The sequence below is a fragment of the Empidonax traillii genome, unplaced genomic scaffold, assembly GCF_003031625.1.
Source record: "Empidonax traillii isolate 1590-97213 ecotype Southwest subspecies unplaced genomic scaffold, ASM303162v1 scaffold38:size1800464, whole genome shotgun sequence".
NCBI lineage: Eukaryota > Metazoa > Chordata > Aves > Passeriformes > Tyrannidae > Empidonax > Empidonax traillii.
Genome location: NW_020955231.1, coordinates 1,173,794 through 1,316,111, shown reverse-complemented (window position 1 = coordinate 1,316,111; position 142,318 = coordinate 1,173,794). Strand labels below are relative to the sequence as shown.

General features: G+C 40.5%; 6 protein-coding genes across 18 annotated transcripts in view; 3 read left to right on the top strand and 3 right to left on the bottom strand.

Annotated features, from left to right (window-relative positions):
• Window positions 1-10,762: 10,762 nt before the first annotated feature.
• Window positions 10,763-19,233, bottom strand: LOC114054712 (neuropeptide Y receptor type 4-like). Of its 2 annotated transcripts, none has more exons than XM_027878125.1 (2): window positions 19,071-19,233; window positions 10,763-13,358 (listed from the first exon to the last, which is right to left on the bottom strand). In XM_027878125.1, the coding sequence occupies exon 2, from the start codon at window positions 13,239-13,241 to the stop codon at window positions 12,108-12,110; it is 1,134 nt and encodes a 377-aa protein (XP_027733926.1). In that variant the 5' UTR covers window positions 13,242-13,358; window positions 19,071-19,233; the 3' UTR covers window positions 10,763-12,107. The 2 variants fall into 2 exon arrangements, with proteins under 2 accessions (XP_027733926.1, XP_027733927.1); XM_027878126.1 differs by having other exon boundaries at window positions 10,763-13,194.
• A 16,149-nt stretch (window positions 19,234-35,382) lies between these two features.
• Window positions 35,383-38,105, bottom strand: LOC114054730 (beta-microseminoprotein-like). The gene is made up of 4 exons (XM_027878150.1): window positions 38,076-38,105; window positions 36,824-36,932; window positions 36,227-36,332; window positions 35,383-35,513 (listed from the first exon to the last, which is right to left on the bottom strand). The coding sequence occupies exons 1-4, from the start codon at window positions 38,076-38,078 to the stop codon at window positions 35,384-35,386; spliced, it is 348 nt and encodes a 115-aa protein (XP_027733951.1). The 5' UTR covers window positions 38,079-38,105; the 3' UTR covers window position 35,383.
• Window positions 38,106-46,354: 8,249 nt separating this feature from the next.
• Window positions 46,355-49,652, bottom strand: LOC114054711 (beta-microseminoprotein-like). Its single transcript, XM_027878124.1, has 5 exons — window positions 49,516-49,652; window positions 48,264-48,363; window positions 47,634-47,736; window positions 46,518-46,734; window positions 46,355-46,477 (listed from the first exon to the last, which is right to left on the bottom strand). Exons 1-4 carry the CDS (start codon window positions 49,516-49,518, stop codon window positions 46,605-46,607), a joined length of 336 nt encoding a protein of 111 aa, XP_027733925.1. The 5' UTR covers window positions 49,519-49,652; the 3' UTR covers window positions 46,355-46,477; window positions 46,518-46,604.
• An 8,825-nt stretch (window positions 49,653-58,477) lies between these two features.
• Window positions 58,478-93,920, top strand: WASHC2C (WASH complex subunit 2C). Of its 5 annotated transcripts, XM_027878120.1 has the most exons (31): window positions 58,478-58,523; window positions 58,602-58,706; window positions 59,143-59,307; window positions 60,848-60,913; window positions 61,603-61,776; window positions 62,458-62,551; window positions 62,913-62,971; window positions 63,757-63,804; window positions 65,033-65,137; window positions 65,661-65,748; window positions 66,949-67,017; window positions 67,388-67,500; window positions 69,688-69,760; window positions 70,538-70,594; window positions 72,236-72,403; window positions 72,999-73,132; window positions 74,995-75,087; window positions 75,615-75,719; window positions 77,016-77,132; window positions 78,572-78,735; window positions 79,172-79,283; window positions 80,007-80,192; window positions 81,378-81,566; window positions 83,336-83,461; window positions 83,667-83,762; window positions 84,870-84,989; window positions 86,573-86,635; window positions 87,330-87,542; window positions 89,318-89,929; window positions 90,577-90,751; window positions 93,437-93,920. In XM_027878120.1, the coding sequence occupies exons 2-31, from the start codon at window positions 58,602-58,604 to the stop codon at window positions 93,571-93,573; spliced, it is 4,026 nt and encodes a 1,341-aa protein (XP_027733921.1). In that variant the 5' UTR covers window positions 58,478-58,523; the 3' UTR covers window positions 93,574-93,920. The 5 variants fall into 5 exon arrangements, with proteins under 5 accessions (XP_027733921.1, XP_027733920.1, XP_027733919.1 ...); XM_027878119.1 differs by lacking the exon at window positions 58,478-58,523 and having other exon boundaries at window positions 58,561-58,706; window positions 81,384-81,566; XM_027878118.1 differs by lacking the exon at window positions 58,478-58,523 and having other exon boundaries at window positions 58,561-58,706.
• Window positions 93,921-96,606: 2,686 nt separating this feature from the next.
• Window positions 96,607-119,254, top strand: ZFAND4 (zinc finger AN1-type containing 4). Of its 5 annotated transcripts, none has more exons than XM_027878108.1 (10): window positions 96,607-96,711; window positions 97,388-97,690; window positions 104,946-105,021; window positions 105,122-105,189; window positions 106,334-106,520; window positions 110,987-111,131; window positions 111,956-113,137; window positions 113,751-113,805; window positions 116,059-116,176; window positions 118,341-119,254. In XM_027878108.1, exons 2-10 carry the CDS (start codon window positions 97,507-97,509, stop codon window positions 118,474-118,476), a joined length of 2,151 nt encoding a protein of 716 aa, XP_027733909.1. In that variant the 5' UTR covers window positions 96,607-96,711; window positions 97,388-97,506; the 3' UTR covers window positions 118,477-119,254. The 5 variants fall into 5 exon arrangements, with proteins under 5 accessions (XP_027733909.1, XP_027733912.1, XP_027733911.1 ...); XM_027878111.1 differs by having other exon boundaries at window positions 110,984-111,131; window positions 111,956-112,798; window positions 116,062-116,176; XM_027878110.1 differs by having other exon boundaries at window positions 110,984-111,131; window positions 111,956-112,798.
• Window positions 119,255-131,701: 12,447 nt separating this feature from the next.
• Window positions 131,702-142,318, top strand: part of MARCH8 (membrane associated ring-CH-type finger 8) — a 98,568-nt gene continuing 87,951 nt past the window's right edge. The window contains exon 1 of one of the 4 annotated variants that reach the window (XM_027878117.1): window positions 131,702-131,843. The gene's annotated coding sequence lies outside the window, so the exon portion shown is untranslated. Of the gene's footprint in view, window positions 131,844-132,170; window positions 132,281-133,829; window positions 133,881-142,318 lie in introns of those variants that run through there. The other 3 variants (XM_027878112.1, XM_027878114.1, XM_027878115.1) reach the window with 3 other exon arrangements.

Below are 142,318 nucleotides of genomic sequence, written 5' to 3'. Positions count from 1 at the left end.
TTAAAAAGGAGAGTAGCCTATGCTACTCTCATATTGGGGAAGCTTGCCCACAGGTAGCTTCTGCAAAATTGTTCATTTTTTCTCTGTTGTAGAAGGACATATCAAGGCACTGAAAGGTTAACGACTTGGCAGGCTAGGATAAAAAAGGAGACTTCAAGCATGACTGACATTGAGATTGCAGCAGTCAGTCTGATATCAAAACTACCTGGTGGCAGAACACAAGACTAAGAGCTGGTCCACATGTTTCATGTGCTACAACACCAGGTAACCTTGTTTACTGGCTAACCAGGCTTTTATTCCTACATTAAAAAGTACTAGTTTATTCCTAATTAGAAAGTACTTCAACGAAAGCCTTGCAGTTTCAAGTCCAGCCTTAGCTTGTTGTCATGCTAACATTGCCCTTTTACCTCAACTTCTTTCTAATTTAATTTGCCTCATGCACATACAAATGGCAATTGCATCCTGAATAGTGAAGCTCTTTTAATGATTTTTCGTATACAGATTGGCTGTTTCTCTGATCCCAGTAATCTTACTTTGCAGCTTGTTCAGGTTTCTGTAGGTACTTCCTCAGCATGGGTCTCTGTGTCCCATGTTGGGCCCTTGTATGGGGTCACTTTTGTAAGGTATTACAATTACATTGGTCTACACTTCCTCAGGTTGCATTTGCACTTCTCACAGCTGCCTTGTGATATGAGCTCACTGTAATGCTGAGAAGACAACATTACATCATCATCCTGTAGCAGCACCAGCAACCACTGCATTCTTCAAAGGGCAATATATTATCTTAAAGTGGTACCTTGGAAGTATCATAGATGGTCATCTACCTCCTTGTTGTGGAGAGAAGCACCTCAGTACACTTCGTGCACCTGCAGTATAAATACTCCTGAGTTTATGCAAGGATCAGATTCTGCTCCTCGGGGTTATGGTGTATAGCTTAAAAACTCTACATCCACACAATACAGAACTAATATTGAACAAACAGATGTTGTAATATCCGTGTAGCCCTCAGGTGCTCAGACATTACATGGGTAGGACAGGAAGGAAACATGTAGGGAGTTGCCATATATACTCCCTGGAATAGTGATTTGTGGTGGACTTTAACAATTTTTCTGTTCAGAGGTAACTTCCCTTACACTGATGACTACTTACGTATTCACTCAGTTATTGCCAGCTGACACTTCTGAGTTACACATTAATTCCTTGTTTCTGCTCTTTTGTCACTGAGGCAAAAAAAAATATTAATAACTAAACATATTTGTTTATCCTCTTCTTATTACTTACTGAGAGTTACTCAACATCTTCTCTACAGTGTTGTAAAGGACAAACTAAAAAAAAATGGGGCTGTCCTACTGCACTGTGATAAGAGAGGAACTAAGCCAGACAAATACAATTAGGCAAACTGGAGCATGAACTGCATCCAAAACACACAGTAGGAATTCCCTCTGGCACAGTAGTGCTCAAAAAACATGTCTTACATTTGCAATAACTACAGAGGGTCAGGATCTCAGCTTTACAGCTCATTGGAGAAAACTGACTTTTCACACTAGTACTTCTACCAGACTGTATTTGGCTTCTTGTGCTGCACTCTCCTTGGTATTTTAAGCTGATAAAATTTCCATTGTGTCAATATAGGAATGAGGTTTTTTTCACAACTTAGATGGCAAAAGTTCAGTGTGGGGTACTTTTTCTCCATTTATTATGGAGCTTAAATATTTGTTAGAAGCTTCTATAAAACAAGCTTTTTAGTGAAGTTGTGATAATTTGAAGCAATTGTAAATACTGCAGTGATTCTGCTAAGATCAGTCAAAATGCTTCATCCAAATTACACGCTAAGTACCTTCTGCTTTATCATAACATTTTCTGCATTGTCAGCATGGTGCAGAATTTTTCATTTTCCTGCTCTGAAACCCTGTTTAATTCTGTTGCACATTGTTAAGCAGATGTTGCATTTCACCCAAGACCTAGTTATGTTTCAATTCTGTATAAAGTGGTTCCTGTAAATAAGGTTTGCAAAATGCTTTCTGTCTGAATAAAACTATGGGCCAGTTTTTATTGCATGCTGTTATTATAATTATAGGATCTTCTGCTTAATCAGGATGTGCTTAATTAGGATAGCCATTTAATTGGGACATCTCCCAAGGAACCAATTTACCTTAATGTTATTAGTACTATCTAATCAGGGCAGCTTAGGAAAAATTTGCCATTAAAAAATGGGACCCCAACAAAAGAAAAGATCACCAGATGTTTTGCTGGTTTAATGCATCCAGTATATTTCTCAAGGAACTGCAGGAGTGATCTCAAAGTAACACAAGACAAGCATGATACTTCTGTTGTGAAAGTATCAGACATGACCTTCACTCCTGCTTTTGGCTGCCATCTCCTTATACCAGAATACCCTGGCAAATGAGACCCATGAACTTTATATTGCACCCAACAGGAAAAAAAGTCTCTGCCAAATATAAATGTCTAAATGGAAAATGCCACCACATTATAATCATGAAGGTATGAGATACCTTGACCAAACAAAATCTACTGTTGTAAGGAAACACAGAATCATGTAAGTTAGGTCTAAAATTCAATAAGAAGCTCAAAGACATTACATTTTGTGATTCAGATTTTATGACTCCACAGTGGTCTGTGAGCTAATGTAATCCCAGATGAGCAATATGAGATGGCAGCTGAACTAAGGCTAAATTTTCAATATTAAATGCAAGTGAAAAACTTAGACTGAAAGAAAAAAAAGTAGTGGACAGACTTCCAGCTGATGTAAATCAGTCAAATTATATTACAAGTGCTGCAGACATACTGGTTTTCATCTGGTGAAGATTGTAGCTGAAGACAGTGAGATACAAGTGTACAGTGGTGGCATTGGAACAAGATTGGCCAGGGAGGTGGTGGAATTTCCATCCATGGAGATATTAAAAACTCATCTGAATATGGTCCTGAATAACTTGCTTGGGGTGACCCTGCTTGAGCTCAGGGGTTGGACAAGACGACCTCAAGAGGTCTCTCCTGACCTCAGCTGCTCTGTGTTTCTGTGAAGGTTCTAATCACAGTTGCCCCAGTACGGGTAAAGGACAAATACAGACACTGTGGGTTTAGTTAGTCACAGTGTTGACTTTGGTGGTAAAGCTTATTTTAGAAATCCTAGTCCATAACATTCCCCCTCTGCTTTTTGTTCCATGCTGCAAGGTCACTGTCTCTTTACTTGGGGTGATAAAATTCTTTATAGGAATTTGCAGCATTGACTGGATCAATGATAAGGCAAGGTTAAAAAGAGGGTTTTTTTAAAGAATATTTTATTTTTTTTAAGTGTTATTTTTAAATGCATTTCAGTTCAGCTATGCAGTTCCCAGCTCTGCTGACAGAGCACACAGGATGATGAACAAGTGAGAGGGGAGAAAGCTGAGAAGAGACCAGCATGATGCCTGCATCCGTCATCCACCATGGCCAGTGGCTGCCCATTGAGCTAGACCAACCTGTGGGACCAAGAGAGGGTCAGGGCAGTGACCTTGCTATCTCTTGTAGAAAGCAGGAATATATGTTATCTGATGTTAACTAATGGAAAAAAATCAGGCCTTTGTCTTCAGCTCACTGTACATCTTGGGTACCTTTCTTATGGAGACACAGAACATCCAAAACATTTGCTTTCTTTAGGTGCAGTTGAGGAGGTCTAGCAGTTAATCAAATAAGAATTAAAATTGCATGAAAGCTTTATTATCAAGCTCTGCACAGGTATGTGTCCCTCAGGGCCTAGATGGCTTATTAGTACTACAGAGCCTGCAAGAAATAAACTCATTCAAACTAAGTTAATTATAAAATCAAGTGACTCCCCAAGAAGGGGAATTATTTTAATTGTTCTAGTTGTGTGATTGCCCATCATTATTCAGGTCACCTTGTACAGCCCCATCTCCTTTCCAGTGCTCTTATCCCTCAATCTATTCTGGATTGAAGATGCTGGGGCTGCAGTTTTCAGAGATTTGGGTCCAGTTAAGGTGGAAGTGGGTTATTGATTAGTGTGTTGGTTCAACACCTGCTCAGGTGCTCCCTGTATGACTTCAGCATGTCACCTTGGAGCTGAATTTACTATTAGATTTAGATGGAGCTTAGACATCTGTATTCCAAAATGGGATCCTCAAAGTTCTTCCTAACCTTAGACCTCTGCTTTGTGTCATTTCGCTGGTCCATCTGATATCCTGCCATGACCATGTCCAGAATCCTTTTGGATTCTCACCATCGATGAGAATCTTCCCAGTCCCTGCTGCTGCCTGCAGAGTGGGTGCTGCCCAGCCCATGCTTCCCCACCTGCTCCATTAGGTGTTAATCAGCAGCTTGGCCAAGGCCACGCCCTTCCCTTACATTCTCGTTTGACTCCCGGGTAGCTGATTTATGAGCAATGCCTGCAAGACCCTCCTTTGCATTACAGCTTCTGCAGTAGCAGAGAACTGTATTTGTAGCACAGATAGATAAGCAAAATTACCTACCTGTGTCTTCAGGTGTCCAGAAAGAGAAAGGTAAGGTGTACGCCTACTTAATTTGTTAGTGTATTCTGTTCCCAAAAATTAGTCATCTGCACATCTGTCCTGTCTCATTTGGCAAAGAGTAGGTGCTCTGTGGCCGTGTCTGCAGCTGTGAATGTGTGTGCACATCCGTATGTGTCCTTGTGGCATGTAGGGAAACACTCAGTGGTGTCCAAGTTGATGTGCTCCTACACCTGGAAATTACCTGTAGTTGCCCAGGCTTAATTTCTGTGTACCATCCATCATGGCACTGGGAGACCTGGAGATTATTGTAGGAGATGCTGATGGCAGTTATTTACAATTAAAGCATGCTAACAGAGGATGCAACACAGACATTCTTTCCTAATAGGGCAATGATTTGTAAACCTCTATTAAAAGAGTTGACAGTGTTTTCCGGAATAGATATTATAAATGCTATTTAAAAAAAAAAAAAAAAAAAAAAAAGTTTGATAAAGAATGAATGTTCCTGGAAGCTGGTAGCACTTATTGACCCCATACCTCTTATTAATTTGTATGTAGTTATAAAAGGATATATTAAACAGTGTTTGCTCTTAGTATAAGATGGGAGATAGCTGCTGATAAGTATGCTTAAAATAAGCAGCACCACAGTGGTTATTTTCATTCCCTACCTATAATAACAGACTACGGAGACAAAAATTAATGCAGCCAGTCCAGCTGATGGCTGAATCATAGCAACAGCATCAATTGATTTGTTTCCAAGTCTAAAAAAAACTAATAAAGACTTTGCAGAATCTCCTAGATACAGAGGATTATGGTTAATGTCTTAAACCTGTTCATTATGCTCAACTACTTTCTCTGTATGCACAAATGCCTGCTGCTACCAATTTCAGGTGAATTCTATTTATAAAAAGTGATACTGAGTTAAGCTGGTTGAAACAAAGGCACATCTCTTTGTACTAAACTAAAGAGAAGCTATTAGCTGTTCTGTACTGCAGCAAATAATACTGTTTACCAGTCACAACAGTGCATTCATGTGTGCTTCACAGTGTTTATCATTTCTGGAGTTTTTTGTTCTTTCTAGTGTTGACCTAGGAAGTACTGAACAGTAGGAAATTTAAAGCCAAACAACTTCTATTCCTGACATAATTTCAAGTAAACAATTTTTTTTTCTTTCTTTTACTGCATTCAGCCTGTTTGCAGAATGGGGGACTGCATTTCATCCTTGATAGCTGTTGCTTGGAAATAGTAAAAATAAAAAAGTCCATTTTCTTAAAGAATTATTTTTAAAATGAATAGTGTACATTGCATTGCATAGTCTCAGACCCTGAAAAATTATGTGTGTTTATGTTTATTCTTATATGTATTTTAATCCTGGAATGCTTTGCATATTGTTGTTCTAACCAATTGTGATTCGTGGAAAATGTTATGAAGGATAAAACCCATGTTGCCCTTACTTAAAGCTTAACCTTTGCAAACCTGGAATGTAATATATTCATTTTGCAGTGCAAAGAATTGAACATGTGCTGGATCAGGGGTTTGTTTGCAAATGTATTGCCTCTTGCTCTGAATACAGGTGGAACACTTTCTCTTCTTTCAGCCATGTAACTCCTTTCTTCCTACACACAAATAACGAGCTACTCCTTTACTTAGCAGTGTCTGTAAGCAAGTCGTCCAGATGCTGAATGCAGCTACAATGCCATGAAGCTTTCCTTGCAATGCATGGAAAATATATTAATCTTTCTAAGAACCATGTTTCATAGACTATTGCTGAGGCAGAGGAATTATATTATCAGTTGGTAGGTTTAAGAGGAGACCTTTTGGTCTGCTCATGAAGATGAGCTTGTCTGAAGTGAGGTTGTGCATGCCTGTGTGTGTGGTGTCACATGCCATGTGTGGCTTCTGTGGTGGATTGTGGAAATATGGGTTATTATGAAAGGACATTGTGCAATTTGTGACAGTATGGTTGTATTTCTGATGGATTTCAATACACACTAAATTTTAAATGGAACTGGTGGTATTGATTTTATCAGCTTTAAAAACCTTTACCACAGTGCCAGCCAGTATCTGCTATTTTTGCAACCTGGAAGCCTTCCCAAAACAAAGGGCTGTGGGGGGTACATGTACCTTATGCTCCAGGAACAGTCTGTGTATTTGCTATTAGTTTAAACAAAACTCTCTGCTTAATTGTGTAAATTTCTTGGACCTTAATGTACATGCTTAGGAGACCATAACTTTGCTCTATTTTTCAGATCTCTGCTGTGAATGCAGAGTGTTTCTGAAAGTGGTTACATTGGCCTTTAGGACATGAGGAATTTTCTACAATCTATTTTTTAATTTAAATAAATACATGTTATATGTAATTACTTTTAGTCACTAGGTCAGCCTATCAACTAGTTGACTCAATGCTCATTACTTTACTAAAGGCATGGCATCAGACAATGGAATCAAAGATTTATGAATGATGAAATACCATTTGCCCACTAGATACCACCAGGGAGACTTCATATTCCCATGGACAGTAATTCGTGAACTGAAGTTACTGTATTCAAAGGACAGGAAGTTTTATCTGGGACTGTAAGAACAAAACCTAGTCCTAGTGTAAGTTTCATATTTTCTGTCTGTAGCAGTAATGATTTCATTATTCCTCTTGGGGTCTATGCCTTCATATGCCACATCTGTCATCATATCTTTTGACTGACAAATGTATCTACTGTCAGAGGTTGCATCCTATGATATTCCACTAAAAGTACTTATTTGTATTATATTATTATGACTCGTAATCTGTATTATAGTTTCTATTGAACAAGGTACTCGCTATCATATGTGATGAATACTACAGCACTATTGCACTATTTAACTGAGCATTTTTTATAAAGGGGTGATGAGGTCTCATCAATTAAAGTTCTAAAAAGCAAAAGAAAGATATACATCATGGAGTTCAATTTCAACACAGGTTTCCATCATATAATCTCTGTGCCACTACTGGGCTTCATGTGGGCATTTATTGGAAGGACAACAAAACAATTCTGACTAAGGCCTAATGAGCATTGTCTGGCAGGAAAGGAACGGTACAGAAGTATAAATTTTAGGCTTATTCTACTTATGACTTCCTCAGTTCAAAGAAGTGACTTTATAAAGTAAACTGAGAAAGTGAGGCAAGGTCATAAAAGCTATGTGGATTTTGATGTTCATACAATATAAACATGGATTACCCCACAGTGGTGCTAAGTAACTGCTATGAAAATCAGGCCAGTGTTTAATCAGTAAGAAACTCAAAGAGAAAGGCCTGTCAAAAGAAATGCCAGGTGATCTTGTGAGAAGTCAAATGGGTCAAAGTAAAAGAAACTCTTTAAGTGGTTCTCAGGGTGTGACGTCTTAGTTCACAATAACATCTCATAGACTGTCATTCTTCAGATATGTGTGTACAGGGTGTTTGCAAATAGCAAACCTACGGTGCAGATGCTGCCTGACTGCTGTCACAACATTGTTACCAACCACTGCTGATAGTTACTCACGTTTATGACACATAACACCATTCCAGGCAGGTTGCAGGTACTGCTATAGCATTCTTGTCTTGTGTGTGTGAACATAATAAACAAAACCTGGTTATAGCACAAGCTGTAGTCATTTCTAGTACCTTGGTTTGTTTTCTGTTGAGGTGGGTGACCCAGGTCATAGAAATTTACCAATTTTTTTAACCCAGTCAAAGCCTTTTATGAAGTTCAATCAAATGTCCCACATTGGTTATCATCCCAGAAGTCTCATTTACTTTCTGGCTGGGGTCCTGATCAGGGTTCAGGACAGTAGGAACCAATTTTCTGTGCAATCTGAGAAGCCTGTGAAGATGACTTGAGTCCTGGCATCAGAATATTCCAATGTTTTGTGTTGAATTTTTGATACTTGCCTGTCTTTCTTGGTTGGTTGGACTGCACCATTGTCTGTCCTTAGGAATAATGTATCCTTCATATATCAATGGCTCTTACCAGAGACTACAACTTGTTTTCTCTTGATAAACACTAGTTGAGAACTAAATCTAATGTATTCTATATTCTATACTATGTATCATATATTCTATACTGTGAAGAGTATTCTATCATTTTATGGAAGCAGGCACAGAGAATTGACACAGACAATATTATTTTATTTGTTATTAGACTCCCTACAGTGTACCACTTATATCACAGCAATAAGTTGTTCTCTTGCTCTGAAAACCTTATTGTCTTAAAACACGTCATAAAAGGCAAGATTATGAAAAGCTTTAAAAAAAAGGTAGTGTAAGATATAATAGTATGCCTCAACTTACACAACTCCTGAATATTTCTCCAACTTTAATTTTGTGACTCAGTAGCAGAACTTTAAAGAGTATACCTAAAAACATCACCGTGTACAATGAACACAAAAATGCTCAGTCTTTCTTAGGTATGATCAGTATCTGTTATTTATAAATGGATAAGATATATGTAAGCTGTTTCTGTTCTGTTACCCTCTCTTTGCTGCGACCGAAGAAACCTAGCCTGCCTTGGTTGCATAAAGCCTCAAAGTGACCAAAAAAATGGCTCTTTCAACCATATAGACATTATCGTATCCAGCCTTGTCCATTTCCCTGCAAAGAGAACAGGGAAGAGTTGCTGCAGCAGTTCTTAAAAACTGGTGGCATAATATCCTCTACTGCATTTGTGCACAGCTACATAAACCTTGGTGTAAACACAGAGTGAAGAAGTGATACAGGCACCTTTCCTGTTACATCTGTTTGTGCCAGCAGGATGCCTCCTGTGTAAATAAATATAAGGCTTTCACGTGGCATAAATATTTAGTCCTTTGGAGCTTGAGTATATTTATTTTTCTGGGTTTACTTTAAAGTTTATTTAGTTACCTAGGGAATTTTAGAGGCTGAAGAATATGCATCTGAGGATGGTGTGCAAGTAGATGGATAGACTGCAGCTGGTTGGGAGTTCTGTGGATCTGCATTTTTGCAGTTGAAGTATGGGTGCAGTGTGATGGCTTTTAGTGTTTAAATCCTGTAGTTTATCCAGTCTGAAGTCAGTTAGCAATAAACAGTAGTTGACTCCAAACTTAACACTTCCTTAATCAAGAGAGGAAGATACATCTGTTTGTGTTTGTCTGAGTTACTGTAAAGTTGGATCTATTTGCTTTACGTATTTACTTGTGATCATGGAAATAAATGTCAGTATGAATTACAGTTAAACAGAGTATCAGATCTTGCTGATATTTCTACCCTTTGCAGTAAGAACTCAGATCTGATGCGCAATGTCAGTGCATAACTCTAGTGGCAGGTCTCTGACATACCGTAAGTTGTCACTTGGAACTAGTGACAAAGATGTGTTCAAGTACAAATACTAAGGGTAACTGTGTTTCTGTTTAAGACACTGGTGCCTGAAAAGTTGTATACTTAAGACCACATATCAGGTAATCTTCTGTGTTCATGTTTAGCAGAGTATTCTTACAATAGCTTGACACACATCTTAGCTAGTTAAATGCTGGAAACAGAGAGAGCTACACAATTACGTAAGTTGGTTCTAAATAACAAAACAACCACAAAGTTGAAGCAGTATTTAAGCCCTCAAATAATACTGCACAGTTTTGACATAAATCACACTAATTAGGAGGAGCCACTGTATTTTGTGCTACTCAGCATCACATGGGGGTTTCAGCTACAGTAGCAAATTTCAAGATGTGTATAAGATAAAATGAGAGTCCTCTTGTTCTGTGTTTCTAGTAGACTCAGTATCTGGTCTAGAAATCACGTTGCATACAAACTAATCAAGAGAAAAAACTTCTCATCAAAAGAGTAACAAAACAAAAAGAAAAAAAAAAGCAGAAATCCATTTGAAAGGCAAAAATGTCTTGTCACGTATGATCTCATACTTGTTGATAGTTCTTGCTATGTTATAGCAGAAGGCTTAGCTCTTATCTTCAGATACTCTGTTCAACATCCATATTCCTGTCAGTTCACAGTGTGGGAAGAATTCTTTTCCTACCTAGCTTTTTACCAGTTTGTCTAATCAGACAGCTTCCAACTAAGGAATTTTTACCTTTTTGCCTATCTATACATTGAGTATCTTCAACTCAGTGCAAACCCATTGACAAATAACAACCATTCATCATGGCATAATTCATGTTGGAAATTACCTCAGGTGACCACCTAGGCCAGTCTTCTGCTAAAGTTAGATTAAAATTCAAGATGGACTATGCTTCAGTATTTCTTTAGCATTGAACTGGTTGGTCTTCTTTTTGCACTCGCTACCTTTTTCTTTTTTTTTTAATCTATTCCATTACATGGTCTTCTTGGGCATACCTTGGTTTCTCAGCAATTTCGCTGGCTCCAGAGGTTAAAACGAGTTTACAGTTTGTAGATTTCATCACTAAAAATACCACAGATGTGGAAAAAAATTACTCTCATTTTAGTAGAGCAATAAACAGTACTACTTATTTACATGTATCTTGGCTTCAGCCTGACCTGGATTCCCCTTGTGTATTTTCATTGACCTTCTACTGATTGGTTGGAATTTCAGCTCCACCTGTGTTGGTGATGCCAGAGGATGGGACTGATATGTGACATCTGGCTTTATGTTTTCAGAAAACTGAAATCCTCCATGCATATGCTTATTTGTTTAGGAGTGTACCCACTCTGGAAAGACATGGTTTCCACAAACGAGTTTTTGTGCCTTTTCTGACCTTCTGAATGGTTTACTTTGCAATTAAAGTACCAAGGAGATGCTGAAGCAGAATGACAGGTTGCTACCAAGACCTGGAACAACTCCAGTAATCCAGCCACCTTGTACCATCATGGAATGCAGTTTTAGCATAGCAGAGCTTTGTGATTGACAGCAGCTGGAATTGCAAATTCAACCAGACTTATTTCCATGTAGATCTAGAACTGTTTTCTGTGTGCTTAAAAACAGTTCTCAGTATCATTTTAATGCATTTTATGAGTTAAATCCATTGAATAACATTTTGCTGCCATCCCTCCTAAGTGACATACCGGAGTCATTGTTCTGTGTCCCTACTTGCAGAGGCAATGGCTGTTCCCAAGCCTATATGATAGAAGTTTGATAGAAACATCCAGTTGTTTCATGTGAACTAGATTTGCTGAAAGATTTCTGTTACTTAGTGGGCTGTGAGAGTTGGTAAAGCAAAAAATTTTAGATATTTACATATCTGTGTTCCACTGGTGTGTCAGCTGTGCATAAAATTCTTACTAATACTGAAAAACTGTGAGAGTCTTCTCTAACGCAGCTTTTGCCAACCTGCAGTGCTGGAACTGGACATCTGGTTTTCTACTGCAGCCATGGCAGAGATGTGAGTTTAGCTGATGAGCTCCATGTCAGCCTATATGCAGCCACAGCTTAGTTACTGATCCTAGAGCAGCTTTTGTTTACATCAGCGCAGTCTCCTCAGTGTCCATATCACCTCTATGACATGAAAAACTCATGTACCATGGTATCAACAGTTAACATTTATGACCTTCCTTTGCCTGTTCTTCCAAAATTCAGGTGGTAACGACTTCCTGTTCACATTCCAGCTATGGCATCACCTGTTACTTATGCTCACAGGTAATAATTGGTGTGTGGTGTCAGTGAACACTTCTGAAATGTTTTCTCCCAGTTAGATAGAATTATGTCTGCAGTTCAACATCAGTGAGCCCTTGGAAATTTCAGTCTGCATGGTGGATAAAGGCAAATGATCATATTCTTCCATTGATGCAGTTACTGAATTATGCTGGCAACTCAAAATCAGTGACTTCACTTCTTTTTTGAAGTTGCTGTTTAGGAAACCATAGATAACAGGGTTGACACAGGTGGAAGCCATAGCTACCAGGTGGCATAATGAGAAGATCAAGTTGTGGTGGCAAGGTGAAATGATTCTGTAATTCCAGTCTACAATGGTGTTGAAAACATGCAGTGGTAGCCAGCAAACAGCAAAAGCAGCCACCATGGATGCTAACAAAATGTTTATCCTTCTCAGCTGAACTGCTCGGTTGCTATATTCGCTCTTCTCAAACATGTCCTTTCTCTTCTGTAGACGTAAGTAGATACGCAGGTAGCAAAGTATAATGAAGAATAGCGGGATGCAGTATTGCAAGAGCAGTAGAGTGGTGGTGTAGATAAGTTTGTGTTGCTCAGAAGGCCATGAGTTGATGCATATGGCCTTATCAGTGGAAAAATTCATGAAGTGTGAGAGCTGCTCATACAAGTCATTAGACAAGATGGATGTGGTCAAAAAGGGTAGGGACATGAGACATGCCAAAATCCAAATTACTCCAATTCCTAGATAGGCTTGGGAGGTATTTGGCCTCCAACCAGTTGGGTTTATGATGAGCTGGTGTCTTTCCAGAGCAATAAGGACAAGGGAAAGAATTGACACTGTCACAGTTGTGCACTGAGTAAAAGAGGTCATTTTGCACATGACTTCTCCAAATATCCAGTAGTCCATCATGGTGTAAACAACGGTGAAAGGCAGGCAGACAAGACACATAAACAAGTCTGAAATTATTAAATTGGAAATCAGGATGTTGGTGACATTGGCCTTTTCCTTCTGCCTGGCAATGACGGCAATGAGACAGATGTTTCCCACAATCCCTAGGACAGTCTCCAAGCTGTAAGAGGTGGCCAGAAAGACAGTAAGGTCGGTGATGTTCATGCACTGATTAGAAATGTTCATGGGAAAGCTTCGGTTTGAGTTCCAGTTCTTGCTGTTCAGGAAATGAAAACCATCATTAACAGCCCTTGTCTTATTCATCCTGAATTCAAAAATATTTAGCACAAAGGATGGTAGTTGAACACAGTTTAGGTCTTCTGGAGCCAGCCTAAAATGGGTTTTATCTGTTCTGTCTGGCTGTGGAAGATCTGGGTGTATCTGCAAAGGAAAGGAAAAAATATGTTTTGTTATGCTTCAAGAAATTAGTCAAAAGGGCAAGGAGAGAGACAGGGAAGCAAATGCCAGGGATTCTGTGTATATTCTGCAGCTCCCTCGCATATAGTTTATTAGATCATAAAATGAAGCCCTTTGCTAAGCTGTGGTATGAAAGTCTGTGCAATGCTACTGAATTATGACTGTGTTTATTCACTTTGAGGTTGTCCCATGGATTTAAGAACATCTTAACTTCATTATTTAACTCAGTGCAGTATCTTGAACATCACTAATGCAGTAGAGTGGTGATTTAAGAAAACTGGATCAAAACCCACCTGGAGGTAAAAATTGTGTGCACTTCTGTTTTTGCAAGGTTCTGATCCAAAACAGGGCACTGGGCATTGTGGGGCTTTATTTACCTTCAGCTGAGCTACACATCAGTGTGAAAAGTAAGTCATATTAGATGCATAAAGCCAACACTAAAATATCTTATGTGAGTTAATCTGTGAAATGCGATCGTGGCTGTAGCCAGAGCTTGCGTTTGCGCAAAACAATCACCATGCAAAAATTCAGGCTCATTCTCAGGAGGGATATCATGGGACAATTTTTTGAACGTCTAAAATAATTCAAAATCATTTCAGCATTTTTCAGCCTCTACACAGTTGTGGTAGGTCATGGGAACTGCAGTCCAAATATCTTCCTTCCCCATTCCAGATGAACCCCAGTGCCCTTAAAGCTTTGATGTCTCCCCTAATGCGGCCATGACAGAGTTTATCGGAAATAAAGTCCAGTCTCCTGATCTTGGCTTTAAGAGTGAGTGATTTTTATAATGTCCGTTAATTCCTTCTGAGAAGCTTCTTATTGATTCTGCCTCATGATTTTGCCTTTTTTACCCAAAAAACTTGAAGTGTTTTAATAGTATGTGCTGTCTCCTAGATACTGTTCCTGCACAGACAAATAGGTCTGCTTCTTAATCACCGCTGCAAGACATGAGCTGGGATTTTCAATGGGGTGTCGGGGAGCTGAAACCATGGAGTTAATTGGTGCTGCACACTTTTGGAAATCTCATTCATAGGACTGCCTGGACTCTCAAAGATGACTCCTGTGAGCCATAGCAAAGGCTATTTTATAAGCCTGACCCTGGAGTCCAAATCCTCCATGTCAAGGAATCAAAGAAAAAAGTCTGACTCCGCTGGGAGTTCTCATCAGGCCAGAGGCAGTTTCATGCTGTGCAAGGGCTTGCAGTATGAAAAGTAAATAAATACTCAGGGAACAACAGTATTTAACCACTACATGACCCTTTCCTCAGTGATAAAATGTCACTCAAACAAGTTTTAGTGCTTGTGAAAAGCTTCTGAGCTTCAGAAAAAAACACACTGCACAAGGTATAAATATGTAAATAAAATGGTATAATGAGCTTATCAGTTTGAGTAGCATTTACTGCTGAACAACTGTGTGCCTAAAGATAACCAGTACTGTACAAAAAAATGCCCACTTTCCAACAATTTTTTTCTTTGCCTTGTCTTTCTTATGAATTTTACTGTATGTTTCTAGAAATGTTGCCTCTCAGGAACTAAAGAATGCAATAGTGTGCAGTAAATAAAAAGAAGGTTTGGGATCATCATTCTGCTTGATGAGCAAAAATAAATGAGTACAGTAAATTCTTTGGTTACTTTGCTAGTATTGATTTTGCTGTTTTGCTACGTTGATTTATCTAACTGTACCTATCTGTATCTCTGTCATCTATGTCCATCCAAACCAGTGAAGACAGTCACACAAGCAAAATATAGTAGTCCTTTCTTTCTCACAATCTTTCATTTCCTCAGTAATTTAAATCTTAATTAAAGAGGGCAAAGGAAGTTTTCCAAATTATTGATGTAGGTATGACTCCTTCTGTCCACTAACTTTGTGTTGTTGCTCAATTCATGTGAACAGATTGATTCATTTTCTGGAACAAAAACAAGAGGCAGTGATGATGGCTGGATTGCATGTTCACAAGTGGGGAGGGTATGGTGGTCTGTTTCGGAGTGAAAAGGGATGTAGAATGAAAAACCATCAACCAACTGCATAGTTTTTAATGATTGCTGGTCAGTGATGATGCTGCAAATGAAACAGAGCAAAGGGATTGGTAGCCTGCAATATTATTTGGTACCGGTTTAAAGAGATAAGTCTTGGCATTTAGACAGGACAAATAGATTCTGCTGTAAACAAAACACATGAGCTTTTTACTACGGTCCCAACCTAATGTCCTTAGCTACAGTATCCTCGACAACAAACACATGGTTCTCTTTTGTTGCTTAAGAAATATTTGCAGAGTTATTACAAACATCTGTGTCCCACAGAGTAAGCCCTCTCAAGGGTCCTAGCACTTTTGGACATGCTGAGGTGTCAGTGAGGAGAACTAATAATGCTGAAGAAAAAAAAAAAAAAAAGAAAGTGATAGAGCCACCTGAAAAACAAAAGCCAGATCCCACAGGTTTAAGGGACACATTTCCAAGAGGGATGCCAAAGAGTGAGCGTGGCTGTGCATTTGATACAGATGGCAAACATGGTGGGGATAAAGAGTATCTCTGAAGGCTCTGCAATGTGTGTTGTTGGGTTAGGACCTCCTGCTCTTTAAAAGTCTTGCATTCCATGGTGTTCCCACAAAGTTACTGTCAGGCACTTCCTGGGAATTAATTCTTATGGTACTGCCCAGAGGTAAATAAGGAATTAATACCCTCTTAAAGCAGGTAAGGGGACTCAGAGGGGGAGTTGAGACATGAGTTGTCCAGTGTTTCAAGGGAACCTGTGGTACACTAGGCAGTACTTAAAACCACCTGCCAAGAGGATGTCTTGGGAAAAGTCAGTGCCTAGATCACCTATCTCTGTAGTTCTCTTTAACTCTTATTCCAGCAACTATAATACGAAAAACAGTTCTAGAAAAAATTGAAAAAAAAAATATTGCAGTGACCTTATACTTATGCATCCTATTATGGTATCCTTGGATGGCAGATCCTCAGGGATAGTCACTGCCAAGTGCTGCGTTTGACTTTCAAGGTGTTTGATTGCCATTCAGTTTAGTCTGAACCAAGAGCCAACAATAAGCAATGTGTACATATTCTATTTAGACATTTGAATCAAATGTTAGCTAATATACCAAATCACCAGTGCAGTGGGAAGAAGGATGTTAGTCCCCTAACTGTATTGACGGTTTGTGGATTATCCCAGAAAACATAGCAATAATGTTATTGGCTAAGAAAAAACAGCTTTTGTCTCCTGAAAGTGAAGCAATACTTACTTGGCTTATAGAAGTAAGAAATATGTCTCCTAAATCAATCTGCTGAGAGATTGAGGGAAAAGGTATTTTTTGTTGTTTGCTTGTTTGTTTTTAAAGAGGAAAGAGGAATCCTTTTCAGAACCCTTAATGAACTTCAAGAAACAATAAGCTAACACAGTGGGATTGGAGCAAGGGTTGGATTTGATGATCTTGGAGGTCTCTTCCAACCCAGTTAATTCTATGATTCTAACAAGCAAGGGGTTTCTTCTCTAGTTGATGCAGCATAAGATAGTCTCTCTGAAAAGCAAGTGTCACAAAAGTCTACAGCAAATCAACAAGATATGGAAGGAAGTAGAGAAGAAGCTTTCAATTTAGTTAAGTTTAATTCCCGAAGTATATCTTTTATAGATGTTCATCACTCTGCTCTTTTTGCTAGAAGAAAGGAAGAAGAGCAGACAAGGTTTGAAGGGTTTGTCTTGCTGAACAACACAGCCTTCTGACCTAATATCACTCAGGTTGTCTCAAAAAGAGAAACCAAACTATCACTAGTCAGCTTGAAGGCCTTGCCTCAGCATTATCCTGTACTTCCTGGAAAAATTTCTCAAAGTAAAGGGAATTCTGCAGAGATGGGTCAGGGAAGAAAATAAAACCCTCAGTGGGTTTGAAGGAGACTGCTAGACCATAAGTGGCTTCAAGCAGTTAATGCCTGACTGCCCTTTTGAGAGACCTCTGGACTTGAAGACATACTATGAAACCTCTATAAAAACTGTTTTCCTGGAGGCAGGACAAAGCAGGGGACTGCTACGGATGCTGTGCTCTGTGTGCCCACTGGGAAAGGGTGGGTCATTCTTGCAAAGTGGATCATGATTATCTATTCCCTGTCATCAAATAACAGTAGTCTTCATAGTTGTGATGGACAGTGGAAGTCACTTTTCACATCAGACATAAAGAAAAAAAAAAGGTTTTGCAGTGTTTAGCTTCATTATCTGGTACTTAGAAGCACTTGCTTATCTAACTCAGAATTAAAGTAGTTGCTCAATAAGAGTTGTCCATAAGAGTTTCTGAGGGAAGCAATTCCTAAAGACGTCCTGTGATTGTACTATTTATTTAAAGAGTTACAGCAATTATCTGGAGTAAAGCAGCTGTTATCTTCCTTTTATAAGCTAGAAACTGAGGAGCAGTGGAAAGCTTTAGCAGAATGCTTGAATTCATATTGCAGCTATGAATTAAGGTGTGACAACTGACTGACTGACGGTGATGTCCCCTTTTGGCTGGCAGCCACATTATCTCAGTAAAATAGATTTGCCCTATCTAGCCTTACATATGAAGAAAGGCTAAAAATCATTTGGATGTTCTTACAGCTTCCCAGGGAGGCAACACAACCAGAAGAGGAAACATGCCACTGAGTATGCACAGATATCCCACAGCAATATTAAATCCATAAGGGATTTGGTACAATTAAAATTAATGGTACTCTTTATAATTTTCTAACTCTGTGTTGCAAAATTATTGGGAATAACTATCTTAAGTCATTGAAAAAGCTATATATGATAAAAAATTCTAAACCATGCATAATTAGGGTGTAGAACAACTTGTGTATATTAATCTGTTAAAAGTCCATAAAATTGGGAGATGGTATAAATACCCACGAAAGTAAATACTTTTTCCTCCTCTCATGTCTGCATGTTTTCAGAAGGAAACCTTTTAGAGGTTATGAAGTTCTGAGTTAACCTTCTCTGATCCTGTAGAAAGTAGGGAAGTTTAACAAAAGCATCAACTCCAACTTTTTGTTTTCTGGTTAAATTTTTAACAACCTAACCAAAGACATGGAGCCAGCTCACAAAGGTAAAATGTGACTAGAGGGTCAGCAGACTCAAGAGTAGCAGTTAGTCCCTGATTTCTTAAGAGTAAAGGCCATTGTGACAGGTTTTCTACCCAAGAGATAAAAATTACATTTTTGCAATGGTGATCTTTACCAGAGGATGTAAAAATTACATTTTTGCAATGGTGATCTTTACCAGAGGAAGTGGTGAGTCCATAAAACATTGCAACAGGCACCTTTGCAGACAGCCAGTTAGGATATCTGAAGGGTGATGTGATGTGTACTATCAGAAGCTGCATGGCTTCTGATGGGTGAGGAATAAGAAATCTCAGAGACTATGAGATAAGATGTGTTTTCCAGTGACCAGTGGGAACCAGGAAGGCTTTCTGTCACACTTTAGGGTGGCAGGGAGCACAGCTGAACCCTACAGATCTCCCAAGAAGCTGCCATCCCCCTCTTGCACCCTGAAAGGTTGCAAAGCTCTGCTCTGTAGATACAAGGGTTGGGCCTTGTAAAGTCAGACTGTATTCATTTGTCAGACATAGTCACCTGCTTTTTTAACAGTAATAGGTGATAGCTTTAATAAAGAGCTCTGAGCTCTTGACAATCTGAAATAGATAATTTAGAAAATTCTTACCTGTTACTGATGGAGAGAATCACTGCAGTTGATGCACATTTCTATTCTGGAAGAAAGAAGGAATGTTGAAGTAGTGAAGTAAGATCTTCTGTGCCCTAGCAATCCAGCAGAGAAGCTCTCCTTGCTGTTTCCGTAGGTAATTTGGATGGCATTGCTCTCCCTCTCCCCCTCTCTCTCCCGCCCTCTTTCCTTCCCTCCCTTCAACTTAGCCAATGAATTCTGTTTTATGGTTATGGTCTGACTTTGAAGTTCTGGCTCCCTCTGCTGTTATATAAATATACAAATTCTAGGGATACTTGGGAGGAATAGCAACTTCAGAAAAGAGGTATGCAGTATCTGAAGCGCAGTATGTGCCCGTGCTGCACGTGAGTGGAATCCCAAGTGAAAGCAAAGAGACAAAATACAGTAACGGAGCTTAATCCTGTTCTCCTTGATGAGGCAAGATTTCTGTAGGGCTCAAAGAGAATTTTGCCTCGTTCTTATGAAAAGATTGTCAGTGTTAGTTTTCTCAATTTTTCCATTCATCACAGGTTTTTTTCAGAAGGGTGCAGGCTACCACTCCTTAGATTGAAGGGGAAGAGGCACACTGTAACTCAGGGAAAGAACTCAGAAATGTACGACCTCTGAGAGAGTTGGAAACAGAGGAAAAAAGGGATCTGAAGAAGTGCCCATTTTCTTTGATGCCCCCCCGGCCCCCCAGGTCTCTCCCGTGAGAAACCAAGGCAGAAATCAGAGTTGCAAATTTTTCTCTTGCATTGGGAAAATACACAAACGGTGTATTTCCAAGGGCTATATCAGAATAACCTAATTTTGATCTTTAAGAGGATTTTAAGCTATGGTCAGATACTTAAGTAGTCCAATGGTTTTGGTATTCTGGAGCCCTTCTGAAGCTGTGATAAGTAGTTGTTGCAAATAGGTGTTTTCATTTGTTGGTATGTAGTATGTCAACAGAAGTCAAATATTGCAATATTAAAATAAGTGCAAACACTTAGCAACTAAACTAACTGTGCAAACGATTTTTCATTTTTACCATATTCTTTCTTTTTTTTCTGATAGCAGCTACTATGGATCTGATCATCTACTTCAAGACCTTAGCAGACATCTTTCATGATTAGAGAAATAAATAAGCAGAAGTAGATATATAGGGTATTTTGACATTTCTCATGACTTATAATGTTGAGAAGCATAAAACTGGAATCTGCATAATGAACGGTATAAGCTGGAGAGTTGTCCCTCCGTTACTGATTTTTCTTCAGGTGATGCTTGAGCTGCTTCTTGGTTTAAGTGATTTATTTTTTCACAGCCTCCTTTTTAGAGGCTTTATTTACCAACTAGTTTGAACCAGCACCCCACATCCCAATATTTCCCTTTTACCCAGACACCTCAGAAGGAGACGAGTTTTCTGGTCTGGTTAGGGAAAGGGACATGAAGCTTGTGCTCTGGCTGAGAAGGCATCAGCCCACGCAGGTCTTGAGCCTCTGACCAGCTTCATAGGAAGTAGAGGATTTTTCCTATCTTACTGGAGCCAGAGAAGCTGAAAATATTTATCTGGCTGGCCTGTTCACTTCTGTTTCTTCCCTAATTTATTTATCGTATGTTTATTTGTTCTGCTGTTCAAAACATTAAAGAAAGGGGAGGAAAACCATTAGGAAACAGACAGTCCTTTTCCTGAGGGATATCTTGATTTGTGAAGCTGTTCTTCTGTGCCCCTCAGCTTGTAGCATTCCTTAGCCAGCCTTATCTCCACACCTTCCAGACATTTAAAGATATATTGTGCCACTTTTATTCTCTTAATGCAGACATTTGGGCAGAGCCTGCAAACTAGCAAATTAGCATCTGCCCTCTTCTTAAAGTCAACAAAGAACAACTGTGTCACTGGGTCCTAAAACACTGTCCAGGGCTCTGCCATCTAGGGGGCAGAAAATTACCTATCCCCCAATATCTTGCTATGGCATCTGTGACAGGTTTTTAGGATGAATTGCTGTAGCAAGGTCCTGGCCATTTTTGATGAGGTGAATGGGGTTGCATTAGAGTCCTATTACACACATATTCTTTCCACGTCATATCCAAACTGCAGGGTGAAAATGCTTGCTATTAATAAGCCAATGTGGGAGCAGCACTTGGGTCATTCCAACTCTGCACTCATTCATGTAGCTGGGACTTACATGCATACAGCAGCCACTGAGTGTAAGCCAAGAGGTATGATGGGGCTGGAGCTGCCATACAGTAGTTGTCCAGACTGCAGCATAGAGAGGACAATACCAGAGCTAGATTGGATTGAGAACAGCAGCAGCAAGACAAAGGCACAGATGCAGATTTCCTCAAGTGGGTCTTCTAGGCTTGGTTCAGCACCTTGCTAAAATAGTGGTGGTACTCAATATGGCTGTTTTAAATCTGGCTATGTTTCACTTTCCACTGGGAACTACTGAACATTTAACACTGTAGAGAGTCTCTGTGAGGATTTCAACCCGTTAAGACTTGCAAAATGCACCAAAAGTATTTGTATGAGGGTGCATAAGAATGAAAATTCCTCTATATGCAGGACACTTACTCTGGAAAGCAGTGTGGAAGTACTGTAGTCCCAACTACTGCTAGCCAAGTGCTGTCAGTGGGATCAGTCCCAGTTTGCTGTTGATAGGGAATGGAGTAAAGAAACTGTAGCTGGCATGGCATCGGCTGTCCTACTTCCCACAGAGTGATAAGGAGCTTTGCTCCCGTTCTCTATCCACAGCACGTGCTCCTGTTATGAGGAGGCACTGGGGAACTGTTCTGCTTTCTCTGCAGTTAGTTACAAAAGACAGTTGGACTCCAAGGAGACAATGCTTTTCAAGGAGGTACATGAGGAAATAGTCCTCTCTGTTCTGGCCAAGTATCTTCTTCCTGCAAGCAGGTATGGGGACAGCAAGGCCTTCACTGACAAATGTTCATTGGGTGCAATTAAGCATTTCCCTGAGAGTGACAGGATTATCACAACAGTGGGATTACAGCTGCACTCTGGATGCTTTGAGGGTCTCCTCCAATACTCTTGTGTCGGATCTTCAGCCGCATCAGCCTTCATTGGTGTATCCCTGATACTCTTTCTTTCCCCTGAGCATGAAATTTCAGAGGCCAATTCTCCTACAGTACATTTAGCAAATCTAATTGTATTCCAGCATCTGGAGTCCTGCTCTCTCTGGCACTATTAAACAGTGAGCAAACAGTATCCACAAAGAATAGTACTGGGTACTTGATGACAAAAGCATGTGGAGAAAATGTACCATGGAATAGTACACAGTCCACGTGTACGCTAAGCTTATCAGGGCTGCATGGCTTCCTTGTAAGTATTTTGTGTAAGTTTGGTTTGGCTTTATTTTGTCAGAATCTCTACCTCTTACTGAAGCAGAATATTTTAATCATTATCATCCATCCTCAATTTCTTTGTAACCTTTATTCCATGGGGTAGCTATGAAAGTGATTTACCTTCCCAGGAATGTTTCTGAACTGCTTAAACGATGTTCAGGCCTTTGGAAAAGTAGGCTGTTACTCAGAGACCCCTAGACAGACCCTCATAAATACATCTAGCATTTAGGTAGCTGATAGGATAATCCCTTCTATATATATCTATATCTGCATCTACCTCCATATATATACACATGCATATGTACATGCACATATATAACTGGGTGAAATCCTCTGATCCACCCTCCAAAACTAGAGAAGTGAGGGCTTCTCCAGTGTCTGTTTCTCATTGACTGGAAGAGCCATGGCCAGATGCAATGATGTCCACTCCGTTACGCCCAAGAAGGTACAGGGGGATACCATCGAAGAGAGCTGCTACTAGCCAGTTCTAACTAACCCTGAAGCCCAAAGAATTAAGAATCTGCAACTGTATTTCTCATTTTACTTGCTTCCTAGAATCACCTTATTGACTGCCATGGATGGGTTTTCTTCTAGTAAGTGGTAAGTTGATTTCCTAATTATGTGCAGGTTTTCTACTTGTATGCTCTCAGCATCACACTTGAAAGGAGATCGTGGTTTTAAAATGTGATTGTGCTTTTCCATAATAGATATTGAAAGTAGTTGGTGTTTCCATCAGATGAAATATTTAATTGTCATACACTTCAGCAACGCAGAGGCAAGGCAGATGAAGAAAAGAGCTATGATGTCAGTGTTGAATAAACTGAACACACCCAAATTATTTATCTGAGCCTTTTAAGCTGTACAGTGCTCTTTTTATAATTGCTCTTAATACTAAGTAGGTTTTATAGGATATTTCTCATATTAAGTACTTTCATGGACTTTGTACCAGGCACAGTGTAGTGCCTTAAGTCTACAGCCTAAACATGATTTATAGTGTGGGTTTTTCATATAAACAGCTTTCACTGGGTTGTTTGTCAGTGGACTTTGAACCAAACAAGGTTATTGCAGGAAATTCTACCTCAGTATGGAAGGCTACAGAGCTATTTATATGGCATTTTTTTGCAGTAGGTTGGACTCTCAGGTATGGGATTGCCTTTTTTTTGTAATATACCAGTCATCTCCTGGAGAATATGTTCCCTTGTGCATCTGCACTAATGGATTGACCTACGTAAGGCACCAAGGTGGGGGGAGGCTTTCAAGAGGCTGTTTTCTGTTTTGTTTCATCCCATTCTTCTAGTATACATGTCCTTGGGGGTATAATAATTGTAATAACATAATGAATCCATTTGCCTGGCCACAGGATTTATATAATACCTGTTAGCTTAAAAGCTAGATAATTTCCAAATCAGTAATTAGATTTACAAACATTTATACATTAGATTTACAAACATTTATACACACCATGAATACTCCTGTTTTCAACAGGAACAATCAGTGACTACTTTAAAGAAAAGCAGTGATTTGATGTATGTTAAAATTTATTTAACTCTGGATCCCAACAGGAAAAAAGACACAAAGTTATCTGTGGTAAAGCTTGGTTACAAATGTGCGTAAGACAAACCACCCAGTGTCAGAAATGAGATAGATGTGGCACAATTAGAGCTGTGAAAGGCACGAGACAAACTCATTACTCCTGAAACCATGCTGCTTGCTGCTTTCCTCTAAAGGAGAGATCCAGAGCATATTCAGCTTTTGGGGTAGGTGTGAAAGAGGAAAAATACATCATGTATAACCAACTCCATTGTAGACTTTGCAGCTTATGTCAGGATTAGTCTTCTTCACCACTCGGATGGAACAGCTTTTCTTATGGAATAGGCCAACACAGTTCATCCTGTCATAGTTCTTGGGGATTACAACCCTGTCATTGAGAAACGCAAAGAGAAAATCAGCAGCTGAGAAAAGCCAGATTTTTTTTCCACCCACCCGAATCCCAACAAAGGGTCCTTGGGTTGTAGCCTTCCTCACAGATCATTTATGGGACTCTTTCTCCCTCACCTTAAGAAGAGTTTTTTCAGTCTTCTGGGGAGATAATCAGTTCACATCACTATATTCAGGAAGACACAGCTCTTCTCAATGAGTCACCTGCCATCTATGAGGCAGGAATATGTAAGAAAGCAAATTATCAGAGCAGGACATGTATGTCCTGTTTTGGTAAGGAGGAAGTGTGGGCTCTTGGCAGCATGGAAAGGATGTGGAACAGCCTTGGCCTGAACAGATGCTTGAAGGCAGGCCAGTGGTTTGATGCAGAGCTACAGAAGCCCGTAGGTATGTGTGTTGAGGGGTGCTGAGGTATCTGGAGACAAGCTGATGAATTGAAGGAGCAAGAAAACAGAGGCTAAAGGGAACTATACATCCAGTTAGTTTCTGAATCAAAAGAAGGACTAGGTGATGAGGGAGAGCTATGTGCAGGAAAGACCCTCACAGCATCTTATTTTGTTTCTTCCCAAAAAAGTCTGTGTGATGGACAGATTATTCTATCAGTCATGATTAGAGTTAACTTGGAAACAGGAAAAGGAGTTTCACTCAGGTGAGTAGGAAATTTCAGTGCATGCTTTCAGTGAGATTTTTTAAAGTCCAAATATTTTAACAAGTTCCTGACTAAGAAACAAAAAATTTGGGTGAACTTACAAGCTGCAGCAAATCATTGCAGTCATCTTACATCTGCATCGGAAGCAATCTTCATTCTTCCACACCGCACCAAAAACGTATAGGTTTCTGTTTGAAAGGCACCCTGCATTTACATCCCGGAAAATGATAGTCAGTATATCAGTAGACATAGACCATGGTCTTTTAAGTTTATGGACTAGCAATCAAAGCACTGATTTCCATAGAGTCACACCAGGGAAGAGTCTAACCCAGTGCTTTGCAGAAAAGATACCATGTCTTTGCTCCTGCAGTGTGCAAGAGTGTGTGACATGACAAAATGGTAGCAACCACATATCAGAGGCATATTATTCTGCTATTGCAATGGATCTGAAAAACACCTTAGCTTATGGTTATGGTAGGATCTTTCTCCCCTTCTCATATTTAACATTACAGATCTAGACTTTATTTTCCCACTCCTTCTTCCTCCCCAGTTCCTAATAGACTTTGACTTACTCTACTAAATGGAATTTAAACACCAGGTGTGTTGTCTTTGCTTTGATTTTAGTGTCAGGAACCCCCTTTATGTTAGTCAATGCTGCTTAAAAGTACATGTTTTTTGCCATATGGGCAAGTACCTCAGTTATACATCAGCCCACAGTGTAACTGTCAAACAGGATATACTCTCTCTCTGTCCAAAGATGCTTCTAGGTGGGTTGATTGCTGAGTATGCAGCTGTTTGGACCATTCCTCAGCAAAGAACCCTTTATGCTATTCAAACATTTCTAAGAAAAAAAGGCTTTGAATCTCTGAATAAGTGTTTCAGGGATGTCTAATATGTTTGCCATTCTTACCATATTTGCTGGCTGGTCTAAGGTAACAGCGAGTAACACACAGAGTCCTTGAGAAGAGAAGGATCAAGGAAAAAAGCAGCAAGAATTTCTAGAAAAGAAACAAGAATCTTTCTTTAGAATTAAGTTGATTGGGTTTTTTTCCCCCAAAGTTCTAGCAAACTCACTTGCATGGAGTTATGGATGAGTCCTACTATTCCAAATAAAGTCAAATCAAAAAAATCCTCCCACTGTGTACACACACACACACAGAGAGAGCTGATAACTTACCATACTTGCATAGGCTGCTCACATTTAGTAATGAGGTGTAGTGTGTATTTATATACAGTGAGAAAACAATGGTCAGTGTAAAGGCAGGTGATGTAAATGTGAGCACCCTGGCTGCAAACAGACACTCTAACCTGTTCCGATCATTGATCAGAAGGTGGCACCTCAAAGTCTTACAAAGGCTTGTTTGGAGCACTGGCATACGTTGGCATCTTGATCTCCATTGTGCTGGTGTAAATTTGAAGAAACCCCAGTAGGTAGACTAGTTACTCTACATCAGCACTGGTGTCAGTGGAAGAGCCTGACCACCAGAAAGCTATGTCTCTAGAACTGGCAGGCCATCAAGGAGCACTGGGGCTATTGTTCGACTGACCTGCTATGAGGAGATTGCCCCCAGGTACAGGACAGGTCATTCATACAGTGCAGTGGTGTGGAAAGTCCACTATTCTCAGACTGATTTATTGTATTTTCAATTATTTTATATGGGACACATTATTTTGTCCATATTTAGCGACCTGCAGGAACCAGCTGTAGTTCTATATCTCTCAATCATCGAAGCAATTCCAGGCCCAGGGACTAGAGACAGATCAACACAACCAGACAGCTCCTTTTTGGCAGCAAAAGTGAGATGAGCTGTACATTGTCTCAATCCAGAAACAATGCTAAGGACTGAGGAAGGCAAAGAAAGAAAAAGTTTCAGCTTTATTTCACTGTATGCATGCCCTGCCTATAACACAGCTGGAATCTGACACTAATAGGAGTGTTGTTTCTGCAACAGTAAAATAAGGACATTTCCTTCAATGCATATCTTACCATAAGTGTCCAGGTCTTTGTGCCAGTAGACTTGTAAAACACACAGTATGTGAGGCTAAAGTTCAAAACCAGCCAAGAAAACTAGCACAGATCCCTGTGGCTGCATTAGGGCTGCAGGCATTTAGTGCTTTACTAATTTGGAGCATAGGCGTAACAACTTTTAAAAGTTACCAGAGGATTCCCAGCCTAATGAGTTGCATTAATTCCATTAGCTTGGCTCTTTTAGCACACCTGGCTTTAATTAAACACCTTGATTAGTATGCCTGAACTCGTTAGCTTCCACTGATTGACAAACAGCTAGAGGAAGCAAAGCTGCACTGGAAGTGGTTTGGGGACAAAAGGGGCAATGGCAGAATGAGCGTGGTCTCCTGAAGGATCTGGATTAAAGGGATAGTTGTGGAGGAGGTGGCCACTGTTTGTTATGGCAGAAGATCTGGACAATGTAAGTTCCTTTTGTTTATTTGTTTATGTGTACTTAGCAAGAGGCATCAGAGCTTCCACTGTACTTTGCTTTGAGCTTTGTAGTACAGATGTCAAGTTTCCCCTTAACCTTATGATTTTGGTAGATTATGCTCTGTGTGTGTAATTTTGCTGCAGGAAACTGTTGTGGTGTCTTAATGAAGTGCTTTGAGAAAATACTTCTTCTCTGATAGTCCTTAAATGAATGAATTTCTCTTTGAAGGGAATGATTTGCTCAAAATATTTTGTTAGCAAAGGCAAAAAGGTGAAAACATAACATAGCTCTTATACTACTAGGCCTTTAAAAAGTGATGTGAAATTGATTTCATTTTAATTGAAACTATTTGATTAGGGTCTAATGTAGCTAGAGGCCAGACCCACTTCTGCTCCATCCCTGCTTAACTTGACAAATCTTGTGCTGTCTCTTGAGGAGAAGTGTTGGAGTGGATAATATCCCCAGTAAGAGTATAGCTGCAAGGAAATGTAATAAGCAATTCTGACTCGAGGGGCCTGGTGGATTCTAAATTATTCTCTTACTTAAAATGATTATTTTAATTAGTTAATTATCCTTTCCTCCTTGGAGAGAAATAACTATATTAATAACTTCCACATAATTCATGCTGTTTCTCTGGGAGACAAATATGTTTATATGTATATATATACACATATATTATATGTATCTGTATATATTATGTGTATACAATATATATTATTTGTATATAATATATATTATATATATATTTATACATATAAATATATTTATACGTATAAAATATACTGAAGTGTAACCAAGCTATTGCTGTTAGAGGTCCCTTTTAGCTCTATCTCCTTAAACTGAAGTGTATGTTAATGTAGGCTGTGAACATTTTTTCCTTTAGAAAAAAAAAAAAAGGAAAAAAAAAGGCAGCTTAAAGCATTTTGAATTGCGGAGTTGAGACTAAAGAAACCAAATGCTTATGAAAGCCTGAAACATTGACTGAATTGTCTATGGAACATGGGGCAGAGCAGAGGCTGAACTTGTCCTTGTTCGTCTTCCAGCTGACCTGCTTAAACCTTTCCTTTTGAGACAAGCAAAGTTTTCCATGTCAAATGGGTAAAAAAGGAGGAGTGGGGATTCTCTGTTATGCAGATGTAAATGAAATTGCCTTTTGGGCTTCAATGGTAAGCAGGTGTCCGCTGTTAAGGGAAGGTTAACTTGTGCCTGCCTAGCTGATGGCTAAGATGGCTGAGTACTTTTGAGACTATGGCAGTTTGTTGCTTTCCCTCTGTACCTTCTCCTTTGGACTCTTTTGTGCTGGAAGTGCCTGAAGCCCAGGTCAAATAAGCCCTGACTTAGGTCAAACAACTTCCTTCACTGGCTTGAGGGGGAAACAGCAACAGTTAACGTACGGGTCTCCTCAGCTTGAATTTCATGAAGCATTGAAAGGAACGTTCAGCACCTCCTTTCCCTGTTTGTCTTGCTTCTTTATCTGCCAGGGAAGTTGCCAAAATAAACTGGTGTAAGCATGTAAAAAAAGGATCCTGCATTTTCTGAGGAGATGCCTGGAGTTGCAGGGCTTCAAGGGGAAACTCCTGTTTTTTCTCTGTTAATAGTCAGAGGTGCTATTGCATCTGTTCCCTGAATTAAATTCTGACATAGTGTTGTTGCTAAGTTTTTCTTTTCCTGTAGTAAGGATAACTCAGGCAAGCCATTCTATTTTCAAGTTCAAAAGCACTATTAAAACTACTCAGTCCCATCCCTGATACCTCCTTGGCTATAGGCTAAAGGTAGGTCTAAAATGCCACCTACATTCTAAACCTCAGAGGAGCAAAACGAAAATGAACTCAAGTCTGCCAGCTGAATCAGATCTAGGTTTTTGTGTTCTCTGTAGCTTCAACTTTTCCATCCACTCCTTTCAACACAGGAGCACTGTGACAAAACTATGCTGTAATATAGTAAATTTATAGAAGAGAAAAAAGAACAAACCAAACCATCAGCAACAACAGAAAAAGAAAGTTCCAGAGCTGTCGTATCTGTACAGAAATAAGCTTTACTATTTTAGCTGGGCTGTACTTGCAGTAATCCATTCAATTAGGCTCCTGATACTTCTCAGTAGGCTTGCTGGAAAACTGCAGTCTTCTCTGAAATTCTTGGTTAGCCTATCACTCTCCATCTCTGATACGGTTTTGATAGTTCTAACTCTTGAACCCTTTCTTATTGCAGAGAGGTGGAGAGTCACCCATTTAAAACTAATACTTGAAATAAAATAAAAGGAGATATTAATGAGAGATGTTGGCTTCTCAACAGTAATTATGTCCTAAAAGCATAGGCCTGAGGCCATTCATGTAGGCAAACCACATGATGAACTTCTGGGTGTTATGCTCACAAATGTCTGCCAAGATTCATCATAATATTGCAGAGTTGATCTCTTATTGAACCCATTTGTATAATTTCCTGTTAATATTACAGGACAGTACTCTCTATGCTTTGAATTAACTTGTTCAATAGTCTGCCTTGCACAGCCAAATACAGACAGGAAGAAACAATTGAGGTGGAAGAGAATTTTGTTAAATAATCCAGTCTGTTCCTTCAGGAGTCTGAAGAGTTTTGAATGAATACTGCACCAAGTCAGACCCCTGCTCACCTCTTCTTAACTATCACTGGTGTTCAGGATGGCATCCCTTTGTTCAGGAGCAGGACAAGAGCAAGAACTGAAATGGAGAGGAAAAGTGCCTCAGGGAGACACTCGAGTGTACTCATTAGAGTTGTGCTACAATGAGATTACAACTTGGCTCGGGGCAGTATGCTTGCTACAGTCTCAAGCCAGTGTTTCAGAGTCCAACTCTCTTGTCTTTCATACAGCAAACTGGGGTGACTTCTGCATTATACACCTTAGGGAATGAACTTTTTCCCAGTCTCTGAGCCAGTATAGTCAGCTGCTAAACAAAACTACTTTTTCCCTGTCTCTGTAGACTCGTCCCATCTTTAGCAGACCAGGGCAGCAAGGGGAGAAGCCTCTGGAATTACAGGGGAGAAAATACTGGGATATTTTGAAGGAGGTTATCATCTTGCGGTGGCAAAGGATTGCAGTTTATCAGTGGTCCTTAATGGACATCTACTTGAAGCATTGACTGTGCAAAAGCATTGAAGGCCTAGAGAAGTGTGAAGAACATGGGTCAGTGCTTGAGGTGTGCTGAAAGAAATGAAATGTGAAAAGAGAATTTTGAGAGTGGGAAGGAATGTTAAATTACCCCATTTTTGCTGATTGTTTTAAATTGGTCATATGACTTGCATGTTCTGCAGTTTCATGTAAATACCTGTATAAAGTCAATCAGTTTCAACCCAAATACACCACAGCTTGACCCAAGGCAACATGCACACAATGTTAGATTTGAACAGAAATGTTCAGGCTTTGTAAAGGTGCCAATGCAAACTTTCCTGCATACCAGTAGAAGAGTTAACTAAGAGCAAACAGAGCAAAAAAAAATTGCCATGAATTGAATTTATCTGAGGTTTTAAAATTGGCACAGAGCAGAATGTGACCTGCAAATCTCTATCATCTTTGATATGCCCAATGTAAATGAGATATGCACTTTCCTTGTTTAAGTTGGATTTTTTTTTTTTTTTTTTTTTAAGATTGGGGCAAAAATCGTATTGGACACAAAACATGAATGAGTGCAAAACCTTTAAGTTTCAGGTGATAAAGACTGTTTGATAGGAAGATTTGGATCAGATTTATATGTGTGTTCTGGTGTTTGGTTTAAAAGACTTTGTGGTCTAAGCACTGGATTTCATTTCTAGGACAAGAACAGCTTTCCAGTACTCAAAAAAACTTGCCTTGAAAATAATTACTGGGACAGGAGGGCCAGCTATCAAAAACTGCCTTTCTTTCTAGCAGGTGAGCTATGTGCTACCAGGAAGAAAGGAGGAAATTAAGGGGAAGAGAGCACACAACCTCTTCTGCCTGTGCTGATTTACCTCCTAATGTTCTGCAGAGCCTTCTAAACCTTTAACCTGACAGGATAGTGGAGGAAACTTTCCTATGAATGTTTTCTTTCCACTGTGTGGAGCTAGTGGTGTTCTGATCTGTAGTTTTGAAGGTGAGGGAGGTATTCTTTGTAAGGGACTGTGTATGTTGAAATACAGAAATACAAAGACAAAACATAACTTGACAAAAGTGGGAAGATCAAAGCAGAGCTTTGTATGCTCTGTCTTTGCTTTTTTGATTTTTAGGGGTTTGGTCATCTTCCCACAGCTAGACTCCTTGCTACAGAAGGGAGCCAAGTCCCCGCTGTGCTTCTGGTGTTCCAAAACTAGATGCAATAGGTAACATCATCTGCTTCTATGTTGAAACTCGGAGCAGGCAAGAGGAGAGCAGACTGCCCCCCAGAGGCTGTTTGGATTAGACATGAAATGAACCTTTCCTACCTCTTCATAGGGTAGAACCACGTATCATAAGGAGACTTGGCAGATGGGGAAGAAAGGTGTTTGGGTGGATTTAAAATGTGATTAAAGAGCTCTGGATCAAGTAGGAGTGCTGGTCCATGTAAGAGAGATGCTTTCTACTGGATCCTCTCCAGTAGTTCTTTGTCTTTCTTGTAATGAGGAGCCAGTATACTGGAAACAGTATTCCAGATGTGGCCTCACTAGGGACAAGTAGAGTGGGAGGATCAGCTCCCTTGACCTGCTAGATTATATTGGATAATTATATGGGGTAGATTGTTTTGTGAACAGAAAGTCTGGAGTTTTCCAAGCAGATGAGAGTGAGAAGCAGAAACAGAAGAGGCAAGCTAGTATTTGAGGTAGGAGATTTGCCATTGTATGTGCAAGTATGTCAGCACAGTTCCAAAACGATTGTAACCCGACTTCATCGTCCTTGGCTGGTGCTGAAGGCACCGGGGCTGCTCATCCAGAACAATGAGTTAGACCAGAACACTGGAAAACAAGATTCTAATGCTAGAATAAGAAAGGTGATAGCTAGAGGAAAGCAAGAAACAGTCTGGATTAAACCAACTAGAGAGCAAGAGTCTAAGGAGATCAGCTCAGTAGGTTAGAGCAGGGCGCTAATAACACCAAGGTTGTGGGTTTGATCCCATATGGGCCATTCACTTAACAGCTGGACTCAATGATTCTTGTGGGTCCCTTCTAACTCAGAATGTTCTGTGATTCTGTGTAAAGGCAGTTTATTATTGCAAGAACAAACCTAGCATGGAGAAGAGCTCCTCTTTGTGGGTGGGGCTCAAATTGCATCTCTAGCCAGGATGATACTACAGCAAAAAATCTTTATACTGTATAAAAAAGGCTGAGCACTATTACACAAGCTCCAAATTCATCTGTCCACACTCTATTCCACTATAGAAAATTAGAGTGGCCTCAGAGATGCCGTTTTCTCTTGACAGGCAAATCATTTTTGCTCTCTTTCATTGGATTTTAGGACAGACTGTGAATCTGAATGTTTTAACTGCTGTAAACAGCAAGATTCATGTCTGAGAACATGAATCCTGCCTGCACTCAGATGGCACCTGTAAGATGCAAGATAGAATAATGGGCTGATTTTTAAACTTTCTCTCACCTTAACGCTTGGGTAGAGTATATCTAAAATACATCAGGGTTTGTAATGCTTCCAGCCTCTGGACAATTTCTGGACAGTACGTAATGGGATACCTCATCTGCTTCTACTCTATCTGAGAGTACTCAAACTGCCAAACTTGAGCTTGCAGCAAAAAGCTCAGCATAAAAATGGATTTCAGTGAATTTCATTCTGATTCAGAGATCAGATCATGATCCGCAGCAGAATGAGAAAGACTGATGCCCTCAGAATAACTGGAGAAAAAGAAATTATCAGATTTTAATGATGCACAAACGGAATTAACTAAGGAGAGGAGAAAAATCACCTCCTCTTTTGGAAGACTGCATGAAACTTGTTGTCTTGTACACAGAAACCACAATTATTAATGCCTCTGCAAATACTGAGAAAAGTTATAAGACTGCCTTGAGAAATGTCATCAAAACACCTTGCTCAGTTACTGTTACGTTCTTAGTCTCTGTATTCTCTAGTTTGTATTCTTGCTGAATAGAATTGTGAACTCTGGATCTTATTTTTTGACTAGTTCTACAAAATAGTTTCTTGTCACTAAGAGACATCTGATCACAGAAACTAATCATGTGTCCAAATATTTGGTTACAAAGCTATTTCCACATTGCACTATAACTGATTGTCTGCATAAATATGCCATAAGCAGGTCCCAGTATCTTCTAGATGTGTGTAGATGTTAGAAAAAACTAATACAGTTGTGGGTGTCAGGTGAGTTTGGAGGTAAACTACAAAATAAATGGGGATTGTAACAGTCAGATTGTCAAACTAGCTCTGGTACTTGATCACAATCCCACAGTCTAAAGATAAGGAGGGAAGAGATATCTCTTGTTCTCAAATGATTATTTTGGATGTTATGCTCTGAACATCTGGCATCTTCCTGGGCCTCACAAGAACATTGGTTCAGTTATAACCCAATCTTGCTCATGCTCTGGGTAGCCTGTTGACACCTGATAGGGAGCACAAAACCTCAACCAGCACTGTGCTTTTTGTGAGCCAAGAAAGGAGAAACTGGAACAGATGCAACTCGAATCATGCAGGAACCCTCTTACCTTTTTCTCAGTAGACGTAATTGTCACTGCTCTTCATGTGACCTACAGGCTTTGTGACACCTTTAGTCTATTTGCACAATAATATTAGCAGCTTTTTAATGAAGTAAATGTACGGTATTGTAGAAGGTATGTTACTGCAGATCCTCTTACAAGAGGGCATGTGGCAGACAAATGAAAGAAAGTATAACTAACAAGGTTAAGAAAAGAGAAAGGAAAGTAGAGGTGGAATAAAACACTAGAGTGTAATCCCCATATCACTCATTGGAGCACATGAGTTAAGGCTGATACAAGCTGAGGTTTGCTTTTCCCCTGCAGACAGCAGGACTTGCCACTACTGACCAGGTATACGCTCATTCCATAACTTGAAAGGAGGAACTATGGAAACATTGACACACTGTTTCTGTTATTACAGAGAAATAGAACATGGGAACATAGGATGCTTCTGGTCACTTTTGGAAAGAAGCAAATGAATAAATGTACCATAAAGATTATGAAGCAGCACCTCAAAGGAGAGCTTATGCTGGCAAGCACACCCCTCTCAGTTACTGTTTATGGAATTGCTGAGCTTCTTCCCTATCTGGGTCCAGTCCAGATGAGTCACTCCACCAACCACAATGCTGCCCATTGGCCAGTTTAAAAACTTTAATTTCTAAGTGTTAATCTGAATAAAGGACCTTTTCTTTTACCCAGACCTCAGCCTGAGGACTGGCTCTGCTGGGCTGTCAGTGTCATGGAAGTATGGTGCTGGGTTAGACTGGGCAGCTGGTAGATTTGCAGTGAATAGTTTGGTCTCCAGGGAACCATATAGGATAAAAGTTAATCATGTAAGACATTTTCATGAAAAACAGAGTGTTCAGAAAGATTTTGAAGTAGCTTTTCATTTTTTTCCCCATGGTTTTTTGAACGTTAATTCTTTTGGTTTTCATGTTCAAAGAGGAAAATAAGTCACGTCACTTTCCGATGCATCATTTGATTTTATTTTAGCTTTAAGATACAGCTGTGCACAGATTACAGAATAAACTCCCTGTCTCTGAGGAATGAGCAGAGAAGAATAAAGATTAGCAGCTACTGAGGATACATTAAGATTTCAGCTTTAATGTCTGATCGCAAGGGAGGGACAGGTCAGTTCTTTCCTCATGGTGAAACAGAAGGCAGAGAAACCAAGTGAGGTTTTGGGGAGTAGATATTCAGTTTTATTTTCTGTTGAGTTTTCTGAGTAGATTTCACACAACTGCATTTTTGAGTGGTTTTGAATTTGTGAGAGAACCCTTGAAACAATAAAAGGAAATATTCCCCCAATTCACCATTCTTCTCTGTTACCCCACCCAGGAATGGACTGGGCATTCTTTTGAGTGATCATCTTTCTCCACTACTTTATAAGAGCAGGTCTCCTTGTTGAAAATGCTTTCACACTTCTCTTTATCGTAGTCAACTGGTGTTGCATAGCTGTCATTGAGAAAAGAAAAAGAGGTGATGAGAATAAGGAGCAAATAGCTTCCACCTCAGATGGTATCTACACATTCAATATGAAGAGGCTATACTGAGGAGATGTTTGGGAGCAGAAAAGGGAACTTGCACAAAGCTCCCAGCTCAAATTTACTTAGTCTGCTACTTAAGCAGGATGAGGGGACAGATGTAGTTTACTGATCTGATTTACACACAGAGGATGTTTGTTCTGTTTCTTTGCTATTCCCATATCACTGCTTCTCCTCTTCAGCCACAATGTGGAACAAGAATTTTATGAGTGGTTGGGTGTTCCTGTAGAAAAAATTACAGACAGGCCAATGTATTTTGAGCTGCTTCTCAGGGGAAAGTGGGGCAATGTGTGGCTTTGGAAAGATCTGGACTAGGATCAATAGGAATTCGTTAAGGAACTATGTGTTCTCTCTTGAACCAGCAACTTGCCTGAAATTTTAACCCCAAGAAGAATTAAATTCTCTTTTTATTTGAAATCAAGAATCTGTTGTTAAACACAACCTATATTTTTCAGAGGAAATTTTTGCATCTTCAGTGATGATGGTGTTACATGAATGCATAACTTTGTGATAGGAAGTGAGAGAAGGGTCATGGTCATTTCTCAGGAACCTCTGTGTGAAGGGAGGTGGTTCGTGCTGTATCATGGCAGCAGAGGAAAACCCCCACTGCTGCTCTGAACTCACCTGGAGCAGCACCGAATTCCATCCCTGGAAGAGGAGCAATCATTGCAGTCATCTGTCCTCCACTCGGAACCAAATTCACGCAGCTCTCCTTCCCAGTCAAGGCAGCCTGAAAATAGAGCGTGTGAGCTGCCTTCAGTGTCAGAGCCATTGCAGCATCAACAGTGCTGCTTGTACAAAAGGGGTGGGACCTTTGCTGGCTTTTTACATGAACCTCCCCATCTGCCAAACATGGAGGTTCCCCAGCCGAGCAGGGCATGCTTTTGTAATGCAGGGAGAAGGGAGCCCTGTGTCCCTCTGTTTCCAGTGGTTCTTGGCAGCATTACTTCATACAGCCCATGCTACTTCCCTGGACAAAATTAATTTGTAATTTGGTTTGTGTGATTCTCTCTAAATAACTTTTTCTTTTTATAACATATTATAAATTCTGTTCTTACCATACCCCATTTCCCTCCCATTTCCATTGATTTCTTTCCACTGTTTCCACTTATTTCTAAATTTTGATAAATTGCACAGAAGGAACAAATCAAATTCTTGATTTGATGATGATAGCAATGATTCTGATGACATCTCTAAAGTTGAGAGCAGTTGACATCTTACCTACAGTCACACCACCAGACATCCCTGGCTTGCATGCCATAAAGAAGCAAGAAGCATCAGACAGTGGCACACTAATGGCAAGAACAAGAAGGCAGGCCAAGAGGGTTTTCTGAACAAGAAAACACAATTAATATGAATGTTTAAGTAACTATTAAGATGTCTTGGTGATAAATACTACCATTAGAAACAGGCAAATACATTGTGGTTTCAAAGCAAAATCCAGTTGTCTTTTGCAGTGTAAACACTTAAACACACAGTCAGGAATACTGAACCATTTAGAATAAGCAGAGGCAAAGCATCATGTGGAAGGGTGAAAAAAAAAATCTGTCTTTTCAAACTGTTAAAATAGAGCATTGCCCGATTACAGGACTGATAGACCCAGATACTATTTGTGAAAGAAGTGTATTCTATTCCTTTCCACTCCCCATTAATTTTTCTTGTCCGTTTTTTTCCACAGGATTGGTCACTGACTGTTTCTTTCACTAACCTCACAGTTGCAAAAACTTTTTCACTGGAGTCTAAAGAACTACCAAATGTTTCACCTTAATATTGAAGGATTAGGAACAAGTTGAATACTCAGGACTTGGCCCTACTTTGGACAGGAGATTTGACCAAATGACTTGCAGATGTCTCTTCCAACCTAAATAATTCTATATTCTGTGACATTTGTCAGAGTTTTTTTCTGAACATTCAGCTGAAGTTCCTTAGCTAGTAGCTTATCCTTCATCATTAGTTTGAAGTGTTTGAAGGGCTTCCACTGGGGATATAAAGGAATAAGTGCAAGAATTCTAGGATGTAATTAGTTGTGATTAATATAAAATCTTGGTTACAGAGGAAAGGTAGACAAGGAATAAACAATCACATACACACACGTATGCACATGTGTCAGTTTAACTAAATATTCAGATGCTATCCAGACTTTTCACAAAAAATGAAGGACAATTCTAGGTTGAGACACTTTTTGCCAGAAAGAGATTAGCTCAAAGATTACATGAAGAGTGAAAAGAAGTTATAATAAAGCCTTAGCTGGAGTCCTGTTAGACATCTCCTGCCCATTTACATGCTGATATATTTTATGCAAGGTTCTTACCTGTCTGCACCTCTCTGTCTTATGCTTGCTCTCATGACACAGAATTTATACATTCTCCAAGTTGCTTAGATCACCAAGTACTGAGATAAATCCAACAGAAACTCCTTTAAAATCTATACCAACATACCATAGTCTTTTACAGTGTTAGATGTAAGGACTCACCATTCTTGCAGAAGTATGAGGCTTCCAGTAAGGAGATAGATAGCCTATAGGAAGCTCATCTTCTCAGTGAACTTATATAGAGAGGGAATTTCTGATAACAGTCCTTGAGCAAATTGACCATGCAAGTCTAACACCAATGATGTTTCTGCAAAATTACCTCATGGGGTGGACATTATTAACATAAGGCAGCCACATACAGGAAGGTTTGTTCTAACAGGCACTGAAGAAATAGGTGTGGCTTTTGTGCCACACCAGATCTGGAAAGTACTTATAGGAAGTACATTGAAGGGAATTTCAAGCTTGGAAGGAATATTTAGCTCTGAGAAACCCATTAGAGACAAAGTAGCCATCACTCACAACAAAATTTGCACGCTTAGTTTGAGCTATCTAGGTTTTAAAAAATTGGTCCTAGATAACTGATTTCTTCCTTGTTCAGTTTTCAGTCATGTAGAAACCATATCCCTAATTGTGTTGACTTGTTGTGTGGGTTTGGGAGTAGAGGTTAAACTCCAGTGTGGGTTGTCTACTCCACATCTTCTACCCAAACTCCAGAGTTGAGAACTAGCTCAGGAAATCCGTGAGAGAAAGCCAGCATTGTGACAATGTAGGTCACAGTGAGACCACTATTTACAGGGACATATTAGCTGGCTTTCAACTCAGCAGATTGGGTAAATTGGTTTTTCTTCAGTTACTAGATCATTCTTTGTAATGCAGAAGAGAGATTAAGCCCCTGGAGGTTTGCTGACCACAATCAGTCTGTCACTAGTAAAATGGATTTGGCAATGCTGATGTATGCCCTGCCCTGAAATGGTTCATGCCATATGGTTCATGCCCTTGACTCCTAATCACTGGTAAACCAACAGAACATTCAGCCCATGTATGCAGGTACTAGGAGTTTCTTTGCTGAAATCAACAGAGCCCACATATCCACTTTGGATCTCTGACAAATATGTATGAAGCCAATTTAACAGCATCATTGTGGTTTGTTTCACTGTCAGTGTTTCAGACCATGTGCATTTTCCTGTTAGAGAGGAGGAAAAAAAGTCACAGCAGGATAGCAAAGTATTACACCCAGATCCTTGGCCAAAGCTGCCTTGGTTGGTTGCAGTGAAGACAGGGAGAGTTCATAGTCTCCCTTCTCATGTTCTGCTCCTGTGCTGCCTGATCTAATTGATTTACGTCTTGGGATGCCTGAGGATGTGCCCTAGCTTTGTATGCCAGCTCTTTCTAACCTTTATGTGCTGAAATTAACTGTTTCACTTGGGCTGACAAAACTGTGGGAAGTACCACAGAATCCTGTTTAAGGTGTTAGCTCCTCCGTGTCCTCAAAAGTAATCTGGAGCAAACACTCCATGACATTCTGAAACAAAAGGACTGGCAAATTGCACTGCCTTTATTTTATTAATACTGCTGAACTATTTAATTTTTTTTTCTTCTCACATGTTTTGACCTTTGTATGCAGTATTTTGCTTGACAGGCACCCTGCAGCACTCTGCAGTTTGTGAACAAAAATCACCGTCATATAGCAATTCTGGTGTACTGTGGGGAACTGGTATCTCTAACAGGTGTTGAAATCTTACGTTGGCTTCCCAACCAGATAATTTCTTACTAAAAACATTCTAAGAATATCAGTGCTCTGCCCACTTCTGTGTCCTCTTTCCACTTAGGCTGATGGACAGTGTCCTCTTCCTTCCTAAGGCAAGGAAAACTCCTGGAGACTTGAGGGTTTACCTTGCTGTTTTATTTCATCATTCTTCAGCTGGAGTTTCTGGTTACATCTCACTAATGACCACAGAAATAATCAAAGTAATGCAAGATGATCAACCTGTTTTTCCTGTATCTTTCAGTGCTAGGCACTCAACGGAGAGAAATACAGCATGATTTCAGAGCAGTAATGTTTTTAAAACAGCCCAATAAACCAGCTATTATCTAAGAACAACTGAAAGCTAGAAGAGATACACTAAAAACGAAAGCAGTCCAAAAACCTTGTTTCTTAACCCAGCATTTCAGTACTTCTCTAACATTCTTGAGAGGGATCAGTTTTCTTCAGGAGAGAATAACTGCAGGACCCCTTATAGCAGTTTGTGTATACAGTCATTAAAACCAATAGGTTAACTATTACCGCTACTGGAAAAGGGAAAGCAAGAGGAGGAGTGAGGTATTTCAGCTCACAGATCATAAATAAACACAAGTGTATAAATTTCTTCTTGACCTTAAACTGACAATGCTACGTATGATGTAAATTGGTTTTACAGTTGTTAAATAAAGTCTGTCACGTTTGTGTATAAGAAAGGACAACTGTGTTAAGGGAAGGCAAAGCAAACAGCACTAAAATACACAGTGCACTGTTGACACAGAAACATCTTGTAAAGGTGGAGAAGGAAGCTTTATCTTGGTGGGGACATTTTTGCTAACTCTGAGGTTCATATGTCCACAAACCTCAAAGCCTATTATGCCCTCAGATCTCTCCAGCAATAGGCATTAGCAAAGGATCATATTCATTATATAGCAAGGCAGTGTGAGTGACTTGCTTCAGGTAACAGGTGGCAGAGCAAAAACTTATTTGAGGTCCCAATTCAAGACAGGAGGCTCAAGCTGGAGACAATAATATCATTTCTCCTCTGACCTTAACAGACCTGTCTCCTTCCATATGTAGCGAAGTCCCCATCCATGAGTCAAATTTCAGTTTTAATTCAATGCAATTTCAGTGGAATAAGAAAAAAGTTTTCATTTTGGTGCAAATGCGTTGTTAAAGTGCATGATAATTTCTCGGCTAGCCTGGAAAATCCTGTCAGGTCATGATCCCAGGATGAAGAATCAGTGATAAGCAAGGAACATAGAGATAGACAAGAAGATCTAAAGAGCCAACAACAAATGCCAGGCTGTGTTTGCACCGAGGAGACCTCCATCTCTAAAGTGCGAGTTGATCTGAGGGAAATGGCCACAGATACTATACCAGTGAAAGCAGAAGTCCAGAGGCAGTAAATCAAAACGAATAGGAATGACAGATTTAACCAAAAAGATATCTCAACTTAGGGGAGCTGCAATCTTACCTGCACTTTTAACTTTCAAATCAAGGCATATAGTAATAAAAATCTTAGAAATTTTTAGTGAACCGGAAAATGACAAAAGCTTATTCCTCAAATGAAAAACAGATTCCAAACACAGCTTGTCATCTTGACTTGGCAGCTGATTAAGCAAATGAAGACCATAAATCTATGAGAATCTATGAGCTCTTGTGGAGCTGTGACTTAAGGAGTTAGCTATAGGAAGGGTGGCAGAAAAGACTGGGCTAGGAAGGGCAGCCACAGCCAAATCCAAGAGATATCTTGGCTGTTGGGATCTTTTTTTGTTCTCTGCTGTTTTCCACTGTAATGTATAAAATCCTTCTTCCTCCCATTTCTTGCCTTACACCCTTCCTGTGTGTTCAAGATGGGCAGCAACTAGAACAGAACACCAAGAGAGCTGTTGTGACTTGTATCTCTGACAGTTTTCACCAGAACGGCACTTGGGCTGTTTAGTTCATAATGGCAGTGTGCATTATGTAGTGGTGTTAAGAAAAAAGCCCAGGAAACCTTGCTGTAGAAACCCCACAATGTCTTGGATAACTTCTTGAAAGTAATTTATCAGATACCAAGAACAAACCTGTGCTAGGAGAATTGCTTTCCCCCTCTTTGGGAAAGCAAACACCAATCACCACCCGAAAGAGTATAAAATGTAACAGATTTCATGTAAGGTTTTTCACAAAATGACAGCTAGCATTTTATTTTTGTAATTCCTTACAATTTGAAATAGGTTGCAACTTAAATACATGTGTGGTATTGCCATGACGCTCTGATCCTATATACGTCACTGATTGAATCTGAGTGCTATAAAATCCTAAGAATCTGAAATTTGGACATACTATGACAATAATGTGTTGTTTCTAAGGAGCTCCTGTATGGCCTCTGTGTTGTTTCCCAGAGGGGTGGATATAAAAATGGCAAAATCTTATTCTCCTGTGTCTTTCCAAACAAACGAAGCATAAAAGCATTTATGGTTTGGAGAGGTTCTATTGGGATTTCTGAGGATATTACTGAAATTGAACAAGTTTTTGTCTAGTTTCACATAAAAACAGAATCAAAGAATATGCCAAGTTTGAAGAAACCCATAAGGATTACAGAGTCTAGTGCTTAGCCCTACACAAGACCATCCCCAAGAGTCCCACCATGTGCCCAAGAGTATAATCCAAATGCTTCTGGAACTCTGTTGGGCTTGGTGCTGTGACCACTTCCCTGGGGAGCCTGTTGCAGTGCCCTCTGGGTGAAGAACCTTTTCCTAGCATCCAACCTAAACCTCCCCTGACACAACTTCAGGCCATTCCCTCGAGTTCTGTCACTGGTCACCACAGAGAAGAGATCAGTGCCTGTCCCTCCTCTTCCCCTCACAAGAAAGTTGTAGACTGCAGTGAGGTCTCCCCTCAGCCTCCTCCTCTCCAGCCTGAACAGATCAAGTGACCTCTGCTGCTCCTTGTACAGCCTCCCCTCAAGGCCCTTCACCATCTTCATTGCCCTGCTTTGGATGCTCTCTAAGAGCTTAATGTCTTTTTAATATTGTGGTGCCCAACACTGCACACAGCATTCAAAGTGAGGCTGCCCCAGTGCATAGCAGAGTGGGACAATCCCCTCCCTGGTGATGTTTTGCCTGATGCCCCCCAGGACACGGTTGTCCCTCCTGGCTGCCAGGGCACTGCTGACTCATTTTCAACTTGCCATCGATCAGGACCCTCAGGTCCCTTTCCATGGCACTGCTTTCCAGCATCTCATTCCTGAGTCTATATGAACATCCAGGGTTGCCCCATCCCAGGTGCAGAATCCAGCACTTCCTTTTGTTGAACTTCATAGGGCTGAGGATTGCCCAGTCCTCTAATCTGTCAAGGTCTCTCTGCAGGGCCTCCCTGCCTTCCAGGGGGTCAATAGCTCCTCCCAGTTTTGTATCATCTGCAAACTGCTTAGTATCCCTTCCAGTGCTTGTGTCCAAGTCATTTATGAGGATGTTGAAGAGCACAGGGCCCAAGATGGAGCCCTGTGGAACCCCACTAGTGACAGGTCACCAGTCTGATGTTACCCATTCACTATTAACCTTTGTGTTCGACCCATGACCAATTGCTCACCCACCTCAGTATGTGTTTATCCAGCTGTGCTGGACATTTTGTCCAGAAGGGTCCTGTGAGAGACAGTATCCAAAGTTTTACTGAAATCCAGAAAGATTACATCATTTGGCTTCCCTCGATCAGCCAGGTGGGTTACCTTGTCAGAAAAGAAAATCAGGTTGATAAACAGGACTTTCCCCTCATGAAGCCATGCTGGCTGTGACCAATGACTTGTGGTCTTTCAGGTATGTCTCAGTACCTCCCAAAATAATCCTCTCCATAACTTTACCAGGCACTGCAGTTAGACTGACAGGCTTGTAGTTTCTGGGACCCTCCTTCTTGCCCTTCTTGAAAACTGGGACAACATTTTCCAGCTTTCAGTCAGCTGGGACCTCTCCAGATTCCCAAGACTGCTCAAAAATCATTAAGAGAGGTTTTGCTATGACATCAGCCAGGTCTTTGAAGGTTCTTGGATGAATCCCATCAGGTCCCATAGATTTGTAGGAATCCACCTGGAGCAGAAGATCCCACACAATTTCAGGGTTAACATTCTTGCAATCATGGTCCTCCAGCTTAGGGCACTGAGATCGCCTTGATCTGTCATCTCTGTTGAAAAACGAGGCAAAGAAAGTGTTAAACACCTCTGCCTTGTCTCTCTCCCTGTCTGGGAGGTGACCCTCCTCATCCTGTAGCAGGCTGATGATATTTCTATACTGCATATTGTCATTAGTGTATTTGAAAAAACTTTTTATTTCACCCCCCATTTTTGGCAGCTTTAACTCACACTGAGCTTTGGCCACATGCATTTTCTCCCTACAGCAGCAAGGAGCGTCTCTGTATTCTTCATATGTCACTTGACCTTGCTTCCATTAGCCATATACCTACCTTTTTTGCCTTGTTTCCAAGAGAAGACCCCTGTTAAGCCAAGCCGGCCTTCTGCCTCCCCTACTTGACTTCTGATATTTGGGAATTGCTGCTTCTATGCTCTTGGGGGTTGATGTTTGAGACGTGACCAGCACTGATGGACGCGAGCACATGCAAAAACATTTTCCCAGGGGACCTTATTTACTAATTCCCTGAGCAGCCTGGAGTCTGTTCTTTCTCTGCAGTGAAGGATGGAAAACAGAACTGGTAACTCTCTCTGTTTCTGCCCTATGAATTTCATTCATCTTTGTTGGTGCACAAACAATGAAAAGCATTCAAGACAGAGGGTGAGTGATAGATCATCCTGCTTTCCTGCAGGTTTATCCTCTCATGAATGCCAAAACCAAAAATAATGAAAAGTACGTGTGGCAACGCTATTGAGCATTTCCTCTCTCAGTAGACAGGCTTTCCAGTTTATAGCAAGAGAGATTCAAGACTCCTGACCCTCAGTGCTAAAACTGTTTTATTTAGAGGGAAAAAAAAAAAAAAAAAAGGCAGTTTCAGTATTGCCAGCTACCCTGGCAATAGAAAAACCAATATACTGCACATAGAATCAGAAATAACTCTGGAACCTCTAGGGCAAGTCTCTACACTTCCCTGGCCTGGAAAACTCACCAGAATTCATTTTTTCCTTCCTTCCCCAGTGTCAGCTCTTGTTTGTGCTGAGCTGGTTCAGATTCAGCTTCAAGTACATGTGGTGGAGGTGATGCCCTTGCAGTGGAAGATAGGCTTCCCCACCCACAGATAATTTCTGTCAGGATGTGCTCATCACAGTAGTCAAATATGCTGGTTCTTCCTAGTCCCAAAACCTGCTTGCTGTCAGCAAATCAGAAATCTCCTTGCACCAAGAAAGTTGTCTTCATCTGTAAGAAAACTGGCACCCAGATGCTACTGAAACTCTTGGGACCCTAGAGGTGATAAAGCTCTGAATTAAAGATAAATCAATAAAGGTCCAAATAAGGAGACAAGTAGAATAAAATGAGATCTAATTTAAAAATTAACTAAGCATCTATAAATCACTTAAAACATAAAGTTTTAACCACTAATATTAAGAGTATGGTGGTGAATTTATGAGAAAATAGACTTATTTTTGTAATGTTTAGAAGAAAAATGTAGCCTTTAATTCATAAGACCTTGGTAGGGAAAAACTTGTAATCCTGAAATAATTTCAGTATCACATGGCATAGTTCCAGACTTTGATAAGCTGGGTGTTAATCTTGACATGTGCACTTTTCAGTGGTTCAAATTAAAAATAATCCATGAGGTACCTCCAAGTAAGTTTTGTTCTTCATAAAACATTTTATCTTGAAAACCAGAATTTAAAAAAAAAAAAAAAAAACATAAATATGAAAACCGAATTTGCTCTAGAAACAGTTCTGTTGAGCTATTTAGGTAGGAAGTCTTTGGATCACCAAGCTCAAAATATTACTTCCCTTAGTGAGAAGCTGCAGCTGTTTGTTCTCTGAAAACATTCCTTCAGGTGAATCAGTTGAGGCTGTGTTCTCTATAATTTTGACATGAAATGTCAGAAAAGGGAAAAAGTCATTTAGGACCAGTGAGGATCCCTGCCCTAAGAATGCTCAGCTGTGTGTAATCTCATGCTTTTACAAGACAACGGACTTATGATCATGGAGCTTGATTAAACAGTCCACTTGTTTTGCAAGGCGGTTTTCTTTTCAAACCACAGAAGAATTAACAACAGATTGGTGTGGGGTTTTTACTACTCATTTTTTAAAGCAAAGAGCCCATATAAAAACAGCATTTTGCAGGGTATTGTTGTCTGGTGTCTTATATGTGGGCAGAGTTAGGATATTACCTATTGCGAGGTGGGAGATTTGATTTTGAAGCTGGACTTCCCAGGGAATGTAGAGAATTCTTACACTAATAAAAGGCACTTTTATTAAGACCTTTTTTAGTGCTTCAGGCTCTGCTGCCACGTTAGCAGCCAAGTGTTAGCAGCACAGAAAGAGTTACCAAAACTCCTACAGCAGTTCAGGTGTGCCCTGAGTAGGAGCCATTGTAAAGCATGTCCCAGTCAGTGCATCCCTTCCAAATGAGAATGGATTTTGACACCTGGCTAGAGCAGAACCTGCAAAGTGTGAAAGTGGCTTGTGCCAGGGTACCGGTGCAGAGCATGTCAGAGGAGTGAGGCAAAGGCATCCTTTTCTCAAAGAAGGTGACACTGCCCCATGTCACTGCAGAAAAAGAATCATCAATATGAAGCATTGATGGATGTTTCATCTGGATTTATTGTAGTCAAAAGAGCTCAGCAACACCCAGGCAAATATTGCAGAAAGAAGACACTGTGTGTGATTAGGCATCTTGTATGCTGAATTAGAACAAGTAGGAAATTAGAAGTGAGCTACTGAAGTCCTGTCTCCTATGAGATTTCCCATGTCATTGTACTTCTCTGTGATGGCAAAGCAGGTGTAGGAAGGGGAGCAATTCCACAGTGCAGAGGTTTGGAGCAGGTGTTAGCCCACACGTCTAACTTCAAAACACTCCTTTGAGGGGTCGTTCTTGTACACCACATCATAGTCACAGCTTTTTCTGTTTAAAACAACTTTACAGTTCTCTTTGTCATAAGCAACAGGAGTAGAAAATCTGTCATTGGTGAGAAGAAGGCAAATGTTAGCTTGACAGCAATAGAAGTTTCAATACTTCCTTGATATACTTCATTCAATACTGCAGCTTGAACTATTGCTGAGTGAGACATCTCTGAAACTATGGCTAAGACCAGCTGAGTTACCCTGAGTGCAACACAGCTGCAGCTTCCAGGGCCTCAAATGATGCCTTGCTGCACTGTGCTGTGCACATCTATCAGGATGCTCAGCACCAGCATGGGGATTTCTAGCGCTGCACTCTACAGTCTGACATAAGCATGAGCTTGGCATGTTTTCTCTTTTTTCCATTAAGCTTCCATTATTTCCAATTTGCTTAGATGGTGGTAGCTGTTTCCTCGTGGACTGATTGTCACTTAAACAAAGGCTAAGGTTGCTATCAAGCCATTTTGGCCCTTTGAGAAGTCAGGATGAGAGGAAAGGAGGATGTTGGAGAGATACTTCAGAGCAGGACCGTGTCATCCTAGGGTCAGCATTTTCACTGGAGACAAGCCCCTTCAGAAAGGGATTAAAATCAACTTGTGAAAGTAATTCCTTCCTAAATTCCATCCTACTCTCCCTTTCTCAGCTAAGGAAAGATTTAACTGCAGTGGCAGAGGGGTTCACAAGCTCCTAGAAAATTCAAGGCAAGCACCACCTGGATGTGCCTGGAAGGCTCTGTGTCTACCCCTTGTCGCAGAAAATGAGCCAAGGTAAACAGAGCTAAGGATCCTTAGCTGCGATCCTATCACGGGATGGCAAGAGCTTCATGCGGCTTTCACTTGCTCTGTGATGTGGGCAAAAAAAGGCTCTCTTGTGCTCTTAGAAACTCATTTATCCCCTGCAAATGGAAAGCTGTGCTTGTCCTATGGGCAGTGATGGTACCAAGAAGTTCAAACTTACATTGAGCAGCAAGCAATTTGAGTTCGGCTGCAGCTGCATCTGTAGCAATCATCTGTCCTCTCAGTGTGTCCCAGGGGGTACAGTTTTCCATTCAGCATACAGCCTGCATGAGACAACAGCAAAACAGAACATGTTTTTAAGCCTCCACCTAAAGGCTGAAAAGTTTAAAAACTATTTCAACTTTTTTGAAAATGTTTTTCTTGGCATTATTACATTAGAAGTAATTTTGTTCTCTGGGTTATTACCCTAATTATTCGGAGTCTGTGAATTCTTTTCTTCTTTACTTGTTAGAGATAGTTTCAGTGTGACAGATTTGGGATGAAAGTGAGTAACCAAAAAGCCAGGTCTGCCACCTGGCACCACATTTTATTCAGATCTACTCTCAACTCCTGCATCAGCTCCAGGTGCTGCAATAGCAACCTACTGCCAGTAGCAATAATACTGTGCAGCCACACTCAGTCCAGGATAAGACTTTGTTTTTCACCTACTTTTGACACCTTATTGCTGGAACCTCCTATTTGTGTCTTTCTGAAATCTCCCTTCTTCCTTGTATTTTGAGCCCTTCCTGGAAGCTCCACAGAGCCAAGCTACTACAGAGCAATCAAGGGGGAGGATCTTGTCTGCTCTTACCTTTGTCGGCTTGCCCTGGCTTGTAACGTTTACTAAAGCAGTGCGCATCACTCAGGGCCACGATGATGCCCATTGCAACAAGGAAAGCCAGAAAGCTCTTCTGTAAAAGAAGCATAGAGCCCATGGCATGACTTTCATTCCACATTGATTATCTCTGTTTTCAAAAGCTGTCAATGAACCTGAACCAAAATGACAAATAACCTTATGTGGACATGAAAATAGCGAAAAAGGGCACTCCAGGTATTTCACTGCAATGATGACTTTTTCCTTTACGTGGGAAGATACAAAATGATATGACATAGGTTTTTTGAAATTGGTGGCTGGGTAGAGAAGAGAGATACAAATTGGTGTCTTAGGACAATATCTGAGTGTGTGCTCAGCTTCACCTGAGCCATCTTGTTAAACCACACAGACACAGGTTTGCACTTGTCACAAGACACACTTCCTTTTGACTAGTGGTGGCAACAGCTAAACATCTGTAAGAGTTCTTCGAGTATGTCCTCTAGGACCTGCTGAACAACCAGCCTTCTTTTGAAAAAGCCTGCATAACTTTGTAATGATGGTTATTCTGGGGCAGAGGGACTGGAGAAGCATGAGAGAGCACAGGGTTATTTTGATGGCTTGCTCCAGCTGGATAACTTAAGACAAAAGTTTAGGAATGGCCAAAGAACGAGAAGCAATGGAGGAATTTATTTAGAGGGATTACGTGAGCACAAATTAGAGGAAAACTAGGCCAGAAACTTTGTCCATCTCTTTACCTCAACCTAACTGTTGATTCAGATTCTGCAAACACGTTTGGAGGCTTGAAGAGCTGAAACAGCACACAACTTGAGAGATCAAAAGAAAAGAGCAGACAGGATATACAGACAAAATATACATTTCTTTCATTATAAAGCCACTATAGTTTAAACTTTATTTTGCATTTATGGGTTTTAAAAGCATGGTCCTAAAGGTTTACAGAATTCTGAATGATTTTACAACCATTTCTGAGGACAGGATAACAGCAGGTGAATGACTAATCTGTACAGTTTCCTGCAAAGAATTCAAATGCAAAGAATTCAAATATAAAGAAAAAACTTCACAGTAATCTTCCCAGAGGTGTCTTACTTCCTTTGCATCCTTCAGTTTTTAAATACAATATGTCCACAGTTGAAATATGTAACTAATTTTTTTCTCTTAAATATTCTTCTTTTGCAGTTTTAAAGCACATACCTATTTGTATCCCCTGGAAAAATCTAAACCTTAGACTTACCATTGTGGAACCCTTGGCTTCCAAAGAGTTCCAGGCCTCTGGAAGAAATCTGAAGTGCTTAATGTGGAATCAGAGAGCAAAATAATGTTTGGTGCCTTTATGTTGTGCAGTTCAAGTCTAGATGGGGAAAAAAAGAGCCTGCTCAACTCAAATGCAGTTATGTTGAAATATCTGAAGAAATCACTGAAATTTTGCCAGCTGGCAATGAGAAAATATTTGATTCTGTAGAGCACTGACCCGAGTAAAATGCTGAGTCCAGAACTTTGTATTCCTTGGAAGCATTATGATTAGAAAAAATGCCTGTCTGATGAAACACAGGTAGTGATAGCTAAGCTGTAGGCAGTATTATATGGATAGGTGATTTTTGGCTGCAGCAGGAATGAATGCTAAATAGTTTCTGCTATTACTGGGCTGGAATATGCTGAGAGTAGTGAACTGGGTATTAATAGCAATGGGAGCTTTTGCTAGATGTTTGCAAACTCATGTTTAATGCTGCAGTGTGCACTGGAAGATAACGAACTGAAGGTACTTGGCCATTACCAGTATTAAAACCTCTTAACACTGAGACCTTAATCAAAGCTGGATCAAATTACAACATTTCTTTTTCTCCTCAACCAAAATAAGAATTTCCTCTCAAATCAAAAGCCTGCTGTTACTCCTGTGAGAATATTCAGGTTTTGACTTGAATAACCATGGTGGAGTATATGATCACTTTTATATGTGCAAAACTTTCACAGAAAGTGATACATTTCAGAGTGCTAATCAAGTATTCTGCTTTGTCTTGTTCCTGCAACATCTTTTCAGAAAGAAATACCAGACTGTGGCCCTACCTATATTTAAAAAATACTTCGTTGCAGATGCTTCCAAGCAATTTGAAAGTCATCCCTAAGGGGCACTTATCATCTGCTACAGGAAAATTAGCACATGATTTTAAAGTTTAGAAACTTTGAACATAGAAATCCAAGAAATTTGGCTGTACTACAAGTTAAATAATTTAGGGCGCTTTTTTTTTTTATTTTTAAATAAATTAAATACAGAGTTATATACTTTGGAATGGTGGCAAGAAAAGTTGTCATCCTTTTTCCCCGTGCACGATGTATTGCTGAGTCCTAATAACAATTCAACCCAAAAAATTCAGCAAAATAAATCTAAGTGCATCACAACATAATTCCATGACCTCCCTAAAGGAAATGCTGAAGTTGAAGTCTATTGAGGTTTGATAATCCTTTAGTAAGAAATACATAATTAATGAAAAGTTACTAAGTATTCAGTTTTCAGACTATATACCTGGTTTTTTTTTCTGATATAATCATTACATTTTAAAACTTACATTTCATGATATTCATGTTTTCATTGAGAAAATTCAATAAATATCCTTTCTCATCCTTTGCTTCTGGCCTACTAGATTATTGTACTTCATCGTAAAAATCTTCCTCTTTACAGAGCATAAAGTCAGCTTACAACCTTTCTCAGGTGAGCACAGCACTTTTTGTCCTCAGTTCTGTAGCACAGATTTCCTTTCATTCTTGCAACCCATTTCTGAACAGCCTCCTACCTGACAGTATCTCTTTTCAAATCTGAATATAGAACAAAGAATAAAAGCTTGTATGTGTTGTGGAAATTACCTTGGATACTATGAAGAACATTTCCTGTATATATATCCGGGCATCTCATCCTCTGTCTTAAGCTCCATATTGTTTTAGATAAAAAACATTTGCTTTCCATCCCTAAATTCTTCTCAGGGGTGCTGTTGTTAATAAAAATGTTATGCTTTACAGAGTTTTTAAAAATTCCTCCAAATTTTTTTTTAAATTAACTAAGTAAGCACTGTTTATTTCACTATTAAGACTTAATCCTCATTTGACATATTAAGCATTGTTTAGAAACTCTTATCAGCAATGATTGTATATTTTCTCCCAAATCTCATGATATAAAGCTTTCATACAAATGTAGAGAAACTATACTTGATGTGCACCAACGTATATCTTGGACCACTTTAAAAATAGTTCCCTTCCTTTTACCTACCATGTGCACGGGCTTTGCTAACATCAGGTCACCCTGGGCTTGACAGGAAATTTTATGCCAATCCTTTTGTGGTTTTTTGATAGAGACCTCAAAGCAAGACTGGTTTTGCTTTCAAAGTGCTTGTTAGGCAGAACACCTTATTCTTCTGCCAGTGATTTCTTGACAAAGATGCTGGAGCTCTGCCAGCTGTGCTGTGGATTGTCTGCTGGTCAGCTGACGCTCCTGTGTGCTTTTGAACCTCCTGCCTCAGCATCTGTAGATCTGGCTTTAAAAGAATTTAGTCCCTTCCAAAAGTCTTAGATCTGGCTACGTCTTCAGTGAGTTCCTTTTTTAATACGCTTTTTTTCTAAGAACAATTGCTTCCATAGCACTACACTAATTTGCTTATCACCAGTTGTCATCTAGTATGAGGAGAGGCCAAAACTGCCTGACAAGTTCTCCCATGAAAAGTGTATTATCCTTGTGATCAGCTCTGCCATTTCTGATAATTTTCAATATTTCTATGAAGTTGGTATCTGGATTCCGAAAACAGTGTTGAAGATCTGCCTTTTCTGAACGCAAAAACTACTAAAAAGCAGATAACATTTTTAAGGCTTTGTTGGTAGAACAGCTGCAAGAATTTCATACTAAGAACTTCCCTAGTTTCCCAACTGAATGCTGCTAAGCATGTCTGGTCTCTTTGAGCTTCTCAGAAAGACTTTTTTTTAAAGTGTTGACACCTGAAGTAATCTCTGAATAGGTTATCCTGTCCAGCTATTATTTTTTTATTGGTTAGAAGCACATTTCTAGGACCTTCTAAAGGGCAGGTGGTTTTGCAGTGATGGAAGGTGACGCCATTTACCCTTGTGTTGTCCACAAAATCTTGTTTCATGACCTGCCAGCAACTTGCAGTTTAAGGTAATCTACTGTTACCAGGCAATTCACTGAGTATATTTTTAGAGCTGGAGAAAAAAAGAAAAGCCTCATCCATCTGGTTTCACTTCCAGGCTATTTAAAAACCTTCTAGTTAAATTGATGTAAAACTTAGTGAATGTTCTTATTTTATTTTAAATGTAAACTTAATGTTGATTTACACCAAGCATTAGGTTTAACAAGCAGTTTTGTAACAGTAGTTTAAGTAAATTCCCTCTCAGCTAAACTGCTACAGAGATTCATTTAAAGTGGAACTAAATGTTTTTGCACTGGTTTAAAACTAATTTAAATTCATTACTGTTAAGTAACTCTGGAGTATAAGCAAGAGTTTAGAATAATGTTCTTGGAGAGAAACATCATACTATAATCTGACTAGATTTTCACTATTGTGGTCAGGAAAGGCCATTTCTGTGTATCAGGACTGATGTATAATCTCCAGCAGTACTCAACCTGCAGCAAATAAAGAAGAGAAGGCCCTGGAGAAATCTTACAGCAGCCTTCCAGTACTTAATGAGGGACTATAGGAAAGATGGGGAGAGCAGTGATAGGATGAGGGGTAAAGGTTCTAAACTGAAAGAGGGCAGATTTAGGACAGATATTATGAAGAGATAAGGGTGGTGAGACACTGGAATAGGTTGCCCAGAGAAGTTGTGGATGCCCCATCCCTGGAAGTGTTCAAGGCCAGGCTGGATGCGGCTTTGAGCAACCTAGTCTAGTAGAAGGTGTCCCTGCCCATGGCAGAGGTGGGGGTGGAACTATATGATCTTTAAGGTCACTTCCAACTCAAACCATTCTATGATTCATTATTCTTACTTTCCATCAAAAAAGCTTTCCCTTTCAGATCCTGAGCAGAGAGCTGCTGTCCTCATGGTGGAATAATACTAGATGAGAGAATAAGTTCACTCCTGATTCCATAGAATTTATTTATCATGCAGGTAAATATTTGCACATAAATCACATAGATAACTAAACCTCCTGTATGCTGGAAGTACAATCTTTAGCTTAAATAGGTTTAAAGCCTTCTGAGGAAAGCTGTAAAACTCCTATTAACTTCTGCAGCCTTCAAAATAGATCTTAAGGCTTGGATCAAGCAAACCACTTATGTATATCCTTAAGCCCATTGTCTCCAGTGAAGCCACTCCTTATTCTCAAGAACTCACCTGGTGAAAGGCTTTGGTGGATCTAACCTGGAACATAAGTTCAGAGTCATCCTAGCTCTGTGCTGCTTTATCAACTGTGATACATCAATTCATATGAAAAGTTTAATTTCTTGACTGTTTACAAAGGGGGAGAGTAGCAGTATTTCATTAGTCCTGTGAGTTTCATGTTTCAAAGTTTTGCTAAAGTAGAAAACCATGGGATTGTGATTCAGAAACTTTTTTTATTTTTTTCATTCTGATGCTGACTTGATGCATGGCTTTGGCTGACTCCCATAAGTGTGTCAGAGATTTCAAATTTTAGAGCTTATTACCTGACTGTAGAGAAACACAGAACCTAGAGACAGAACACAGAAGTCAACTTATCCCATTCCTCTCACAACAAGTATTCCTACACCTCACCAAGGGAACTCCATGGTAATGGCAGTTCTCCAAGCCCCTGATTTTACCATCAGAGATGAACTTTTTGGATTGAAGAAGGATCAAATCCATGTGAGGGAAACCAATGAGGTCATGTGTGTCCTTTAGAGGATTACCAGTTTTGTTGTGGATTTTGTTTTTCCTAGGATTTCTAATTACCTGAGCGGAATTTATCAGCCTGGTTATTTTTTTCCTACTTGCACACCTTATTGCAGTAAGTCATTTGACTCACTACAGCAAGGTCTTTTTAGGTGACATGGGTAACCATAGTCTACTTATGTGTTCTGTCATTGCATTCACCAGCAATGAAACCCAAGCAGGAAGGAAAGTATATCTGGGAGATTCAGGCTCTTGATCTGGTCCAGTGACAGCACACATGTACTTATTTCTAGCTATAGACACTTCTTTCTGAACTGTGTGCCACAGTCTGAGGCATCTTCAAGCTCTGACTTTGCTCATCTCCCCCAGGACCTTTAGCAGCCTGCAGATAATGCAGGTGCTGGGACTATCTCTTGGAGGCTGGGGGGTTCTGATAATTGCAGGGCATGAACAATACATCTCTCTGTATCTGTACCAAGCCATACAACACAACCCATGCATGAGAATGGGGAGTGGCAGGGAAAATGCAGAACAATGCACAAATTGTATTAGGGTTCTCTCCTTTGTGTGATGCAGAAGCTTAACTTTTAATTGTATTTTGACTTTTTCTTTTGTTTGCATCCTGTTCTGAAGTTATAGAAACATATTTACTTTCTGTTAGCTATTGGGAAAGCTGGCTGTGGTATTCTTTAATTTTTTACCTTGTAAATATTTGTGAGTTTAACCAAGTGCTGTGTCTCAATGTTTAAGTAGTACGTCTGCCAAAGCTTTTACCCACATGGAAAAAAAAATTAACCAGGTTAGCTATATGGCATATCATGACTCAGAATATCAAGAATAGAGAAATATATTTAAATATATATATTCAGTGTCACATCAAGACTCGAAGTTTTTGTCCACTGTATGCTATAATTTCCTCATGGACAAAAGCTAGTGGGAATTTAGTAACCACTTCACAAAATCAGTTTAAAAAATAAGGAGAAAGATCAGATCCCCCTAATAATCTGGTATGAATGCAGAGTACTTCCTATTATGTCATAATCTGTGTGTGTGTATTCGATATCACTGTGTCTTTAACAGAGTTGCATATGGCCTAGCATAAAGCTAGCCATGTTGTTTATTGGGATATTTTCTGGACAAAGCAATCTACTCATTGGTTTGAGAGCAGTCAGGATCCACTCCAACGGAAAATGCTTGCTTTCAGTTCTGCAGAGGTTCTGAAGAGACAGTGAGCTGGGATCATACATAACAGGTGTGCAATACTGGCCTTCCAATTAATTTTAGTGTAGCATCACCTCGCTTTTAGCCTCCTACAGCCATTCTGTAGCTGCTAAAATTTCTTTGCAGTCCTATGGACATATGGAAAATATTGTGGGTATCAGCTTGTGCAAGAGCATAAATACTGGACCTCTTGCTTTGCTTTGCATTTGCTTCTTGGTATAATGTTTGCAGATGTTTCTTTGTGGACATGAACAAGATTTGAGGCTAACCCATGTTTAAACCAGTGGATTAAGGAGTACTAGTGTGCTCTGTCATCTGGATAATTCCAACTGTTTCTAGTACCCCTCCCACTACTTTTGCCTTGGTTTCACAGGAAGGAAGCTTAGTGATCTAAGCCAGAAGAAAAACATCCAGATTGCTATAGCACAGAATCCCTAAGTGTGCCAGGATTGGACTCACTGCTCAGTCCAACTCTGCTAATTTCATTATTACATTGAGGAGAATCACAGAGTTACATATTTATGTCTCTATCCCCAACTCTGTAGGGAAATCCCAGAGGCAGATGTAATTTCAGCCATATAACTGATGTCAGGTCAGTATGTAAGCAAGTTTTCACACTAGAGCAACAAACTTTCATCAGTATAGTCCCCAGTTGTCAGTGTTGGCTCATCAGAACCAGAGGATTTATGGTCTGGCAGCAGTCTTGGGTAGTAAATTTTTAGGCGTAGCTGACAAGCAGTTTCAGGATAGTCAGTGGCTTTTTCCACCATGGAACAACATTGCAGAAGATAGGCTGAAGTGGGATGAGGAAGAAATCCATGGAAGTCTGTCTCGTCTTTCGCCATATCTTCGTAACTATAGCATCTCATTACACTGTGCTAGCTCTTCAGAAACTGGTGGGCGGAAAAGAGCAGCAGCTGCAGTATGTGCTGTGCTTCTCAAAGCTGTCTTGTGTATATTTTCTTCAAACCGTTTGAGTCCTGTACTCTGGCCCACCTTTGCAATCCATAGGGCTCTGCCAGCAACCTGCTTACCTGACTGTGCACTTTCACTGCAGCCTTTCAGAGTCCCGCCAAAAGACCTGTGTCTCGTTTCACATTGCTGCAAATACATGAGGCTGAGCAGTTGCATGGGGCTGGCTGAATTACAAGGTACACCACTCTACTGTGCCTTCTGTCCTTACAGCCACACAGGAAGGAACTTGTCCCCCAGTCTGATTCCAACAGCACTCTGCCCGTCTATGGAAGTTGAACACAGATCTCATGGCCGTTTACAAGCAGCAAGCGATGCCACTGGGCTAAGGCATGCCTGTAAGCATGGATATCAGAGAGCTCAGCCCTGTACAGTCTAACATGTTCTGGTTCTTCATCTGCAGATTAGTCCCAGTGACATACATGATTTTTGATACCTTTACATCACATAATCATTTGTAAAGTTCTGAGGGGAAGAGCCAGTGATTTTTCTTGCTGTCATCTTCTCTCTAACCTTTAAAAGGAACCTGTTTAAATTCCTTTCTAAAAGGAATTTTAGGACTGAAATGCTTTTTGGAACCCTTCCTGTAATGTTTAGGATGGGACTTATAGAAAGCAGATTTTGAATGTGCCCTTCATAGCCCTCTCTACTCAGAGACTGGTGTATGTATCACAAATAAACAATTTTCCCTAAGGAAGCATTCAGGTTCCATGTAGCTGTCATGTTGGGTTTTTTTATTGAAACTAATCTGCAAGATCCCCCCCAGACCTGAAACTGCTTGATGGTAAGACCCTACATTTTGCAGCATCAGTACACATGAAGCATGTAGATCTCAAGTTTTGTAATGCATGAAGTTCTGTGCCAGGAGAAATGAAAAGTAATTAAAGGCACGTTTTTCTAGTTTTTGGAATATTTTGGAGGAAGAAACTATGGCAAAACAGTAAAAGCCTTGGAGAATAATTTTAGATTAATCCTATCTGTGGTTTTTAACAGTCTTGCTCAAGATGTTGTGAAACTAGCCGAGGTTAATATTTTTCTACTTATACTTTCTTAAGTTTCTGTTTTATTATCAGCATATTAAAGTTCTTTAAATTCTACTATGTTTAAAGGTCTGAGTTCAGTACTGGTACAGAATCATAGAAAAATAGAATTGAAAGGAATACAATACTTTACTTTTAGAACTTCCTGTGTCCCTTATCTAGCAATGTATTTCCAGCATCTGTATGCAGCCATTAAACCAATATGTGATATTGGAGATCTTGGGTGTTTTTTTCTTATTTAAATTGAGAACCTAAGTAAGATCTATCAGTGCCCTGGTTCCTTAGCAGTAGTATCAATACAATAATTAAATAAATGGCATGTGCTAATATAAAGTGCGGACTGTTTCCAGTGGATTTTTTAGTTATCACCTGGAAGAACCGATTATTTTATTGTCATTTCTTTTCTGGTTAATTCACTTCTAATAAAGATCATTTGAAATATAGTGATGTGACAAGTTCTTTTAATCCATTGGAAAAAAAAGTCATGGCAAGAAAGGGGGAAGCTAGTGCGGGTGTGTGGGGTTTTTACCTGTAAAGACCCCGAGATAATTGGCTGTGAAATCCCGTTTGGCAATTTGCACTGTATTTTTATTCATGTTACATTGTGTACAGTGTTTTCTTCTAGAAAATCCTGGAATTCTAGCGTGGATTTATTAAGGCTCATCCAGTTAAACCCAAAGATTTTAACCTGGTTTAAGGTAAGCCTTGCACTTACTTTTCTAAGAAAAACAGCAGGAGGGGGCCAGAGGGCCCCTCTCTACTTGTAAGCCTGGCCACTAGCAGACCCTGTCGCATTGTTCCAGCGGGGAATGATGTGCTGCAGACCCTCCACTTCGTTCCCAGCGCAGTGCAGGGCCCGCCGTGCCCGCACCCCTTACGGATCGTGTCCGGCGCCTCAGTCACGGGCCTCAGACCCCGCGAGCAGCTGCCTCACCCGCTCCCCCCCGCCAAGGTCCTCGTTCCTCTGGATTCCCGCGGCGCGGGCGGCACGAGACGGTACGGTGTGGGATGGGATGGGATGGGGTGGAGTGCGACGGGACGGGATCGCTCCGCCCGCGCCGCCTCGCGCCCCCTGCCGGCCGTCCCTGGCGGGGCGGGGCGGGGCGGGGCGGGGGTCACGTGGTGGCGCTCAGCTGACCGCGGGCGGCGGCGCGAGGGCGCGGTGAGCGCGGGGCCGGGCCGGGCTGGGGGCGCGCGGGCCATGGCGGGCGGCCCCGCGCTCACCGCCCTTGTCCCGCAGATGAACGGGGACGCGGCGGAGCCCGCGCCCGTGTGGGAGCGGCCCTGGTCGCTGGAGGAGATCCGTAAGGGCAGCCAGAGCTGGTCCTTGGCCTCGGACGCCGGGGTGAGCGGTGCGGCCGGTACCGGGCCGGAGCCCGGCGCCGGAGGAATGCGCGGGCTGTGTGCGGGGCGGTGCCGTGCCGCGGGGCTCGGGACCGTGTGCGGGGCGATGCTGCTGCGGGACTCGGGGGTGGCCCAGCGCGGGAAGGGCGCCCAGGCCGTGGCCCTCCGGGGCCCCCGGAACGCGGCGGGAGCTGCCCCGGTCAGGGCCCGGCGGCTCTCCCGGTGCTTTAACCCCCTGGTCCGGGCGGCAAAACCAAAAGGAGGAATTGGCCCCAAGTAGAGGCAGAATTAAGTGACTGAGACTTGATCCTGGGTGTATGTGCGGGTCCTTCAGTCTAAACTGTGTTTGTTTTGGTGCTCAGTTGAAGTGTGTGGTCAGTTCTGCCGAAAGGAAAAAGAGCTGCGTGCTGACTTTTGCTTTCCTCTGTTGTCAACAGCTTCTGCATTTTCTACAAGAATTCTCACAACAAACCATTTCCAGGACTCATGAAATCAAAAAACAAGTGGACGGATTGATTAGTGAAACAAAAGCTACAGACTGTCGTCTTCATAATGTCTTCAATGACTTTCTTATGTTGTCCAACACGCAGTTCATAGAGAATGTGAGTGTGTTCTAGTACAGCATCAAACTTGTACTCCAAACAGTGCTGTTGTCTCTTTAATGTGGAGAAAGGATTTGACTTTTTAGCAAGTCTGATGCTAATTTAGGGATAAGGTGACTTTGAATTGCTTTCTGTTAAAGGATGTCCTAATTCTTTTGTGAGTGATGCACATTCCAGTATTGGTAGGCTCCCTTTTGCACATTCTGAGGTACTTTCCTTCCTTGTTTATATGTGACCTGGAGATGACAATTTCATTTTTAGTACTGTGAGTGAGCTGGGATTTCTGTAATGTCTTGGTTTATCTTCACAAGTTGCATGAATGTAGCATTTGCCTGTACTTGTCTGTCTAAATATGAGAATGTTATAGGCTGCTGTTAATTTGCCCAGTGGTGTTATTTTACTCTAAAAGCATTTTGTATTAAAGGTGTTGGGCTGCAGGCAGTTGCCCCTTACGTTTGGCTGCGATGACCATATTTTCTGGCTAATGTTGCCACTTTATAAATATTGCTGTTTTGAAAGGTGAAGCTAGACTTGAAAGCCTGTTACAGCATTGTATCACTAGAAGCATGTGTCTTATTAAGATGTAGATCTTTATTAGTATTTCAGATTTGGGAAAGGTTTTTTAGTGCTGTGGATTTTGTCAGGTATTTTGTTTTGATCAGCACTGTTTTCAGGCCGTATGTGTCTCATCTGAAGCCATGGTGTTATTGCAAAGATGGTGGCAGAGGAAAAGATGGAAATCTGGATTCCTGTTGTGGGGTTTTTTTGGTGGTAGTGGGTTTTTTTCAGAGCTGCAGTGTCTTTTTTGGCCTAACTTGGCTATTCAGCATGATGATTCTGCTGAGAACAGTTTGTACCAAATATTTTAAGTCTTGTGTGTTTGAAGCTGTTTCTTCCCAAATTAAGTGCACAGAAATAGGTCTTCATTTCTGTTTCGTTAGTGAGAGATCTGTCTCTTCCCAGGAGATAACTGCACCTGTGTTTGAGATTTGGATTTAAGTTTGCAGCTTCCAGGAAGATCTTTTGTTCCCCTGTGTCTCCTTTTAGCTGGTCCTAAAAAAGTACTAAAAGAGATGGATGTGAGGGATCATCAGAACAAACTGAAGGTTGAGGGATGTTGTGAATCTTCTCTGTAAGTACAGGAGAAGGGTAAATGCTAAAGAATAAAAGGAAAGTAGACAGCTTGTAAGTTGTCTGAATAATTCTGAGGGTATCCAGAATATCTTTATATTGGGAGGGTTAAGAGAGTGCATGTTTTTTTAAGATATTCAAGTTAAATGGTCAACTTGTCTTCTACTACTGCAGTGACATTTGCAGACTTGAATTACTTCAGTTGCATAGAGAGGCTGCCTGATGTCTTCAATGCATAAAGGAGGCTATGAAGGTGCTTGACATCATCCATGGCTTCTTTTTTTAAACGTGTAATGAACTGATGTGTAGTTAATTACATGTTAATAGTGTGTTTCTTGGTGGTACCTGTGGTTTAGCCCTTGCACCAGTAGGTTGTTCTTATATGAATTAATTTTCCTTTACTTTTTAGAGAGTATATGATGAAGAAGTGGAAGAACCTATTCCCAAAGCTGATGCTGGAGACAAAACGGAGCAGGTAGTTAACTTAAACTGCCTTGAGTCCTGTCAATATGTTTGCAGCTGTTGTCTACCTTCTCATTTTCAAACTCTGCATACATTTACAGCTTACAAACCAAACTTTTTCCTTTCTCCTTAAAGTCTCTCTGTTGGATGGTGTGTGTCACTCAGACATAAAGTTGACAGTAACAGTGGAGACTATTACAGCGTGTAATGATCTGTTGGGGGCTCTCCAAGCTCAATACTGTGCTCAGCAGACAAGACTTATGCATCGATTTTTCAAGTGGTTATGCACTTGATTTTTCAATTGTTTTTTTCAGCAAGAGACTGAGGCCTTGAGCCGCTCTACTGGATTCACAGGTAGCGAACTGGGGAAGCAGAATCTGACTGGAATAATTCCCAGGAATGAAACCTTAGAGAGGTTTATTTTTATCTTACGATCTAGGTGTGTTATACCATAAATGTTCCCCTGATGGGTTAGGAGCACAAATATGGCAGTACTGTGCTGGTGTGGATGCGTAGAACATTTCTGTTTCTAGGAGTGATAATGATGAATTGAGTCAAGCAAAAGAAACTTCTGAAGGTCTTTCTAATACAGTGAGAAAGCTTTCGTTGTACTAATTTGAAATTAGCATTTTGCACGTGTATTGCAATAAGATTGAGTCTTGAGTAAAATGCAATAAGAATGTGTTTTTTCTGTTACTAAAGGAAAAGACTCGGGAACAGAAAGAGGCTGATCTGATCCCCAAAATTCAAGAAGCAGTGAATTATGGGTTGCAGGTTCTGGACAGTGCATTTGAACAGCTAGACATCAAAGCAGGCAACTCTGACTCAGAAGAAGAAGAAAGTAATGAAAGGATGGAACTGATACTTGAGCCCAAGGTATAGAGACCTCTTCTTGCTGGGAGCATGGATTTGTGTTTTGCTTTGTTGGACTTGATCTTTGCTTTTGTCAGCAGTATCACTGCATTAATATAAAATTGATATTTGTTAGCTAAAATGAGGGTTTGATGAGTGCACCCGAAGGAGGAGTGCTCTTTGCCGAGCTGTTCCTTGCATAGCCTGCTTGTTTTGCAGTTAGGTTAACATTAAGGTGTGGCACCCTAAAGGGAGGCAGTTTAGCACAATGAACTTGGAAGAGGAAGCCTCAATTCTGTGTGGGAGTGGGATGTATAAATGTCATGCTTTTTAGGTACAAATCATATCTTCGTGGGTGGTTTTTACTCTCACAGTAATTAAGAACCCTAGGTGCAGGATTTGGGGGAAGACTGATGCCTGTAAGTCTTTGTGGCAATATTCTTTTATTAGATGGCTTGAGGCAAGCAAGTTGGAACTACACAAATAGAAGTGGCCCCTTGATTTGACAGTGTTAAATGGAATAAACCTCAGCTGTCCCACCTGGTTGCATGTTGACTTGAAGTGTATGTCTGGTGGGACTCTCTTTAAACAGGCTTTTAACTTCCTTGAGTTAAAACAAGGGGTGTGGGTGTAAGACTTCTGGTTTTGTCAGCCATGTAGAGCTATTCAGCAATGTCAGAAAGACCTGATGTTGTCTCTTTTTAGGATCTCTATATTGACAGGCCTTTACCGTACTTGATTGGCTCTCAGCAGTTTATGGAACAGGATGATGTTGGCCTTGGAGATCTCTCCAGTGAAGGTATGTGCTAGCATGACCTTTTATTTCTGTGCTAGTAAGTAGTTCCTAATCTGATACTTTGCTCTGTTTTAAATTATAATTTTCATTATCCTATGTAATGTTCTTGCATGTTTAGATGCACACTGTAACTGGGGAAAAAATGTGCATCATGCTGTAACAACCACTTATGTGGTATACAAAGCAGTAACTTCTCAGTTGTGTTCTGTGTATTAGAAACGCAAAGTGTTAAAACTTCATCGGCCTTTGAAGCTCTTTCAAACCGCTCTTTTCCACCTGAAGTTTAGTTTTCTTTGCAAAGTCTTCAAAGTTGCTGTTGATATGCTCTCTCTGATCTTAACATTTTTGCTTTCATTTAAATTAGAAGGATCAGTAGACAGCGATCGTGGAAGTGTAATTGACAGTGAAGAGAAGGATGAAGAGGTAAGTTTGCTAAGTTTTCACCACCATTCGTGAGCCCTTCTTTGCGTGTAAGGCCATCAGCTACCTTGCTTTTTGATGTCAGGTCTCAGGACAATATTGCTCAGTGTTTGTTCCCTGTGTTGGTTATGATAAATGTACTTTCTGTTATTATTCTTATGCAGTAGTTTCCTTTGCAGCTTTTCAGAGGAGCAAAAAAGTGGTTTTGGCTCTAGCTGTTATTAAAGTAGAATGCTTCAAACTGAAGTTTTTTATTCCAGTCTAATTTCATTTTGAAAGCAAATCAGATTCTTATCAAGAATTACATCTATGGGGAACAAATCTGATGTAAATTACAGTCACAAAGAATGGGATGGTGACTGACAGGATCAAGTTTAAAGCTTTAAGTCCACCTCCAGGCTTTGCCACATAAGTCTGTTGCAGTGGAATATCAATTTCTGGTATGTTTTGCCTGCCTTGGCTGAGATATGTCTGCATTGTAACTGTGCTATGGAAGCACTCTCTTTTTCCTGAGGTGTTCACTTTCGGTCCCTTTGCTCAATTAAAGTAAATCCCTCTTGACTTACTCCAATGCACTGTCAGGTGGAGCTGTCTTTGCTAATTTAATGACTTTCTAGTGAGCTCTGTTCATAACATTGATCAGCAGTGAGGGAACAATTCCTTGGTCAGGTCACAGTGAGCAGATCTGAATGTCCAAACTTAAGCACGTTCAGAGTTTCCGAGCCCTTTCTCCTAACCACTGGACCAAGTAGTGTGTGAATCTTGTCTTTGTGTCTCTTGTGTTACAGGAATCTGATGATGAATTTGGAAACCCTAGTGAAGATGACCAAAAGACGGTATGGTTATACACTCTGGTACCTACCTGAAAGACTTTACACTTGCGACACAGTGAGGATGCAAGAAAGAGGAGATGAGATCTCTAGACAATTAACTATTAAAAACTTTGTTAAGCCTCATTTGTATAACTTCTTATGGGAAGGCTGTCCTGGCCACATGCGTCATGTTGTGGAGATGAACCTGGGTTGGGCTTGAAGACATGCTGTCATGAGATACAGAGGTGGGATGGCATTGCCTGATGTGTGCTTTCCTCATGAATTATTTGGGAAACATGAGAATTCAGAGAATCTACCCCAGGAAAACGAGGCTTCAGTGGGATGATTTGGTCTGTAATTAAAATTCTAAATTTGTTATGAAGGAAGTAAGGAACAGCACAGTTTGGATATTGCATGAAATCAAAGGTCTGGACAGTATTAAATATTTGACAAGTATGTCCATTTGGACAATGAATGAAAGGGGAAAAGAAATGTTTAGATTGAAAAATTCAAGCCTCACTTTAATCACTGATTGTAGGAGAAGGAATCATACCCATGTTTAGATGTGCCACTGCAAGAGATTTTATGTGGAGATCTTCAACCTGAAATTATTAATGTCAAAAGAGCAACATTGCAAAAAGCAACCCTTATTTGATGTATATATTACTAAAACAGTGTTGCAAGAGCGCTCAGATATTACATTAAGCTGACCTTTATAGGGTAACTTTTGTATGCCTGATGTGTTTTAAAATGAGCAAATGTCTTCGGGTTGTTGGTGATTTAGTTCACTTCTGGGACCTTGCCCAGCTCACACTTCACTTCATCGTTTTCATCCTCTTATTGACGTGACTAAAACCAAGATACGGGCACGTATTGTCTGTCATTCTGCTTTCCACCTTAGTAATAGTGTAAGGTGATACAATTTTTTACTAGCTGATCACAGCATTCCTGAGTTAGGACTAAGTACTAGGTCTTCAGTTTGTGTGTGAACACTTCTTGTGAGGAGAGCGTTCGTGTCCTCAGTTGCAGCATTTGGTGACACAGAACAGGGATGTTCTAGAGAACGTAGCAACTTGCTTGGAGCTAGAGGCACTCCTTCCTTATCTCTCAAAAGCTGTGAAGTACCCCAAACTGGCTGTATGTTTCCCTCCTTTCAATAAGTTTGATTTGACTATTTTATCTAAGCAGATGTAGTTTTGTGCTTGTTTTTTATGCCAACTTCAGTAGAACACAACAGGGTATTGTTTTTTAGAGGACAGTACAGATGAGTGATGAAGATGATTATGATGGCTGTGATCTCTTTGATTCTGAAAAAGAGGAAGATGAAGATGGAGACTTAGAGGAAAGCACAAAGCCTGTGAGTATTTGTTGCCTCTCTGGATTGAGAGATTTGACTTCCTGTGTGCAAAATCTGTCCTTAGACAGATTATGATAGTAGCTCTCAGTTATGTGGGATGGGATCCTGTAGAGAGGGCCTCTAAAAATCCTGAATGGTCTTTTAATGTCACTCAGGCTTTACCCCCTCTTGCACTCTAAGCTGACATCAAAGCTGTCTTTAAAGAGCACTGAGAAATTAATTGTTGCATTTTGTGAGTTAAATGCTTCTTGTTTCTCCTGCTTACGAAACAAGGTGAGGTTAAAAATAGTGTTATCGTCAGGAACTAGAAATTGGGGGTTTTCTCCTCTTGATGCATGCCTAATCTTTTAATTGCTTTCTTAGCAGAAAGAAAACAGCCCTTCTTCTGAGGGCCTCAGTCAAAGTCTAGACAAGATATTGTACAAGTGAGGCTATAGAATACAGTATTTATAATTGCAGTTGCATCAAGTCTGTAACTGGATCTTATATAAGAAATATGCTGTTATTTGTCCCCACTCCTCAGAAAAAGAAGAGGCCAACATCATTTGCAGATGAGCTGGCAGCTCGAATCAAAGGAGAAGTAGCAGTCAAACAGGATGAAGAACGTTCATGTAAGTTAACTCTTAAGTTTTGGTAAGTGCTTGTGTGGTAGTGGGGGACTCGTGAGAGAGTTGGACTGGAGATTCTGGGTGACAGCATGTGAAGTTACACAGGTGTGTTATTTGAACGTATATTAGGTAGAAGCCAAATGAGACGAAGACAGTATTTTGTGTTCTGAGAAACTTTTTGGCCATAACTTACAGGGTTGGATTCACTGAGTTATAGTGTAAAACTCATTGCTTTCAGATCAGACAGGTCACTTCCAAAACAAAACACACGTATTATTGGAAAGGTTTTCTCTCCAATCTGATTTTCTCCCTGCATGTTTGATCACATGTACTTTCCCCTATTTCAAGTAAGTATGTAGAAGCCACTGGTCACTGTAGTCTTTTTGTGAGCTCTGCAGTGGAAAACCTCTCAAACAGTGGTGTTTTCCTGTGATGTATGTTGGTTGTTTTCTTTGTGGCTTAAATATACTGCATTTTGAGGATACTTTACTGCTGTTTTTCATGATACTTTAGACTAAATAATGCATTTGCTTTTGTGTCGCTTTCAAAGGGACAGACTTGTCAAGTATTAAGTCTCACAGAAAAGCAGCAATTGAAAACAGCTGGCTGAAATTGAGTCGGCAAGTGCTTATGAGCCTGCTGTTGACCTGTAATTCTGAGAGCACAAACAGAAGAGAACAGTGTGTGTGTGTTCTTGCATAGTTCAAACAATTGAACTAGGTCTGTGAATATCAGACTATAAAACCTACCAATTTACCCTCTTCAGTTACAGGGAAGTCTTCCGTTCATTAACATAACTTTGTGATGTTAAGTAAGGTCAGAGGAGATAAAACTCTGACTTCGATTTTGGTAGCTGAATCAAGGAATAATGAATCTGGAGTCATTTGAAATATTCAAAGGTTCTGCAAAGGTGTAGAACCTGTACCATCTGGGATGCTGTGTTGCTTTCCAACATCTCAGTTGACACTAGTTTATGTGTGGGCAGCTGTGTTGAACCCCTAGTATCTGACAGAATGATTCTATTACAATTTTAGATACTAGCTTTAGAAACTGTACTTCATAGATTTGCTTCACTGGGCTGATTCATATCAAAACATAGAGGTCAACTTGGTTAGATTATTTTTTAGGTTTTTTTTACCATGGATTGATCACAGGCTATAAGTAAAGGTGGACTGTTTTTTCTTTGAATCTTTATTCTTAAAGCCCTGTCATCTGAGACCAAAACAAGGAAAACCCCGAAAGAGAAGAAAGAAGTTAGAGTTCCATCGGATGGTAGGATATCCTCCTGTCTTGTTTTTGAATTGTGGGCTGGACTGTAAGACATTGACCTCTATTCTAGAAGCTGGGTGGGATATCAGTGAGCATCTGTCAGGGTGAGTGTGTAAAACAAATCTAGGTTGTGATGTGCACGTAAACAAGGCTAGAGACAGACTCAGTGGGAATTCATCCTTAAATGCAGCCTTCTGGAGCAACCACATACAACCCAATCTGTCTTCAGTAGCTTCTCTGTATATGTCATATATATATGTATATATAAGAGAGGGCAGATGGAATCAAAGCAGTTTTTAATTTGGTTGTCTTGTATTCCCTGGCCTGAAACTTGGTCAGTCCTACCAAAGCTCATGGCTCTTGCACTTTCTAGATGAAGATGATGACATCTTCAAGCCTCCGAAGTTGACTGATGAAGACTTCACACCGTTTGTTTCAAGGGGTGGCCTCTTCAGTGGTGGAACAGGTCTCTTTGATGATGAAGAGGTGAGAATGCTGGAGATGATAGAAATTAAGTGTCTCCCTTTTAAAAACAAAAGATCCCCACAGATTTTCCCCTCTGGAAGGCAGAGAGGGGAAACTCCATTTTGTTGCTCGGCAATATTCAAGTTTGGTGAGATAGTATAGCTTTCCAGTGGGGAAACAGAACTGCATGAGTGAGATACTAATGTTCCCCTTGGCACAGAGTCCTCTCTTCTTCAGTGGTGCTGATGAGAGATGCAAGTGTGGTTCTAGCTCTTTATTAGACAGGTTCAAGTTCCAAGAGACCTTAATCAGCCCCTTATTTGTATCTGTGGAGGTAAACCAAATGCTATCCAGTTGTTTTAAATCATCAGATTTCTATTAAAATGCCTGTTCTGTATATTACAGAATACTGAATTTTGTAATTCTCTCTTTGTCTGATTGGGGGAGAAGTTTGAACAAAAGAGAACATGAAGCCCTTCACACTTTATTTTTGACATACCATGTGTGGACAGTGATGCTGCTGGGTTTCTCTGTTCCGTGCTGTTAAAAGTTTCCTACAGCAGTGTTCTTTCCTCTAGTTATTATATGATTCCTGGGCTGCTTGTGATGGCAAAAAAAGTTCATCTTAAGCTTACTTGTATGCTATCTAGAGCTGACTTGATAAAGAAGTGGCACAAAGAGCATTTCTGACCTTATTTTACCACTGTTTGTGCATGTGAAAGGGGATAGAAACCCAATGTCGGGGTTACTTGAGATGGAAGAATCTTGCAGCACTGCTTTGTGAAACAAATGATTGCCTCTGATTTGTTATGCAGTTGATACTGGTAACAGTCAAGGTTAGTCCAGAATAGTAGCCAAATTGTTGCCTTTGAGGGTTGCTGTGTTCCTCATTGCGACTGGAACAAAAGTCAGGTGTTCCTCGGAGCAAAGGAGGCTATAAGACTGAAATTTGGAAGGGAGCCTCCTGTACCTTAAGTTTACTATGCCAGTGTAATAGAATACAGTTAAGAAGTACCAAACAGGAGCATTGTCTGTAGTGAAGGGGATAGTTCCTGCAATGTTTTTCACTGAAACACAGCCTTTATTGAAAAAATATAATGCTCTTTTTTATTTTTTTTTAGGTGGCAGCCAACAGCTTAAAAAATATTTTAAAAAATGATCTGATAGTGCAAGCCATCTTTGTGTCGGAGCAAATCCAGATGAAGCTATCATTGGCTATCTCTTGGTTACTTATTACTAAGACTATTTTCCTCATCCTATAGGCACAGGCTAGCCAAGCAGATTTGTCAATGTTTGTTGCCTGCCTGCATATGGCTATTCTTGTTTTTTTGTTATCTGAAAGTTAAATATCTAGGAAGGGTAACTTAGCTTTGCTTGCCTTGTGCGTTGTACTGCACCAGAAGACAGACATGTTAGGTTAACAGGCAAACAGTAACTGACAAATGTGCAATTGATCACTGACATCTTTACTGCTCTCTTATTCTTTGGGAAGCATTGCTGCCTTCTTGCTACAGAGTTGATACAAAGATCATGCATTTTGAAGCTCCGGATAGGCAACCTCTAATACCCAACTTCCCATAAGAGGGAGGCTTTCAAGAAATTAGGTGGTCAGTACTTGAAAGATCTGGATATTTCTTGGAAATCTAGACTATAGTTGTTGGGGAAGATTTCAGCTGGGCAACTGAAACCTGAACACAAGAACTTCTGTGGAAGTGTCCTGCAATGCTTTTGAGCTATAATGTATTTCTCTGCACACTTACGGTATCTTAACATCTCCTTAGCCACAATATAAATCATTCATCTTAACCACATGAAGTCAGGAGTATTTTTGTGCTTGTCCTGACCTGAATTCTTCCTTCAAAGCTGACTGTATAAGTTTCAATGGGAAAGTTTAGAAGGGTGTAATCAGGACCTAAATAGTTGTAGATTAATTATTGTAAGCCCTTGAAGATATGCAAATACAAGGTCATTCCTTCTCTTCAGCAGACTGATAATCTGTGTAAATTAAAGTTTAGAAGACAGCAACTTTTCTGAAGTCTGTTTAAGTTTAAGTCTGTATTTACAGACATCCTTTTGAGAAGGGAGTGGTGATTATCTCTTCTGTCTTGGCTTAGAAGGGGATATTCAATATGGAAAAATCAGCATCTGTTTTTCCCTACAAAAAACAAATTCAGACTCTCTCCTCTTTGCATTTTCATCTATAATCAGAGTGACCTTTTTGCTGAAGCACCAAAAGTAGAAGAATCAAAAGAGAGAGAGGAGCGAGTCCCAGTAAGTGAAGGTAAGAACCAATTGTTGCCTCCTGTAGTCCTGCTGTGATTTATCACTGCTAGCATCTAGACTGTTTTGTTCCCAGACTAGAAAGTCTGGTGTAGCAATTGTTGCCAAGTCTCTTCTCCTCCCCAGTCTTATTACAGAACAGCTGTGTTTTCCTGGAATTTTAAATGTTTGTTCGCTATGGTCTGTTATACACACCTACTCTCCTGGAAAGGATGTTGGCAGAGCTCTCTGCATGCACTGCATTCCTGCTGCTGAAGAGAACTTTGCAGGATCCAGTTGTGGGTTTAAGGGGAGCAAAGATTTCTTCTTGCAGATTAATCCACATCTGAGTTTCCCACTGGGTGCACTCTGCACACACATTCTGTATTGCAGCAGCTTTTACTGAAGCAGTGTATTTGATGAATTTTCAGATATGGGTAGGAAGACTAAGCCATTTTGTTTTGAGTGTATTGTATTGAAGTGGACTGAAGTGGTTTTGAGTGTGTGAATGTGAACTGTTGTAAGTAATGCTGTATGTAAACATGTATCGTGTTTATCAGCTTGAGTGTAGTAGAGCTGTTTTGTGGAGTTTTAATGGAAGAAAAATAGTTAAATTGTTACGCGTATCTGCAAAAAAACAGAAGTTCAAGGAGAATATTTAAAGAGTTCTGAGCTGTTGAGGAAAAAAAAAAGGTAGCTCAGAAAACTTCTTGGATTCCTGTTTCTGTGGTAGCGTTCTGAAGGTTCTGACAGCATAAAACAAGTGCATCCATTTGTATTGTACTTCCTGTGATTTCAGCATCCACTACAAAGTCCTTAAAGAAACTTCCTGCAGGTGCAGTATCTCTGTTTCCAGGTATGATATATTCAGTAGCCAATTGCTTCATGCACAAAATGCTCCTTTCTTTAAAACCTGCTGTGGAAGTTTTAAAGCAGAAAACTCTCCAATTACAGCAGCACTGCATTGCTTTATCATATGCTTAATGACATATACAGGCGCTTCTGCCATGCTAAGCCTAAACTGCAGCATGCTCTGTGGATAATCAAGATTCTGTAGGAGCTCTGAAGGTAGGTCTCATTGATGGCAGATATTATCAGCTGTCAGCTTTCAGTGTTGTGCTCTGAACTTTTAAGGATGTGTGTCACTTCATCGGATATTATATAGCTGAAGTCTGCTGTGCATGCAGTCACAACTTCCATCTATACTCTGGGAAGGAAGTGCATTTTTATCTTTCATATTTGATCATATTCCCTTGGGTTAGCAGAAGAACAGTTTAAACATCAAGTTCCTTTATTTTTGTGGCACAGGCAAATAAGACCAGTCTTGTTTCTCTGATTTTGATTAGGAGGATCTACATACACCAAATCTATAACTTGGAGCTAAAAATAAAAAAGATTTGTACTAAGATCCCTGTTTCATATCAGAATCCAAGCTGATGAATGAAAAAAAACCTATGTCACCAGTCTTTTGGAATCAGTGACATTGATATCTGTTGGTGTGTAGAGTCTTCACCTGATTGAATTACCTTAATTTTAAATTTTGCCCTTCATTAGGAAAGGCTTATTTTAAGACTATGGCTTCAGTTAACTGAACATATTTCCAAGTGAACGGTTTGTTTAGGAGCTCAGGAATCTCTAATAATTAATCAAATTTCGTGGCTGTATTTCTGTCAATCCTATAGCACTTTCTAATTGTGTAATACACTTGTTTTTAATAATAAACAGCTGATGATTAAAATTAATGCAGTCTGCTGACTTTTAACCAAATAGCAGTTATTCTACTTTCTGCTTTCAGTTTTTAAGTATCTCCCCACCCCCTTTTGTTTTCAAGCATCTATGCATAAGAAGCAAAAAGACAGGCTGCCAGTTTTTGCCAAAAACACTAGAATTGTTTGCAGATAATCTGTCGATGTGCACATACCACTGAAGCCACACATTTCCACACAACATTTAGAAGAAACAGTTGCTCTGGCTAAGTCTGCTTAATCAGTGCCTTATCTGAAGTATGCAGAGACCAAACTGCCTTGTCCTGCAGTACTGTGAATGGACTCACGTGACAAGTGCTGCTCCTGGGAAGAACTCAGTCACTTGTCCTTACCTCTCCCTGGGCACCTTACTACTTTTATTGGGCCACAGTGGTGTGGTGTACTAGTTATTAGAGTAGGATTCTGGTTTGGGAATACCACAGGGGCAATAGTGTGGGACTGCTGGGCCTGCTAGCTTCAACACAGAACCTGGCTGCTGTTCCTAGGGAAGATGAGCAGATTTAAGAAAGAAGTGATTGCAGTGAGAGCGAGGGGCCATCTGTCTGTGACTTGGCTATATCAGGATGTGTCCAGCTAATGCTTTTTTGATGTGGCATTGTTGCAGGAGCACCTTAGAAGTTGCTGAGATGGAAACTCTGCCTGATGCCACTTACTGTGGCACAAGTTCATGTTTTTGGTAACTCTGGCAATGATCTCTGTGTGTGGTTTTTCTCCTCCCATCTGACCTGCAGGAGGAAGTGATGTGTTTAGTTCCAGTGTAGCTGGGGAAAAAGACAAGAAATCTGCAGCACACAGCACAGAGAAAACTCCTAAACAGCCTGGGAAAGTTGTTCTATTTGATGACGACGATGATGATGATGACTTCTTTGTGGAAGCAACTAAAAAGCATCCAGATCCAGGTACCTCTAAACATTTTCAGAAAGATTAAACATTGAAGGTCATCAAAATTCAAACTGATAGGAACCAATGAGTTATAAAATTCAACCCTGCATCACTGCTACTGCTGCTAGGGTTTTGGGGGGTTGTGTTTTTTGGTTGTTTTTTGTTGTTGTTGTTGTTATTTTATTTTATTTTAATTGGGATTTTTTTTCCTTGGAGTGGTATGGGACTGGTTTATTTGTACATGCTCTCCCCTTACTTTCCTTTCTAAGGAGGCTCTTTCTACTGCTAGGGCTGTATATCTAGGCTTCAATCAGGGAATTGGTAACAGCCTGTAGTCCCTGTGCCCAACATTCCCTATAGAGGCTCTAGGCCTGTGCCAAGCCAATAACAAAACACTGCCTTTAGAGGTGCCAGCTGACTTAAGTGCATGACAGCATCCTCTTGTCACTAGTGCTCTCAGGTAAGTGGTATTTGAGAGCTTGTCTCTTAAAGACTCTTGATGTTGGTCATCTTTAAAACATATGATATCTTTTGAGACTCTACTATCTTCTCTTGCTCAAGAGGGGCTGTTCTGTATTCATCATTCCCTGTTTGATTTGTCTCTTAATGTAGTCAAGTCAGCAGCTGACCTATTTGATGATGATGATGAAGGTGACTTATTCAAGGAAAAACATGCCATTCCTTCTGTGGTTGCTGGCACAACTAAAGAAACAGAAAGCCGTAGGGAAACAGTCGTGGAAAAAAAGGTAATGACATATAAATGGGTTGCATGGCTAAGGTTTCAGGAAAACATTAGTACTGCGGTTGAAGTAGCCTATCCATGAACAACACTGTGAAAGCGACATATTTGTGAAACTGGACTACGTTCGTAGGGTCTTCCATGACTTTGAGTGCTTCAGGTGTCCTTAAATGCCTTTTGCCTTTTAACCTTTGAGTTTATTTCAGGTTTTTATTTGTGTGGACAGTGATAGAAAGAATCTTAATGAGGCAGTATTGAAATTAGAGCAAAATGAGCAGCCTCTGGTAGTAAAAGGTGTCTATGAAGTTCCTGGCTGAAATGAAACCAACGTGAGTTGAGAACCTTTGGTGTCACAGTTCTGTGCTGCGGAGACTGTGTCTGCACTCACACCAACCACTGGTTACTTTACTGGTATCCCATTGCTTGTGTGTATTATGGGAGAGGAAGGTGGATGTCACAGTTCTGCCCAAGCATATACAAACCTTCGAGTGTTTAAAAAAACTGTTCTTCAGCAGAAAACTCTTTTAAGTTGTAGAAAGCTCTAAATGTGGTCTTGAGCACATACGTACAGAGTTATGAGAGCCTCCTATACCCACTCCACTTTCAGAACTTGTCTATAATTATTTTATACTTATTTGCTCTTCAGTGAATATTGAAACATGATGAGCTACCATGACTCTTCTCCCCTCTGGACTGAGAAGTGTTCAGTACTGGGGATGTCTAGTGCAAATTGCTGTAGTCCCTTTCTCATGTTACCTTATGAGAAGCACCTGGGCACCAGGGCAAAGCCAGCCTCCATTTCTGCTGCAGTGCAAAAGTGCATGGTCAATGAAGCAGGAGCTGTGGTCATCCAGTCATATTGCTCTGATCTCAGAGCACTTGGCTTTTCTGGAGGAGAGGATGAAAACGGATTCAGCAGCACCCTCTCCTGTCCTGTCAGGAAGTGAGGGCTGTTTTATACTCCAAGCTTTATGACAGTAGTGCTTGGGTCTGGGATCATTCTAAGTTTAATGGCAATATAGCTGGTGGCAGGCTGGGGCTGTGCTGTGGTAATGCAGGAAATGATGGCTGGCAGAAACTGCCTTCTTCATTTATAAAACACAGCTTGTTAAAAGAAATATTTTTGTTTAGCTCACAAGGTCTGGTATGAGTTGCTGCTTACATTCTTCTGCTGAGAAGGATGGTGTGGGAAGGGAGGCCTGTGGTAAAACCTACAAGTCACTTGTGCGTAGTTCTGGCTGTGTGTGAAGAACTTGCTTGGCACGTGAGTTTTGGACTTCACCTGTGGGTGACAAGCTTGTGTTCTGTCCCTTCAACTGCTGGGATTTTGCCAGCAGCATACCTCTGAGAAGTGGTTTGTTGTGGTTTAGGAATGATACTCCCCAGTTTAGTGTTTCCACTGAAGCCATGCTGCCACCCATTCCCTCCCTCCCCCTCCCCTGTGGTAGACTGGAGAGGAGAATTGGAGACACAAAAGGTAAAGCTCACGAGTTGACATAAGAATAATTTACTGGAAACAGCACTGATATAAGAAAGCAAACAGTAACAGCAGCAGTACTAATGAAGGAGGGTACAAGAAACAATGGGAAGGAGAGTACAAGAAACAAGATTCACAGGGAAACCCCCTGACAATAGGCAGAATCCGACCACTCCCTCTGCTACTGCACCAGTGTAGCAGAGAGCCCTTTTCCTGTTCCTGGAAAATGAGGTGAGAAGGTATAGAATAACCTCCAGGTCCTAGCCATACTCCCTCCTGACTACTGCAAAAAATTAACCCTGTCCTGGCCCAACAAGGACAGGGTCATATGATATGCCTGCCCTTACTGAATCTAAGTGGGTGCTGATGCAGTGTTTTTATTTGTCCTAAAGAGTCAACCGTCTTCAGGTGAGGACTTCAAGCCTTTATCTGAAACACCTCCAAGAAAACAGAGGAACCTTTTCTCTGATGAGGAGGATTCTGAAGTAAGTATCTCTAAGAAATCCCTTCAGAAATCCTTGGGATCTGAGTCACCCTGACTTCAGTCCACTCATATCTGGGGACTCTATGCATCTTGTAGGATTGGGAAGTCTGACATCCATACATCTATACCCGGCCATTCTGAAAGCTTCTTGCTCCAAAGATTGAAATCTCTGGAATTGTTTTCTCTGTCTTCAGGGATTTAAACTTGTTTGGTACACACAGGCATAAATTGAAAGCTTGAAGAGAGGAGGGAGCAGCAAATCAAGAGCAAGAATCATGAAAGACTGTTTCATATGAAAGTATGTTTCATTTTGTGTCTTTGGCTTTCAGCTAGCAATCAGTCTGCAAAGCTGAGGGAAATAAATCCCTGTGCAGGTGCAGGTGATCGGTACATCAGAGTAAGACAATCTTTCTCTACTTCACAGGCCCACTAAATATCTTTTTTATAAGGAAAAACATGAATGTCCCCTTTTGAGTTCTTTAACTTCTAGCATTGCTTTGCGAAATGACATTTCTTTGGTTTGCACAGGACTTGTTTTCATCAAGTAAAACTGTGAAGTCCAAAGCAACATCTCTCTCCACCAGCAAATCCATGACAAAAGCTCCACTTTCCTTGTTTGATGATGATGAAGAGGTAAGTACACTTCCTTATACTGCCTGTGTGTGGGAACTCACCTGCATAGCCTGTTGCAAATGCAACAGGAAATACTCAGAAGTTTACAACACTGGGCTTGCAAATGGAGCACTAAATCAATCTTGCATTGCGTAGCAGTTCTAAGCATGCAGGCAACATTGCAGAGAGAGCGGTAGCAGGGACTCTTGCAAGTTCTTGGTGTCTTTTTAGTGTTTTGAAGTCCGTGCATATTATGCATACTATCCCTCTGATTGATAAGACTAGAGAACAGTAAACAGTAGAACAGATCTTCAAGAAGCTGTTTTATCCTGGCCTGTGGTACATGTTACATGGATGACTTCTTGCTTCTCTTGAGTCATGGCTGTTCAATTCCTTTTTTCTCACACTTCATTGTGTAAGAATTGTGACCACTAGTATGGAAACTGAGATCAGAGAACAGTTTGTGCAAGAAACTTAAAAAAATTGCATTACTTTCTTATCTCTTTTCCCTCCCATATGCCCTCCAAAGAGATTTCAACTCTGGGCCTGCAGCCTTCATAGCTTAATTTGACCCATAGTACTAACCTGAGGCAAATAGGAAGCACACTCAGAGCTGTAAGCCAGGGGACTTCATCAAACTCAGGATTCAAGTTTCCTGCCCAGGGCTGCTTCCAGTTCACCTTTCTGAAAAGGGCTGTTCAAAAGCAAGTCAGGATAGTGAGACATTTTGCACTGTGATAAGGTCTCTGGTATCTGCCATGAAGGTTGTGTTTTGGAACTCAAGTTCGAGTGGAGAAAAGCATAAATGAATGTTAGGTGGTGGCATCATCATATGCTTTTGTCTATTCTGATGCCTACATGACAGTCTGCATGAGTGTCTTCAGGTTGAGAGCCATGAATCTTGCCCAGTAGTAGTTTTTCAGCTTGCCTGTTGCCTGCCACCTCAGAACAGGATTCATTCTCCATTTCATTATATAGGTTAGAAACTGTGCCCCATCGTGTTAGCTGCTGTGCAACAGAATTGCTGAATGGTGGTTTTTGGCTGCTGGTCATGCCTTGTGGTAGAGAATCTGTGGGCCAGAACCAGGATATGTGCTTACAAGCTTCTGATCTATCAAATGCTGCATAACATTCCTTGTTCCAGAATATTGTGTTATACTTAAAATTGCCTTCAAAAACAGCTCATAAAACACCTGTATCCTATTTGTGTGAAAAGTGGATGGCAACAGTCTTGCATGCTGATGACTTCCAGTGAGCTTTTCATTGTAGCTTTGGCTTTTGATTTGTTCAAAATATTTTATTTTATTTTATTTTAAGGATCTCTTTGGTGTGGGACCTGTGAAGAAGCACCAGGAGAAGCCTCCAGAAGAGAAAGCAAAACAGTCAGGGCCCCTCAAGAAGACCTCCAGTTTATTGTTCAGCAGCGATGAGGAGGTACTGAGGAGTAAGACTTGTTGAAAAGGCTTACTGGGCTTTATGCTGAGCAAAGCATAAAACTTCTGAGATGGGAGCCACAATCCCACTCTGTGTCCACATGCCATGCTTACCCCAGTCCTGTGGTTGGTTGCAGCTGAGGAAGCTGTCTGATTCTTGACCCAAGTTATTGCAGGATATAGGTAATAGAAGTCATGTAGAAGAGAAAATAAGTATTGTCAATGTAATTTATAGAAAGTTTGATAGCAAATGGAGACTGTTGCCAACAAATCTGACTTAAAAACATTAAAAGGGAAAAATAACTTTACTGTTACTGCTTTAATTTCTGTAAGGAAGGTTTAGCTGTTCTTCATAGATATATGTTGAGGTTTTGTTTGTTTTAGGAGTGGGGTTTTTTTGTAACTAATTATGTTTGTTGGGTGTTTTATTTGTTTGGGTTTTGATAGTTTTTGTGTGTTTGGCTGGGTTTTTTTGGTTTTTTTTTTAAATCTAGGGATGGGAAAATGAAACATAAATAACAAGGCTTCCCAGAGAGCAGTCCTCTTCTAGGGGTGGATTAGGTATTGTCCTTCATCTTAAATGAAAGCCAGAGACACTAACTAAATTAAAAACTTGTCTGGAAAGTCTCTGAATTAGCTCATATGAATAGACTCCAGACTCTTCTTAGCCCTCCCACCTCTCTAAATTACTCTGCACAGACTTTAATTTTTATTACTTGTCCTGTAATTGCTTTTTTAGTGGACAGTAGTAATATCTTTAGATGCATTTTTATCTTAATGTAGAATAAACCAAGTTCATGCTTTAACATGCCTGTAGTCACTTTCAGAAAGGGGACAAACAGAGATGGAGAATTTTGGAAAACCACTTGAAATGCTGGGAATAAAACACAAAATTCTTTAGTGTGTAGACTTGATTAAATGCTAGCTGTGGGAGAGGTTGAGTGGAAGTACTGTGAAGAAAGTAAGAAGTGCAGCATTAAGCACTCTAGTAATGAGGTGTCTTGGGGATGTGGGTTTTTTTTGTTTGTTTGTTTGTTTGGGTTTTTTTCTTTCTTTTTTTTTCTTTTTTTGGTTTTGTTTGGTTTCGTTTTTTTTCCTATACATCAAATAAGGCTGATTATTTAAATGGCTCTGATCAGGTTCTACTGAGTGAGCTTACTCTTGTGACTGCAGTTGACACTGACCTCAGTTGTCAAGAGCAGCTGTAATAAAGTGTGTGTGCCCTGTTTTGCTGGACTAATACTGTGAGTGACCAAAAGGTGACCAGGCCCTCTGCAAAGCCTGAGCAATGTCAGATTGCAGTGGCTAACATAAATGCAGGAAAGTAAACTAGTAGCAAGATGAAAGGACTGCCAAAATGATGAAGTGTTCATTATGGAGAAGATGGGAAAGTGGCTTTGACCAAGAGAAAGAAAAACTTGGGTGTTCTTTCTTTTTAAGGAACACTGGAATGTCTCCAAGCCAGTTAAACTTCCTTCTGAAGATGACAGAAAAGAAGACCCTGCAAAACTAGCTAGTACTGTCAGTCAAGCTAAAGATGTGAAGAAGACAAGCCTTTTTGAGGAAGATGATGATGAGGATTTATTTGCAATCACTAAAGAGAGGTGACTGTCCTGGGAGGGGAGTGGGGAGGCATCTTTTCAGAACAGCCCAGCAGCCCCCTCAAAACCCAGGCCTATTGCAAGTGTTGCCCCTTGCTACTGCTGCTGAGGAGGAAGTAAAGGTGTGTGAGCAGGAACAGGCAGGGCTGGGCTGGGCTCTGGAGTGGATCATTCTCTTTGCCACCACTGAATTTGGGTCTCCATTTCTATGCCTGTAATAAAAAATCCTCTTGACCTCTTTTTATCTCTACTTCTGCAGAAAGCTGTGCGGACAAGAGAGAGGGTGATAGAATTGTTAAAACAGTGAGGAAGCTGAGTGCTGTATCTGGGACCACTTGCTGCAAATGATGGTCCTGTGTGATGCTCTTAAACAGATTCAGTGTACAGCCTCTGAAATTTTTGCCCTGAATCTTCCACTTTCTCCTCTCCCTCACTGCAGCCAAAGAAAGCCACAGAAGGTATCATTGTTATTTGAAGATGATGCTGTTAATGGAGAATCATTCTTCAGCTCCCAGTCAACACTACTTCCTTCAGCTGCTAAGGCTGCAGTGGTAACTCCTCATTTTTTAAAATTAACATGGAACACTTAGTCTTTTTATAGTCTACCTTCTTTGTTAGGTACTGAATATAAGTCTAACTAATTTTAGACAGTGGTAGCTCTAGCAATTTGGGAATGGGAAGGGGGAAGACTCTCCTCTGACATGTAAGTTCTTATTACCAATTTTCTTGGCCACTAACCCTAAATTTTTTTGGTTTATACTAAAAGCCCTTCATGAGGATGTTTTGAAAAATCTAAACAAGAAAATACTGCTAAAAGGAACAAATAGCTTACTGCTGACTCTGAAGCCAGAGCTTCTCCCTTTGTGTTACCCTACCAAGCTGATTCAGATGTGTAAACAGACTTCTTACCGGCCCTCCCTTGTGTGGGGCTCATGTCATCCTCTGTCTTAGGAGCTTAGCCTATGGTATATTGCCTGTCTGCTTTTGCTTTGGAATTGAGAGTAGGAGATGCAAAGGTTTAATACAGCTGTATCTGTAAGGGGGGTTCCTGTATGTGTGCTTCCTGGCACGCTTCAACCAGATTCAAAAACCTGTAATACTGGAAACCAAGTCACAAACCAGAATGTCTCATGGGATGAAAATGGAAGTCAAGCATGTTGCCGCTGTCCTAGACCTGTGCAGAAGACAAACCTGAGACTCTGCTATCCCACTGCAGCATATGTCCTTTATATACCCACCAATTTTGTGTCACCAACGTTCTCTTAATTTTGCAGGAGAAAGTAAAGCCAGCGCAAGCATCGTCTACCTTTGATGAAGAAGAAAAGGAGGAAAAGGAAGATCTGCCAGATAAAGCAGCCAAGTCTAACCAGACAGAAGATAAACTGTGGGGCTTAGAAGAGCCTGGAGCAGCTCCTGTGCCTAGAGGAACAGATGTTGCAGGGCAGCAAACAAAGGAAAAAGTGAGGGATTTTCTTACATTAACCTGAAATTTGGTAAAGATTCAGTTAAAAAAACCCCATAATCTAACAGTGCTGCCCTGGGACAAATATTTTTCTGGATTGCCTCTTCTATTGCTAAGGAGAGAGTAACTCTCTGTCTCCATTTAGCAAAATCTTTTTTTTTTTTTCAAACAGCAAATTGATTAAATGCCATTTAATGGTTGTTTTCTAACTGATGTCTGTGAGAGGTTTGGGTTTTTTTGGGGGGAAGGGGATGGGCAGAATCTGTTTCGTTTTTCTTCAGAGTGGGTTGGGAAATCTTTACTCACATGAACAGAGCTTTCCTTTAAAAGAGGAAAAGCCTAATTGTAGGCTTTTCTTCAAGCTCAGTAACTTTGTTTCAACATAATGTCTGATGAGTTAGGAAGTGGTGTTATCCTGGTTGCTGTGGCTTTCAGCATTGGGAATTTCTGCTGAAATTCTGCAGAAGCTTCAGCAGAACTGATCTTGAGCTTGGACTAACTTGAGTGATTGTTGGGGAATCATCAGCTGATGAGTTTCCATAGCAGTTATCATGCTTTGCACTTTGCTGAGCACATTCAGGGTTCAAGTAGGGCTGTTCACTCTAAAGAATCCCAGGTGGTATGAACTAGGTAACTTGGAGATAATGACAAAGCTGTTTATTGCAGCCTTGTGGTGCACATGCAGTCTGACATACAGATGAGGAGTAAACCTTAGCAGGAGTTGAATACAAGCATTGCCTGCTTGGTAATGAATTGCAGAACTCTGACCACTGCTGGTATTTAACCAAGAATGCTTAGTGGGTTTTTTGGACAAACCTGAAATAATATATAATGGCCAGTCTTCGCGAACGAAGAACCGGGGAAGGTCTTTACACCTTCCAGCCTGCGCATTGGATTTTTTAGGTGACACACAGTGTGCGCGGAACTGAGCCCACCCTTTAATCCTGAGGTTCATCTGCTGGGGCCAAGCACGCTTGGACGGTGGCAGCGAGGTCCTCAGGACATAGATGGATTGCCTTACAGGGCTAGCGAGCTCCATCTGCCCGGGGAGTGTCCTAACCGGGAATCGAACCCAGGCCTCAGTGGTGACAGCGCCGCGTTCTTAACCACTAGACCACCAGGGGCTCCCACAAACCTGAAATAAATAACTGGCTAATGTGTTAATTTTTTTTTTTTTTTTTTGGTGGAGCCTTTTGCAGCAATATCCTCAGAGCCAGCTGGCAATTCAGATCTGTTTGCAACATCCCCACCAGCTCTGGAGAAAGATGTCAAGAGCCAAGCTAAAAAAGTATTAAGCTTGTTTGAGGAGGAGGAAGAAGAGAGGCTGGACGATGAAGATGGTATAAAAAATGCACAGAAAGAAATTGGTGTGGTGAGTCTAGGGAAGTTCTTGAACACTAGGAAATAGTATTTCTACCTCTACTACTCCAGGCAAGGTGTTTTGGGTTTTTTTTAACTCTTGCTTCTCTTCATGCCATGGAAGCTAATGTTTCTCAGTTTCTAGGCTTCCAGATTCTCGGGTGAGAAATTATGTCTGCTATTCCTCATGATCCTGAATGCCTTTGTGAATTTTCCTGTCCCACTAATTCAAAAGCCTTTTGCTGCATGCTAGTGCGATACAGATGTTTTGGTGCAGCTACTTGATGTCTGCTTTACAGGGCTGACTCCTCAGTTGCTCCTCAAGGTCAGAGGTATTAGGAAGTAGAAGGATGTAGAGTTTTAAGCCTTGTGGTTTATCCCTTTATTTTCTTTATATTGTTGCAATTTGCTTACTGCATATATGCCTGCAGACTTAGCTTCAGTAAGAATTATCTTAATCCTGTATTTACTTCTGTTTTTCAACCATGTGTATTTACTTTTTTAAAAAGCCTCCAGCTGCCCTATTCTTACTGTCTGGCTTTCCTGATATAGTATAAACCACCAAGAGGTGGACTTTGAATTTTTAGTAGCAATATCCTTAAATCCCTGGCAATGTTCTTGTTTCTACATAATGCGACGTAACAAAATTTTACCTGTAAATTTGAAGTTGTGTCAAAAAATACATACTGCATACTACAGTGTACCACAAGGTTTTGTCACCTTAGTGTAACCGTGTAGAGTAAGTTGTCAACCCTAGAGGCTACGCACACTTTATTCAGAAGTCCTTGAAGCTGAATTAAATAGATGGCTCTTGGAGAAAAATCCCTGTTTAAATCAGCTTGTGAGAATCAGGCTTTATTCTTCTGACAACTGCTCCTGCTGCCTGGATTTTGTGTCTAGTGTCATGCTAGTGGACATTGAGTCATGCTCTTAAGAGGCACCCTTTCATTTGAGTTGTTCCTGAAGAGAGGATGAGTGGTGAAACACAGACATTGGCCCCTACTGAGACACTGAGTGGGGCCTTTGCCTGAAAGTCAAACCTGAAAGTCATACAGTGCACCAAGATCATAGGAGGGCATTGTTTTTTGTGTTCAGATTGCTGATAGTGGTTGCTTTTTCAAGTAGTGGAGGCCTTACAAGGTGAAATGTATAATTTCAACGTTCCCCCCCCACCAGCAAATTTGAAGGTAGAAGTTTTTGCCAAAGGTAGACAGTATGTTCTGTTCTTCATTGTGAGGGTGTGTTTGCTTTCACAAGAGGAGAACAGGGAGTCTAGCAACAATAATAGCTTTATAGGCCTTCAACTTTAAAAAAAAAACCAAACCAGCTTTTTTTATTCTTTGAATAGGTAGCTTAAGAAGATAATTAAAGAGGTGCTCTTCCTCTCAGTTCTATGTCCTGCACCCTTAGCTGAAATAAGGCATAAAAGTCTTAGTGGAATATAAACCTTATTGTACAGTCATGATAACATACTGAAAACCTTTTTTTTTCTTTTTTCTTTTGAAGGAAGCTTTACTGATAAATAAAGCTGGATCTTAAATCAGCAGACAGAGATACATTGTGGCTAATGCCTTATCATTAAATCAACCTGTAAATGCAAATATTTCCATTGTAAGTTTTGCAAATTTGGTCAAAATAAAACAAAACTGGCAGTTGTAGTTTTATTTTTGTCACCAGGGTCATAGTATGGCCTCAGGTGAGTTGTACCCTGTCTTGTCACTAGGAAAATAACCTCCTTAAAGGGGGACTCTCTCACTGTGGACCTTTCTCCTCTCCTTTCAGGCGTCTGAGACTGCTCAACCCAAAAGCACTGGGGTCTTTCAAGATGAAGAGCTCCTCTTCAGTCACAAACTTCAGAAGGACAATGATCCGGACGTCGATCTCTTTGCCAGCCCCAAGAAGTCAGTGGTGAGTTCATAGTCCTCCTCTGAACCTCCTATTTAAAAACAGTCTTTCAAGTTCACAGCCTACTGGTTTTTCTTGTTTGAACACAACATAGAAGTCACTGATTTCCAGGGAGGACCAAATACTAATATCAGTTCAGGCATCATGGGCTGAAGGAGATGTGCTCTGGATCTGTGACACATCTTTTCTTTATTCTTTCTTTCTTTAGTCTGCAAACCGTTTCCTGAAGCCATCATCTGGAGGAGGCCTTTTTGGGGATGATGATGAGGACGATCTCTTCAGTACTGCTAAAACAAACCTTCTGGTATCTGTTCTTCTACTGTAAATGGCTTATATAAAAGGCATTGTAAAGAAGTGTATGGAAGAGATTTTCTCCTTATGTATTTCCACAAGAAATTAGGTGACTTCTCAAATCTTTTTGAGAGAATAGAAATGGTCATTTTGACCCTGAAGACATAGGGAACAAACAGAAGCATTAGGTCCCCCAAAGTTGGGATGAGAGATTTGGATTCTATTTCTTTTTGTGTACCACTAGGACTGGCTTATGTGTAAGAGAACACACCTGAGCAGAAATCAGAGTAGTAGAGCTTGTATTGTTTAATTGTTTAACTTGCTAATATTGCTTCCCTGTACTTCATGCATGACTGATGAGCCTTGCTCTATGAGTTATGAAATTCAAGTTTCTGCAGGTTGGTTTGATCTAAGGTAGTGATGTGGTATTAAAATCCTCATGACTGTTGGAGTGTTTTTAGAGATGAGCAGCTGCAATAATGAACTAGACTGAGCTACAGGTGGTCTGAGGTCAAATTCCTACCATGTATTTTAAACTGCTACTCTAAATGTATTTGGCTTAATTAAATTGAAGCCAACTTTTACTTTAGTCTGTTTTCATGTCTATAACTGGAAGTTAGGCTAGGAAACTGGCAATAATTCCTGGAAACAGTTTGTTTGAGGACTGTGGAATGGATGGTCTTAAGTAATTAGCTCTTGGGAGCTATACATGGAGCCTATTTGCTTGAAAACATAAAAATAGCACTGTTCCTTAGCTAGCTTTGTGATTTTATTTTCTCTGCTGTCTAGTGTATGAGGCAATATGCATGCACTTGAACGTTTATTATGCATGCACTTGAACGTTTATTGGTGCTCTCATTGCTAATCAGTAGCATAGACACCAAACATTGAGGTAGGCTAAAGGAATGGAGGAGTGGAAGGCCCTTGCATTGCAAAGCCAAAAGACAATTCCTGCTGTGCACTGCAGAATCAAAAGGTGTGGCTAGTTTTCTGTTCAGTTAAAAACAAGATTTTAAAAAGTTTTGCTTCGGTTGTTCTTGTGGGGTTTTGGGCTTTTTTGGGTTCTGTACACCATGCTTTTTACCCCATTCATGTTGACTTGTGATCTTAATGCTTTCAGAAAGTAGCTGAGAAGAAAACTCTTCAGACCAATGTTGGCCCTTCCTTAGAGAGCAGTAACCTTCTAGAAAATGCTTTAAGTGCCAAGCAAGATGAAGCTGTGAAGGCAGCAACTACAGAGGCAAGTACTTAAATCTTCCATGCCTTGAACAGCATGCAAATAAAAAGGAGATATGTCCTCCAATTTTAAATAAATGTCTTGGAGAGATGAAAACTAATGCCTGGATTCACTGGCTGCAAAGCACCAAGGCATGGCCAAACTCGTCTTTGCTTATCAGCAGGTGCACTGCTACTATCAAGAAGCTTAAATGCTATTGATGCAGTGCCCACACATATATGAAAGTACAAGGCAGTGAAGAGCTACACCTTAGGTCCAGTTGGATTGAAAATGGGTTGTTATTTCGTCTTCTCTGAAGTGCCAGTGTTTGTTGGGGTGAATGTGATTTTTAAAGGTTGTCTTTTTCAGAAAGGAGATCAGCATTTGCATGCAGCAAAATCTGTGGCTGTTGAGAATCTTACCTTGGAGACTTCAGAATGAGCAAACAAGACTCCTACTACTGTCCTTAATCTTGCAGAGTCAGGGGTCTCTGGGAGAGGTAGTCTGGATCTGAGTTTTGTCCTGTGCCTCACCAGAACTACTTGTTGGATTTTCACGTGTAGGAGATTTAGCTTTTGATTGTAGGGAGTGGGTATTGTTTTTTCTCCCCTGGGCTGGTGACCACAGAGCAAGTCTGTAGGGTTACTAATTAGCTTGTCTTCTGTTATGGTAAAGTGTTCCTTGGAGGGTAGAACCAGGCTTGTCTTCCTGTTTCGTGTAGCTACTGACAGCTTGGTATAGGAATGGTCTCAGTCTGTCTGAGGTTCAGCTGAACACCACATGCATTTAAGTGGAGAATAATCTCCTCAGACACCAGGATTCCTCTACCATGCTATCAAGACCATCAAACCAGTGGCCTAACCCTTGCAAACCCTCAGTTACTTCAACATGGCAGAAGGAGCTGTGACTGCCCAGTCACACTGACAGCAATACAGCCTAGCTCACAGAACCATGTAGACTACAAACCTGTGGAGAGCAAGTCCTGGGAAGAGCACTTTAGCTGGTTTGATTCTTAAAATTGAGTCTTAAAATTGACTGAAGTCTTCAGACCAAACAGCTGCTCTTCTCTTTTAGTCAAGTCTTTTGGCACTGCTAGGCTGCTTTCTGTAGAGGAATGCTCACATCTCTGAATCTGTGTGGTACAATTTTGAAGCCCTCTTGGCTTTCATGTGGGCTTCATTGAAGTCTGTGGCCTGATTGTAGCCAGTCATAAAGAGAAAGGTTAGTTAGATCATAATCTGGCAATATGGCTTTAGAGGATTTTTAGGGGACAGAATAAGCAAGGAGAGAGGGTAGCTGTCACGGTTTGATTTTGAGTGGTATTGGCTGTAACCTGGAGAAGATGGAAGTTGTTGAGTTACTATGGCGAAGTATAATATTGGGTAAAAGGAGGGTGGAATGAAATGTGATAATGAAGATAGGTCCATGGCATGCAGGAAACCGAAAACTGAGTGACTAGCTCTAGTGCTAGAATGTGTTGATAACAAAGTATCTTCAAAAGAAATTGGTAAGCAATTAGCTACTTTCTGTAGATGCATTAAAATGCAAACTATGGTCTGGTTGATAACAACTTGTCCACTTGTTTAATCCAATGTAATTTTGTGCAGAAATCTACAGGTCCTGTTCCCATTAAAACCAAAGAGCCCTCATCTCGGATTGGAAAGCTACAAGTAATTAACTTTACTGGCATTTTAACTTTCAAAAAAAAAATCTTCCTTGCCTCACTGATGGCTTTCCCTAAAAACAGAATCTTATTGCTTCCTTACCTTACTCTTGCAATATTATTATTTTTTTCAGATGGCATATATTTGATTACTTTTTCTGTATTGCATGTTTAATATTATTTCCCCCTCCTGTTTCAGTCCTGACTCTGAGAAGCACTATTTACTCTGTTTGGGGGGAAGAGGGTGGGTTCCTCTTTGACCTGCTGTTCTTCTCAGCACTAATAAGTATGTTTAGAAACTCATAAGGATATTTTCAGAGACCCCTAGGGGTAGCTTTGGTTATGTCCCTCTTCTGACATGAAATGACTAATATCTATATCACACTATCACTCAAAGTCACAACCATTGTGTCCTCAGACAGAATATTGAGCTGCATAGGTGTTTGGTCTGACATAATGTGACCGTGCTGTTCCTGAAGCTGTTATACAGAATAGTAGTCTTGACCACTCTACAGATTCAGTGAGACAGAGAATGTGGGAGGCAGAGTTCATAGGTCTGAGAAAAGCCAGGCACTTTTGAAGTACAACTTGAATGCCCAGATGCTCTAGTTCTTTCTGCTTCTCTGGAGCTGTGCTTGCTCTGGAGCAGTAGTAATGTGATGTCTTTTTGTGTCTATGTTTTTGTTTTCTTTGTTTTGTAGGCTAATTTAGCTATTAATCCTGCAGCCTTACTACCTGGTGCAATGCCTAAAGTCTCCAATGTAAAGTCCCCCTTACCAGTGCTGGACACTCCGTTACATGAGCCCAAGGATGCACAGAGCAGTGAAGCCTTGTCTGCGTCAGGAAACAAGGAAGAACCAGGTGTAAGCTTTGATCAGCCTATGCAAGCGGATACCTTGCACAGCGCCAATAAGGTAACCTTGGTACTTAGGAGGACAGAAGAGGGGATTAAAAATACAGTCTTGCCTCATGCAGGAATGCAAGTTCTGCTAAGGTGTGGTTTATCTGAACCTAAATGGAAGTGTGAAAATCTAATCCCCTCTCATTTCGGTGGGTAAGTGAAGGAAAGTGAAGGAAAGTGAAGCCTACTCATACTTATCTCTGGGAGGGACTTGTTATGCAAAAGCCTGATTCTGCGCCTTTTCAAGTACATGTATATGTAAAGCACAGTGCTTCAACCCTGTAGGTTGAAGGTGTCTTAGCATAACATTTTATCCTACCCCAGGAGGCACCAACCTAAAAAAACATAAAAAAGGCATCTTGGTAGGCTAACTATAAAATATGTTACAGACAACTGTTTTGACAAGCTATCAAGAACACATCACTGCTGTATGTTGACCTTTACCTCATCTGTGGATAAAAATGTCATACTGTCCTGAACTGTCACTCTCAATTTTTTTTTCAAAGAAAACCTTTATTTTCATACAAAGCCAAAAGAAGTGTTACAGCTTTTGACATGGCAAATCTCTACCTCCTGACTCACTTGTTTTTTGCTCATACTTTTTACTTTAGGGACTGCAAAAGGCATATTCTAATGAAAGATTTAGTGGTTCTGTAAAAAAGTACGTGTGAACCATGTAGCTAAGATTTCATCTGGATGCTTGTGATTTTATAAGTCTCTTGGGCTTCCTAGCAGCAGCAATTTGAGTAAGATAACTTAGAATCTTAACTTTCATTCTTTCTTTCTTTCTTTCCTTAATGGTGATGAGGTTGTTTATTACTAGATGAGCACAGAGATGACTTGGGAAGATGCAGCAGCTGTCACCACAGGAGCTGACATGACCCCTTACCTATGAGTTTGAAGCTCGTACATCAGCCTAATGCATTACCATAGTTGTTTCCACTAGCAGCATGTCCCGCACAACAGACAAAGCTCTCTATTGTGATACTTTTAAATAGATGGGCTTGCAACAGAATAGAGTGCCTGTAGCTGCATATGATCAACCTTGAATGTTCATTTTAGTGTAGTGATGATGTATGTTTTTTTACAGAAGTAAAAGCATCTTGTGGTTCAGGTTACTTTTTTTTTTTTTTTTTTTTTTTTTTTTTTTTTTTTTTTTTTTTTTTTTTTGGCACATCATGGCTTCTCCAAGCTTTCAGGTTTGAGTTTAAGCTGCAAATATATGCAACCAAATGCACTTTCTTCCAAAGGATGGAATGAAGCAACCTACCCAGCATTCTGGCTGTCCTCCTAGAGAAGTGCATGGAGCAATCGATTAAAGGGATTAAAGGGAAGAGGAGGTTGTCCTGATCCGTTTTCTACCCGTGTAAATACTTCTGTCCATGTGGGATATGGTTGAGGCTATAATGGAAACTTGCAAGGCAGCTTCCTTAAAAGCAGCAATTAACTGCAATAGGCCATGCAGAAAATGAAATTGCATGGAAAACATAATTAGTCATGGCTTTGACAGACTAACTGCACTGTAAAAGCCCCTGGATTAGCAAGCTGTCAAAGTGCACTGCCCCTAAGACCAAGGGGCTAGAATGGCTTGTTGTATTGTGACTTTCCACTTGCTAGTGCTGTTGCTTTTGTTCACCAGTTCCACCTGCTGTGGAATGACTATGGGCAGCAAATCCAAAGTCCTGGGTTATTTTTCTGAACTTTGCTCCAAACTATTCCAATCTTGAATGTCCTGTGGGGCTTTTTCATTTTGTATAATCCTGCTCTGCATTTACTCCTTTCTTGCAGACCAGGATCAGGGTTACGGGAAAACGAAGACCTCCTAGCAGAATGGCCCGCCGTCTGGCTGCCCAAGAGTCTGAAGGGAGTGAGGAGGTGGACAGTACTAAAGAATCACAATTCTCTCTGCCAAAACAGATGTCAGCAGTAGTGAACATAAAGGAGCCTCTTGCTACTGAAGCAGAGTCCAAGGAAAATGGCTTTCTCTCTGGCTTGTCACTACCAGCTCACAGCAGTGTTTTGTCTGCTGGGACAAACAAACTCCTTCCTCCAGAATCCACAGAAAATGGTGATGATCTGTTTGAATCAGAAGACCTTTTTGCTAGCAGGTCAACGTCCAGACCAGCTGCACAATCAAAATTAAAGGAGGGAATGCCAGACAGTGCGGCTAACAAACCCATCAAGGGCAGGGAGAAAAAGCCTGATCTGTCTGTTCTGGGTGATCAGGACAGCAATGATCTTTTCCAGCCTGTACAGCCAAAATCTTCAACAAAAAGCAGTCCTATACCTTTTTTGGAGGAAGAAGAAGACTCTCTCTTCACTTACCAGAAAACTGGAAAAAAAGAGTTGAAATCTGCTGTACACCAAGCAGTTGACCCTGCTGCCCAAGATATCTTTGAGGTAAAGATTGAACCTGCCACGTTGGCTTTTTTGACCCCCAGGGCCATATGCAGACCCATCTACTTAAACAGATGTTTAATGGAGGCTGACGAGTAGGATGGGGTGTGCAGGATAGGTAGTGAAGTAAACTGTCAATCCTGCTCTGCTGCTAGGCAATGGAAACCCTTTCTTTGGTTGTTCATCTCCTTATTAGCAGCAGTGGATTAAAAAGTGGAGCCTTAACATGGAGCAGACTTATTACTGAATGCTCTATGACAACATACCTTTTTCAGAGGAATGAAATATTTCATTCTTATCTGTCTATTCAATGCACAGCAGCTCAAATAACACTTTAAAAAAGGAATAAAGTTGGTGGGCTAGGTAGCTGACACAGGCCTTGGTGTGCAGGACTTCACCTGTGAGCAATCCACCACTAAGGCACTTCTGCCAAGTGCCCCAAGGGACTCAAACTTATCATGTTTGAGAGTCACAGAATCAGTTAGGTTGTCAAAGACCTCTAGGATCATCAAGCCCAACTTTTGACTGACAAGCCCAAGAAGCCCAAGGCTGTCAGTCGTCTAAACATCTCAGCTGCTGTGTACAGAAAATTTGACTGTTCTTTTGAAGTGTATTGTGGGTTGTTGAAGTCTCTCTGTGTTTTCTCCAAGGATGATATATTTGCTACTGAGGCAATTAAACCGATGAACAAAGTGAAAGAAAAAATGCCAGAGACTAATTTGTTTGATGATAACATTGATATTTTTGCGGATCTTACCATAAAACCAAAAGAAAAGAAGACTAAGAAGAAGGTGGAACAAAAATCCATATTTGACGATGACATGGGTAAGTGTGTTTAAGTAAATGTCTTCCTACTAATCTTGTAATGTTGTCCTGAATTGCACTTATCTAAGATATATTAGAACCCTCTGCTTTCTTTTAACTTTTCAACTGCTCTGAAATCTCCAGTCACCTTTGGATTTTAACCTTGGGTGAGAAATTCCTAGATTTGTAGAACTAGCATGACATTTAAATAGTTTAGAAGAGTGTACAAAATTGTTCTGAAAGGATAATTTAATTTCTGTAGGGATTTTCTTACATGTAGGAATTAGAAAATTACACTTGTCTGGAGTAAAAGGCTAATTTCACGTTGCTATGGCTCTGAGACACATTCTGTGTTTCAGTTTGCGCAGCTTTTTGTATTGTACTGTCAGATGAGTCACTGATATGAACAGTGAACAAATATGAACAAATTATTCCCATCTCACCTTCACTATTGTGTTAACTACCCTAGAGCCTGTAAGCTTTTGTTTACATCCATGTTCCCAGGTCAATTCACAGATACTACATCTGAGAGCAAAAGTTTCCATGTATCATTTGTTGAAAAAAACAGCAAGTAGTAATGTGGAAGGATGACAAGCATACTCCTTTTATCTCCATCAGTGGGGATTCTGAAAGTAATTTGATCCTCAGCTGTGTTTGTTCTCAGACTTTTCATGTTTATAGCTGTTCTTTGGGATTGCATGTATTTCTTTACTAAGACAAAACATTCGCTTCTCTAGCTTTGGTTCTTGTCATGTCTTCATTCTTTCTCACTTATTCAAATTGAATCTGACTTATTGCTGTTTTACTTGGACTGATGCTAAGCATTCCAACCTGATGGAATGACCTGGTAAATCTGTAAATGTGTTACAAAACTTGCCAGAGAATGAACATCTTGAGATTTCAAAACCTTCTCAATTAATATAAAATGTGAGACTTAAAGGTTTGCTAGGAAGATATTGAAATATATATTGGATTATTAAGGAAATCTTAGTTTAATCATTTACATTTTTCATGTAGCCTGTGCAAATGAAACAGTACATAGGTGCAGTTTGGGGATTGAGTCTGCAGGCTGTTTTCCTTCGTCCTACCACAGCTTCCCGTCCCTATTTACTACATTTGTGTTAGGCTTGTCATAGCAATATTAGAAAAAGTATCTCAGCTCCTTATCCCAGCCTCCTCACTGACCTTATGGCTGATGTCACAGATATCTTAATGTCACCCCTGCCAGCCTGCAAATTGGTGACTGAGCTTTCTTGTGTGTTAACTAATACTGTTTTCCATGGCCAAACTTTTCTATTCCTTAAGCCTTATTATAATATGGGAGTGATACCTCTACTGGTTATGGTACTCACTGTTCTTCCCCTCTGCTGTAAAGCTAATCCATGTGATAGCTTCTTGCTCTGGAGTGGTGCCAGCAGGGGATTACTTTGTTTTACTGCCTTTCTAAACTGCTCTTGTTCTGAAATGTGGTCCTGGATTATTCCTGAGTAATCCCTATGATCAGCACAGTAGCAGACACGTGCTGAAGTGGAAGAAGTAGCAAGAAGAGACAGGGAAACACATTGTGATAGAACATTTTGTGCTTGGCCTTCTGCTCAAGGTTAAAGAAGATTGAAATACTAGTTTTTATACTCTGGACTAATAAATGGCTATTAACCTCTACACAGCACCCATGTTTTTAATAGAGTTATGTGCTACTTACACTGGCCTTGCGAATAACTAGTCATCCTCATTTCTCAGTCTTGTGATTTTTTTGGTTTTATAATCCAACTGCATAATCTGAGTATCCTAAATTTCTTAGTTTACAGTAGGAGATACACTGGTTTTTTTATGCTCAAGAAACCTCACAGCAATACCTCAGCATGTGTATGGCAGCAGCTTCATCTCTTTCCATGAGCAGTCCTAAACACCAGCAGCACTAGCCACAGCAAGAACTGAAGGACTGGGAGCTCTACTGCTGACACAAGCTATTCATGTTAGAGGGTTTAGTTTCTACATGTTATCCTTCAGGAGAGAACTCTGTCTTACTGGCAGTGTGATATTTTTTCACTCTGTGTTCCTAGTTATTCACATCAGAAGTGTTTGGATTGAGGAAGGTGGCGGGAGATCTTGATTCAAGACTGTAGACAGGCTTTTTGAATATTCATCAGGATGATGGTTGTAGCTGTCATCTTAGCAGTGCTCTGTTCTCAAGGGATTTATGTTGTGTTCTTATCTTTCTGTAGATTAAAAGCTCATGGTTAGTGGATGCCAACACTAGTTGCTAGCAACTACCATATTTTCCTCTTCTGATTTTCTTTGGCGACAACCTCACAGCTCATGGATCTCAAAGGTTCTTCAGACTCTTAATGTTCTGGATAAGAGGGATGTTGTCTGGCACTTGCACCATGGAATTTATTGTGGAGCTTTAATTTATCAGTACTTTTCAAATGCTTATGAGAGCTTGAACATGTTATAAAATATAAGTAGTATATTTTACCCTGTCTACTGAGAAGAAAAAAATTCTTAATTTGACTTAGAGCTAACAGCTCCCACGTATGTCCTTACAAATGCATCCAGAATGGCAAGTAGCAGGAAAGCATTTGTTTATCACAGAATGTCCTTGGCGCAGTCACTGCTGTGTGCTGGAGTCTCTTATGTACAACATTTACTTCTGTTTAGCAGTCACATTCCATTAAAATCCATCTTTTTTTTTCCCCCCTTTAGATGATATCTTCTCTACCAGCCAAGTCAAGATACCCACCCCCAAAACCAGACCTTCCCAAACAGCCTCAGAAGCAAAATCTGAAAGCAAGATCCTGAGCACATTTGATGACCCGTTGAATGCCTTTGGAGGCCAGTAGCCAAGGGGAATGTGTTGCAGAGGTGGCCTTCCTTATGCCCTGTCCAGTACTAATACTCTAGATTCTCTTAATTCAGTAGAGCTGAAATGAGATGGATGTGGATATTTAAATGAGATTACCATTTTAAATGGTTAGTATTCTCCTGTGCTAGTCTAATTCTGCTAAATTATATATTTTTTAAAGAATACAGTAACCTCATGCTATTATGTTTTCATCGTGCCCAGATAAATATAGCCTGTGCAATACCTGCAATGAAGTAATCTATTATATAAAGGATAGTTTGTTTTATTGAACAGATTTATAGATAAAATAATGCATAAATAGTAAATGTAGTCTGTTAAACCTGATCTGTCTGCCTGTCCTATTTTCCTCTTTACCCCTTGCTTAGAGTGCCTGCGTCATGACTTAAAAACAACCAAAATCAATACCATGCATTGTCTGGGTCAGCTGCCAACCTGCTGTCAGGTATAGCTTCTCATATGGAATCAAGCAGTTTACAAATCTCAGTGCAGGACCTGATAGCAGCTAAAGATGAGGTATTTCATATTGGCAGCCAATGTGATCTATAAAAATAACAATAGTTAACACTTCTCTGCCAGGAAGCTCGTGTTACAGATGAGCACCATGTGGTCCACGAGAACAACAGAAACCTAACATTGTCTTCTGTTCAAGTTGTAAGCCACTAAATGAGATATTTCACCTGCATGGATTTGCCAGAGTTAGCCCTCTGTACTTCATGCAGAGACTCTTTTGCACGTTAAGGCTTGCTGTCTCCTTTCCCTTCTCATCCATAACACGTTGTAGGCTGTTTACAGGAGGTGCTGTTCTGTGGAATCCCTTTAACTGGTGTATTTGGCTTAACCTTGCTTCCTGTATTTTCTAGCTTCCCCTTCTGGAACAGATACCATTAACCATACCCAGTGGTTGATACTTGCTCTCTTGCATGCATACAAGGAGAGCAAATGTATAGATGCAGATGGATAAATGTTTCTTTTAATTTTACCAGTGACTGCCTGCAATTCTGACTAGATGCATCTGCTTTTATGATAGTGATGAACTACTTTATCTCCAACTCTTAAGACTGTTCTGCTCTGTGTGAATTTAAAGCATGTGCTCAGAGGACTTCTTTAAGAGCAATTCCTACTTTCATTGGAGCCCTATTTCTGAGACACCTGCTTCAATCTTTTGATTCCCCAGTTGAATTTACTTTATCAGGCACAGTAAGTACTACAGCTGAAGCATCTAGCACCAGTGAGGGTAAAGCAGAAGGAACGGCTGGAAGGGATAAAGGAGAAACATGATGTATTAGTTTGCGCCATACGTGGGCCTGACAATGATTCACGTTAAGTGGGGGGTAAGTTGGGAGTAGCAGCTTGGAAAAGAATGTGGGAGCTATTTGCAAATGGATGTCTACAGTGAAAGTGCTTGCACTTTATTTATAGGCATTACATCTGCTGCATATGCCTCATAAATGATTTGGACTGCTTCTTTACTACTTTCTTCTGTGCTTAGAAGGGCTTCAAAGACATACTGGAGGCAAGAGGAAAAAGAGGGTGAATTTTTTTTTTTCCTGCATCCTCCTTTCCTCTTGGTCCTTCACATTAATAACTTCTATAGCACTGCAAGGATGGCTGTTCACAAGCCAAGAACCCTGAGGGCCAAAAGCTCTTGAAATAGGAGAAAAATAAAGCTCCTGCCTTACAATGTTTCTTAAATGTGAAAGTTCAGCAGAGAAAAGCTCTTGATATAAACTTGCACTATGATGAAGATCAGAACCTTTCTTCCCCTCCAGTCTTCCTAAACTGGCACAGGGAGAGTCTCCACGCCTTTCCTTTTGTCTCCTCACATATTGAAATGTGTGGTCTTCAGTTATAACAAACTGTGGAGCCTGGTCTAGGCACTTTGCTTCTGGGAGGGTTTGGTCTGAGTGGTTTTTAACTGAGTTTTGGCTAGATGAGTGGTGTTGGTTTGGGTGGTTGTGGTTTTTTGTTTGTTCCTTTATGTTTTTTTTTTCTTAGCAAATTTGATAACCAGGGCTGTGTTTTTCTCTGAAGAGCAGAGCTGGAGACCCAGTGTTACAATGCCCAGGAGCTTTGTCACAGCGCTCCTATATGCGCTACATGCTTATGGAAAGCCACACTGTTTGTTCTGAGTGTCTTAACTGGGCCTGAAACCTAACAGCCAGTCAGGGTAGGCCTTGCATAACTTAAAACCTAAATGGAAAGTAAAGTGGTTAATGTAATTAGCACCTCCTAATAGGATAAGCTTGTTTTCTCTAGACTACTCATCCGAGGGAAGCTCTGCTCCTGGAGACCGGCCTGTGGGAGCAGAGGCGACGCTGACCTTCAGTGAAGGTGCCCGAGAGCTGTTTCTGGCCCCTGCCACGGCCGGGCACGCTCCTGTCCCGGATGGGGGCACCGAGGCGGCTGCACACACTCAGTCGTCTCTCCTGTGCCGGCCGGGCCGTGCGCTGCGCTGGGACACACCGGCACCCCCCGGGAGCCTCTCGGGCCGAGCGTGAGGTGCCCGTGCTGGCTCTGCCCCTGCAGCGCTCCGGCCTGGGCAAGCCGCCGGTGCCACCGCCCCTCGGCCTTACCCGGCCCCGCGGGACTCCCTGTCCCACGAGCCCCTGCGGCCGCCGCCGCCGCTGTCAGGGCTCGCCGGTCGCGCGGTGGGCGTTGCACAGACTCACATGCCGCTTTGGGCAGGAAGGGACCCGAAAGCCCGTCCCGCTCCACCCCCGCTCTGGGCAGGGTTTCCCTGGACAAGAGTGCCCAGAGCCGGGTCTGGAACACCCCGGCCATGGGGAAGTGCATCCGGGTTCTGCCCCGCGCACGCGCGGCCGCCCCGCGTCCTAACGACCATAACAAGCGGCCCGGCGGCGCCCGCCCCCCGAGTGCGCTGATTGGCAGAGCTGCGTGAGAGCGGGCTTCCCATTGGTCCGCGGGCGGAGCCGTCACGGGGGCGGGGCAGCGCGGGGGCTGCCGGGCGGTGGCGCCTCCCGGTCCTGCCCCCCCGGCGGCGGCGGCGGCTCCGGCTGCGCTCCCGGTGCGCGTCCCGCCCGGCCCGGCCGGTCCGGCCACTGCGGCGGGCGGGGGCAGGAGCCGTGTGACCCCCCAGCGGACCCGGCGGCGGCAGGTGAGGGGAGACTGCGCCCTCGCTCGGCGGGCTCCGGGTCCTGGGGAGCGCGGCTCCCGCGGGGACCCTGCGGCGGGAGCGCCGAGCGCGGCGGGGCAGAGAAGCCACGCTCGACCCACTCGGGCCCGGCCCCCCCGGCACGGCGGTGCCCCCGCAGGGCAGTGGGGCCGAGGTGCGGGCGGCTGGGCCCCGCGCCCTGCCCGGGGTGCGAGGCCGCCCTGAGGCGCGGGGGCGGCGGGAGGGGGCGGCTGCTCGCCCGCCTTTGTTCGCGGCTGCTCCGCTCGGCTGCCCGGGATCGCCCGCAGCCCCGATGCGACTCTGGGCCGGGCTGCCGCCTCCAACTCTGCCTTCCCCCAGCCCGGGCCGGTCCCTGGGTTTGTGTCTTTTTGGAGTTTTTCCTTTATCTCTGGCACTGCCGAGGGCTCAGCCCTGCTCGGAAGGTGTTGGGCGTCAGGTTGTCATGTCGTTTGTGGAAACAGAAGGTAGCAGGTTGCACCTGGAATGCTGACTGAAACCAGAGTCCTAAAATTACAATATCACTAATGTATTTTGTGGGTATCTTGCACTACCTAGATAGTTCCCGAATAAGCATTTTGTTGTTCATCAATAATAAATTGATATTCTCTCTAACAGTTATGTTCAGATGTTGTCAGAACTGTATTTGTTTGCTTTATAGGTGAAAAGTCCTAAACATGAACAGCAATGCACCACGTGTGTCTTCAAAACTGACTTGGCTAGAAGTGGAATGTAGTTTCCTGACAGATCTTCTTACAAGGAAGTTGTAAATCCTTTCTAATGGCCAACAAGAAAGAGCCTCCTTTTTTCAATAAGGATAGTATGGGACCGTTTCACTACAAGCTACCTTTCTATGAAACTATGGAGCTCTTCATTGAAACGCTCACGGGAACATGCTTTGAACTGCGAGTTTCTCCCTTTGAAACAGTCATTTCTGTGAAAGCTAAAATTCAAAGACTGGAAGGTACTATTCTCTCTTATTTCAGTGTAAACTTTATCACTTCAGAGGAAGAGAGGAAGTCTTGTTTTAGAAATTACAATTGCTAAAATCAAACCAGAAAACTTAAATGTCATGTTTAGTAGTATGTATATAAATTAGGTGCTCAGTTTCTGATTTAGATTTAATTGAAGTTGAGTTGTTTTTCTTTCTTTTTCCTATAAGTTCATGGCTTAGGCTTCACTGGAATTGCTGTGTTTGCTCTTCTGGTGGATTGTTTGGGTTGTTGGGGTTTTTTATACACAATTATTAAGGTTAATTAATCTTAAAAAGGGTATGGATTCTCTGACCTAAGTTGGTTGTTAACCAGCAGAGTTATAATCTTGAGCCATGTAATATGTCTCTATTGTAACTGAGCATACTTTAAACTTGCTGCTATGCTTGTTGCTTATTAGGTTAGTCAGTTTATGGGTTTTTTATGATACTGCAGTCACAAGAGCAACTGCAGTGCAGGCAAATCCCAAAGGCAGCTTTAAGTTACTGATTTGAATTTTTGTTTAGGTGAGTGATCTTTTGCTGTTAGAGGTCTGGCTGAGCAATGCTCTGTCTTAAAGTGATGAAGTTGACACATCTTGCAAAGTGAAAAGCTCCTTTAAGTTATGGGGCCAGTCCTGATGCTTATGCAAGAAGAAAAGGTGTAGGTTAGTCCTCTCTTACTTCTTTCTCTCTATGGTGAGAATGATCCTGCATGAAAGGATATGATTTGAAATATTTAGATATACATATTTTAACTACTTTCAAGCACTGCATTCTCTTCTTCACTTTGGACGGGTTAAAGAACTATAGCTGCAGAAGCTGAGAGTATCAGAGTTGCTCATTTTAAGAAAAGAGATCTTCTCTTTGCCTAGGGTACCGGTGTTTTTCATCCTTCTGTCTGTGTGAAACCCATTCTCTGGGAGATGTAATATGATGCTTAAGACTTGAATCTAAGATACTCTCCTCCTCTTATGGAAATCTGCTCTAAGGGATGGGGAAAAAAAGGTAGCTGGCACAAGTCAAAACATAGAAGCATTGCAACAACAGGGAGATCCAAGAGGGAGATCTTTTTGCTACGGAGATTCACATGGCAGAAGCTCCACCATGCAGGTAACTGAGTTCACATCCATCTAGGTACAGTAGTGCAGCTGTGTGGATATGCTTTTGTTTCCTGTGGTCGGGGCAATAATTAATCACAAGTCAGAGAATGTGTTTAAGATGCTCCTGGAGGTTAGAGGTGAAACAAGAAAAGGTAAGGGTTTCTCTTTTCTATAACTGAATGAAGGTGTAGGAGGGATGCATAGAATGCTAACTAAGGATGAATTAAAAGGTAGCATAGGCAGTAGAGTACAGGAGAAGGCAGGTTATCTGGGCAGTGTCTCTGAAGTAGTGAGCTTTAAAGGATACATGAAGAGATCAGTGGGAGATGTGAAGAAGAGGAATTTGTATTTCTTGTAGTCCAAAACATGAGCCTGCGAATACACATACTGAATTATACCTGTAACTTATTGTAGATTGGGTATGCTTGGCTTATAGAAGTGTCATAATTTTTTTATTAGAACAGCTCAGTAAGGAGGTTACAATATTGCCTATTCAGAATTTTGTTCACATGTTGTAGTTCATAGGATGATAAGGTAATTATGATTTAGGTGCCTGCTGTATAGAATTAATTATTAGTAAGTAAATTTTATTAAACATGGAAGATGAGTTCACTAGTGATTATCACTGAACTGCTGAAAGTCAGCTGAAATACCTTGATACTCCATAACAGAGCTAAAATATCTAAGTAATGTGCTTATTAATACGATTTATGGGAGACAGAGTGAAAACGAATTGATCAACTATGTGTGGAGGGAACAGATACACAATAACTAATTTTATGTTGCACTTGTGGTTACTATTGCATATAAAATAACTTTTTAGTGATGAAGTTCCTATTATAGTGCACAGATTCGAGCAGTAAATTACTCAGGTGGACCAAACATTTTAAATTTGTTGTGATTTAGCATGGGAAGGAGAAAGTTTACATCTGCTCCTGATTCTACTGCTGGTATTCACTTTTTGTTGTTGCCCTGTGTCAACTTTCATGGGGTGTGAATCTCTCTCATTTAAGCTGTAGTTCTGTCTGGAGAATGTTTCCTATGCTGCTGGAAGACTCTAGGGTCCCTAGTATGTGTATTGTCTCTGGGGACTCATTTGGGCATTGAAGATGACAGTGCATAAGCATACATAAAGACACGTTTTGAAAAAATGAGCTGCAACCTGAAAATTCCGAGAAAAAAAATCTAGAATTTTATCTGAAGTTTACGAATCTGTTCAAATGTTACCAGTACCTCTAATTGTAGGAAGCTAATAATGAATTTAGAATAAGACAAATTAAGCTTTGTCAACAACGGGAATATCAGTAGCTGTAGATTGTCTGCACTGTAATAAAAAACCATAATATGGATGGCATGTTAGGCATTTTGTATACTTCAGATGCTGTTTGTCATTCTTGGTGCCTATTAGCAATCTGATATGGAAAGGCTTTGTTTAGACAGCTGTAGTAGACATTGATACCTTACTAAGAAAGAGCTCCATGTTTCCAGCTATCTGTTTTCAGTGGGGTTTAGTCATTGAAGAATATAGGTAAAAACTTACTAATGGGTTCTAATTCATCTGAAATTTCAGTGCAAATCTACTCATAAGTTGAAGTTAAAGCACATCTGATGTGTGTTTGGGTCAGATCCAGGCATTTGTCCTCAAATATGTTCCATGCTAAATAAGCAGAAGATTTGTTAGAGATGTTGACTTTGAAGCCCCTAGGGTAAATCACTCCTAGTCTCAGATTCACTGACTGAGCCTTTTAAAATGGTTCACTATGGAAGAAATAGCCCCCTTTGTCTTTTCTGGTGGCATAAAAGCTGGAATACACACAGCCACACGTTGTGCTGCTGGCAGTGCTACCTACTCCATTGGTTTTATTTGATTATTTGGTTTTGAATGCAGGATCATGTGTTGATGGACATGGATAGGATGGTATCCAAGTTTCAGGGTGGCATGAAAAACTGAGCTTTAACACATGAACAGTACTAAAAAAAGCTGGATTTCATTGAAAGTGGAAGTAATGGGGTTTTTAAAACCAAGATCTCTTTTTGCTTCCTCCCTTGCACAAATCCATGTAGCTGCTGGGCTGGGCAATGTTTAGTGTTCTTCATTCAGAAACACCAATTATTACACTGGATTTTATAGACAGAGCATTCAGGTAGAGTATTCCTATAATAATTTCATCTGTTAAAGAACCATAGATAATAACTGTAAACATGTTTGCTTGGTAGGACAGGATTGAGTCTCAAGGGAGCAGGTAGGCTTTGGGATTTGGTGATGGTATTATTGTTACTGGCTTGTGGGAATTAATTTGCATTCTTCAGTACAGAGTGTTAAGGCATTCATTTACATAGCTAGCTTTAAAATAAGAAAAAAACAACCTAGTCATGGTTTGTTCAGTGAGTACTTGCAACTGAATTTTATGGTCTGTGTGCATGGAAACATCTACATTTTTAGAAGAAAATTTAGGTGTTCTCTTGTTCTTGTATTATTGTAAAGGAGAAAAACAGAACCAGCTTTCAGAATACATCCTAATTTCAAATACTTGTGTTCAGCAGGGAGTGACAGATGCAACAATAATTTTGTTGTTGTACGTGTGTTTACTCTCAATTCATCATATGAGTTGTTATTTTTCTTTGGTCTTTTTGCTGTCACTATTTTGCTGCCTATGTACAGCAGCTTCATCTTAAACAAAAGGAACTGGAAGAATGTCAGGCAGACTTCATGTGGATGTTGTAATTTCTTTCAATATTCTGTGAATTCACAGTATGTCGTAATGATATTTATTACTATTTGCATTAGAGGAAATAGCTGTGCTTCTGCCAGGACTGGAGAAGTGGATCATACAAGTGTAATGAGTTTGTAACAGTCAGTCTTGCTTTCCTTCTGTTTACTTCTTGTCGTCTCTGTCTTCTATTTGATTTGTCATTTGCCTGTTTACTGTGCTGATAGATACTAGAAGTTCATGAAGTGTTTTTTAAGCTTGTGCCTTGTCTGAGCTGGGAAAACACTCCTGTGAATGCAAGACTGTCCAGATTGGAAGGTGTAAAGTAAGGTCACCTTTGTCAGGAAATTTTTTGGACTTGTGTTCAGTTACTGCTGATTTGCTCTTGTTAGTCTCTTCTTTGTCAGTCCCTTGGATGAAGAGCAGGTCAGTGCTGACTGCCATTTACGCTGCCATAGTTACTGTCATGCAGGTCAAAGATGGGGGGGTTGACAGTAGGAAAGCAGTCCTGTTGCTGTAACTTGTGAACCTTTGCACCTCTTACTAGTGTAGGTAGTTTCTGAGGGAAAACAAGACTGTCAGCCCAGCCTCTCCTTAAGCAGAGGCTCCAGCAATTTCAACGTTGAATGAAAGATAAGTACGCTGTTTGAATTTTGACTGTGAAATGTTTGGGGTGTTTTTAAACATAGTAACCTTGTACCCACAATATAAAATTTGCTCTGAAATCTACAGGGGATTTTTTTTTTTCCTGGATCAGACTCGACCACATCATCTGTGGTGAGCCTAGTTAGCATGCCAGAAAGAAGAGTATAGGAAGGAAGCTATGCTGATTCAGAGACAGCATAGAGTACCTACTTCTCTCTTCTTCTCCCCCCATTTCAGTAGATCAGATTGTCAGTACATCTGCAGCTGTTTGAATCGATTGTCTGCAGACTCTTCTGTCTTCCTGTAGCATCACCTGCCTAGCTCACTTCCATTTGAGCAGTGAGATGTAGCTTGTTGCTGTACTTACCTCTCAGCACTGATTTAGAGCAGGCCAGTGATACTGTCATTTGCTGCTTAGGGGAGGGATAGTGGATGGGTATCTCACAGTTCTCATTATTGCTGGCAGTTTTACATGCTGATCCCATGTATAAATGTCTCCTCGAGAAATCCTGATTGTAATCCAGAAAAGAGACAGCTGATGAATATTTTGCTGCCTGTGAAACTGTAAAGCACATACCATTTCCTCTGTATATAAATACAGAATTCTAAGAAAGCAGCATGAAAGGGAATAAGTAATAAAGACGTGTCTGTTTCCACTTACAGCAGAGTATCATCTTTTCATCTGTTCATTTCATGAAAAATACATTGTCATTGTCGAATGAGCAAAAACATGTTTCATTCCAGTATTGTCAGCTGCAAGCCAGCCTTTTTAACAAATACTCTCTCAGTTTATCAAAGTAATTGGAAATTGCTCCTTAGAGGCTGCTGAAACCATAACAAGGGAAGACAGTAATGATTGTTTGTAATCAGAACAGTGCAAAACAACACAGAAAACTTCACTGTAGACTCACTGGCTCTTGCCAGCTTTTTTTTTTTTTCTTACAAGGCAGACTTGAAACATAACCAATAACCAGCTATTAAATAGCTGGCAGTGTAGTAGCAATTATGTTAGTCTACTATATGAACATATTCCCTTCATAAATATCTTGTGGACTTCAGAGAAAATAAGATTCTTGTTAAATGCCATCCAAGTGGAGTAAAGTTGTGTTGATCATTCAAAAAGGGGAAGATCTGGGTATGAGCTGTAGTGAGAAAAGGAAATTCCAATTTCTAAAGCTTAAAAAATAACAGTGACAGTTCCTCCAAAGTGCACTCCTCCTCCCAGGGACATCTCCTTAGCATGTCTCCTACTTGCCTGTTTAATCTTCTTGAGCTTTCACCAGAATCTGGTCTCCTTTTCTTCCTTGCAGGTGATGGGTGTTTGTAGCTTTGTGCCTTTACCTAGGAAGGGGCTACTTAATTGATGTCTTGCCACAGCTTGCTGAGCATCCTTGCCAGCCTTCAGAAGCTGAGATGTTTCTGGAAACTAGCTGAAGGGCTCTGATCTTTGTGTTTCCCTCTTGCCAGATGTATTTTGGGAAGTTTTACTGTGTGGCACTGCTGCTTGCATCTCTGTTTGAGTATCTGAACATGCAATGAATAAAAATATAAGATAAGGTTATTTTAAGCCTTTAGGAAAATACATTTATAGCTTTTGTTTCTTAGTCTGAGGAGTAGTGTTTAGACCTTTTTGAAAAAGTAGGTCTTGGCCTCTATAGATTTTCATTTTAATTAAAATTTGTCAGGAATGCACAGTGAGATCTTAATTACTTGGGTTTCACTAGACAGATTGAACAACTTTTTTGATGCTGGAAGAATGTTGTTTTTTTTTTTTTTTTCCAAAGACAAAAAAAGACATCTATTCATCTTCCATTAGCCTTAATTGTATTTTTTTGATGATCTGAGATGTCTCATCCTTTCATAACTGTCCTCATTTGTATTCTATCCAAAATTTGGAAGGTGGTAGCATCCTAGTAAAAATGTGTGAAGACCTCTGATTGTACCAGCTTATACTTGTTATCTTTAATGTGTATTATATTTGTATCTAAGTGAGTTGACTGTGCAGGCAAAAAGCAACAAGAGTTATTTGTGTAGACTATGGATTTTTTGGTAAGGAGCAAATATTCCGTATGCGTACTTTCTTTTAACAAAAATGGCCAAATTGTCCCAGAGCTTGAGTTGAAAATTAGTATTACTGGATACTAATAAAATGTTCTGATAGCCTGAAGAGCACCCAGAACAAAAGCATTTGTAGGACAAACTTTAATTAACCTCTGTGGTGTTAAATTGTATGTGTGAATTCTCAGGTTCCAAACCAAGCTGGGATAAAAACACATTTGCAGGTGTCACCACTGTAATAGAGCTGCCACCGATCACCTTAATGTGACTGTCTGCACTGTGGATAATACAAAATATCAGTCTGTGATTAAATTATTCAGCAGTTCTGTAGGTAGAAGTTTTATCCTGTTTTTCCTGTCAGTAGACATAAAGTTCTGAGGTACAGATAACCGGAAAAAAACCTCCCTCATCTGATGACTGGAAAAAGAGGAAGTATTCAGCAAGCCTGAAGCAGCTGAACACTTCTGCAGACCCCTTGTTGAGGCAAAACATAGAACTTTGTGTGTGAGCTAAAGCCTTCTGAAAATCTTAACTTTGTTTTTAATAACTAATTGGAGATTGGTTATCATGACTAAAGGCTACTCAAGTGCCTGTCCTTGTCCTGCTTCCTCTCTTCCTTCTCCTGTGATGCAGTTTGAATCCATCAGCCCCCCATGCTCTTCAAAAAAATTAAAACTCTCCAGAAGCCCTTCCACCAACTCCAGTTTTTAGTTGTTTGTTTGTTTTGTTTAGGTATTCCTGTCTCTCAGCAGCACTTAATTTGGAATAATATGGAACTGAAGGATGACTATTGTTTGAATGATTATAAGTAAGTATAGAATAAAATTATGTTTCTAATTAATGTTTCTAAATTATTGTTAGCATAAACAACAGAAAATGCTCTAAAAATTATTTATTGTTATTTGCAGCATTTCAGAAGGCTGCACTCTGAAGTTAGTTCTGGCTATGCGAGGTGGACCTGTTAACACCAGAAGAGGTAGGTGTTAACTAAGTTAAAAATAGTGGTCTTTCAATGTCTTATAACTGTAAAGAGCTTCTCTTAGCTAAGCATTTTGGACAATCAGACGTAGTTTCAAATTAACTGGAAAAATACTCAGCAAACGTAGAGGGATTTTTTTTCACCACCTTTTCTTTCTTAGCATACCAAGAGCACTTTGTTTACTCTTCGTTTATTTGTATGTATAGAATCATGAAGTCATAAAATCAGCAATTCTTCACTTGAAGAAAAAATTATACTATAATGTCATTATACAAATAGTTTTTAAAATATGTTGGTAAGAATCAAGCATAGTTTCAGTCAGATGATAAACTTGATTATGTACATCATCTATATAGAAATAAAAATGGAGAAATACCCTTGTGGTGGTTTTAATCTAGGCCTTCCCTGGTTACCAGTTTGTAACCAAGGAAGGGGCAGTGTTCTCAGTATTCCATACAGTTTTTACGTAAATCAAGGTATAAATAAGAAGGGAGGAGAGGCCTTCGCCTCTCTTCTTTTCCACTGAAGTTCGGGAACAGTGGGTCCCTGCATTAGTCTTGCTTATCTAAGGCTGAGGCCTGCAGCATCCACTGGCCTGCCATGTAGAGGCTTGGGGAGTGCTGGCCGTGTGTGTGTCAATCCTGTTTTTTTTCTAAGGGATGTGGTGAAATTTGTTTTACTAGTTATTTTACTAATTCTCGGGTTTGATTGCGTATATCTGCTCGGTGTCCTTTTTTTGTTCTCTTTTATTCCTTTTCCCATTTCCCTATCCCTTCGGGGGGATGTTTAGATTCCCTTTTGCTGTGTACATAGCATCTTAACTGTAATATACATAAAATATATATTTTTTTATATAACTAGCTTGATTTTCGAGTTCTTCAATTTCGATAGTTTTTTTCCTTTGCCCTGGGAGAGGTAGGAAGGGGGAAGAGAGGGGCTGCTACTGGAGGGTTGGGCATTTGGCAGGGAGCCAAGTCTGAACCATCGCAACCCTTGATAACTTTCACTTGGAAGAAGACTCAGCATATCTTGTAGGTTGGGAATTTCTGTTATAAACTGAGCTGAGCTCTCAAAGTTGACAAAACAACACTAATAATGTTTAATAATGTTTTGGTTTTATTTTGGTTTTTTGTCTTTGTAGTTCCTGTGAAAGACCCTATCAGGGAAATGGCTGAATACATGGATCCTACTAGAGACAAGACCTGGGAGAAAGGGCCATCCAACAAACAAGTTACCTTCTTAGTATATCGAGAAGGAGATAGGTTGAATTTCTTCCGTGTGGTTGACCGGGGTGATGGCACTTTAACACCATTATCTGAGTCTTTGAGGTAAAGTTGGTTTTAATCTTTATATTATTCTTCAAAAGTGGGTTGCTGTATAATTTTCAGCTTTATTTGTTGACTTTCTCAAAAGAATATCTGGAATATGCAAGAATTATTCCCTAAGGTCTATTAAATTGCTGTAACTGGGTGACCTAACAGCACAGTAGTGCTTTGTGGTCAGTGGTCATGCTGATGGTTCTCTTTATCACTGTGTGCATTAATATAGTGAGATAAAGCTGACCTCATACTTAAGGCAATTCTCAGCATTCCAGCCCTTTCTGAAAAGCAGCATTTCACAGGAGAGTCACTTTGACCATATAAGATATTAAAGCCTTCAGTTAAGCACTTTCTCTTCCATCTTAAGGCATTTGTTTGGTTTTGTAAACATTTCTCTGTTTACAGCAGAATTTTTTTTCCTATGCATATGACTTGACCAAACGGTTAGTCAGGAAGACAGTAGGATGGCAGTGCAAAATCCTGTGGGTTTTGTTTGTTGGGGTTTTTTTGTTCATTTTTGGGGGGGGGGGTTGTTTGGGTTGAGGGGTGTAGCTTTGTTCTGGGTTTTTTTTGTTGGTGTTTTTTTTTGGGGGGGGTGTTGTTTTTTTGTTTGATTTGGTTTGGTTTTCTAAAATGTACTAAAGTAATTACTGATAGAGCTAGCCTTTGGATGTAATTAGGCCTCAAGTTAGCTATTGTTGACATACCAAGCTGTAAGAATCAAAGTGCTGTTATCATCAGAAGAGCAAGTATGTCACTTAACCTACTAATGTAGTGAATGGTTTAGTAGTCTTTTTCTAAAGCTATCAAAATTGGTAATATCTATTAAAAATTATTACATTCTGGTTTTATATTGCAGCTTTTGGGTAGGGTTTTTTATCCTCTCAAGGACTTAATAATTGTACAATTGTGAGGAAAGGAGTCCCTATTCTGGAACTAACTGCATTTTCTCCAAGGCCAAGGCTTGTGCTAAGTGACTATTCTTGTTTCTATTTGCAAAGTGAAAGCAAGAGCTTTGTACTGGGTTTGTATTCAGTGATACTAATCTTATAAACTTCTATAAAAGATCTGTACTTTAAAACTACTGACTGAATGAAATATCAGGGTTGAGTTCCCACAGTGTTATACAGAGTAGAAAGACCTAGTGTTTGTTATACAATTACTGGAGAGAAGGAAAAGATACAAATACTTTTGATCTGTGATCTTTAGGCCCCTGCACTCTTTCAGTAAATTAAATTAAAAAAATTAAATGGCCAGTCTCTTCGCGAACGAAGAACCGGGGAAGGTCTTTCCACCTTCCAGCCTGCGCATTGGATTTTTTAGGTGAGACACAGTGTGCGCGGAACTGAGCCCACCCTTTAATCCTGAGGTTCATCTGCCGGGGCCAAGCACGCTTGGACGGTGGCAGCGAGGTCCTCAGGACGTAGATGGATTGCCTTACAGGGCTAGCGAGCTCCATCTGCCCGGGGAGTGTCCTAACCGGGAATCAAACCCAGATCTCAGCGTTGACAACGCTGTGGTTTAGCCACTGCACCACCAGGGACACTCTTCAGTAAATAGCCACATATGGTATTGTGTGTAGGTTTGAACTAGGTTGAACCAAGCATGATTGGTGAGAACTGACAACCTTGCTGCTGCTTTGGGCTAGATACACTTCTGCAAAGAGCAATCCAGTGTGATTCTTGTTCTCATTGATACTCTGCCTATTACCGCATTGTTCCTGTTTAACGTTTTGACTCCAGCGAACATCCAAACCAATCCAAAAAGCTGGGACTGTGGATGCTAAATGAGTTATTGCAAGGAATTGTCAAAAGGAGTTCAAACTTTCAATTTTGAGTAGAACGGGCTCCCTGGTATCCACCTGCATGTTCAAATCTTTGTGTGTATGTGTGTTGATTTGCACACACACACACACCCCTTCCCCATTTAAAACTAGTGTGGACAATTGTCTTATGGTCTTAGTACTTTTCCATTAGGATCCCAGTGTATGGATTAAATATTAATTTAATTGAGATTGGGTAAATGTTGAAAATTGGAGGAATAAACTGCAATCTTTTGGCTCTCACAGGGCACCAGGGCAAGCCTTTCAAATCATAGCAGCACATATAAAAGTCACATACATTGTGCTTAAGAAATATGCTGTCACTTGTCAAATGAACCAGTTAGGATGAAAGCCGTGTGAGTTGTTTCTATATCTCTGTGCTTTCCATGGGAGATCATTTATTAGCTTTTCTACTAAGGCAGACAGTAATTTGCAGAGGGACGAAATCCTTATCTTTGAATTTGTTATTAAGGCTGTGTTAGAGTGTGGGAAATGGAAAAAGTAGCAAAGGGAGGAGAGAATGGGAACAAATCAGACCTTTTCCTTTGATCTTTATAGAGGAAGGCTGTGAATCACGCTGAATACTAGTGTTTTCCACACTGACAGTTAAATGTGTGTCTGTGTGTGGGTTTACTGATGACTGAGCATTTTGAGGCGCTTGTTTATCAGCTTCTCTCACTCTGTATGTGTGTGGAGCAGGATTCAATGACTGAAATTTTGAAATGAGACATTGGTTTCAGTTTTGTTTTATAGGTCTCCAGATCATTTTATTTTATCTGTGGTTGAGTTAATGGTTAAAACTTGACAAAGTGTAAATGCACTCAATGATCGTTGTCTCTGGATTAAAAGAAAAGTGTTGACAGTTGTGGTAGAGGATGGGCAGACATGTGTGCCAAAAGGGTTTCAGCAAGCTAGTAGTTTTTGAGACATGCATTTTAAAAGCAAGAGTTCAGGAATGTTGACACCTATGGACAAAGTAAATTTAAAATTTACTGATTGGAAAATAGGCTGAAAGTATCATTTAGATCAAAATTCCCAGTCCAACTTCTATAATTTTACAATACATTAAACAATCCTTCTATTACTCCTTTATTTTTGAGTGTTTTTGACCTCTACTTAGTCAGAAAATTGAAAAAAATAAAAAGGATAACTATTATTTTTACATTTAGAAAAGGCAACAAACAAACAAAATAACCACAAACAAACAAACAAACATCAGACATACCACTTTCTTTCCTATCCTTACCTTGAAGGAAGGGAAGTTCAACAATTTATTTTGAGTTGGTGACTTTAATCTTTGAGAGTTAAAATTTTGAAATTATTTTTTTTAGTGTTGGTCAGACATGCTGACTGTCCCCATATGGAACCATTCAGGTCTTGGTAAGAATTGACTGGTTTATTTTGCTGACTCTTGCTTTGAATTTGCTGCCATCTTGCTCTTCGTGATGTCTCCCAGCTGTGCTGCCTTTGGAATTTTGCTACATCTTAGGGAAATGGATTTGGAGAGTCAGTACAAAAAATACTGGCTCTTGACTAAGGGCGGCAGAGAATATTTCCAAGAATCAGGTAAGATGCCAGCTCTAATTAGTGATTTTTTTTTTTTTTCTTTTGGTACTGACTTCCTCGTGACCTTTAGTTCTTCCTTGATCTTTTTTGAGACTAGAAATTTGAGTTAAATCTGCTAAGACATTTGTACAAACACAGGGGAATTGCCTGATTGTCATGATTTCTGGATGCTGACAGCCTAATGGAAGAATTAAAGCACTCCTTAAAAATGTACTACATACAATGTTTAAAATGTATCAATTTGTAATGAATTGGACGCTCCTAATGGTTCTTTCATTTCACTGTCAAATGTTAAAATGTTAGTGATAATGCTTTATTGCTTCCTAGGAAAAACAAGTTAGATGCTGATTTTAAAGCATTGAGGTTTTGCAGTCTTTTAAAATGCAGAATGGAAGAAGGAAATGTCATGCTATAAACTTCCAGTGACTACTGAGTTAAAATATTTTGTCTTGGGATTAGCAGTTCTAATCTATTTATTTTTTTTCCAAATGTGAGACTTTTTGGAAACCTAAACTGATCTTTTTCTTTTTTTTTTTTTTTTTTTTTTTTTTTTTTTTTTTTTTTTTTTTTTTTCTTTTTTTTTTTTTTATATTTTGAAAAGGAGAAATAGAATATCACATCCACATGGGTGACCCCTCCATTTCCATTTATGGTGAGAACACCCCTCAGGATGGATAGAAATTTGGACTTTTCCTTCCATGCCAGTGTCTGGTTAATTGGAAAACTGATCAGCTTGTTGTCTGAGTCACACACTTAACAGCTTTGGCATATCTTCAGGAGACATTTGTGGAACTGGATATCCCCTCTGGGGGAAAAATATATAGTGAGTGTGAACCAACTGTATATGATATAACAACTTCCCAGAAGCGTGGCTATGTTCGGATTTCGGCAAGATCACTTTGCTCTTACAAGGGATGCTTATGTGGATAAGTGGATTTGAAATGTCTTTGCATACAGTTTTACATAATGCTTTGTCAACAGATCAACTACGGATATGACTTCCTAGTTGTGAGAATACTCTACATTGAAAACATAATTAAATTACCTGATTAGATGGTGAATACAAACTTTCTTTTATTTTCAGCAGTGGTTCAGTTTATAATATATATGCTGATGATGAAGATGAGACAGAGGCATCACCTTCTGGACAACAGATTATTGAGAATTCAATTACTATGAATAAAATGAAACTTCTCAAGGCAAAGATGGAGAACATGAATCTGAGTAAAAAGGTGAAATAGTGATTTCAGTTTTTCTTTCATAAAATAGCTAGGGCTTTCCTTGTGCTGGTTTTTCTAAAAAGCAGGTCAGATACTTTGCTATCTTGGGAAGTGAAGTTATCGAAGATATCTCATCTGTTGTTTATGTAAATACTCTTAGATAAACATTCTCATAAGGAGTATTGGCTTTCCTTGGATCCACCTGTCCTAATTGAAAGAATTCACTACTGGTCCTGGATTTATTTGCATGGGTGGGCTTTTTGGGTGGGTGGGTTTTTGTGGTTTTGTTTGTTTGGGGTTTTTTTCCTTCCAGTACTTAAAATAGCATTGTTTTGCAGTACTGCTCTGGTAAAAGTCAATATTTCTCCTAAATGAAACCTAACTAGAAATACTGTAACTAAAAAACCCATAAAGTGAAATACAAGAATGAGATTACCCTGAAGATATAACATCACACTGGTGCTCATGTATGACTAAGTTACCTAGATTATATTTTCTTTCATTTTTTTTATTGGGTTTGAGGCCTGAAGTTCTTCTGGATAACCTTAATGGCATTCTGGCTTCCCTTTTCTATTTCTCTGACATATGACCTATTTACTGAAAAGCATTTTCTGATTTTAATCTTTTATTTTAATATTCAGACTTTGGGTTGAAGTTTTGATGGCTAGTAACATATGATGGAGTAGAAGGAATGATTTGATCCTTTCTGGCGTTACGCTTTCTGAATTCCTCGGAATATGTTCTCAGTCAGGTCTTTGAATGCAGTTGGAATTCAAATACTGATTGTTGTTGTATCTGTAGGGTTTTTTTATTTTTGTTGGTTTGGTTTTTAATAGCCTAAGAAGACTGTCAAGGTGAAACCTCGTCCTCCAATAACTCCTCGACCATCAAGTGGCTCAGTGGCTGCTGCTCGTCACCGCTTTTTACGAGTGCTCCCCCATATCGGACAGTCGTGCCTACCTCCTCCTGGGAATTTGCATCAGTCGGAGTCTTCCCAAAACGCACTTTCAGCGTTGGCTACTTTGGCCACCGCTGGCAGAACAATGCCATCCACAGCTAATCACTTCCTTAAGGAAGATGACACTTGGCAGAGCAACTCTTGGTCTCAGCCGGTTGGTGGCATCAGGTTACCACCAAAAATATCTCGTGTCGAACTAGAAAATGCAAAACTACCTACAAATGGTGTTCTGACTCCTGTGTCATCCCTGCCTGCGAATTCAGAAAAAGCATCTGAAAATGTGACCTCAGCAAGTGAGGAGGATGCTGTTTTATTTCCAAGTCTGACAAATGGAGAACTGTATGGAGCAGAAGAAGAACGCCTACCTGAATCCGATGCTTTTGCTTTTTTAACGGAAGGAAGCACCGCTGAACAGTGTAGTGAGATCTATGATATGGGAAAAGTGAACCCAGAGCTTGAGCTGCCTGATGGAGACAAAGAGTCTAAGGTTGTAGAGCAGCATAGAAAACCTATTGGCAAAGTGCTGGGCACTGCAGCAATGGAGACTGGTCTTCTCCGTACTCGTGAATTAAGTCCTCAGAAAAATCTGCTTTTGTCACCTCTTCGGTGTGACGCACAAGCGGCACGTCACAGTTCTCTGAAACCACAAGCACAACCCAGATGCTTTGAGGCTAGTAGCTTGAGATCTGCAACCTCCCCAAACGTGCTTCAGTCGTTGGAAGTACGTAGTATAGCAGACTCCTCTTTTCCTAGGACTGCTAGATTTTGTAGTGTGAAAGTAGAGTCACTTGGCAAAAGACCTGATGTAATTTCTAAAGCAGAGGATAGGGACGTTACAGATGCGGCTAGCAAGGCATCCAAAGAATCTGTGAGTTCTGTAAGTAACTTAGGATTTCTGGCTTCGCTGGCCCGAAGCACAAACAGGGAAAGTTTACAGAGTTCCTGTGGGACAGGCAGGTTTCGGACTTCTGGTATTGCACTACCTACAAACCTGCAACATTTTCAGGAAGAAAGCTTTAGGAAAACTGCTCCTCCAAATGAAGCTGCTGAATACATTCTAGTGAGTATTAATGCATCCAGAGAAATTGAAGCTTTCCTGTCTTTTCTGGTACTGGTGTTACAAAACTACTCTGTGTGTATGTATGTGTCTTGTCAGGAAATGCAGATGGGGAGAAGTGGGAGTTGTGTTTAAATCCCTGATTTGTCTGAAACTGTTTTCTGAATTTCTGTTGGTATTTAGACTGCCTTATCCAAACAGGTCCTAGAAGTAATTTTTCGTAGATTAAAGTGTTTGTTCAGTTCGCAACTGAAATTATTAGTTATTGTAATGATAGAATTATGAGTGTCTGTGTTAGAAGTGTCATCTGGCTTCTGCTGCTCACTAATTGTCATTTATTCCTAAGTGTGCCCTGTGACTGGCACCATATGTGCCAAGCTTCAGCTCTCTAATGTACTTTGTTGTTTGGAAGTATGGGGAGGTTTATTATATAGTCATTTAGGGTAAAGCTTTATATTGCAGAATTTTAACTTGGTCTGCAGAAATTGTCTTGGACTCTTCGTAGGTACACTGATTGATGAAACATTGATATCAAATAAACTGATACCAGACTGCCTAAATTTTCATTTGATTTCCATCTGCTAGTAATTTCCTTGTGGAAATTTTTTTTTTTTAGTCTGCGCATGGGCTTGGAATGAATGGAAGTATGGCAGCTGTAGGGAAAAGAGTAGGTAAGTAACATACATAATAATTAAAGATGACTCTTTAATCTTTCCTGGTATATCACACATAGAGAGGACAAAAATAATTTATCTTTGTAAGGCAGGTGGCTTTTAGAGTCCTTGTTGTTTTGCACTTCTACAGCATGACTAAACTTTTAATATTTTTAAGCAATTCTTTAAAATACAGGTGGCATTAAGATCTTAAATTGACATAACTGCTTTTTTTAACATAAACTTCTTTAATACCTAAGGAATCCTGCATGTCATCTGTAGATATAAACATGACTTTTCTGCAATGAAGTTTCCAAATGGTCAGTTCTGTGAATAGTTCTGAGTCTACTAAACAAATTTATCAGTAACATTGTCTTTAGCACTACAGCCTGAGCAAAAGAAAAGCAGGGAGGAAGCAATAAGGGCATGGATGCTAAGAACATTGATGTAGTGCAGATATTTTTCACTATTTTTTGTACTGATCATCATTCTTTCCACCCTAATCTTGGCAACTATGGAGTGCTTAGTGCTTGACATCTACTGAAAATGAATGTGTTATGCCTAGATATTAATTTCTTATGTGATTAATTCTCCTGGGAGGAAAAGAATTGTCTACATTAATGCTTTTAAAACTCTTAAGACAGTGAGCTAAAGATTTTCAGCACATTTAATTTTTCTTCTTCACCTCTTTGACTTGCAGCTTGCAGGTTTTCTTTCTGTATGACCTTAGGAAGAGGCAGGCATGTATTCCAGGATTTTAAGATCTAGGTATAGAGAATGAGCTAGAAAATAGATGTTCAAATAGTAGCTGCAACAGGAAAAATGATGTAATTGTAGTGTGGGAGCAAAAGCTGCTAAAGTAGTGGATTGTGCCTTTGTTTCACAACTGGGGTGCAGCTTTGACTTGGCAGACAATTAATAAACAGGTTTGTTCTTAGCTACTCCTTGGTAAAAGAGGTGATACCCTAAGAGCCATGTCCGCATGATGGGAAAGCCTGCTAACATCAGCATCATTTTGGATACAGCTATGAACAAGACATTCTTGTGGTGTATCTTCCAAAAGATACTAGACATGAGAAAGACCAAGTTAGTGTCATCATATCATGCAGGCTCTTGAGAGGGACATGTCTGTTGTGTAACTGCCTGAGGGACAGAATCAGTTTCCAGTGTAGTTGCTGTAGGGACTGTAAATGTGAGGGCAGGTGTGTTGTTTTTTATGGTCCACAGGGCCATCTGTCATCAAGCTCTGTCTCTTCCAGAAACTGGGCTAATTGAAATAGTTGCTTTCAGATGATGAAGTTATTAGCATGGGCAAACATTGCCTGGACGTTTCGATGCTAGGTAGCAGTGGGGTGGGAGAGAACGGTAGTGATGACTGCAGTGTGTGGTGACTGCCTGGTGCTGCTGTTGAATGTAGCCTGCTGTATCTCAGCTAAGAAGTGACTTATGTTGGGATTAAAAGTGTCCTGTACAAAAAAATGCTTCTGACCTCATCACCTTTTGGGAACACCCTGACAATAAAACAGTAGAAGCACTGAAAGAATATTTGAGAGGATGCGTTGCTCACTTTCACTGTCCCAGCACGTGGGAAATACACATAAGCAAGTTGTGGACAAAGATCTTACTTTTACAGAGGGAACGAAGATGCCTTTCCTTTACATGCTCTCCAGTTAATAAAGCGATGGCGAAGAATTACAGGGCAAATACAGTAAATTTTTAAGTATAGAAATTTTACAAATAATCTGCAAAGTGCCTAATGTAAGCATAGCTAAACAGAGGCCTGTAGTGTAATACTATACTTTCCTTACAATTATGGAGTACCAGCAAGATTTTAAAATGTTGCAGTATTTCTTTGGCAAACTAATGCACTGAATGTACTGGGTGCTACTGGAATGCCCACTTGATTCTTTATAAAGCCATTGTGTGCAGTGGTTTTCCCAATCACACTACATGTGTTCATTTTGCATTTGGGAAGACCATTATCAGATGCATTTCTTAATTTCCTCTTAACTTCTTGCTTACGTGAACTTTTAACGGGTGTTAAAAATAACAGTTCTAAGTCCCACACTGTGATGCCTCTTTGTAAGGTGTTGATAGGCTTGAGGTGTGTTGTGGCTTTCAGGTTTTTTTTTTTCCCCTCTCTGTTTAGGCTTTGGGGTTCCCACCTGAAGTATTCTAAGAAATGTAAAACGAATCTGGGTTTCAAAAGATGACTTATTCACAAACTAGTTAAATGTTAAAGTGTCTTTGCTGTCTTTCTACTTCTGAAAACAGGTGAAACAACGTATCTTCCACCCGTGAATGGTTTAATTCAAGCAAAAAAGAAAATTACAAAGCACTGCTTTCTTTGTGGCAAGAAAACTGGATTGGCAACCAGCTATGAGTGCAGGTAGGCTGAGCATATAACCAGATGTTACTTAAAATTGATAGCTGAGTTAACCAAAAGGTTTTCTTTGCTGCATGGTATTCCTTAAGGATAGAAGATTAAAAGGCAACCTTCAAAAGGATTGAATTTCTCAGTTCAGCAAAACTGCAGGAATGTACCTGTTCTGCTTTTGAGGTGTATGTTCTTCCAGGAAGATCAAGAAATGAAAGGTCTCAGAATGGAAGATGTCAGGAAATAAAAACACAGTAACAAAAAAAGAACAATGACATTTTATACTGGTGTGAGTAGAACTTGTAACAGATACATGTTCTGCAAAGTGTCTTGACAGTAACAGATATGATTAACAACTTGAGGAAAAACTGGCTTTGTTAGAGCTGTTTTTTCAGAAAATCTCTCTCAGATGTGGTTCTGTTGCAACACATTTTCACAGATTGTGAATTTATACAAATTTATATTCAACAAATATTTTATGTGTGTTCTGTTTTTTGCAAGACTTCAGTCACTTTTGAGCATGTAGAGCATTTCAAAAGTAGAACATCAGAGTGCTGGTCCCCCAAATCATGACTTCCAGACAACACTATGAGACCTGGCGCTTGGTCGTGATCATGGGGGGGGGGGGGGGGAAACAACAAACAAACAAAACCTAAACAAAAAACCAAACAAAAAACAAACAAATGAAAACACCAAAAACCCAAATAAACAAATAAAACTCAAGAAATCAAATCACCAAAAAAAGGCCTGCTTTCTGTGTTCATCTTGGTTTTCCAAGAATTTTTTCCCTCAATATATTTTTTTCTTAGTATTGTTTCCCATGAGCTAATCAAGGTTGGGGGCTAATTGACTGTGAGAGCTGCATTTGGAGCTGATGTTGGTCCATGCCAATCAACAGCCAAATGAACAAGACTTCTGCCATTGGAGAATTGTATAGGAGAGTTTCAGGGTGAGGAATTGCTTCCCTACTGACTCTTCAGGTTTTTATTTTGAAACAATTTTGGACATTGCACACTCCCTACTGAATGAATAGCTGCAAGCTCTTCTAAAAGTAACTAAACAACTTGCTTAAGATAAAAAATAAAGGGGAGAAATTGCACATCTCCAAAAATAGCATTTGGTTTGCTTTCAGAAGGAGCAACCATATGACCTTTTACTGGAAAGGAGCATGAACCAAATAGAGAGTACATTCATATGAGAGAAGTGGTGATTATGGGACCAAGAACCAACGAAAAGCAAATTTACTACCAGGCACACAAAGCCACTGAAACAGTAGCTGAAGAGTTTATTAAGAACCCAGATAAACAGATAAATAAATAGGGGATTACAGTCTAATAGTGAAACAGTAAATTGGATAGGTAGCGCTTAATCAAGAGAATTCTGATTTTGAATGATGTCATTCTTTTACTGTTAGGAAGCATCTTTATTGAAAAATTAGGCTATCAGGATACTAATATCAGTCTCCACTTAAAGCACTTGTCCAGATCAAATACAATATCCAAAGTATCTTTTCTCCTGTTAGGAGGTCTTAGCTGCTGAGCTGTCAAGTTTGAAAGCAAAAATTATAATCTTAATTCATCGAAATTGCAGCTGATATTGGATAGATGCACCCTTTTCCAGTCATATAGGAAGTTATGTTCCCTGTAGTTAGTCTGTCTGATGTCTTTACAGATGAATAAATCCGTATTTATTAATGTTGAATGACTAATCTGAGTTTACACCAGACAGAAGTTGTGCCAAACTAAACAACTCTTTTGATGGTGTGAATGATGTGGTGGCTTTGAATTAAAATGCATTACATGGATTTCACCTGATGCCATTATTTTAGCTCCATGGTTTTGTCCTCTGAATTCCACCAACTGATGTTGTGTGAGGTCTTTAAAAAAGAAAGAAAGTAAAACAAAACTCATAATTCTTAGTTTAAAAGTGTGTTTGATCCTTGCTAGCTGGTTCCAGGAGTACTGATCTTGCTTTGCTTACTAGTTGAAGAGGCTGTTGGGTCAAAACTGCAACATTCAGTTAGAATTCTAAGTCTTGTTTTGGGTAACCTGTTAGTGTTATCAGTCAAGAATGTTAAGAATCCAAACAGTTTTGTCAAATAAGACATGATTAAGCAAAAGCACTCCCAGCATGTCAGAGCATTAAAATCTTCTTGTATCTTCTGATATTTCTTCAGATGTGGAAACAACTTCTGTGCAACACACCGCTATGCAGAGACCCACACCTGCACCTATGACTATAAGAGTGCAGGGCGAAGGTATTTGCAGGAAACCAATCCCATCGTTAGTGCACCAAAGCTTCCCAAAATCTGACATGGTTGTGCTGCATGTGGCCATTCTGCTGTTGAAGAACTATGTTGAATTGAGAGAAGCACTTGCTTTAAACTGCATAATTTTGCCATGCTCCATATTTGAAGATTTGCCAAGTAACAAAAGCACATGAGGATGCATCCTATCGAAGAATAATGTGAACACTACTGCAGTTAAGACTTTTCTTCTTGAGTGAATGAAAGGTTAAAAATTAGTTTCTAAAAACTTACACTATGATTAACTGTTACTGCACGTGTTGTGTTTTATATTTGGAAAAGCTATTTCACTAGACAAGTCTTTAAAGATGCACTTTACTAACTTTACTGTATAACTAGAGTTGAGGGGGTGTTGTAATGAGGGTGTCATGTAATGTCTTCTGTACTCTTGCGTTTTTGTCCATTGTGTGGTATCTTTTAAGTTATTTCACTAGAAAGGTCCTCCTCCTTCCCCTTTCTTCAAATAACCTGTTTTGAGATTTTTAAGGGGATAGTGTGTTCCACCTCTCTGTTTCATTCTGATTGGTATCCATACATTGTGTGTCCATTCTGAAAATTACATACCATCTTAATCACATTATCTTAAAATAATACTGTTTATATGACAGGTTTGTTTCTAAATAGACGGTTCCCTGTTTGTTGCCATTAAATATAAGAAACAACTTTAACTTTTTTTGTAATCCTAGATTTTTTTAAGACTTCACAACTTGGTTTGTTAAGATGTTGAATGCTGTTACTGGAAGAAATTCTAATAAATATTAATTTTTATTCTGGTTTATGCGTTATAAATGCACAAAATAACTTGTCTCATACAGCATGTTTCTAAATTAAAAGTTGGGCTCTGTTGGGAGCGTATATATATTTAATTTTTTTTTACATGAGCACTGGCTCGTACCTATTCATGCTGAAGAAGAATTCCCACCAGCTTCATCAGGAATAGTGTGACCAACACTGTGTACTTTTAAATAAACCTCCTGAAATCTTACAAATGTACTAGCAAAGGCAAAATGGATGTTCAATAAATGGTATATGTTAAGCTTTCTCCCCTCCAGCTGATACTGTGTAAGGGCAGTTCAGTAAATGCATTAGACACCTCTAATGAACATGCAGCTACTGCAGAAAGTGATGTTACTAGAAAACTTCCCTAATTCATTCCATTAATGCTTCTGAAATATTTTTATATAAGTTTTATTAAGTGTTCCAGTATAAAGAGATGAATAAAAACCTATAACAAACCACCAAAACAAAATAAGTCTCCCCACACTATATGTAGGTAATCAAATGTCATGGTCCCTGTCTTATCAAAATCAGGGTTGTGGTTTTAAAATGGTCTGTGCTGCACTCAAACAAGAGCAGCTTATGAGAATGAAAATCAAAAGTTGAACCAAAAAAGAGACTCAGTGAAAGAGGGAGAAGTAACTTGAAGAATCTTGTCCTTGGAAGAAATCCATTTCGTGTAGTCTACTAAAACTTCTTAAATCTGAAGTTTTCATAGAATGGTGAGCTTGGAAAAAAATGTTTGCAATCATCCTTCTGGGCAGTGGTAAGATAAAAATATAGTTCTGTGTGTGTGCCCTCCAGGCTTATTATTACTGGAGAAGGTTGCATATGGTATGAAAAACATGTCATTACTGAGCCATGCTAGATACCATAAACATGCCTGTAGTTTTTGTTTCCTCTCCAGCATGGGACAGTACTTGATGTTGAAGGAGAAGAATAAGGAGCATGACAAATGTACTAGTGATTTCCCAACAATTTCTAGCATGCAGCTCAGCAACTTTCTGAAGACAGAGGCATTGTTGTTTTCAAAGGTACAGTAGAGATCTGGTAAGAAGTAGATTTAAAAGATATCATCTGTCATCACTTAGTCTGACTTTGCATAAGTAAAATCGTCAGGAAACTGTTTTGCAGTGCGTTAGAATGGCCATACTCAAATTTTAGTAACACTGCGTAACAGATGTACAGCAGGAAGTCTGAGTCACATCTCACTTTTGACTCTCCCTTTCTGCATATGTATAATGAAGTGCTTTTTCAGAAAATGCAATGCAGTAATAATTTAATTTCCCTGTGTGTAGTTTCTCATAATTTTTATTATAGCTCATTTTAATTATCCTTAATACAGACTTTTCTTCTGCAAAACTCTACTGGTTTTGTTCTCGTATCAATACCATGTTACAGGCATCCATTTTCAGCCAATAGTACAGCCCTAAGAGCACTTTAATTTGTAATTAACTGTTTCAATTGCTAAGTTAGATGCTATTGGCTTTTACCAAATCCTATGTTAGATTGCGCTATGGAATAACAGTAAAACTTACCTAAATGGTTTAGTTTTGAGCATTAATCAGTGTACTATGGTGCTACACATCTGCTTAAGACAAGTGTTTAGCTTTTGTGTGTTTGTTCATGTAATTGGCTTATTGTATTATAAAGTGTTTACATACTGGAAGTTTAGCAGTGACTTTGGTGTGTACTTCTCTACCTTCCCGCCGGATATTTTTTGCATGCTTCTTTGATGCTTGAGGACCTATGAGGCAAAACCAGGCTGGTCTCTTGTTGAATGACCTCCAGGATTCCTGTGTCAAATTGATAAGAACCACAGAGGTGTCAGAAATGCTTTTGGATCTTGAATTAAATATTTCCTTTCTCCAAAATCTCTAGAAGCCCACGGTGATAAAAATCTGTCTGCTTGCAGTTTCTGTCTGTTCAGTTTGCAGTCCCCTGTGGTGTAATTGCACTGGTGCCTTCCCTAACAGTCTTCAGTTGTAGACAAGGCTAGTATTGTTAATGCTTTATATTACAGAATGAAGTTTTTCTAGCTTTTTTGCATGCCATGAACTAGACAATTTGGTTTCTTTTCAAGTAGTTCCAAGTTTCATAATGGGGTACCATCTTTTGGGTGTAAATAGTGGATTTGGCATTGCTTCTGCCTGTAAGGAGCTGCATCTACCTGCGGCTTTTGTGTTGGGGCATGTTTTTCCAATCTTTATGTAAATCAAGTTCATCTCGAGATGGATTTGGCGATTTTTCTGGTATCTGAGTTAGCACTGAGCCACAGTTGCTTACAAGAGGACATTCATGTAACTTGAGGACTGGAGCCACCTGCCCTACAAAATCAGGCTGAGAAGGTTGGGGCTGTTCAGCCTGGAGAAGAGGAGGTTGAGTGGAGATGTGATAGCAACCTTCCAGTGTCTGAAGGGGACCTACAGGGAAACAGGAGAGGGACTCTTCATCACAAGCTGTAGTGATAGGACAAGGAGTAATGGGTACAAAGTGGAAGAGGGGAAATTTAGGTTAGATATTGGGAAGAAATCTCTTACTATGAGGGTGGTTTAGACACTGGAACAAGGTTGCCCAGGGAGGCTGTGGATGCCTCAACCCTGGCAGTGTTCAAAGCCTTGAGCAGCCTGGTCTGGTGGGAGGTGTCCCTGCACATGACAGGGGCAGTTGAGACCAGATGAGCTTTAAGGTCCATTCCAGCCCCTTAACATTCTGTGGTTCTGTGTGAATCTGTGGAACAGTTGTGTGAGCCTATGCTGCTTCTGATTACAGTAGTTCTTACTTTGATTTTAGTTTGGGGTGGTTTTGCAATCTTTGTAATGGTTGGAGTGTTGGGTGGAAAACAGTGAAAAAATACTACCTTATTATTATTAAAAATATTATTACTTATTGTCCTGTTTAAGGTTATTGTCTAAATAAATCAAAATATGTGTTTAATAGGAAGATTAACTTAGGCTGTTTCATGTGAAGCCAGTATGTTTAGAGATACTGGGAGATTGTGGATGGTAACTCTTCATTTTTAATATCTAGATCTGTAACTGTTCACTTTCTCAGCAGAAGTTTGCTACCTACACTTAGCAAATAAACAAATAAAAGGTTTTGCAAGCAAAACTTTTTAACTAAGCAGAAGTGCTTTTCTATGCATTTTGCCAGAAAAGAGCAATTGCTTAGAAAGATAAGAATCGTTGTGTTTCAACCATGACATATTACACAAAGGTCAAAAGATGTTGAAGGAGACTCCAGTCTGAGCATGGATTTGGGAAAGATCAGTCAAATGTACAAAATGGTGACAGAACTAGGTATTTCTAAGGATGCTTAGGCTATTTATTACTGGTTTTAACCTATTTTATGTTCCTAGCCTGTCTTTATTCCGTAATCAGTGAAACATGAATTCCTTCCTTTATCAAGTAGCCTTTTGAGATGAGTATTTCAGCAAGTTGGTCTTTGCCTTCCCCATTGCTTTGTTTACAGTAGGGTGGGTACTTGCATTATTTTTTCACTTGAGGGAAATTCACCTCTCCCCTTTTATTAGAATTTACAGCCATAAGTTAAAGAAGAGGGCCTCTACTTTAGCTCTGTGAACCTTGTGAAATCCTGTAGGATTTTTCCAGATGAATCCTTCCATCTGATAAGAGTTTCACTAAGATGGTTGTGTGGTTAATAACAAGTTGTACTTGAAAGCCTTTCCAATTTTTCAAGAATTGTGTGCCAATATTTCTCTCTCAGAAGATTTTTTCTCCAAAAGATTAAACTGTGTCATCCAGCCACATGTGGATTTACTCCTTGAGCCAAGTTCTTTCCTGCAACTAATTCTGTGACTAAAAAACCCAATTGTAACCAATTTCTCTTGGGACCACTAGATGCATCTTATTAAGCAGAGTCAAAGGCTGTTGTTTCAAAGCCATCAGACCTGTCAAAGGGAACACACTGTTTAATTAAACTTGAGAGTCCAGTGTGTGTCTTGCTTTACCACTGTGTCAGTATCTATAGCTTAGGTTCTGCTTATTCCACCATTTCTTCACCCTGACACACATACAGAGAAAACCAGTGGCTGGGAGGGTTTGCATTTTTAGCTCTTTTGTTTGTCAGCCTTGATCTCCATCTTTTTTATCAGTGAGTCCATGAATAAGCCACTGTGTTCGGGTTTCTTGTCAATGCAACTGTGTAATTTTTTGCTTTATGTTCTTTTGTGGTGATTATGTGCATATTTCTTAGAAAGCATTTTAGCCTGGATTATTGTTTTGCCTTTCCCATTAACTGTTCTTTGGACAATAGCAAAAAATGTGCATAACCAGCAATTTAATAGCATTAATTAAATAGCAGATGGCTATTCTGCAGCTGACTGTAAGTCTTCAGTGCAGTTTATTGGTACTCTGGCTAATTTGAAGTGGCTTTTGCTGGCAGTGTTCAGTGTAAGAGATTTTGTTTGTTCTGCAGTATGTTACTCGAATGAGGCTTGCCTGATAATTAGATCTTTTTCAGAAATCATGATAAGCATCAGTCTGCAAAAGAACTGCATTTAGAAGTGTAGTCCCCTCATTCGTGCATAACTCCTCTACACAGGGACCTTGTTGCAGAGAACTTGTGTTGGCGTTTCTCTAACTTTCTCTTGCTTGCCTTTGTGTGTGAAACTGCAGAGAAGCGACACCAGGGGGCAGCGGAGGCATTTATGAACGGTAAAAAGTTTAGTTTTGTCCAAGAACGAAATTTACAAAGAAAACCTAAAAGAAAAGTGTGATTATTTGTTCATGACTCTTATTCTGAACAGATCTGAGGAGGTCAGAAATAGAGTATGTTCCTTCTGTTTTTCTCACTCCAAAGTTGTTTTTTTAAATCTGAATGAAAGAGTACCTCAGAAAGCGTGTTTCTATGCTGGGTTTTATGATGCAATTTATTAGGTAGTTATAACATATTGCAGAATAAACAGCCCTCCTCTCTTCCTTCCCCCTAGCCCTGCAAATATGAATTTCAGAGGTGTCTGCTTGCCAGGCTATACTGGGTGGTAGATTTGTCTGGTAAAAATACTACCTTGTCCCCATAATTTATTACTTTAGAATGACAAATGTTGCTGTCTCTTCCTTATGGATATAGGGTAAGGATATGAAAGAGTAAATTCAATGGGGTGTGAGGAGCATATGCCAGTAACTGCTAAAGTGACCACTCCTTACTGTTTGTCTTTTCTGGCCTTCCAATTCAAGCAGCTTTACAGGCCATCAGCAACATAAATTTATTTCTAAACCACACTTTAGGGTGTTTCAATCCTTTTTAATCCAGTCTTCAGAAAGACTGATTACTATGTACTATATATATAGTATGTGTATATATAGCTACATAAGGATTATGTATTCTGATCACATCCGGTTGGTGACTTATTGCTGAAATTATGTGTTCTGCCCAGCACCAGAAATTCAAAACAGTACCTAATCACAAAAATAGTGTGCTTTACATGGTTTGTGATTAAGAGGGTTAATGAGCTGGAAATAAAACCACTGAAGTTTTCTAAAAGGAAAAATCTGGAGTTTCAAAATACCCTCTCTTATTTCTCTGTGCGGTTTTTTAGCAAGTGCATATTTAGGAAAAAAAAAAAGGGAACAAAAGTCTTTTCTCTCCCTTCTATCCCTAAACTCAATGTGCAGATAGTAATTTTATTTTACTTGAACTGATGTTATTTGAACAGTAGACTTGGATTTATTTTGCCTGAATCTAATTTGTACTTAATGTTAAATACAAATTAACTGGAACTGTTGCCCATAATGGACCATATTTGGGGTATGGTAGTGATTTGCTAAAAACCTGCACTGGCTGGTGCAAAGTTGCACCTTTGTTTTTAAATGTGGTCTTGAGACTGAGATTTGAATGACAAGATTTCTTCTTAGCATCATCTGTCTTGGCAGTGATCATAGGTAGTTTGTTTTAGGGGACACATAGGACTCATCAAAATAGATTGGATTAGCTTGAGATCCATCCAGTCCACCATCTGTCTCTGGAAATAGAAGGTAACAGACACTTTAGAAGGTGCAAGAATTCTCTAACCAAGTATTCAGGAACAGGACGCTGGATCTTACCTTCTATACTAATGACTAGTCTGAATTGTGAAGAACTTGCTGTCTCAGTGTACAGTATGATATAAATTTGGAGGCCCAAAAATATCCGAAACTATTTTTGAATCTTGATTGATAGTTTTGCTCATTTATATTTACGGGTAATGTGAAAAGCATTTTCTTTCACTGTAGTTTTGAATTTCCTGCTATTTCAAATTTGAAATTCATTTCGTCTAGTATTATGAGAAAGGAAGTACAGTATCTCCTGAATATTCAGTATGTTCTGTCTTTGTATCGCATCTCTTCTTACTCATCTTTTTTATGGTAGTAATTCACTGTCTTTACAGATCCTTAATTATGCTTGCTGCCCTCCAAATCTCCTCTAATTTTGCATTATACTTTTCAGTCTTCTTCAGTTTCCTGGTTCCCATTTTCCTGTACTGTATATTTAGCTTTTATAAGGTACTGTTACAGTGGAAGCCTCTAAAATGGTGATTAAAATAGTACCTGGTAAAATATGCCCAGGGTTCTTCCAAGGAGGTACTGTAGAAATGCTCAGTATTATTAATCTCTCTGTAGTCTGGACAGCATGAAAATAGCATTAGAGTATGAGGAGAAAATGTAGGAAAGCTCTGTAACAGGAACATGTAGCTGAGTTCAGCACAATAGCTGTTCTTACAAGGAAGATGATGTGTGGGGTTTGTTACCCAGAACCAGAATGTCTATTTTTATGCCTTCACCACATCTGCATGTTGGATGCATGCAATCTATTTATTGTAGTGGGTGGAGTCAAAGCTGAAATATCGGCTGCTAAAAGGTAGGCTCAGAAAATGTCATTCCTTCTCTGCATACCTGGGTTTGGGATGAACAAGTTACTTTCCACACATACCTCGATGGTCTAAGTAACAATATGGAAGTGAAGAAAACCAGCCAGATCCTTTTTCCAAGTTCTGATCAGTAGAAGAGGAAATTTTTTTCTCTTTTTCTTCAGAGTAGGGGAAGGAAATGGTGAGCTGTAGTCCCAGCTGCAGTACCACCTGACTTCTGGAGAAGCACGACTTGCCCGTGAGCTTCACTTTTTTCCTAGTCTGCCTTGAATAAGCATTAAATTCAATGGCGTACAAAGAAAGGACTAAAGTACTTTTTACTTCCTTTCATTTGGATACTAAATGACTTACAGTGCTATAAGCTTTAATCAAGTGTGACACCTTAAAATTGTTGATTGGATTTCTCAAGAGCCAGTTCACCCATACCTAGATAACTAGTTTTATCTAGAGAAATTACCTTAAAAAGTCAGGTTTTACCAACATTTTCTTTAGTTTTGAGGCTCAGAAAAGAGAAAATATCTGTGAATGCTTCTGCAGCGGATACTGTTTTGAGGCCTGGGTTAGGCTTTATTATTGCAAAAGCTTATCTGTTCTGGTACAGATTCAAAGCTGTATCCAGTCTTGTCAGTCTTCAAAGGCACCCTCACATGACTGGTGCTGAAGAGTTGCTGAAGTCTGCTGGGGTGTGTAGTTATATGCCTGTTTGTCACACAACATGCCGAATTAAACCTGCTGCATGTAGGGCTGGCTACAGCCATTGTCTGCTGAACCCACAAGGGTCTTACAGCACTGTACTGGGAGAAAGGTTACAGTTTGGTTTGCAGGCAGGAATGCTCTTTTCTCCTATTGCTTTCCAAGTGAGACTTTAATGGCCGATGCTACTCTGTCCTAGAGATGGGTTTCAAATTATCTCATCCTTGTGATTTTCTAAATCAGCTTTTAGTAAAATGTATTTACTGCAGTGTTAATTTATATCCTGCATCTGAAACAGAAGAAAGTTTGGTAAATTTCAGGTACTTTGGAAAAACATTTCTTAAGATGTCTCCAAATCACCTTCTTGGAGGTCCAGTGATGTTTTTATTAAAGGTGATATAAGCTTTGAAATCTGGTGCTTTTCTGATAAAAGCTGATTCTTTCATCAGACTTTGAACAGTGCATTCTGATGGGTCACTGCTTGCAAGTCACTAAAAATTGGGTTCACAAAGATAAGTTATCTGAAAAAGAAAAATTGTTTATTTTGCAGTGACTGCAGCTCTTTAGATATGTTGCATGTACATATTTGATGAGTAGTCTCTCTTCTAGACATACTTCCTTCTCAACTCAGAAAGTGTCAGTGCTTCAACACTGTTTGGTGTTTGTTCAGTGTTACAACATTTTTTGGGTGCTTGCCTTGCAATTTTCATGAATCATCTAATTTCTTCTTTCACTGAGTTTTAAGCTGTTGCTATTTACTCCGGCAGAGTACAGTTTTCAGACAGTGAGCATCTTTGTCATTGTGTGTCTGAACGTTGCTGGTAGTAACATGGATGATCTGGGCTGCAAAGAAAGGGAATGGTAGTTGCTCCTCCCTATTCTCAAGAGAATCAGGAAAACCACTTTCTGTATTAATAATACAAACTCAGCAAATAATTTTTTTTTTCTCCTAAAATTGGCAAGACAGATGTAGTTAGTTTTCTTGATGTTCCAAGGGAGAGAATGGCAGAAAGTGCTCACATCTGTAGAGCACCTGTCCTGTACAGCAGACTTTGAAACAATGTTGTGTGAAGCACATTGATAACAGGTTATAAGGAATTCCAGGTATTAGGGCTAAGCTGTTTCCTTTCCTTTCCCTTTCAGAACTTGAAATGGTCTTTGTATGAATGAAAAGCAGTCAGGAAGGACATAAACTTTATTTGTATTTCCATAAACTTTATTTGTATTTCCTTTCATTGTTCTACTTGAATTGAATTCATATCAATTCCTTTCACCTTCCCTAATACTCTTTTTCTTCACTTACCAGAATCTGTTTTATTCTCAAGCAGAAAACAGCAGAGCAACAGTGCAGGAAGGAGTGAATCCTGAGCTCATCTTCAGTAAAACTTAGGGTCATCAGAGAACTTTTGGAGGAATTTCCCTTTATTTCGGCCAGTAGTGTGCATACAAGAGAGTGAACAGGTGGGGAACCACACAGCTCAGGATATGCAGGTCAAAGAAAGTAAAGGAACTGAGCTGACTTTGTGAAAAACTAGCAAAGAAAAAGCCTTAGGAGCACATCCTGGCCTGTCTGCATGCATGTCATGTTTGCATGCAAGCATAGATATGCCTGTGTCTGGATTTAAAGCTTTCTAGTCATGAGGCTTAATTTTTTTTTTTTTTTGTAGTTGTTTTCCAGTCTAATAGATATGTCTCTACAATTTAAAATAATACCCACAGATTCACATACCTGCACGAGAAATGAATGAGCATGTAGTACTTCAGTATATGAAGCTCTTACATCTACCTCTTCTTTGCAAAGGATGTAGATTTGGGGAATTTACGGTCTCCTGTCAGCCCCTCGTATATGTCTGATCCCCTGCAAGACTTTGGGGATACTTCCAGCCCTGAGTCCATAATGGCTATTCTGATTACAGATGTACAAATGATATCATATTGCATGGTTTTGTACAAAAAGCTGCAAGGAAGTGTTGCAGTTTCTTAAAGTGATAATGCAGTACTCTACTATGGCTCATTAAATATACAGTAGCAGTAGTTTTAATTTATATTTGGAAGCATTTTCCCCAGAAAATCTAAGTAACTTTGGAAACCGAAACCACAATGGACTTCTAAAGTAATCCCCAAAGTATTGTGGAGTTGCTATGGAAACACTCAGGTGCTCAGACCAACATTGTAGACTAAAAAGATTATTTATCGTTTTCTGGGAAAAAATGAATTATGCTTTTCCACATGACTACTGTATGTATTATCTCAACTAAAGATGAAATAAGGGCACAGTTATACAACAGTTGTTGCTCTTTAGGGTTTCTGCCCCACATCACTTTCCAGGTCCCTGTGCTAAAAGGAGTAAAAATATTTCTAAAAAGCATAGGCTTTATAACCGTATGCTAGATTTGTGCTACTTCTGGAGACGACTGGAGTCTCCTGGGCACAGTGGTACTTTTATTGTGTCTTTTGAAATAAATTCAATCAAGTTGAACTTATTGTTGATGGCAAGTATTTAGAAAGGCCGTATGTGTGCAGTCACTGTCCAGATCTTGTGTGCAGGGCATTGGGGCAGCCCTTTCTGCAGACTCATCAGTATATTAGGTAAGTGTGATATGCACTTCTAGGCACATATTCCCAAACTATGGTTTTTCCCTAACTCTGAACCAGAGGTACCCAATTAGCAAAATGGAGATGTTCTGTTCCATTCCCATAATTTTTTAAAACCTTTTATCTCCTTCTCAGGTTTTGAACAGCAACACTAGCTGGAAGAGTTTGAGATTTCCATTTGACTAATGGCCTTTAGCTTAAATTTATTATTCCTTCCCCATTTTTAAAATTAGCTGCAAATTTGAGGGGGGAACATTTGCAGAAGCTTAGCTTTACATTTTTTACTGAGGGCTGTGATACATGCAGGGAGGATGTGCCACAGTAAAGTTTGCTCTGCAGTGCTGAGGCTTTAGTCTTAGCTCTGCAGTCCTGCGTTCAGGAGGTTATTGTTGAGACTTTAGAACAGCAATGTGTTAAAATACTAGACAAGCTTTCAGGGGAAACCGAGACCATGGAATAATAATTGTGAGACACAGGTAAGGGTTAGATCTGCAAAGTGGTTTATTGTGGCTTCTTTCATTTCAAGCCTAATCCTTAGTTATTCTAGTGTGCCTGGAAAATCTCCCCTCTGTGAGACTGTTTTTCTGTGTAATTTCTACTTCTATTCCATTTGTGTCTACAGACCCTTTTCCTAGTCTGGAAAAGACTCAGGACTGAGTGGTGAGCTGTGCTGTTCCCAAAGTGGGATACAAGCAAGCCAGCAGTACAAGCTCATGATGGAAACTGATTCTCTTTACAAACCTATACTGCCTATTAAGAGGACAATGGTTATAATCACATAGGCATGTTTCCATACCTTATCTTATATGGAGATACGATCTAAGTTTGTTAGCTTCAGTCTAGGTAGGACTAAATTGGAGTTATAAATACACTCTCCTCTTCCCAGGAAGACACAGTGTACTCCCTGGGTGGTGCTTCTCCCACCTTCACTGCATGAGTGTATTGGGTCCTACCTCTGCAATGTAATGACAGTATTTCAGCCCAGCTTCTCTGTGCTCTGAAAACCTCTTGTAACATGTAATTTTTCTGTAGGAGGTGGTTGTGCTCTGCATGAAAAGGGCTACCTTACTCATTTTATGCCTTTAGCACTGTTCTCTATGGGTAAATATAATTTCCTGTAAATTATTGATGTGAAAAAGTGCAGACTCAGAAGATGAAAATTTCAGCTAGGTTTAGTGAATGAATTTGCATGTTAAGTCAGGAGCTTTCCTTGTTTTCTGTTTTTTTTCTCTTAATAAATAGTATCTTCTTTCTTGGCTATGCTGCACTGACAGTGTTCAGTGAGGCTGCCTGTTTTCCTGTCCTTTTTCACTTATTTCCAAGTGGGATAGACACCCACCCAAAGGTGGGTCTTCACCTTTGCAATTATATATTTAAGGGGAAAACTCCTTTTACAGTTTAATATAAGAAAACTATATGAGAACGTTTTCAACAAAAATGAAATGAGGAAAAATCAACCAATTACAGTTCTATTTTTTCTGATGTAACTACTAAAGATGTCTGTACATCATGTCTAAACACAGGAAACTCTCACATTGCTTTTCTCCCCCCTGTAAAATTCACCTTGATAGTATAGTTTGCCTGTTCCAGCATATCTCGGGAGATCCCCCTTTCAGAAGAAAGGACTAAGTATCCAACTTGTATAAGGGAAGTGTAAAATAGCAACAGAGAGCATGGCACCCCGGTATAGGTACGGGGCAAATTTTAATACTCGAACCTTTCTCTTGACATAATTTTTGTTGATAAATAGATACATGCGGATGAACAACGAATATAAAACACCTTATGAAGGTGTCTATAAGCCATCTTCAGGCTTACAGCGTACGTAAATTAAAAAAAAAAAAAAAAGTTAAATGGCACTGTGTGAAGTTTAAATGTTTTCTTCTACTAAAGCTTTATCCTGGGAGGTGACAATGGCATCGCTGCCCGTGACGGGGGGAGGCGAGGGCCACAGCACAGCCCAGGACAGCCGGATACCGCTCGCCTCGCTGCTGGGTGTCGCCTCCCGCTCCCCGGTCAGTCACCGCCCCCGCCCGCCCCCCCGGCTCCCGCAGGATCCAGGAGCGTGTTCCAGGTGGGAGGTGCCGGAGCAGGGGCGGGGGATACAGCCCTGCTGTCCCCATCCCGCCCGGGGGAAAGGTTCCAGCGGGAGGCGGTCTGGTGCCGGTGCAGCCGGGTCCCGGTGCGTGGCCGCCGCCTCGGCTGCCCGTGCTGCTCCGGGCCATGGCGGCGGGGGCGGGCCGGGGCGGGGCGGAGCTCTGACGGGCAGCCCGGCCCGGGGAGCCGCGGTAAACAGGAGCCGGGTGAGAGCCGGGAGTGACCGGTCTCGCAGGAGCCTCCCAGCGCCGCGGCCCGCCGCCTCCTGGCCCCGGGCATGGGCAGCAGCAGCCGCCGCAGCCGGAGGAGGAGCCGCCGGCTCGGGCCCTGTGCGGGGCACCAAGGTAGGCTTGGCCGCCGCCCTGGCCGTGGGCAGCCGCCGCTTCCTCCGCGGCGGCCGAGCCGGGTCCGCCTCTCCTCCGGCGCAGGCAGGCCGGGTCCGGGGGGGCGCAGAGCGGGCGGGTGCGGGGCCCTTGCCCCGGGGGCTCCGCCTGCCCCCGCCCCGCCGAGCCCGGCAGGTGAGGCGGGTCCTGCAGGCGGTGGGTGCCGGCGGCGAGCAACAGGCGGCCCGGCCCGGCCCGGCTCGGCTCGGCTGCCCCCGGGACCCGCCGCCGTGTCGCGGGGTGTCGGCCGGGGCAGCGGGACCCCCGCGGGGTCACCCCCAGCCCGGGGGGAGGGGGGGCGGCGGAGCCTCCCGGTATTGGCCGGGGCGGAGACTCCGCTCGGAGAGTTCAGGGGCTGTTCCTCTGTCGGAGCCGAGGAAGCGGCACCTAATTCCCTGGTAAGAGGCTTTCCCACCTCCGCCGTCTTTGTCTGCTCAGGCTCAGCGCGTCTGCTGCTACTGGCGCTGGGAGCATTAGTGTTGCTGGGGGGAAACCGGGAGCGGATCAGCTGTGGGAAAGGGACCGTGCTTGCACCAGGTGTCAGGTTTGGAGGAGGACATGGGTTCGCATTCGGTTTGCAACGTGTAACAAGAGATACGCCTGTGAGAAAACAGTACCCAAGATGTGCTGGTCACAACGTGTTCCTAAGGAATCGTGAAGTTTTACAGCAGACCGAAAAATAGTCAGAATTCCTTCATGCTTCCTGGAACTAATTGGCAAGCAGAGTAATGGTCTAGTTGTTCCAAAATGTAACACTTTAACTTTTCCTCATTTTAGTATGCTAAAAGTGCAAGCAAGGCGAGAATTACAGTGTGCCAGTGTGAGATCAGTTAGTTTCAAACTGCAGTGCAAGAGGGCATGCAGCTCGGGCTCTGCTGTTGGAAAATGATTGGCATACTTCTGAACATAGCAAATTTGTGAAATAACCTGACACCATAAACATGGAAGGGATAATTTAAGTAGAGCTTAAATGGAGATGGAAAGAGATCTTGGAAGGAAGATGGGGGTGGAAGAGGAGAGAGCTGGTCTGACAGTAACTCTTCAGCTGGAGCAGCAGCAATCTTTATGAATTTGTGCTTCTGAAATTAGTTTGGAGTAGTGTCAGATGAGGCTGAGATTGATCCAGATAGAGCTCTAGTCAAAAATTTTCAGAGAAAAATTTTCTTTGAAAAACATTTATTAGAACTAAGATGTTTTGTTTGAAACCTATCAACGCTGGTGAATTTCCAGTGATGTAGAGTTTCTGGACTAGGGTTGCTGGAAACATCAATGTTCCTGTCTCAATGGTGTGCCCCAGCACTCAGAATAATACCTGCTAGGGGTGTTGACAGCTTCTCAGCTGTAGCCCAAACCATTTGGTGCCAGACTCCTCTGAGTGACCCTGTAGCTGCTTAGAGAAAGCGAGACATTCCCCAGGATTTGATTCCGCTGTGGTTGCTGAAAATCGTAGGGCAGCTGAAGTCTAAACAAGTGCCCTTTTGCTAGGAGCTTTGTGTGACTTAGATTACAGTCTAATGTGAACTTAAAAAATTAACGATTCACTGATTATTTGTTGCTATAGTGTTGAGTTGTTTTTGTGGTTTTTGTTTTTTTTTTTTTTTAACTTGGCTTTCAGCTAGCCCTAGCCAGAAGTTTTGCTTACAGAGGTAAACTACTTGAAAAGCTGTTTTCTGTTTTGGGGTGTCACACTGCATGAAAGGCTGCAGCCCTTTTTATGCCTGAGTGTGGGGAATGTGTGGGCAGAATTGGTAGAGGTGTCCAGATGAGGCAATTATGATTCCAGTGCCGGAAAATACACCTGTTCCCTGACTGGTTTTGCGCAGTCTGAAGTGTTGTAAGGCTAGATTAATTCAGCATATGGGATGAACTTTCTGTATTCTCAGGATTAGAGGGGGTTTTTTAAAACTTCTGTGATTTTAGGTTTAACACTGGACAAGCAACTCTCCTGTGTTCAAGGGTGAAAGGACTCAATCTTCCCAGCTGCTGAGGCTGTCGCAGGTACTTTGGGCAACATACCAAAGTGTCTTCTTTGCCAGCCTGATTTCCTTGCTGCTCTTCCAAATACTGACGTTAGTGGGGAAGGCAGGCCGCTGCAGGAGTGTGACAGCTTACAGTAGCAAGGCTGCTCAAGGAAGGAGTTGTAGATGGTTTTCACAAGCCCTAATTTGATCCTGCTGCCTAAGAAAAAGCAGTCTGCTGCTATGGGTCTTTTCTGCCTTGTACTTCTGCCAGTCCTGGTGTGACTGACGGGTAGCTAGCCTCAGAAGTAGTGAATAACGGAGTGTGCATGGCTGTCTGCTAGGAAAAAGGAAAACAGGAATGAAGTGTCTTTTTTTTTTCTATTTTTTTTTTTATTCTGCCCTTCCTTCTTCCTCCAAAAATAGAAGGACCTCTCGATCCTGTACAAGTGGTTAGCATTCTGTAAGACCCTGTAGCTGGACTACAAAAAATGAACAGGCTTTGAAGGAAGGAGCTTGCAGGAACCCTGAACAACCTTGTGCTTGGATTGTGTCTGCATGTGGCAGACAAATAGTGAATAGCAAAGCAGTAGAAGGCCATAAGGAATAGAAAACTTCAAGTCTGGAGAAAAACTTCACTTCTAGGCCATAAGGTATTAGAGGGGAAGTCTTCTTGGGGAACAAGTTATCCAGTTACTGACTGTTCCAGTTATTTCTTTGGAGCATCTAGTGTTAGCTGCTGCAGGAACAGAGTGAACTGTGTAAACCACGGATCTCATTCACTGTATTAATTTCCACAGTGAGACAAAACTCGTGCAGGGTTTACTGGTACTTCTGTTTTGCTGACTTGTGGATTGACTGCAAAGATCTGGCAGCAGCTCTGCAGCATAGCAGAGCTGGCATTAAACTTGCTGGATGGGCTTTGTTCATTGTGAATTTTCACAGCACCAGGCTGTTGAAATGCTCTTCACTGAGTTAGGGTCAGTTTTACTAGTTCTGTTGTCTGTCTTTTACAGAAAACACCACTTGCCAAAAGAAGTCCTAATTTCTGAAAATATCTTTCACTGTTTCCCATAATATTTTTGTGGATCTTTTATCAAGATATCCACAGTTGTGTGAAGCATTAAAAAAACAAATAACTGATTACATTGTGTTTATTGATTCTGGGGTAGATAAACATACAAGAGCCCTTGGAAACCTGGCCTTTTTGCAATTAAAGGTATAGGTGTGTTATTTGTAAATTTAACTCCTCACTGGACAGCCAGACAGCTGACAAACAGCAAGAGATATCTCAACCATCAGCAATTTCTAGCACTTGCAGTTTCTTTTCTCCGGGGACCCTGGAGGAAGACTGGCCTTTATTATGTGCCCAGCTGGTTATCAGGTTTGGGCTGGTCTAGATCAAAGGTGTATGTAAATAAATGTTAAACTTCTCTGTCTTTAAAGTGAGTGCCTCTCTGGAGCTCAGACTGGGTACCTGCAGGCAAGTAGGGGAGCTTGGTAGCAAATCTTGACTTTAATCAGGGACCTGGCAGAATGTCATGGTGAATTGAAGTCGACTGAAAACAGTGTTAGAAATATTTGAGGAAATACACATATATTACCTGTATGTGTAATAGGTGAAAAATACTAAAAGGTTCTCAAAATTGGTCCTGAGATTTTCCTTAGTTAGATGAAATAAAGACAACAAGTAGATGAATACTTTATCCCTGGAGACTCAGTTAAAGATCCCAGTTGTAAACCTTGCAAAATATGTAGCCAAAAGTAACATAGAATATAAATATTTTATATTTTGGGGGTAGGTAAATGCTGTGTATCAGTTAGGTGTGCTTTGATATCTGCCCCTTAAAGTTTCTGTCTGTCTTCCGGAAGGTGTCAGGACAGAATACATGTCACCAGACCAATCTGCAGGTGAGGCTGGTCATTAACAACTGCACCAGAATTTCTCCTTGAAAAAACAGGCATTGGATTTAAGAATGTAATTCAACAGGTGACTGAAAACACTAAGGCTGAGTTTGCCAGTTTGGTCATGGCTTCAATAAGATCATGTATTTACACACCATCCAGGGTAAGAGGCTCATTACAAGGAGTAAAAATGTTCTCAGCATTTCTTCCCTGAGCAGGTACCTTGACTTCTGTCATGTCCTAGACAGAGGATGAGAAATATTTCTCTTTGAATCAAAGGGTCAGTTGGATGATACAGAGGGAAGGAAAGAAAGATAGAAGGATCTAGGGTGGCAAACCAAAAAAGAAGAAAGAAAAGAATAGAGTTTAAGATTACACACTAAGTTGCTAATGTTTAAAAACATATACAAATCCTTTGTGCCTCCCTTCCTCTCAAATGTACTTTATTTTTAAAAAGCCTCTTGGTTCCTCTTTAGTGTGTGTACTTAGCCTGCAAGGAAGAGTATCTGTAGGAAAAAACCCCAATGTTTCTCAATAAACAGCTAGGCTTCCCCTGGGTCTGATTTGCTGATTCCAATGACCAGAATAATTTCTCACTCAGACTTACTTACTGCTAATAACATTGTGCCATAGTGCAGCTTGAGGAGGGGAGATGTGCCTCCAGTCTTGTTGCCAGAGTTGGGATTTGAGTTCTGCTTTCTTGTTACACAAGACTTTGCATGGGGACAGCAGTGAGGGTCCACTCGTTGCCATGACCCCTAGCACCAAAGGTCACTGCATTCTATACATGGTATTTGGGTGATTTTCCCTGTAGAGGATCATTTGAGTAGAATTAACTGAAAAGGAAGCAACAGAGTGGCTGTGTACAACCTGCCCTACAGCACAAGTTAAATACTGAGGAAGTGTTCTGTCCAACCTTGCTACCATAAGCGCTGCTCTTGGCAATGGGGCTGAACCTGGTCTTTACTTTCCTGGGAGAGGGAAGGTGGTGTCGTGGGGATTATTAGTGGGAGCCCCTCCTCTCCCATTTACTGCAGTACTTACAAAAAGAGTGCCTTTGTTTAATGTAATTTGTAATGGTCTCTAAAAGCATTTCTTTATGGAAGATCCTCCTTCAAAACCAACGGGGGCTGTAGTAAGAAAAAGTCTTCTCTGCCTATTTATATTTGCTTTCACTGTCACTGGCTCCTTGTGTCATCCAGGACAGAGGATTAATCTCTCTGATCCCTCTATTTCTAGTTGTAAAAGCACAGTGTGCTATTGAGGGTGATTCACTACTAGGCCAATCCTTGTTATAATCTCTTGTAACTACGAAGGCATCAGTCAGAAGAGGAAGGCTCATGGGAAGATGTGGCATATATCTGTGTTTGGTTTTCTTCTGTGTATATATATTTTTTTATGGGAAGATGAGATTGGAGTAAAAGAAGTGATGCAATACAGGGCTCTGCCGTTGTTTCATGACACGGACCGTATTATAGCAAGCAATTCTTGCAAATGCCTCTGCTTGCCTTATCTGAGTGTAGTTTTTTCTCCGTCTTGCATGTTTCCCATGGCCTTCTTCAGCAAACCGCTCTTAAGGGACTTGCACTTACTAGTATGATGAATTCTGCTACAATAGAAAGTGAAAGCTGGCAGTGGCTTTTCAGTTCATCATAAGCCTGACATAGCAGAGAAATGTGAAGAGCATTAGGTAATAGTTTACCATAGGTGATGACAGAGAGGAAAACACACATGGGAGCAGTCTGGCTCTTTTCTAAGTTACCAGTAGGCTTTGGTTTTTCCTTTCCTTTCTGGTAAATGAAGTGAGTTCTCCTTGTAGTTCTGCATCCAAAATCTTGTCCTTTTAAATGTGATTATTGTTATGACTTTTGAGCTTGCCTGCCAAGTCTGAGCCAGGACTAGGAAGGACAGTTGTTGTCAGTGTTTTTTCTCTAGCACAGTCGTGACCATTCATTTACATTGAAGCTGCTTCTATAAAACGTGTGTACATGTGCATGAATATAATACATAGAAAGCATGTAGACTGAAGATTTGCAGAGGAGCTTCTACTCTTTGAAATTGCAAGTGATTTCGAGATGAAAGGGATTTTTTTATACCAAACAGTATAAATGCATACTGAACTAAATGCTGTCTTGTGTCAAAGAGAAGAAAAAAAAATCTGCTTAGCTTTAAAAAGAAGAGGAAGTTCACTTGCAGCTAAAGGCTGTTTTGTGAGAGACAGGAAATCTGACTCTTCTTCCTGCTTCTGGCTTCAATTTTCTGATTTAAGCTTCACCTATGCATACCTTCGTTTCCTGCAACCTAGTTGTCATCTGTATCAAGGTTTTTGTAAGGTTCTTGGATTTTTTTTAAAAAAAATTTTAACTTTCTCTCTAAGGGGAAGTGGGCTTATGCAATCACACTGCCAGTAACTTCTGAATCTGTTGGCTAAATGTCACATATTTGCTGGAACTTTTAATGTTGCAGGAAGAAGGGAATATAAATTGCAATGTCAAAACTGAGAGCTGCAGCTTCACCCTGTGCCAAAGCCCATGGAGACAGCACTTCTTTAGACACAAGATAGGTCACGTGGGTGAGTGACCTTTATGAAACTTGCAACCACAGGATACCAAACTGTAGAATATCAGACTGTGCTAATCCTTCTGCTATGGAGTGGCCTTCTTCCACTGCAAGGCCTTCTGAAAACCTAGGAGAAAAGTTTAAGTATTGCAACTAAATTAGAGCTGGCACGATGCAGCAGACTCTTCACAAAATTAATGTTTGATAACTTAAGGGGGTGGAAGGAGGAGAGATATCATTGTAAAATTACAGGATTTTTGTCAGGCTAGCTTGATCTTGGGAATTAGTCAAAAACAGTAGCAGGTTTGATTAAAATATTGAAAGGAGTTTTAACTTTGCTCTTGGCATAATAAAGCAGAAGCCAAAAAAATGAGACTAGATTTTAGCCTTCTAAATGCATTGGTGTTCTTATGCAGTGTTTTACTGCTGTAACTTTGAAATGTATTTATTACTTTTGGGCATGAAAACTGTATATTGCCTTTTAGCAGTTCCTTTGTTTGAGGCGTGTATGTTGTTTCTGTGATTCTTGTGACAGAGATGTTCTGCTATTTTGTACCCTTGATCTTAGGGTCAGACCTGACAGGGGAGGATAGGTAACTTCTGACTGAGACCACTAGAGTTAGGTCTTTCTGATATTGCAGAAATATTCACCGACTTCCTTTCATCACAAAATTCCAAGGCTTGAAAGGTCTCCATGTTGTTCTGAACGAGCTGCTACATGCTTTGGCAGGTGTGTGAAAAAAAATCCTGCTCTAGTACACCTGCGGAGCTCTGCAGCTCCTAAGGCCTTTTAGAGATGAGATTCTTTTTATGTGCCATCCTAGAAGTGTAAGAAAACTGCACTGTGGTGTTTTCCAGGCAAATCACTGAGAACCCACAACTCTGTTGTGTTTTCCAAGCCGCACGAAGTTCAAAATTGACCCTACCTGATCCATCTGATCACTTCCTTAAATGATACGTGTGACTTTGTTTCTAGTGAGGCAATGTGCAAGTGATATATTAAAAGTGCAACTTCAAAGCAGCAAGAGGTGGCCCTGCCAGAGCTCTGTGCCTCCTGTCAGTGTTGCCAAAGCGCTCCTTGCATTTTACCCCTACTCCATAAGGCTTCATTTGAGATGCTTGTAGTGAAGTGTGGAAGAATCTTTTCAATACATATACATGCCAGTTGCAGCAGGGTAGGTCTGACATATGCTTTGTAGGCTTTTGGTGGTGTTTTTCTTTTCAGGATCTCCTGTGGTCAGTATTTGGTGTTTTAGGGACCCTGAGGCACTTATATCTGCCTAGGCTTTTATTCATTAGTGGTATTGATATCAACTTCTCCAACCACAAGGCAAGGATCCCAGCTCAGTTGCTGTTGAACACGTGTGATTCGAGATAAGATTTCTCACTCACTTTCCTTTGTTAGTGATATCCTGGCAAGCATAGCGTCGTGTGGTCCAGCTGCCTGAGAGCAAAGAAGCTCTGACTCAGGATCAGTTCCTTATATAGAAAGGGAATTAGATACATCATGCATTTTATTCTTGGCTGTGATCTTCCATTGTGTCTGTTAGACATTTGTTACGGTTGTTTGCTTTCTCTGTTTACTTGAGCTCTACTTGTTATCTGGGACACGTGTTCAGTCTGTCTCATCCATCTTTGATCACCTCCTGGGAAGTTTTTTAGTTGGCCTGTTCACACTGTGCAGTACTACAGGTGCTTTGCACAGACTTGGTAGGGCTGTGATGCCCTGCAGGCATCCTGCTGGTTGGCTGTTTGTCAGCTGCCTTTTCAAGTCCTCCTTAGCTGCTGTATTATGGCTCTCTAGTCTCTGGGTTTGGCTTAGCTTGTCTTTACTGTCCATGCCTCGTGCAGGGGTTGTGGGAGGAAGCTGCAGGGATGGTTCTGCTTCAGGGTGGATGCTCTGCTCAAGGAAGGTATGTTTGCCAGTTGCATCTTGATGCTCTGGTATTATCTCCCTTTCCACATGACACCACAAAACATATACTTATCCCTTGTCACACAGTTTGAATTGCTTCTTGTGTGAGTAAGGGAGGGGAACTCAGAGAGCTGATGATCCAACCTCTGACTGACCGCCTTTGAGCTGTATCCCGTGTGGCTCATGGACAGGTCTCTGTAGTTGATGTAATCTAACTAATGCATGTGAGAGACATCTGAGCCAAGAATAGGAAATTTAATAAGATGATGAAACTGTTGGGCAAGTCTGAAAGTAATTCTTGTGAGCAGAGGATGGGAGTGGAAAGCAGCTTGATTGCACACAGTGTATCCCACCAGGGCCTGTAAGATGGACATGCTACAGCACAGGCCTGGTTTCCTGAGATGCTGTTTATCCCATCTCCAGCATCCCCTCTGAGTCAAGGAGAGCTGGCCAGTTTCTGAGCCAAGCCTTTCTTCTGTGGGCCTATTTTTCTTCCTTTATTGTAATGTGCCAAAAAAAACTAAGAAAACCATTAGCAAACTAAGTCATGCTTTAACCTGACGATCAATAAAACAGCATATTATGCTGTCTTTGGATCTTCTACAACTCCTTCTATAAAAGATGCCGCTCCAACATGACAGCTGTCAGAGGATGGGTTACTTGAGCTTGTAAATGCCTTCACCACTGGTGTGTGAAGGCATTGTGCCCTTCCGTATGTCTTCATCTCCCATTACCATTCTTTCTGGGCTTTAAACAGGAAACTTGAAAATGTTAAGTCCCTTATTAGGTGTATGATAGCTGCTTCCTCTTTGCTCTTTTCTCTGCAAAGATGATTGACAGATGATGGCTTTTGAAGATATACTAAATATTGGAAATTGGTGTCTAAAGTGTAGTCTTAGAAGAAGCAGTGACTAATTTACAATTGACTGTAGCTCTGGCTCAATCAGTTGCTAAAAATAACCTACTTTCTAATACCACTGGTGATCGCTAATCAGAGAAGTATTCTAATTCATAACCTTCAGTTAGGAGTGAATTGATATCTCTGTTTTGCCAGTGAGGAAAGTCTGGACAGAATCAGTGTTTGGATAAAGAATTTCAGGGGGAGAACCAGGTGATGGCTGACTTTGCACTGGATTCGTGTTGATTCTTTGGCCCAGCCACATACTGTAGGGTGCTGTTAGCAATATCTTCTTTCTCAGGCAGAGAAGATGCCCTCTTTGATGGGTATCTGCTTCCTGGATGTGTTGTTTGTGTTTTTTTTTCTTTAAAAAAACACACTCACCCCCAAAAACTCAATCCAAGAGCACAGAAATGAATATTTATGTGTTACATTATTGTTTCCTGTTTGAAGCTATTAGGTGGGTTGGTTGAGCTTTGTAGGACAGCTGCCTGGCTTTGCTGCAGATGCAGTAGAGCAAGGAAGAGGGAGCCTTTTCAGCTGAGGTATTTAACGTTTCTGAAGATTGGGATCAGAATACTTTTTAGCCTTTTGCTGGTTTTGTTTCTTAAGTTAGATGACTTCTGTCCTCTGTAATGAGTCAGTGAGACATCAGCTGGCCTTGCCGAGATGTGAAACTTCTGTTAAGTCTGTGGGAAATGTAGCTGATGTGAGACTGTACCAGATTATTTCTTTGAAAGATAATGGTAATGTTGCCAGGTAATACCACTCACTGAATATTATGTGTCCCTGTTAAACAAGAAGTGTAACTTCTCCAAGCCCAAGGGTTTATGCCTCTTTCAGAGAGAGCACAGCTAATGGAGAAGGGCCGTGTCAGGCACAAGGTCACTTGTGACGCAGAGGGGACTGTGCCTTTTCCTAAGCACAGCGCTGCACCCATGGGCTAAATGGAATGATTGGGTCCTACAAGAGGAAACCAGCAGTGTTTTGGTTACTTTTGGATTCCTGTGACTTCAAAACCAGCAGAAGTCATCTTTAGATACATTATGACCATCTTGATGCTGCCGTACAGGCCATGTGTAGGAGCCTGTGCCAATGATGGGACTGTCTGGAATTGAACTAGCCAACTGTATTAAGTGAGCAGAAAACTGAGGAGGTTTCTGTCTCGACTTTCTAACATCTGTTGCATTTGGAATAGGGG

Coding starts and splice junctions, on each gene's coding strand:
- LOC114054712 (XM_027878125.1), bottom strand. CDS start 13,241: ATGAATAAGACAAGGGCTGTTAATGATGGTTTTCATTTCCTGAACAGC.
- LOC114054730 (XM_027878150.1), bottom strand. Junction 36,333..36,823: donor GTCTGGTGGTGTGACTGTAG/GTAAGATGTCAA, acceptor CTCTATTTTCAG/GCTGCCTTGACTGGGAAGGA. Junction 35,514..36,226: donor GGAATTCGGTGCTGCTCCAG/GTGAGTTCAGAG, acceptor TCTCAATGACAG/CTATGCAACACCAGTTGACT.
- LOC114054711 (XM_027878124.1), bottom strand. Junction 47,737..48,263: donor GCCAGGGCAAGCCGACAAAG/GTAAGAGCAGAC, acceptor TGTCTCATGCAG/GCTGTATGCTGAATGGAAAA. Junction 46,735..47,633: donor CAAATTGCTTGCTGCTCAAT/GTAAGTTTGAAC, acceptor CACCAATGACAG/ATTTTCTACTCCTGTTGCTT.
- WASHC2C (XM_027878118.1), top strand. CDS start 58,563: ATGGCGGGCGGCCCCGCGCTCACCGCCCTTGTCCCGCAGATGAACGGG. Junction 58,707..59,142: donor CCTTGGCCTCGGACGCCGGG/GTGAGCGGTGCG, acceptor TGTTGTCAACAG/CTTCTGCATTTTCTACAAGA. Junction 77,133..78,571: donor TGTTCAGCAGCGATGAGGAG/GTACTGAGGAGT, acceptor TTTCTTTTTAAG/GAACACTGGAATGTCTCCAA.
- ZFAND4 (XM_027878107.1), top strand. CDS start 97,507: ATGGCCAACAAGAAAGAGCCTCCTTTTTTCAATAAGGATAGTATGGGA. Junction 111,132..111,955: donor ACATGAATCTGAGTAAAAAG/GTGAAATAGTGA, acceptor GGTTTTTAATAG/CCTAAGAAGACTGTCAAGGT. Junction 116,177..118,340: donor GCAACCAGCTATGAGTGCAG/GTAGGCTGAGCA, acceptor ATATTTCTTCAG/ATGTGGAAACAACTTCTGTG.